Here is a 129559-nt window from a genome sequence, read left to right on the forward strand (position 1 = left end):
GTTACTTTTTTGAGTTACTCATCTTTCCCAGCAGGTCCGCGGTCAGGGCAAAAGGACGATTTTTTAAAATTTCAAAAATTTTCCAAAAACACCCACATTCTGTTGCATTTCCTATCTACATGTATGCAATGCATGAACAAGGGTAAAAAACGCTGAAAAGAATTATTACGATTTTTGGTTACTTTTTTGAGTTACTCATTTTTCCCAGCAGGTCCGCGGTCAGGGCGAGAGGCCGAATTTTTGAAAATTTAAAAAAGTGTCCACAAACACCTACATTCTGTTGCATTTCCCATCTACATGTATGCAATGCATGAACAAGGGTAAAAAACGTTGAAAAAAATTACTACGATTATTGGTTACTTTTTTGAGTTACTCATTTTTCCCAGCAGATCCGCGGTCAGGGCGAAAGGCCGATTTTTAAAAATTTCAAAAATTGTCAATAAACACCCACATTCTGTTGCATTTCCCATCTACATGTATGCAATGCATGAACAAGGGTAAAAATCGTTGTAAAGAATTATTACGATTTTTGGTTACTTTTTTGAGTTACTCATTTTTACCAGCAGTTCTGCGGTCAGGCCGAGAGGCCGATTTTTTTAAATTTCAAAAACTGTCAGAAAACACCCACATTCTGTTTCATTTCCTATCTACATGTATGCAATGCATGAACAAGGGTAAAAAACGCTGAAAAGAATTATTATGATTTTTGGGTACATTTTTGCGTTACTGATTTTACTCAACAGATCAGGGCTCATTTTTCATTTTTCCCTGCAGATTCGCGGTCAGGGCGAGAGGCCGATTTTTAAAAATTTCAAAAATTGTCAAAAAACACCCACATTCTGTTGCATTTCCCATCTACATGTATGCAATGCATGAACAAGGGTAAAAATCGTTGAAAAAAATTACTACGATTTTTGGTTACTTTTTTGAGTTACTCATTTATCTCAGCAGGTCCGCGGTCACGGCGAGAGGCCGATTTTTAAAAATTTCAAAAATTGTCAAAAAACACCGACATTCTGTTGCATTTCCCATCTACATGTATGCAATGCATGAACAAGGTAAAAATCGAAGAAAAGAATTATTACGATTTTTGGGTACTTTTTTGAGTTACTCATTTTTCCCAACAGATCAGGGCTCATTTTTCATTTTTCCCAGCAGGTCTGCGGTCAGGCCGAGAGGCCGATTTTTTTTAAATTTCAAAAACTGTCAGAAAACACCCACATTCTGTTGCATTTCCTATCTACATGTATGCAATGCATGAACAAGGGTAAAAAACGCTGAAAAGAATTATTACGATTTTTGGGTACATTTTTGAGTTACTGATTTTTCCCAACAGATCAGGGCTCATTTTTCATTTTTCCCAGCAGGTCCGAAGGTCCCAGCAGGTCCGAAGGTCAGGGCGAAAGGACGATTTTTTAAAATTTCAAAAATTGTCCAAAAACACCCACATTCTGTTGCATTTCCTATCTACATGTATGCAATGCATGAACAAGGGTAAAAAACGCTGAAAAGAATTATTACTGTTTTTGGTTACTTTTTTGAGTTACTCATTTTTCCCAGCGGTCAGGGCGAGAGGCAGAATTTTTGAAAATTTAAAAAAGTGTCAAAAAACACCTACATTCTGTTGCATTTCCCATCTACATGTATGCAATGCATGAACAAGGGTAAAAAACGTTGAAAAAAATTACTATGATTTTTGGTTACTTTTTTGAGTTACTCATTTTTCCCAGCAGATCCGCGGTCAGGGCGAAAGGCCGATTTTTTAAAATTTCAAAAATTGTCAAAAAACACTCACATTATGTTGCATTTCACATGTATACAATGCATGAACAAGGGTAAAAAACGCTGAAAAGAATTATTACGATTTTTGGGTACATTTTTGAGTTACTGATTTTTCCCAACAGATCAGGGCTCATTTTTAATTTTTCCCAGCAGGTCCGCGGTCAGGGCGAAAGGACGATTTTTTAAAATTTCAAAAATTTTCCAAAAACACCCACATTCTGTTGCATTTCCTATCTACATGTATGCAATGCATGAACAAGGGTAAAAAACGCTGAAAAGAATTATTACGATTTTTGGTTACTTTTTTGAGTTACTCATTTTTCCCAGCAGGTCTGCGGTCAGGGCGAGAGGCCGAATTTTTGAAAATTTAAAAAAGTGTCAAAAAACACCTACATTCTGTTGCATTTCCCATCTACATGTATGCAATGCATAAACAAGGGTAAAAAACGTTGAAAAGAATTATTACGATTTTTGGGTACTTTTTTGAGTTACTCATTTTACCCAACAGATCAGGGCTCATTTTTCATTGTTCCCAGCAGGTCCGCGGTCAGGGCAAGAGGACGATTTTTTTAAATTTTAAAAATTGTCCAAAAACACCCACATTCTGTTGCATTTCCTATCTACATGTATGCAATGCATGAACAAGGGTAAAAAATGCTGAAAAGAATTATTACGATTTTTGGTTACTTTTTTGAGTTACTCATTTTTCCCAGCAGGTCCGCGGTCAGGGCGAGAGGCCGAATTTTTGAAAATTTAAAAAAGTGTCAAAAAACACCTACATTCTGTTGCATTTCCCATATCCATGTATGCAATGCATGAACAAGGGTAAAAAACGTTGAAAAAAATTACTACGATTTTTGGTTACTTTATTGAGTTACTCATTTTTCCCAGCAGAACCGCAGTCAGGGCGAAAGGCCGATTTTTTAAAATTTCAAAAACTGTCAAAAAACACTCACATTATGTTGCATTTCACATGTATGCAATGCATGAACAAGGGTAAAAAAAGCTGAAAAGAATTATTACGATTTTTGGGTACTTTTTTGAGTTACTCATTTATCTCAGCAGGTCCGCGGTCACGGCGAGAGGCCGATTTTTAAAATTTCAAAAATTGTCAAAAAACACCCACATTCTGTTGCATTTCCCATCTACATGTATGCAATGCATGAACAAGGGTAAAAATCAAGAAAAGAATTATTACGATTTTTGGGTACTTTTTTGAGTTACTCATTTTTCCCAACAGATCAGGGCTCATTTTCTTTTTCCCAGCAGGTCCGCGGTCAGGGCAGAGGACGATTTTTTAAATTTTAAAAATTGTCCAAAAACACCCACATTCTGTTGCATTTCCTATCTAGATGTATGCAATGCATGAACAAGGGTAAAAACGCTGAAAAGAATTATTACGATTTTTGGTTACTTTTTTGAGTTACTCATTTTTCCCAGCAGGTCCGCAGTCAGGGCGAAAGGCCGATTTTTTGAAAATTTCAAAAATTGTCCAAAAACACCCACATTCTGTTGCATTTCCTATCTAAATGTATGCAATGCATGAACAAGGGTAAAAAACGTTGAAAAAAATTACTACGATTTTTGGTTACTTTTTTGAGTTACTCATTTTTCCCAACAGATCAGGGCTCATTTTTCATTTTTCCCAGCAGGTCCGCGGTCAGGGCGAAGGCCGATTTTTTAAAATTTCAAAAATTGTCAAAAAACACTCACATTATGTTGCATTTCACATGTATGCAATGCATGAACAAGGGTAAAAAACGCTGAAAAGAATTATTACGATTTTTGGTTACTTTTTTGAGTTACTCATTTTTACCAGCAGGTCTGCGGTCAGGCCGAGAGGCCGATTTTTTAAAATTTAAAAAAGTGTCAAAAAACACCTACATTCTGTTGCATTTCCCATATCCATGTATGCAATGCATGAACAAGGGTAAAAAACGTTGAAAAAAATTACTACGATTTTTGGTTACTTTTTTGAGTTACTCATTTTTCCCAGCAGGTCCGCGGTCAGGGCGAGAGGCCGATTTCTTAAAATTTCAAAAACTGTCAAAAAACACTCACATTATGTTGCATTTCACATGTATGCAATGCATGAACAAGGGTAAAAAACGCTGAAAAGAATTATTACGATTTTTGGGTTACTTTTTTGAGTTACTCATTTATCTTTCAGCAGGTCTGCGGTCAGGGCGAGAGGCCGATTTTTAAAATTTCAAAAATTGTCAAAAAACACCCACATTCTGTTGCATTTCCCATCTACATGTATGCAATGCATGAACAAGGGTAAAAATCGTTGTAAAGAATTATTACGATTTTTGGTTACTTTTTGAGTTACTCATTTTTACCAGCAGGTCCGCGGTCAGGCCGAGAGGACGATTTTTTTTGAAATTTAAAAAATTCTCAAAAAACACCCACATTCTGTTGCATTTCCTATCTAGATCTATGCAATGCATGAACAAGGGTAAAAAAACTGAAAAGAATTATTACGATTTTTGGTTACTTTTTTGAGTTACTCATTTTTCCCAGCAGGTCTGCGGTCAGGGCGAGAGGCCGATTTTTGAAAATTTCAAAAATTGTCCAAAAACACCCACATTCTGTTGCATTTCCTATCTACATGTATGCAATGCATGAACAAGGGTAAAAAAACGCTGAAAAGAATTATTACGATTTTTGGTTACTTTTTTGAGTTACTCATTTTTCCCAGCAGGTCCGCGGTCAGGGCGAGAGGCCGAATTTTTGAAAATTTAAAAAAGTGTCAAAAAACACCTACATTCTGTTGCATTTCCCATCTACATGTATGCAATGCATGAACAAGGGTAAAAAACGTTGAAAAAATTACTACGATTTTTGGTTACTTTTTGAGTTACTCATTTTTCCCAGCAGATCCGCAGTCAGGGCGAAAGGCCGATTTTTTAAAATTTCAAAAATTGTCAAAAAACACTCACATTATGTTGCATTTCACATGTATGCAATGCATGAACAAGGGTAAAAAACGCTGAAAAGAATTATTACGATTTTTGGTTACTTTTTTGAGTTACTCATTTTCTCCAGCAGGTCCGCGGTCAGGGCGAGAGGCCGATTTTTAAAAATTTCAAAAATTGTCAAAAACACCCACATTCTGTTGCATTTCCCATCTACATGTATGCAATGCATGAACAAGGGTAAAAAATCGTTGAAAAGAATTATTACGATTTTTGGTTACTTTTTTGAGTTACTCATTTTTCCCAGCAGATTTTTCTCGCGGTCAGGGCGAGAGGCCGAATTTTTGAAAATTTAAAAAAGTGTCAAAAAACACCCACATTCTGTTGCATTTCCCATCTACATGTATGCAATGCATGAACAAGGGTAAAAAACGCTGAAAAGAATTATTACGATTTTTGGTTACTTTTTTGAGTTACTCATTTTTACCAGCAGGTCTGCGGTCAGGGCCGAGAGGCCGATTTTTTTAAATTTCAAAAACTGTCAGAAAACACCCACATTCTGTTGCATTTCCTATCTACATGTATGCAATGAATGAACAAGGGTAAAAAACGCTGAAAAGAATTATTATGATTTTTGGGTACATTTTTGAGTTACTGATTTTTCCCAACAGATCAGGGCTCATTTTTCATTTTTCCCAGCAGGTCCGCGGTCAGGGCGAAGGACGATTTTTTAAAATTTCAAAAATTGTCCAAAAACACCCACATTCTGTTGCATTTCCTATCTACATGTATGCAATGCATGAACAAGGGTAAAAAACGCTGAAAAGAATTATACGATTTTTGGTTACTTTTTTGAGTTACTCATTTTTCCCAGCAGGTCTGCGGTCAGGGCGAGAGGCCGATTTTTGAAAATTTAAAAAAGTGTCAAAAAACACCTACATTCTGTTGCATTTCCCATCTACATGTATGCAATGCATGAAACAAGGGTAAAAAACGTTGAAAAGAATTATTACGATTTTTGGGTACATTTTTGAGTTACTGATTTTTCCCAACAGATCAGGGCTCATTTTTCATTTTTCCCAGCAGGTCCGCGGTCAGGGCGAGAGGACGATTTTTTAAAATTTCAAAATTGTCCAAAAACACCCACATTCTGTTGCATTTCCTATCTACATGTATGCAATGCATGAACAAGGGTAAAAAACGCTGAAAAGAATTATTACGATTTTTGGTTACTTTTTGAGTTACTCATTTATCTCAGCAGGTCCGCGGTCAGGGCGAGAGGCCGATTTTTAAAATTTCAAAAATTGTCAAAAACACCCACATTCTGTTGCATTTCCCATCTACATGTATGCAATGCATGAACAAGGGTAAAAACGCTGAAAAGAATTATTACGATTTTTGGTTACTTTTTGAGTTACTCATTTTTCTCCAGCAGGTCCGCGGTCAGGGCGAAGGCCGATTTTTAAAATTTCAAAAATTGTCAAAAACACTCACATCATGTTGCATTTCTACATGTATGCAATGCATGAACAAGGGTAAAAAACGCTGAAAAGAATTATTACTGATTTTTGGTTACTTTTTTGAGTTACTCATTTTTACCCAGCAGGTCTGCGGTCAGGGCCGAGAGGCCGATTTTTTAAATTTCAAAAACTGTCAGAAAAACACCACATTCTGTTGCATTTCCTATCTACATGTATGCAATGCATGAACAAGGGTAAAAAACGCTGAAAAGAATTATTACGATTTTTGGTTACTTTTTGAGTTACTCATTTATCTCAGCAGGTCCGCGGTCAGGGCGAGAGGCCGATTTTTAAAAATTTCAAAAATTGTCAAAAAACACCCACATTCTGTTGCATTTCCCATCTACATGTATGCAATGCATGAACAAGGGTAAAAATCGTTGTAAAAGAATTATTACGATTTTTGGTTACTTTTTTGAGTTACTCATTTTTACCAGCAGATCCGCGGTCAGGCCGAGAGGCCGTTTTTTTGAAATTTAAAAAATTCTCAAAAAACACTCACATTATGTTGCATTTCACATGTATGCAATGCATGAACAAGGGTAAAAAACGTTGAAAAAAATTACTACGATTTTTGGTTACTTTTTTGAGTTACTCATTTATCTCCAGCTGGTCCGCGGTCAGGCCGAGAGGCCGAATTTTTGAAAATTTAAAAAAGTGTCAAAAAACACTCACATTATGTTGCATTTCCCATCTACATGTATGCAATGCATGAACAAGGGTAAAAATCGCTGAAAAGAATTATTACAATTTTTGGTTACTTTTTTGAGTTACTCATTTTTACCAGCAGATCTGCGGTCAGGCCGAGAGGGCGTTTTTTTGAGAATTTAAAAAATTCTCAAAAAACACTCACATTATGTTGCATTTCACATGTATGCAATGCATGAACAAGGGTAAAAAACGTTGAAAAAAATTACTACGATTTTTGGTTACTTTTTTGAGTTACTCATTTATCTCAGCAGGTCCGCGGTCACGGGCGAGAGGCCGATTTTTTAAAATTTCAAAAATTGTCAAAAAACACCCACATTCTGTTGCATTTCCCATCTACATGTATGCAATGCATGAACAAGGGTAAAAATCGTTGAAAAGAAATATTATGATTTTTGGGTACATTTTTGAGTTACTGATTTTTCCCAACAGATCAGGGCTCATTTTTCATTTTNATTTTTGCTTCTAACTGTTTTGCGTGTCCGCCTATCCCGCAGATCCGAGGCTCAGGCGACCTCCGAGAGGGCCGTTTTAATTGGATGAATTTAAAAAATCTCACAACAAATACCCACATTCTGTTGCAAAAAATTTCTATCTAGATGTAGGCAAGCCTGAACAAGCGGGTAAAAACGCTTCTGAAAAGATTATTACGATTTTGGTGTTACTGAGCTACTCATTTTACGCCGCAGCGATGCGCAGCTCAGGCCTCGAGAGGCTCATTCATTTGTGAGACTGTCAAAAATGGTCAAAAACACACACATTATGGTGCATCTTCACTATCTAGAGGATGCACGGCATGAACACGGGTAAATACGCTGAAAGGAATTATATCGATTTGTGGTTACGTTGTGGAGCTAGTTACTCAGTTTTTCACCAGCAGTCGCGGTCAGAGGCGAGCGGCCGAGTATTTGATTTAAATTTCAAACACTGTTCAGAAACAAACCCACAGGCTGTTGCATTACTATCTACATGTAGGCATGCATGAGACCAAGGTAAAACGTCTTTGAAAAGAATATTAGCGATTTGGGGTCCATTTTGCGTACTGAGATTTGTCCCAACAGATCAGGGCTCATTTTTGCACTTTTTCAGCAGGTCGCGGTCAATGGCGAGTGAGGCCGATTTTTGAGAATTTAAAAAAGTGTCTCAAAAATACACCACATTCTCGTTGCATGTCCTCTCTAGCTGTAGTGCACTGCATGAACAAGGGTAAAAAGAAACGCTGAAACAGAATTAGTTACGATGTTGGTTACTTTTTTGTTTGGTTACTATCATTTATCTCAGCAGGTCCGCGTCAGGGCGAGACGGCGCTTTTAGTTCAAATTGTCAAAAGAACAACCCACATTCTGTTGCATTTCCCATCTACATGTATGCAATGCTATGAACAGGGTAAAACTCGTTGTAACGAATATTACGATTTTTGCTTACTTTTTGAGATTACTCGATTTTACCAGCAGATCCGAGGTCAGCCGAGAGGGCGTGGAGGAGTTAAAAATTCTCACAAATACCACAGTCTGTGCATTCCTATCTAGATGTATGCCATGCATGAACAAGGGTAACAACGCTGAAAAGACGTATTACGAGTTTTTGGTTACTTTTTTGAGTTACTCATTTTTACCCGCAGGTCTGCGTGTCAGGCCGAGCGTGGCTCGATCTGAGAATTACAGTGTCAAAAACTAGCACCGCACATTCTGTTGCATTTCCTATCTATGTATGCAATGCATGAACAAGGGGTAAAAAAACGAGCTGAAAAGACTTATACGAATTTTTGGTGTACTTTTTGAGTACTCATTTTTACCCGCAGGTCTGCGGTCAGGGCGCGAGAGGCAATTTTTGAAAATTAGTGTCAAAAACACCACATTCTGTGCATTTCCTATCTAGATGTATGCAATGCATGAACAAGGGTAAATAACGCTGAAAGATTATTACGATTTTGGGACTTTTGGTTACGATTTTTCCAACAGATCAGGGCTCATTTTCATTTTCCCAGCAGGTCGCGGTCAGGGCGAGAGGACGAATTTTTTTAAAATTTAAAAATTGTCCAAAACACCCATTCTGTGATCTATTATCTGCATGAAAAGGGTAAAAAAACGCTGAAAGAAGTTACAAAAACACCTACATTCTGTTGCATTTCCCATCTAGATGTATGCATGGACATGAACAAGGTAAAAAACGCTAAAGAATTATTAATTATATTAACGATTTTTGTGGTACAGTTTTTGAGTTACTGAGTTTTTCCCAACAGAGCAGGGCCTTCATCTTTGTCAGTTTTCCCGCAGGTCCGACGGCGGGCGTGCTGAGGACAATTTTTTGAGAATTATTGCTCCAAAAACACACCACACTTCTGTGGCATTCCTCTCTACGATGTATGCAATGCATGACGAAGGGTAAAAAAACGCTGAACAGATATTACGATTATTTTTGGTTACTTTTGTTTGAGTTAGTCATTGTCTACCAGCAGGTCAGCGGTCAGCCGAGAGGCGATGAGACATTTCAGAAACATGTGCGAGAAATCGACCATCATCGTCTGTTGCATTGCCTATCATAGATGTTGCACTGCATGAACAATGGTAAAAACCGCTGAAAAGAAGTATGAGATTTTTGGTCCGTTTGTTGAGTATATCTCATTTTCGCCAGCAGAAACCGCAGGTCAGGGCGAGAGGATGCCGAATTTTTGAAAATTTCAACACAACTGTCATGTAAACAATAACACCTAATTCCAGGTGGCCTTTACCATCTCACATGATGCAATGCATGAAACAAGGTTACAAACGTTGAAAGAATTACTAACGATTTTTGGGACTCTTTGGAGCTACTGATTTGCCAGAGTCAGCTCAGTTTTATTTTTCGCACAGTAGTCAGCGGTCAGGGCTAGAGCGATTTTTAAAATTCAAATTGTCAAAAAACCACATTCTGTTGCATTTCATCTACATGTATGCATCATGAACAGGGTAAAAACGTTGAAAAGAATTATTACGATTTTTGATACTTTTTGAGTCTACTCATTTATCTCAGCAGATCCGAGGTCAGGCCGAGAGGGCGTTTTTTTGAGAATTTAAAAAATTCTCAAAAAATACCCACATTCTGTTGCATTTCCTATCTAGATTATGCAATGCATGAACAGGGTAAAAACGCTGAAAAGAATATACGATTTTTGGTTCTTTTTTGAGTTACTCAATTTTTCCCGCAGCCGGTCGGCGAAGGCGATTTTTTAAAATTTCAAAAATGTCAAAAACCCACTGTTGCATTTCACATCTAGAATGTATGAACAAGTAAAACGCTAAAGATTATCGATTTTTGGTACTTTTGAGTTCCATCCAGGGTCTGCGTCGGCGAGAGCGCTTTTTTATGCAGTGTAAAACAATTTCTCATAGATATGACTACATTTCACACACATCACCTGTCAGGCAGTTCTTTTGCAATTTCGATCTAGAGTATGCAATGCCATGAACAAGGGTAAAAAACGCTGAAAGAATTATTACGATTTTGGTACTTTTTTTGAGTTACTCATTTTTCCCAGCAAGGTCTGCGGTCATGGCGAGAGGCAATTTTTGAAAATGTAAAAGTGTCACAAAACACCTACATTCTGTTGCATTTTCATCTCACATGATGCAATGCATAAACAAGGTAATACGTTGAAAAGAATTATTACGATTTTTGGGGTACATTTTTGAGTTACTGATGTTTCCCAACAGATCAGGCTCATTTTTTCATTTTTCCCAGCAGTGTCCGCGGTCAGGCGAGAGGACGATTTTTAAAATTTCAAAAAATTGTCCAAAAACACCCACATTCTGTTGCATTTCCTATCTACATGTATGCAATGCATGAACACGGGTAAACAAAAACGCTGAAAGATTATTACGATTTTGGTTACTGTTTTTGAGTTACTCTTTATCTCAGCAGATCCGAGGTCAGGCCGAGAGGCGTTTTTTTGAGAATTTAAAAAATTCTCAAAAATACCCACATTCTGTTGCATTCCTATCTAGATGTATGCATGCATGAACAGGGTAAAAACGCTGAAAAGAATTATTAACGATTTTTGGTTACGTTTTGTGAGTTACTCATTTTTCCCAGCAGACCGCAGTCAGGGCGAAAGGATGATTTTTAAAATTTCAAAAATGTCAAAAAACACTCACATTATGTTGCATTTCACATCTATGCAATGCATGAACAAGTTTAAACGTTGGAAAAAAATTACTACGATTTTTGGTTACTTTTTTGAGTTACTCATTTTTCCCAGCAGATCCGCGGTCAGGCGAAAGGGCCGATTTTTTTAAATTTCAAAACGCTGAAAGAATTATTACGATTTTGATTACGTTTTTGAGTTACCTCATTTTTACCAGCAAATCCGAGGTCAGGCCGAGAGGGCGTTTTTTGAGAATTTAAAAAATTCTCAAAAACATACCCACATTCTGTTGCATTTCCTACTAGATGTATGCCCAGGCATGAACAAGGGTAAAAACGCTGAAAAGAATTATTACGTTTTTGGTTACTTTTTTGAGTCTACTCATTTTTACCAGCAGGTCTGCGGTCAGGCCGAGAGGGCTTTTTTGTTGAGAATTAAAAAATTCTCAAAAAACACCCACATTCTGTTGCATTTCCTATCTAGATGTATGCAATGCATGAACAAGGGTAAAAAACGCTGAAAGAATTATTACGATTTTTGGTTACTTTTTTGAGTGACTCATTTTGTTCCCATCAGGTCTGCGGTCAGGGCGAGAGGCCAATTTTTTGAAAATTTAAAAAGGTGTCAAAAAACACCTACATTCTGTTGCATTTCCCATCTACATGTATGCAATGCATAAACAAGGGTAAATAACGTTGAAAAGAAATTATACGATTTTGGGTACATTTTTGCGTTACTGATTTTTCCCCAACACGATCGGCTCATTTTTCATTTTTCCCAGCAGGTCCGCGGTAAGGGCGAGAGGACGATTTTTTAAATTTAAAAAATTGTCCAAAAACACCCACATCTGTTGCTTTTCTATCTACATGTATGCAATGCATGAACAAGGGTAAAAAAAACGCTGAAAGAATTATTACGATTTTTGGTTACTTTTTTGAGTTACTCTTTTATCTCAGCAGGTCCGCGGTCAGGGCGAGAGGCCGATTTTAAAAATTTCAAAAATGTCAAAAATCACCCACATTCTGTTGCATTTCCCATCTACATGTATGCAATGCATGAACAAGGGTAAAAATCGTTGTAAAGAATTATTACGATTTTTTGCTTACTTTTTTGAGTTACTCATTTTTACCAGCAGATTCCGAGGTCAGGCCGAGAGGGCGTGTTTTTTGAGAATTTAAAAAATTCTCAAAAAATACCCACATTCTGTTGCATTTCCTATCTAGATGTATGCATGCATGAACAAGGGTAAAAACGCTGAAAAGAATTATTACGATTTTTGGTTACTTTTTTGAGTACTCATTTTTTACCAGCAGGTCTGCGGTCAGGGCCGAGAGGGCTTTTTTTGAGAATAAAAAATTCTCAAAAAACACCCCACATCTGTTGCATTTCCTATCTAGATGTATGCCATGCATGAACAAGGGTAAAAACGCTGAAAGAATTATTACGATTTTTGGTTACTTTTTTGAGTTACTCATTTTTCCCAGCAGGTCTGCGGTCAGGGCGAGAGGCCCAAATTTTTGAAAATTTAAAAAGTGTCAAAAACACCTACATTCTGTTGCATTTCCCCATCTACATGTATGCATGCATAAACAAGGGTAAATAACGTTGAAAGAATTATTACGATTTTTGGGTACATTTTTGAGTTACTGATTTTTCCCAACAGATCAGGCTCATTTTTCATTTTTCCCCAGCAGGTCCCGCGGTCAGGGCGAGAGGACGATTTTTAAAATTTAAAAATTGTCCAAAAACACCCACATTCTGTTGCTTTTCCTATCTACATGTATGCAATGCATGAACAAGGTAAAAAACGCTGAAAAGAATTATTACGATTTTTGGTTACTTTTTTGAGTTACTCATTTATCTCAGCAGGTCCGCGGTCAGGGCGAGAGGCCGATTTTTAAAAATTTCAAAAATTGTCAAAAACACACCCACATTCTGTTGCATTTCCCCATCTACATGTATGCAATGCATGGACAAGGGTAAAATCGTTGTAAAGAATTATTACGATTTTTGCTTACTTTTTTGAGTTACTCATTTTTACCAGCAGATCCGAGGTCAGGCCGAGAGGGCGTTTTTTTTGAGAATTTAAAAAATTCTCAGAAAATACCCACATTCTGTTGCATTTCCTATCTAGATGTATGCAATGCATGAACAAGGGTAAAAAACGCTGAAAAGAATTATTACGATTTTTGGTTACTTTTTTGAGTTACTCATTTTTACCAGCAGGTCTGCGGTCAGGCCGAGAGGGCTTTTTTTGAGAATTAAAAAAATTCTCAAAAAACACCCACATTCTGTTGCATTTCCTATCTAGATGTATGCAATGCATGAACAAGGGTAAAAAAAACACTGAAAAGAATTATTACGATTTTTGGTTACTTTTTTGAGTTACTCATTTTTACCAGCAGGTCTGCGGTCAGGCCGATATGCCGATTTTTTTAAATTTCAAAAACTGTCAGAAAACACCCACATTCTGTTGCATTTCCTATCTACATGTATGCAATGCATGAACAAGGGTAAAAAACGCTGAAAAGAATTATTACGATTTTTGGTTACTTTTTTGAGTTACTCATTTTTCCCAGCAGGTCTGCGGTCAGGGCGAGAGGCCGAATTTTTGAAAATTTCAACAACTGTCAAAAAACACCTACATTCTGTTGCATTTCCCATCTACATGTATGCAATGCATAAACAAGGGTAAAAAACGTTGAAAAGAATTATAACGATTTTTGGGTACATTTTGAGTTACTGATTTTTCCCAACAGATCAGGCTCATTTTTCATTTTCCCAGCAGGTCCGCGGTCAGGGCGAGAGGACGATTCTTTAAAATTTCAAAAATTGTCCAAAAACACCCACATTCTGTTGCATTTCTTATCTACATGTATGCAATGCATGAACAAGGGTAAAAAACGCTGAAAAGAATTATTACGATTTTTTGTTACTTTTTTGAGTTACTCATTTATCTCAGCAGATCCGAGGTCAGGCCGAGAGGCGTTTTTTTGAGAATTTAAAAATTCTCAAAAAATACCCACATTCTGTTGCATTTCCTATCTAGATGTATGCAATCCATGAACAAGGGTAAAAAACGCTGAAAAGAATTATTACGATTTTTGGTTACTTTTTTGAGTTACTCATTTTTCCCAGCAGAACCGCAGTCAGGGCGAAAGGCTGATTTTTTAAAATTTCAAAAAATGTCAAAAAACACTCACATTATGTTGCATTTCACATCTATGCAATGCATGAACAAGGGTAAAAAACGCTGAAAAGAATTATTTCGATTTTTGGTTACTTTTTTGAGTTACTCATTTTTACCAGCAGGTCTGCGGTCAGGCCGAGAGGGCTTTTTTTGAGAATTAAAAAAAATTCTCAAAAAACACCCCACATTCTGTTGCATTTCCTATCTAGATGTATGCAATGCATGAACAGGGTAAAAAACGCTGAAAAGAATTATTACGATTTTTGGTTACTTTTTGAGTTACTCATTTTTCCCAGCAGGTCTGGCGGTCAGGGCGAGAGGCCAAATTTTTGAAAATTTAAAAAGTGTCAAAAAACACCTACATTCTGGTGCATTTCCCATCTACATGTATGCATGCATAAACAAGGGTAATAACGTTGAAAAGAATTATTAACGATTTTTGGGTACTTTTTGAGTTACTGATTTTCCCAACAGATCAGGGCTCATTTTTCATTTTTTCCCAGCAGGTCCACGGTCAGGGCGAGAGGACGATTTTTTAAAATTTCAAAAATTGTCCAAAAACCCCACATTCTGTTGCATTTCCTATCTACATGTATGCAATGCATGAACAAGGGTAAAAACGCTGAAAGAATTATTACGATTTTTTGGTTACTTTTTTGAGTTACTCATTTTCAGCAGATCCGAGGTCAGGCCGAGAGGGCGTTTTTTTTGAGAATTAAAAATTCTCAAAAATACCCACATTTCTGTTGCATTTCCTATCTAGATGTATGCAATGCATGAACAAGGGTAAAAAACGCTGAAAAGAATTATTACGATTTTTGGTTACTTTTTTGAGTTACTCATTTTTCAGCAGAACCGCAGTCAGGGCGAAAGATGATTTTTTAAAATTTCAAAAATGTCAGAAAACACTCACATTATGTTGCATTCACATCTATGCAATGCTGAACAGGTTAAAACGTTGAAAAAAATTACTACGATTTTTGGTTACTTTTTTGAGTTACTCATTTTTCCAGCAGTATCCGCGGTCAGGGCGAAAGGCCGATTTTTTAAAATTTCAAAACGCTGAAAAGAATTATTACGATTTTTGATTACATTTTTTGAGTTACTCATTTTTACCCAGCAGATCCGATGTCAGGCCGAGAGGCGTTTTTTTGAGAATTTAAAAATTCTCAAAAAATACCCACATTCTGTTGCATTTCCTATCTAGATGTATGCATGCATGAACAAGGGTAAAAAACGCTGAAAGAATTATTACGATTTTTGGTTACTTTTTTTGAGTTACTCATTTTTACCAGCAGGTCTGCGGTCAGGCCGAGAGGGCTTTTTTGAGAATTAAAAAATTCTCAAAAACCCCCACATTCTGTTGCATTTCCTATCTAGATGTATGCAATGCATGAACAGGGTAAAAAACGCTGAAAGAATTATTACGATTTTGGTTACTTTTTTGAGTTACTCATTTTTCCCAGCAGGTCTGCGGTCAGGGCGAGAGGCCAAATTTTGAAAATTAAAAAGTGTCAAAAACACACCTACATTCTGTTGCATTTCCCATCTACATGTATGCACTGCATAAACAAGGGTAAATAACGTTGAAAAGAATATTACGATTTTGGGTACATTTGTGAGTTACTGATTTTTCCCAACAGATCAGGGCTCATTTTTCATTTTTCCCAGCAGGTCCGCGGTCAGGGCGCGAGGACGATTTTTTAAAATTTAAAAATTGTCCAAAACACCCACATTCTGTTGGCTTTTCCTATCTACATGTATGCATGCATGAACAAGGGTAAAAAAACGCTGAAAAGAATTATTACGATTTTTGGTTACTTTTTTGAGTTACATCCAGTGGTTCCACTGAGAACAGCAGCCATGTCAAAACATCCTCTCCAGCATCAAAGGTGTATGTGCAATATTCACAGCAGCTTCATCATCATCATCATCATCATCATCATCATCATCATCACTGTGCTGCTAACATGTGATTCTCTGCAGAGCCTCACAGGTGTTTCCAGTTATCAGGCTGATTGCAGCTCTGCTCAGATCAAACCAACCTGCAGAGAGAGAGAGAGAGAGAGAGAGAGAGAGGACAGAGAGAGAGAGAGAGAGAGAAGGAGAGAGAGAGAGAGAGAGAGAGAGAGAGATGTTAATCCATAGATATAGAACACATATATACACACATATATATATATATACACACATATACATACATACATATATATATATATATATATATATATATATATATATATATATATATTTAGGCCGGGACTTTAACGCGTTAATTAAGATTAATTAATTACGGGACTTTAACGCGTTAATTAATTACGCAAAAAATAAATAACATAATTTTAACCACACTTATTTTTGCACCGCGGAACGTTTTTCAATGAATGAGTTTCGACGGACCGATTATACTGGAGCACCAACTAGCGTTCTTGACTTCCGACAACAACAAACCACAGTGAACGTGAACAAAGAAGCTGACGAGACCGCTTTGCTTGGCCCCGTGGATGGGAAATTTTGTTTTAAAAAACGAAAGAATGGAAGCGTCGACAAGAGCATGGTTGTGTGCAAGCTATGCAACAAGGAATCACCGCAGCACATCGAGCCTCAAATATCACCTCAACGCAAAACACAGGAGTTAGCGTGGACGTTAGCCCGACCGATTAAAATGCGATTAATTTCGATTAATTAATTACAAAGCCTCTAATTAATTAGATTAATTTTTTTAATCGAGTCCCGGCCCTAATATATATATATATATACACACATATACATATATACATATATATATATATATATATATATATATATATATATACACACACATATACACATACATATATATATATACACACACATATACACACACATATATATATATATATATATATATATATATATATATATATATATATATATATATGTGTGTTGTAAATTAAAATATTTTTTTTACATTGCCATCACATTGTGATTGTAAATATGTAGTTACTTTAAAGTTATGTGACTTGCAAAACTTGACAATGTAAATTTCTCTGTGGACACAAATGATGTATTGAAACTAAAACCTTTCCATGTAGTGTAGGGTTTTACTTTTAACAAGTTTAATATACAGTGTGCTTTTTATTCCCTTAGGTTGCAAATCTTGATGCCTTGTCACAACAAACTAGTCGAGCCATCCCTAACCTCCAATCAAAAGTTGAGTGGAGGACTTTTGAAAAAACTCTTCCATCAAAAGTCCATTGACGTCAGGCCTGACAAGGTCATTTTGAGTGAGGAAAACCAATCTGTAAGTAGGCTAGTGCATGAAGATTTCAAAAAAATTATGACTATCAATGGCAATACTGCATTTCAGACTGGATGTCTTAAACACTATTAATTGCTCTATACCCTCATATAATACATTTGCCATGTTGTTTTATTGTTAGTGCACTGTATTTGGTACATAACGTTTGTTGTCTGCTTCAATTGACAGCCATCTTCTGAGGAAGACAGCCATGCAGAGAGCCTTGATTTTGCTCAAATGTCAGACAGTGACAAATGTGGTAAATTAATTTATCTACAGTACATGCATCTACAAACAAGTTTATATGATATTGATCACAACTCGTTGTGCAGGATAATAGGGATATAAACTAAATGTAGATATAGGAGAAAGCAGGACTATTGTTTGTGATTTCTTAATGCTAAAGAAGGCTTACAGGCAGGTACAAGTCCAAGTGGAGCTGGCTTCTCCAAGGCATACCACGATGCACGAAAACAACATTGTAACTTCAACAAACTGAAATTTTTTGAAAAATTTAGAATGTCCTGGTTAAGTAGCTGCAGGATGAATTAAAAAAGTGGAAACAGGTGGACAGGGAAGGTCAGGTAACTGCAGGGCTCATGATGGAATTAAGAACAGGTGTGTAGTTGGGTGTGGCAGTCTTTTTATGGGAAAAGGAGATAAAAAAGGAAAGTCAAAAGGCATCTGGTGGACAACAAGAGAATGCCAGTGGTTTGAGGTGAGGATGTGGCTGGATGTAGGAAGAGACTGTAGACAGATTTTGACTGGTTGGTTTTGTGTTTTCACAATTTAGTTATTGTAAGTAATATTGTTTTCCACCACTTTCATGCATTGTACAAGATGGGTTCTGATCCTCTCATATCAGTTTAACGTTACTCAAAAGTTAAATGTTAATCAACTATTTTTCCATGTTCTTGCAGTTATTGGTAGTGTAGGTGACATTTCCAAAGAAGTTGTCTCAGCTATCTCCACTGTTGAGGCCCAGTCCCTCTTCAGAAATAACCCTTCCATCTCCAGTGGTGATCAAGTTATCTGGTGTGTTGCTACCGAAGATATTTGCACCGATGCACCTTCCATCTCAGCTGACACCGCCACCATGTCCACTAGTCCTCCTGTCATCACTATTGATGAGACCCTCATCCTGTCCAGTGGAACCTCTGCAATCTCCAGTGGCAACACCTCTGGTGTGTCCCATGGTCCCCAACCATCTGGCAATATTTCATCCAGCACATCCTACAGGTTAATATTTTGACATTTCTGTCTCTTCATAAAGCTTTTCTATGGTCTGGGCTTTAGTGGCCTTTATTAACAGTATCATTTTTGTGTAAAATACATTTACTTTATACTGAATCATGGTGTCCCCTATTTTTATAACTTTAATAACGCACTGTCCATTTGAGAACATTAAAGTTATTAGACCAGTAAGGATGTTCTTAGTCTATTGCTAATGCAACTCTCTGTGTTAAAATCATATATTTGTACCTTAATATCAATTATAAAATATTGCTATTTTATATTGTACTACATACCTGGACCTATTTGAGGAAGAATACCTCTCTGATGACCATGATCTCCAGGAAGCCATTTCAAGGTCTTTAGATTCCAGTGCAAGTGAGAGGTTAGTAGAACATTTTATATAAAATGTAATTATTTAAACTTTAATTCAGGATGGCAATAACTATTATGTCTGGACTAGTAGCGAGACCAATTAGCAAGTTGCAACCTAAATGAGTCAGAAATATCAGTATTTATCATTGCACAATATTGACATTTTCATCTTTTATTTGATATTCAATCATTTTCGTGGTCACTTGTCAAGATTGAAGATTACCCATGCTATAATATGCATTATGTTTTATTATACAGTATGTGCCTTATCTTGCACCCGGCGCAGCGCAAAGCCCGATGCAAGTGTCTTTGCTAGTTTAAGACCGACGCAGTTGTCAATTTCCCGTCCAGCGCCCACGTCGTTTAAACAGCAAATGCCCCTGCACTCACCTGTGGTCCATGGGCGTGCTGGTCTTACAGGGAGGTGTGTTCAGGTGCATTCTGGGTGTGCTGGTCTTACAGGGAGGTGTGTTCAGGTGCATTCTGGGTGTATTGCTATCTTGAGGCAGCAAGAAGTGATCGCACCATTGACCAACAAAAACCTGGTCTAAAGTCAATAATGCAGCATATCGTTGTTATTTCAACAGCGCATTAGTAAAATGTTAGTAAAAACTATGCTTGTTACACACATAAGGACGCGCAGCAGCACACAAACATGCAAAAGATTAAGAATGAAAAGCAAATCCACCATTATAATAGCAATGCGCCAAGGTACAAAAGCACCTGGCTACCAAGGCAACATGTGGTGTCACGGGTCCCAAGTTAATATCATCTTTAGGGGGGTGACATGAACGATATACAAATCAAAATGTTCATCGATCCCTTATAACACCCAAGGCGGAGCACCAACTGAGACATCAGAATGACTCTGGGGTTGCTGTGTCACATGTCCAAGATATCAAGACAGCATTTGAGCTGTTCATACTGCCATCTGTTGAGAAGATCGACAAACATGGAAGGGTGTTTGTTAGATGGAGATCGACAACACCTGGATGCTTACATGGGGCTGTTGCTTCTTACTGGGGTGTGCAGATCCTTGAATGAGGCTACATGTATGGCAAGTGTTCCACCCATTTGTCCCAATATCCCTTACTCTTGAAACAGAGTATGACAGATAAAAGTCTGAAGTGACATGGTAGCATGCAATATACTCTGGCATGACTCCGCATCCCATAAGCTGTAGCGTCATAACAGGATCTGTACACCCGAGCAAGAAGCAACAGCCCCATGTTAGCATCCAGGTGTGTTTTGTCGTTCCACATCCAGCAACACCCTTCCATGTTGAGTTGCTGTTCTCAGTTGGTGCTCTGCGTTGGGTGTGATTAAGGGACTGATGACCATTAAATGTCAGTTATTTTTTATTTAAAGAACTCTTTTTGAGCATCTGGGTCACTTGGACCCTCCTCTTCATTAGATGCATATGGGCTTACCTTTTTCCTAACCTAAATCTATACGGGTCAAAATTGACCCGTATAGATTTAGGTAACACCACAATTGTCACTATGGTTTATAATAAGTTGAAAAAACCCAACATGCAAATAATTTTGGAGGTGTGTTCTAATATTAGTCTATTATAGTCAGATAACATAATTACCCATTGTCTTCATTAGTGCAAATATAACGAGTGAATTTGAATTTTGAAACATTTAAGTTAAAAATGAGTTGTGTACTTTAAGATCAAAGGTCCATGGGGCCAAAAAATAACATTTTAAAAAGTGTTTACATTTAAATGAATACATAATAAGTTAACTATGAGATGAAAAAAACAATATTGGATGATAATCATTGTTTTATGAGTTAAATCACGGGTCAAATTTGACCCGCTAACACAAAAAATTTGTGTAGCTTTCTAACCCATTACAAGGGTTAAGACACTAAGTACAACCCTTTTGAACCATGCGCCCGGCGCACGGACCCTTTTTTTTCGCCGTAAAACTAGCAAAAGTGGATTTGGACACGCCCTAGACGTACCTGCGCCAGGCGCTTCACGCCGTGCGCTTTAGATCGTTAAAATAAGGCCCCTATGTGTTGATTTTGTGGTTTGTCAATTTCCTATTGGTGGGAGGGTGGTTGCCAGTGTTGGAAATGGTTCTGTTTCCTTTTGCTATTTATTTGTTAAGTTATTCTGAATAAGTTAAAAAAAAGTAAAACTGATCATTTCCATTATCACAAACGTTGTTACTGTATGTAAATAGGTTTCAATAAACTAAATATTGGTTACAATGATGTGGATATTACATGCTAGTTCAGTGGGAGAGGTATAACCATTGACAATAACTACATTGTGTTGTTTATTATTGTTTCAGTGATTTAAAGGTGACGTTGGAGAGAATAATGGAGCGGATTGCTTCTCGAGTAAATAATGACGGCACTGTATGCTTCAATATTGTCAGAAGAAATGTGTGGGATGGAGCATCCAGAGCCATGGGCAGATCCAATTTTTCACCTGAGAAGAAGGTAGACGTTAAGTTCACTGATGACTATGGGATATCTGAGGGTGCTGTGGACAGTGGAGGTCCTACTCGTGAGTTTTTCCGACTCTGTCTACATGAAATTAAGGACAAGATTGGCATCTTTGAGGGTCCACCTAATGCTAAAGTCCTTACATGCAACTCCAAAGATACTTTTGCTTTAAAAGGCCATTATTGGATTTTTTTTGGATCAATAAATACATCATACCTGAAATTATTTTTGAGAAAATGTAAGAAATGTTCATGTTTTGTACAGTATCTATATTACTTTACTGAGAAATGAAGTTTAGAAGAAAATTAACCTGAGTTCTCTAATCTCCCACAGATGGGTGGGGAGATTGTGACATAAATATAATTTTTGTTGTGAACAGTTGACATTTTTGACAGTTTTTATTTATTTATGATTACAGCAATGAAAGACAATGGATACTTTTATGCTGGTCAGATCATGGCAATGTCAATCGCCCATGGGGGGCAGAGTCCGTGTTTCCTTTCTGAACTCTTGTACGAGTATCTTATAAAGGGTCCAGACAACGTGAAGGTCAAAACTGAACATATTACTGATAAAGAAACAAGGTCACAGGTGCAGTCAGTGAGCATATATTTCATGGATTCTATCATATTTACAAACTATTCATTTAGCGTTGTTCTGTCCTCTCTAAAGTAAATTAAGAAAGAGTTTAGTTTTTAACATAACTGTGTATAGCAGCGCCCCCTTTTGGCTAAATAGCAGCAGTAGCCTTAGTTTAAGTTTCACTTTGAGTTGTAAATTTCCATCAGAAGTCAACTGAGTGTGGGGCAGTGCAGAGTGCCAGTGCTGTTTTCTCCTGCTGCATTTTTTCTTTCTACATTGGTGCCTTGGATACTATTTGTCCGTAAGTATTTTTTACAGTATAAGGAAAGTAAAGTTTCTTCGTCGAACCCCAAGAAAAGTTATGCCTTGTGTTTTTTGGAGAACTTTACACTGTGAGCTAACTGTCGAGCTTTGAAGAAGCAACTCATTGCAAGGACAGTAAAGTAAAAGGACAAGCGCACGGCGGGCACAATTGAACAAGGTTATGTGCAGCAACAATGAGTCTACGGTCAGGCAAACAGTACCAGCCATCTTCTCAGAATGTGACTGTAGAAAAACAGAAAGAGGCTAATCAAAGTGCTGATGCATGTGCAAAGTCGGTACAGTCACGTACTTCAAGACAGTCAAGTGGAGCCTCCACAGCTAGCTCCTCAGCGATAAAAGCTCGGGCTAAGGCAGAGGCTGCCCGTGCTGAACTGTCCTTTGCAGAAGAAGAAGCTAGAATCATAAAGCAGAAAGCTGACCTTGAAGCAAGTCTCCATATATTAAAAAGTCAGAAGGCTGTTGCTGCTGCAACAGCTGAAGCTGCTGCATATGAAGAAGATGATAAGTCTATCAAGAGTGAACTTAGTCCAGAGTTATTAGAGTTGCCTATCAGTTCAGCTCAACGCACCTCTGAATATGTCAGGCAACACTCAAGAGCACACTCTGGGGAATTTCCATTTAAGGTTGATCCACAAGGCTGCCACAAGGTGGCACGTGCGCAGTGTGAAATGGCCATGAAGGACGCAGCTACGCATCATTATGAGAAAAACAGAGATGTTGATAGCAGAAAAGCTAATGTCAAACAACCACAACAAAAAGCGGAAGTTGACAATAAACTTTACTACCCGGAACCAGCAGGAGAGTCATTTCATCCTCAAAGGAAGCCTTTATCCGAGACTCAAGGTGTGCAAGACATAACAAAGTATCTGATTCGCAGGGAAATGTTGAGTGCAGGTCTCCTGAAATTTGACGACCGCCCTGAGAATTACTGGGCATGGAAGGCCTCATTCCAAAGTGCCATCCAAGATCTCAAACTTTCATCGAGGGAAGAGTTGGATTTGATAACAAAATGGCTTGGTGAGGAGTCTGCAGAGCAGGCAAAGAGGATCCGCTCTGTGCATGTGTTCAATCCAACAGCAGCACTCAACTTAGTCTGGCAAAGACTAGAAGAATGTTACGGGTCATCAGAAGCAGTAGAACAAGCTCTGCTGAAAAAGGTTGAAGATTTCCCTAAACTCACCAACAAAGATAATGTCAGGCTAAGGGAGTTAGGTGACATTCTTCAGGAGCTAGAGTGTGCAAAAGAGGGAGGATATTTACCAGGCTTGTCATATTTGGACACAGCTCGTGGAGTAAATCCCATCGTCGAGAAGCTACCTTATAGCTTGCAAGAGAGATGGGTTGCCACAGGATCCAAATATAAGGATGACAATGGAGTCGCATTTCCCCCTTTTCGTTGCTTCTCCAACTTTGTAAGACAACAAGCACGAGTGAAAAACGACCCCAGTTTTGCCTTTACATCCTCCAGCACCCAGAGCTTCAAAACTGAGAAATACACAAGAAGTGGCAACAGAGCTTCTGTGACTGTGCACAAAACAGATGTTCCACAAGATTCTTTGACTATCCAGTGTAGTTCTGGTGAGAAGATTATGGAAAGTCCTGATAAACTATGTCCCATACATAAAAAGCCCCACCCACTAAAAAAATGCAGGAGCTTCAGAGCTAAACATATTGACGAGAGAAAATCATTCCTGAAGGAGAACCGTATTTGTTTCAGATGTTGTGGGTCAGTACAGCATATGGCAAAAGACTGCAGAGTGACACTTAAATGTCTGGAATGTAACAGTGAGAAACACGTCTCAGCACTACATCCTGGGCCTCCTCCCACTACAACAGGGAACCAAGAAACCAACAAAGATGATGGCGGGGAGGTGAGTGGAAATGTTTCGACACCAGTGACATCCAAATGCACAGAGATATGTGGCAATTCAGATGGTCAGCATTCCTGCTCTAAAATCAGTCCAGTGATAGTGTATCCTGCTGGAAAAAGAGAGGAAGCAAAGAAAATGTACGCGGTGTTAGATGAGCAGAGTAACAAGTCACTTGCTAAATCAGAATTCTTTCATCTTTTTAACATTACAACCTCATCAGACCCATACACACTGAAAACTTGCTCAGGGGTAACCAAAGTAGTGGGCAGAAGAGCTACAAACTTGATGATCGAATCCATGGATGGCAAAATACAACTGCCACTACCAAGTTTAATAGAATGTGACATGATTCCTGATAACCGCACAGAGATCCCATCTCCTGAGGTGGCACGTTGTCACCCACACCTACAGCGAGTTGCTGGTAGGATTCCTCCTGTGGATCCAGATGCTCCCATCCTCATACTCTTGGGGAGAGACATCCTGCGGGTGCACAAGGTGAGAGAGCAAATTAACGGACCCCACAGTGCTCCTTATGCGCAAAGGCTAGACCTGGGATGGGTCATTGTGGGTGACATCTGCCTAGGAACAACTCACAAGCCATCAAGTGTTAATGTCATGAAAACACATGTGCTCAGTAACGGCCGCACATCTTTTTTTAGCCCATGCCCAAACAAAATCTTGGTGAAGGAAACTCTCAGCCACATGTCATCACATCTCGGCTGTTCTCCAGCTTCTTGTACACAGGAAGAGTGCCTTAGCAGTAGTATAGACATGCTGGGATCTGCTGTTTTTGAAAGAACCAGGGAAGATGAAAAACCAGCGCTTTCAGTGGATGATCAGGTTTTTCTTGACATAATGGACAGAGAAGTCTATCAAAACGAAGCAAACAGTTGGGTGGCGCCATTACCATTCCGCTCCACCAGACAGTGCCTTCCAAGTAACAGAGAGCAAGCAATGAAGCGTCTTTATTCTCTCAGGAAAACACTGGACAGAAAACCTGACATGAGGAAGCAGTACGTTGACTTCATGCAGAAAATGTTGGAAAATGAGCATTCAGAGCCTGCTCCTCCACTAAAGAAACATGAAGAACACTGGTACTTACCGTCATTCGGCGTATATCACCCTCAAAAACCTGACCAGCTAAGAGTGGTATTTGATTCAAGTGCTGAATATGAAGGAGTGTCTTTAAACAAAGTGCTGCTTAGTGGCCCTGATTTGAACAACAGCCTCTTGGGGGTCCTTCTACGTTTCAGAAAAGAACCTATTGCATTCACAGCTGATGTACAGCAAATGTTTTATTGTTTTGTTGTACATGAAGACCACAGAGACTACCTCAGGTTCCTTTGGTATGAAGACAACGATCTCAGTAAGAAGGTGAGGGACTACAGAATGAAAGTCCATGTGTTTGGAAATAGCCCCTCACCAGCCGTGGCTATTTACTGCATGAGGCGCGCTGCAGCAGAGGGTGAGAGAGAGCATGGCGCTGATGCCAAGCAGTTTGTCGTAAGACATTTTTATGTTGATGATGGACTTGCATCTGCACCAACCCCTGAAGAAGCGATTGACATCCTAACAAGATCACAGAAGATGCTAGCTGACTCCAACCTGAAATTGCACAAGATAGCATCCAACAGTCACAAGGTTATGGAAGCCTTTCCAGCTGATGAGCGGGCCAAGGATCTGAAAGATTTGGACCTCAGCTCAGATGATCTCCCTTTACAGCGCAGCTTGGGGGTCCTGTGGAACCTGGAAACAGACAGTTTCACATTCAAAGTGTCTCAAGAGGAAAGACCGTACACTAAGAGAGGTGTTTTGGCCACAGTCAACAGTTTGTATGACCCTTTAGGATTTGTGGCTCCTATAACAATGCAGGGAACAGCTCTCCTTCGTGAACTCTCAGCTGAGCAGAATGACTGGGATGAACCACTTCCTTCAGAAAAGAAGGAGGAATGGAGTAGGTGGAAAGAATCATTGAAATATCTCCAACATCTCCAGATAGCAAGGTGCTATGTTCCGTTCCCACAGTCCTCTGCCCAAAGAAAAGAGCTGTGCATCTTTTCGGATGCCTCCATAATAGCAATTGGAGCTGTTGCCTACTTACGGTCTATCGACAGTGAAGGTCAGCAGTACGTTGGATTCATTATGGGCAAATCCAAACTAGCCCCACGACCCGCACATACCATCCCACGACTAGAGTTGTGCGCAGCTGTTCTAGCTGTGGAGCTTTATGAGCTAGTCAGAGATGAGATAGACATTAACATGGATGCTGTGAAATTCTACACAGACAGTAAGATCGTCCTTGGATACATTTCCAACAGCACTAGGAGATTTTACACATATGTTGCAAACAGAGTGACTCGCATCCGTAAGTCTTCACATCCTGAACAGTGGCATTACATCGCTACAGAGAACAATCCTGCAGACCATGCCACCAGACCTATCCATGCTTCTCACCTTCAACATACAAATTGGCTCTCGGGACCATCATTCTTAACACAATCCAACCCAGAGCCAGCACAGACTGACATTTTTACTCTAGTGGAACCTGAAGTAGATGTGGAGATACGACCCGATGTAACGACTTTGATCACAACAACTTCAGAAATGCAGTTAAAGTCACATCGCTTTGAAAGATTCTCTCATTGGATGACTCTGTGCCGCACCATGGCTTTGCTTATCCGTGTGGCAAGATCATTCAAGACGACTTCAGATCAGAAAAAATGTCATGGATGGAAGCGGTACACTGAGGCAAGCACCGCAAGTGAGATCTGTCGCGCAAAAGTTGTAATTATTCTCACTGTGCAGTCAGAAATCTTCAAGGAAGAATACAAATGTCTGGAAATAAAACAGACATTACCAAAGCAGAGTCCACTCAAAAAGCTCAACCCCATCATTGATGAAGATGGACTACTTAGGGTTGGAGGACGCCTTGCACCTGCCAACCTGACAAAAGAAGAAAAGCACCCACTTATTATTCCCCGTACTCATCACATTGCTACTCTCTTAGTGAGATACTACCATGAGAAGGTGGTGCACCAAGGACGTTACATCACAGAGGGAGCAATCAGAGCTGCAGGACTATGGATCATTGGGAGCAAATGCCTGGTCTCATCTGTTATCTTCAAATGTGTCATCTGTCGTAAGCTCAGAGGAACACTACAGATCCAAAAGATGGCAGACTTACCAGCTGACAGGCTCTCATCAATGCCACCCTTTACCAACGTTGGACTTGATGTCTTTGGTCCATGGACAGTGATGACACGTCGCACAAGGGGAGGCAGTGCAGACAATAAAAGGTGGGCGGTACTTTTCACATGCATGACAACAAGAGCTGTGCACATTGAGCTTGTGGAATCCATGTCCACATCCAGCTTCATAAATGCATTGAGAAGATTTTTCTCAGTACGTGGACCTGCCAAGCTTCTTCGCTCTGATAGAGGCACTAATTTTATGGGTGCCTGTAAAGAATTGAAAATCGACCATAGTGATGCTACATTGAACCGCTACCTTCAGGAGAAAAACTGTACATGGCAGTTTAATCCCCCACATTCCTCGCACATGGGTGGATCATGGGAAAGACTCATCGGGATAGCCAGGCGGATCCTGGATGCCATGCTTCTTCAGTCTGTACATACTCGGCTCACACATGAAGTACTGAGTACCTTGATGGCTGAGGTGATGGCAATAATAAATGCCAGACCATTAGTGCCAGTGTCTACCGACCCAGACATGTCAACTGTTTTCACACCGGCAATGATCTTAACTCAGAAGACCAGTGCTTTATCGGCCCCATCTGGCAACTTTGACCCAGCTGAGCTCCATACAAAACAATGGAAACAAGTTCAGTGTCTTGCAGACACCTTCTGGAAGAGATGGAGGGGGGAGTACCTTGCCACTCTTCAGAGTCGACAGAAATGGACAGACGACAAGCCCAACATCAAACTTGGAGATGTTGTTTTGCTCAAAGAAAAACAAGCTCACAGGAATGACTGGCCAGTGGGACGTGTCATCAAAACATTCCTCAGCAGTGACAACAAGGTTCGAAAGGCGGAAGTAAAAACAGTAAAAGAAGGAACTGTGAAAGTGTTTCTGAGACCAATCTCTGAGATGGTTGTTCTTTTATCTGAGGGACAGTAAAAAGATGTTCTCTGTATCGCCTTTGTGTTAAATCTTGTTTAATGTTTTTTGTGGCACAAATTTATTGTACCAGGCGGGGAGTGTTCTGTCCTCTCTAAAGTAAATTAAGAAAGAGTTTAGTTTTTAACATAACTGTGTATAGCAGCGCCCCCTTTTGGCTAAATAGCAGCAGTAGCCTTAGTTTAAGTTTCACTTTGAGTTGTAAATTTCCATCAGAAGTCAACTGAGTGTGGGGCAGTGCAGAGTGCCAGTGCTGTTTTCTCCTGCTGCATTTTTTCTTTCTACATTGGTGCCTTGGATACTATTTGTCCGTAAGTATTTTTTACAGTATAAGGAAAGTAAAGTTTCTTCGTCGAACCCCAAGAAAAGTTATGCCTTGTGTTTTTTGGAGAACTTTACACTGTGAGCTAACTGTCGAGCTTTGAAGAAGCAACTCATTGCAAGGACAGTAAAAGCGTGCACTCATTAACATGCAATTTAAACAGTAACGCTAACAGTTGTGTATAATCATTCTCAATAATAGAGTCAATAGATACTATCTGCATATCCTATTTATATTTTTAGATCTTACGGGCTGAGACTGAATCACAACTGCAAGAGGCAGTTGCATAGGCAGCCAGCTTAATCAGTCTTGCTGGTCAATGTTCGCATAACACTGGAAAACAAACAAGAGACTGCTTTGGACTTGGCACACTGGTATGTCCTCCAGCGGACCCGTGCACCTTTTGAAAGGTATTTTTATGTCTGAGCATATACTATAATTGTATTTTGTCAGAAAAACAACTGCTCTGTTTATGGTGGTAAAATGGCTAAGTGTGTGTGTGTGTGTGTGTGTGTGTGTGTGTGTGTGTGTGTGTGTGTGTGTGAGACAGAGTGATGCTTCAGAGCGTGTACCGACTAGAGTCATAGTGAGAGAAACAAAGTGTCTCCTCTGTTCTTTCTGACCACGCTGCGAAATCTGTAGCAGGAAAAGTTAACCCTCTCCTTGATTTCATGTTGTTTATGGAGAAGGAGAACCGATAAATGATATTGGGGGGGGGGGGGGGGTGCAACGCTACCAAGCCATGGCCTCGCGACATGCGTTGTCGCGACATGCGTTGTCGCGACATGCGTTGTCGCAACATGCGTCATCGCGACAAGTAGTTAAACTTTTGAGGTGCACATCAGGCTACGGCGTAGGGTCTGTAGCTCCACGTGCCTACGTACGTACCCACGGCGTTGATTTAATGCAGAACAATAAATTGGCCTTTACTCAGTGCCTGATTATGGTTTTGTGTTGAATCTACGTTGAATCCGCCCTCCAAATTATGATATCCCATGGATGTATTAAGCACGCCCCTTCTAACAATGTCCACAAAAGATGACCAGTGACCAGTCTTTTTAGGCAGTAGCGCTTGTATCGCGTATGGTCACATGAGTATCAGAAGTGCAGAGGGTTTCACAGCATGCAAACTTTAAGAAGAGGTTGTACAAAGCATATTTTGTAACTTAATCACTAGTTACTATATAACACCCAGCTTAAATGCCATTGTTTATAAGGGCATACAAAATGTATTATTTTAATAACAATTTGTATTAGTTATTTCATTTGTAAAATACTAAGTTATTTAAAAATAATACATACAAATACACATTTAAAAATGTAAGTAGCCTATTTTATGCATTTTTCCTTATAATCAAAGTCATGATACCATTATACCGCAATCATTATTGCAGTATAGTAAATCGGAATCACAATTTGACTTTTTCTATAAATCATGCAGCCCTACCACCGCATATAAAAAAAATTAAATGGTGGATGCAGAGTTCAATTTTATAGTGTACTAGTGCAACTGAACGTATAATTTATTTTTTCCTGGAATTCATTAGGGACCTAAATTAAAGATTTAAAATGTAAAAAACTCTGGTTTGCGGCATAGGTGCTAAATCACATGAATTACCTTTTTAACATTTGTTTCCTTTTTACTAGGTTCAGAGATGGTTTAACATCTCTAGGTGTCCTAGATGCTCTCCAGAGATCCCCTCTACAAACAAAGTGCCTTTTTGTGAAGGCTGAAAAGGGTTTAAGAGTGTGGAGAATCTCTTCGAGATCATTTACTCTGAAAGAGGGAGTAATGCATTTCAAGAAGAGTGCCGGATCCTGGCTTTCTGGCAAGACTATCTTCAGGATGCTGAAAGTAAGTTCTGCATTTTGGAAATGTATTTCAATATGAGACAGTTTACTATTATTTGTCTTCTGCCATGGCTTAAATAGTCATGAGCTGGGGTGAACCTCTGTCTCCCTTGTTCAGGTAAGGTGAATAATGGCCTGTCATCCTTATACCATTGGTTAGTAGGGGTGTCACGATTCTCCAAATCCTCGATTCGATTACATTTTCGCTTCCAAGGTCACGGTTCGATTCAACAGCGTTGCCTGGAAGGCAATGGTTGTTGGCGTTTCTCAATCTGTGTTCTTCTATTGACTTGTGTTCCAGTGTCCCTGTGAAACGTCATCTTGTGTTGCCAAAGTACTGTCCCAATACATAAGTTTGCATTTCACCAAGAACAGTTAAGATTTCCGTAAATGTTCTTGACACGCCCATTTTACCAAGGATGCATTGGTTGGTAACTTGTATGAACTTGGCAGCACCCATATCCCAACATTCATTTCGGCATTCAACAAGGGTCCGGTTTCCGGTACATAGACAGACCAACAACAGGACAATTTTAACAATTTTTGCCATCTTATTCATCACTTAATTGACTTCTGAGAATGTTATAAGCGAGAAATTAACTGTTTAGATATTGGATATAGGCAGTCCAGTGAAAATCGTTGACGAATTGACAATTTGCTTCAAAGTTTTCGGAGTTGAGAAGCTCCATAAAGTGACGCGATAGCCAGCTAGCGCCTGCCGGTGCTGCTAGGTCATCGCTCAGAGACCCCGCTGTAAACTGGAGGTCTCTCAGACCGGTCTTTTAAATTGAGGCTTTTATTTCGCCGTCGACGGATCGTTTGTTTAAATATCACAACACATGTCCATCATAAGATTAACGGGAACTTGTGGTTAACTATCTTTTCGGAGTTAAAATCTAAACTCCACAAGCGCCTGCGGGCCACAACCTCGCTGGCTGGCCGGCCATCTCACACACACACACACACACACACACACACACACACACACACCCCCCACACAAACACAGGCGGGGGAGAGAGACATACCCATTTCTCTTCGAGAGACTTATTTAAATTATAACAGGCTATACGATTTAGTATTTAGTTCATATTTTTTTTGGTGTATTTGTTTTCTGATTTATTATAAGTTGAGTTTCAGTCTATATGATAAATAAACAGTTACAGTACATAACGTGGTAACGTGCTATGACACCAACCTTTATAATTTGAATTGCTCTGTTGTCCCTGGGCATATACAGTGCACTACAATAATATAGAAATGATAATTCCACATAACACTAATAGGGACACGTAGGACACGCCAGTGCATAGGCCTACTTCTTTATTTAATTTAAACTTACTTAAACTAATACACTAGTAATAGTAGGGATGGCGTTCCACTCTTTTGAATAAGTAAGGGGTGTTTGAGCTAAACCAGAAACAATCAAATTAAATTAAAATGACGGTCGTAGCGCTGCCTTGAAGGCTTGGTTGGGGGCTTAAAACACCATCGAGCCAGCACAGCGGTCTTAGCAGCTGAGCAGACAGAGAGGGCGACTCGGCAGTCAGCTAACTTGTTGCTCTCTCTAATATAACCAATATAAGCTGCTCTGTTTAGGCTACAAAACGTTCATGCAGGCTGAAATTCATCATTGCGGTTTTGTCGGGATTAAGCTATAAGCAGAAGGAAATTCTGCTAGCTGCTAGGCTAATGTGTAATGGTAAACACACAGAATATGGTACACACATAGCAGAGCTTGCAAACTGTGGCTTTTTTTGTTGACAACGTGAACATTGTCAACATAACTCACTGAAAATCCAAAATACTTCCACACCGGTGACTTCAGTGAAAGAGGAGGGGGTTCATGTTTTGTTGATGGGTCTCCTGCATTTCTTCGCAGCACTTCAACACGTGTGTTGTTTTTTTTTCCCGCTTGACAAGCCGACTGGACGTGACATGGGGGCGTGGCAGTATCGACGATTCCATTTTTTTAATTCGAAATTCGAGACTGACTTCATTTCGGTCAGAAATTTGGTGACACCCTTACTGGTTAGTTACTGTATCACTGCTGCTCTGCCACTACTGCTGAGCGGTTTAAGGACATTATTGTTGTCATATGCACAATGATTACAGAAGTTGTTGGCAATGAAGGGCATCAGGCTCACTCCAACAATGCTCATAAATTAACTATAAAATTAGAAATCAGGAATGGTAATATATACCCTTAAATATAAATTAGGTAATAGATATTTGTGTAGACAGTACTGCCAAAGAAAACACTGAATGTAAACTGAATTTAATAACATTTACGTAAATACAGAGTGAGAAACAATTAAATTGTAGATGCAAAAAAACAATTCAATTGTGTGTTCAATTGAATTAAGTTAATTACAAATTAATAAAATGCATAATAATACATGTTATCATGTATCATCATGTATAAATTCAGTCAAAATAATGTTCTCGAGTGCCACCGCGGAGCCTTGAAAAGGTAAACCAAAAAGTAAATGCCATTACAGGGCTCCACACACACTTATTGAATTCGAGTTACATCCAAGTAACTACTATGTGTGATCAGTCTCAATCCTTAAACGGATTTAAACAAGCTGAAGTGATTTTGTGAAGCCCCAAACCCAGTCTTGCTCCTCATGACTTGGATTTTGGCTAATTGATCTGCTTCTTTCCTTTGATTGCAAAAAAGCTGCAACAAAAAGTATGCAGTGTTGAATTGGATCCCTCCACAAAGTAATACAATTTATATGTACCATAATCCAAACTAGCAGATGCACATCTACACTGCCCTACAAAGGCAAAAGACCTTAACTCGCTAGTGTGAAACTGAGAAAAATGACTTTAAAGTTTCTGTTTTGTCCAGACAAAAGTATTATAGGTAGGACTCCCAAAATTTGACAACTAGTTGCTATAATGAAGAAATGTTTGCATGCAAAAAAATCTTGAGCTCAAAATTGACCTTTGTTTGGCAGTTACTGTACTCTGCCTTTGTATCATGTGCCAAAAACAAGGAGTCGTGCAAAGGCAAAAGGCAATAACTGACATATAATCAATATTAGCTTGCTGTTCACCATACTTACATCCATTATAAGAACACCTAACCAAGGTCTAGTCATCATGGTATTAGTTTTAAATTATATAGAAGACCTTTGGTTGTTCCTATTTAGTGCTATAATGATCAGGATAGAGCGGCAACACTAACAGTTAAACAATATGACAGATAAGTTACTTTGCAGTACAGTATACAATATGAATAAATAAAATACATTTTTTCTCAAAGATAATTTAATTATAATTGAATACAAAGGTATATTTATTGTTTAACGATAAATATATTATGTTAACACTTTTGCAAGGCACTGTATCCGTGTCATAGTCTCATTAGGGGCTGAGCCCCCCTAAAGGTCTGGTCCTAGAACCGTCCCTGGTTAAGGCTTAAGGGCCACCAAACTGCTCACAATGCAGTCAACAAACTGGACTTGGATTACTACTTTTTAACTCTGAGATAACATTGACAGAGTTGACCGACCATTTAGGTTAGCCTACTTTGTACGGACGTTAGCGATAACTAGCTTAGTGCTATTATGGATTTGTGTAAGAGCTGACATGAACACCTGCAAGAAGGAAATATGGTTCAAACACGTATGGATTGTTGTGGATACAGCAGATGACGTGCATTGCTATGGATTATATCTTCCATGGATTATATCGGATTGCATGGAAAGGTAGGATGCCTGTGTATTTAATAATTGGTTTTCGGTGTCTGATGTGAGGCTCCGCCAAGTGAGAAGGTGTGTCAGCATCGCCGTTAGCGCTACGTGACACAGATTAAATTTAGCTAGCTCCGGGCTGTCACTGACGTTGACAGATCTGAACCATCGCCACTTTATTTCGAAGATGTGTCATTTGTATGTTACGTGGTTTGGTGACAATTAAAAGCGGCAAACTTTGACAGTATGACAAAGCCAGAGTACAGGAACATCACGGCGGCACAGTAACATCTCTCTTGAAGCCTGGCTAAACAAAGTCAGAACACCTTAACTCAACTTCAGCGTGCCAGAACAAAGGCAAAGAGCCGTAACGGCTGTTACGGCGTTCTGCTGTGGTTTCTCGTATCGTTTTGGATGTTACGGTTGTCATAGCCCTTTATTTTCTCGTTAAAACAATCAAATTGACTCACGATATTTATTCACATGATAAACGAGGTCTCACATAACCCAAAAATGACATTAACTCATTTTTGACCAAACATGATGTTACGGCGTTTTGCCTTTGTAGGGCAGCACAGTACTAACATATATTGGTTGTTATAGCTGTTGTGTGCAAATAATGTTGCTAGTTCCTATCTATTTTTTGTTGGTAAATGGTTCACTATGCACTATATTCACTAACCCAGGCAACCTTTCCAAATTCCAGTGTCATTTCAATAGTCCCCATTCTTACATCACTTCTGTATTACTCCAGTAGTATAATACTTAATTAAAAATCAGACATATATATGATTTAATTGTGCTACTCTCTGTTTATGTTTTACAGTTGAGCGATGTCTCTCTAGAAGATATTCTTGTTTACTTCACTGGATGTGACAGCATTCCAGCACTCGGTTTCTCTCCAAAGCCCAGCCTTGAATTCATCACCCACTCCCTATTTCCAGTGACTAATACTTGCGAAAATATTCTTCGCATACCAGTTCATGCAGAATTCACTTTTTTTTTTCTTCATAAGTGCAAGGTTTATTTTTGTTTGTTATCCCATGGAGAAAAATCAAGCATTTGCTGTAATAACAACATGAAAAATATACAGTAAAACAATCAAAGTTTTTGAAATATTTTTCAAGCCATGGCTTTGTGTTTCAGATTTTATAATGTGAACTTTTAAGTTTTTTTGTTTTTTCTTTTTATTTAAAAACACTATTTGGTTATGGTTAAGAAAAGGTCATGGTAAGAGTTCAAAATAGATCATACATGGCAATCTTTCAACTCCGATTTGGGGTAGCTAGATGTCTCCAAACAACTGTACATAGCTATGGATCTTAAAAGAACAAGTTGCTCCAACAACCCAGTAGTTCTTTTTGTACAGGAGGACAGGATGGTTGATGTTAATTGTTTTATAAATGTGTCCAGCCCCATTGCTATGGCAAAATATTGACTCAAGGTTGTGGTATGGTATTCTAACAAATAAATTATTCTGGTTACTACTTTGTGTGTACTGGCTTACTGTCTTTTTATTATCTATTGTGGTGGAATATGTGCATCGCAGACTTTAAATATAAATATATAATAAATAAATATTTTTCTATTAGTTGACAAAACTGTATACAAAATGTAGTAATTAAGTAATAAAAACACGGTTCATCTTTGTCAATATGGTTATAATTATACATTTTGTAAAATGATACATAATCTACACAGCACACATGTATATGTGGTGATAATTGCTATGGGGTTTCATTTGTCAAATTATTATTAGTCATTTCTTTGAAGCAGGTCACATGCTGTTAGAAAATGTTCCCATGATTTCCATCGTCAATCATTGGATTAATTTGCATTAAATCAACGTCTCAGTGGTGGTAATAAGGGGGTTGCACATGCACATGATTCAGTCTTACATCTTGAGGCAGTTGGAGCATTCCCACTGTCCAGAGTTGCAGTGGGGACCTGCTCTCCATTGTCCTTAAGCTGTGGTTGTTCCACTGCCTTACAAACTCATCCACAGATCTGTTTACTCTTGGAAGGTAAACATGGTAAAGAGCCCTAATGTGAAGTGGGTCAGTGCTGTCTAAAATTCCAACATTTTCCATAAAGAGGAAAAGGTCTTTAAAATATGCTGACACCACCCTGTTTAGTTCTCCTGTTTAGTTCTGTACTTATCAGTACATCAATCTTTCTGATTTGCTTCATTCACAATCTAGGCAGTAACTGTACTCTCTGCTGTAGCGTTCCTTTTTACTACTGTTTAACTTATTTTACTATTTATTTAAATTTATTTTATCGTTATTAATACATACTGTGTGTATATGTTTATACTTATATTGTTTATATTCTTTTTATCCTTCTTATATTTGTATGTGTGACATGCTCCAACAACACCATGACAAATTCCTCGTATGTGCAACGTACTTGGCAATAAAGCCCTTTCTGATTCTGATTCTGATTCTAATGACTAATGTTAATGAAATTTACAAAACAATACATACCACACTTGATTTGGGACAGAGGCGTTGTAGACCCTCCTTTGTATTGCCCTTCGTCCTCTTAAGGCTCTTCCCACGGGATCTACTATTCTTAATTGCTCTCGCACTCGCCATCTCTGAACTCTAATCCCTCTCCCTCTCAAACTACCAGTGATGTAGGTCTCTCCTGAGCCAGGGGTTTGACTAAGAACCTGAATAATAAGACGGTCAAGATCATCATTTGAAATGTTGGTAAAACTCCCATAGTCCACTAAACCGAGATGTGTTCAGTACAGTGTTCGAATGTTTACAGACAGCATTCGAGATATGGCCATCCAGCTAAATCCTAAATCCCGCATGTGAGTAAGCTGAACAGCTGGTATGTTGTACCTTAAAAAAGAAAAAAGAAATGTGAGTGAATGGCTGATTTTACAGTATATTCAGTGGTGGACTGTAATCATGTACATTTACATGAGTACAATCTTTTGACGTAGCGGAGTAGAGGTATAAAGTAGCTGGAAATGAAAATATTGTAGTGAAGTCGAGTAGGCCTACTTCCAATTTGTAGGCTACTTTGTTACAGTTCTAAATATATTTACTTCCCACCACTGCATACAACACCTTGTATTAATAACCTTAGCAGTTTCTTGATTGTAATATGTACTAAAAAAAGAAAATATAATCAAAAGTATATTCCTGGCCTGCAACAACCTCCATCCCCATACATTTGTTCAACGCTGAAGTTGGCTTCCAATTCAAAGCTTCCCATTTGACAGTTACGGGGAATTTAAATGTGTTTAAAAAATGTATAGCCTCTCCAGGATAATTTAGTCCTGATTTGATACGTTTTAGAACTAATCTGGTTCAATGTTATCTACATGTGAAAAAAAACAGTCAAATCTCCCTTTATCATAATAAAGCTTTTACAAATCTATAAAAGTGTTTCAGACATCATTAATAGTTGAACTAAAAGGTCTAACAAGTTAAAAAAAAAACGGAGGATCAGTGGCTCAGCAATGTAAGTTATTGCCTATGTTTCCTTCAAATGCCAAATCGGTCGCTGTGATTTGGAAGCCAACTTCAGCATCATTACAGTTGTTTCCATTTATATCACTTACCTCGGTCTTCCTACCCGAGATGTAGAATGTGTGCCCATACCATGCGCTTCCATTTGAAGTGTTACTTCTGCCAACATCTCCCAAAGACACTCATAAATTCCTTCAAGAATGATGCATAATGTTCTTTCAGCAACATTTTGTGGAACAGGATTGCTCATAAGCACCAAGAATGTCGCAATAATGGAAATATGATCCTCAAAGTGACGTGATATAATTTCCAAACTGTTTGTGTCGTTTGGCGTATGACCAGCTGTTGCAAAAAAAGATTCCAGTTCAATAAAGTATTGGACTATTTCAGCCGATGCCATTTTGTGTAGCCAGGGAAATCAGAAGGGTACTCCTTTGATGATCATTCAATATATTCAAGGTTCATTCAATATATTCAGACTTTCATTCAAAATATTCAGACTTTCATTCAATATATTCTGACGTTCATTCAATATATATTAAAGGTTATTTCCATATATTCAGACTTTCATTCAATATATTCAAACTTCACATATATATAATAATTTCCTAAACGGCATGCCATAATATGTATATATATATATATATATATATAGTTCTATATCTATGTGTTAATCAATCAGTCTGATCAGACTCAACATGTGGAAACACCTGTGTAGGTGAGCCATGAGGGCTTTATATATAAAGTTACATAATGAGCTTTCAAGTTGACTTTATCTTTGATTTGTGAAATTACATTCAGCATTTTTCTAACATTTATGTTTCACTGTTTATGTTTTGACCAGAAAAGCCAAGTTCAACGACAGTTTGTGTACATGTTTATTATATAAGTGTATTATAGGACAGAAGCTCAGTGACTAAGTTTACCTCCAAAATTGTGTGTGTGTGTGTGTGTGTGTGTGTGTGCGTGTGTGTGTGTGCGCGTGTGTGGGCGTGCGTGCGTGCGTGCGTGCGTGTGTGTGTGTGTGTGTGTGTGTGTGTGTGGCTTTGTTAGCTGCCATGATTAAAGTAAAAGCAAAACCAGGCTGTGGTGAGTTATTATTCATCATCGGTACAAACACACTTTCCCTTTCTCTCTCACACACACACACACACACACACACACACCTTTAACCTGCAGAGTGGAATTTTGGAAAAAATAAAGGAAAGAAGGAAAAGTCATTTTCTCAATGAAGAAAACGGACGTGTGAAGAAAAAACTGTAATGTATGTGGTCACAAAGCAACACATATTAAACATAGAGCATGTGGTAGGTCAGCAGGGAGTTCAGACTCTGACAGAAGTACATATGAACCAGAGATGGGGACTCGACTCTGAGACTCGGACTTGAGTCGCACTTAAGTCACACAAACAGCTGACTTCAGACTTGACTCAGACTCGACCCAAAAGACTTCAGACTTGACTCAGACTCGACCCAAAAGACTTCAGACTTGACTCAGACTCGACCCAAAAGACTTCAGACTTGACTCAGACTCGACCCAAAAGACTTCAGACTTGTCTTGCGACTCAAGCTTCGAGACTCCTCAACAACCTGTTTTCATGCAATTATTGCTTTTTAAATCTAAATGTATTCACGTATTGCTATTTTCTTTTATTGGCGCATATACGTTGGGGAAACGTATGACGAGCTGCATGTCCCCTGCCCTTTGCCATAATGTGCAACGTAATTCATGTGTTATGCCTATGTGCGTGCGCTCACATATCAAAAAATGCATTGACGATGGCGACACCAAGTCCTCCCGGAGTTGTGCCTTTTGTCATTAGTTTTGCTTTCAATAACTTGGTAAACAGTGGCAGTAAGCCAACAGCTAAATGCAAGGTGTGTGGCACCGAACTTCATCAGGCATCTCCAAACGCACCCAGATAAGTCAGTCACTTGCTAATGTGAAAGAGACATACATTACATTTAGCATATATCGTCACAGGTAACAAGCTAACCATCGCAAAGTGTTGTGCTAATGCTGGGAACAGGCACATTCTTTATAGTTAGTAGTCGCTGAGGCTAAGAAATCCATGGCGCACAGGAGGCGGGACGCATGGATCCATCTCCCCAGGAACAAACGCTGTGTCGGGGGGGCAAACTCATGTGATGCGTAATTGATCCCGTGGATGATTTGTAGGCTATTAAGTGAACAAGGTGTACCCGGTCTTAATTCTGCACATATTTCTGTTACTGTAGTCCCATTTACTATTTCATTATTTCATCCATGCGTGGTGCAGCGGATCCGTGCGCACTGTCAGCTGCCGTGGAGACGCTGGCCTCACTAACCTCTCCTCCTCTGAGTCGGGTCTCCCTCGCGCTGGACTCAGTTTCACTGAGCGTACTAACACTTAGAAAATAAATGGTATTACATCAGTGAGTTCAAACTGCTTATTGTGCGTAATTTGGACTGACACTGAGATGCATGTTGTTCTGTAACTGGTGTGGCACTGTCACTGTTCTCTTGATTTCGACTTCGACATTAGACATTTTTTTGAGTGAAAGAGACGTTACATTTAGCATATATCACCACAGGTTACAAGCTAACCATCGCAAAGTGTTGTGCTAATGCTGGGAACAGGCACATTGTATCTTTATAGTTGTATCCATATGATGTGACAGACTTAGGTTAATATTTCACCAGGTCAGAGGGCTAGAGGGATGTGTTAAGTAGACCCCATAAAGTTATCCTACAACTGATTTTGATACTGTACTGTATGGATGGTAGCTACAGGACAGGCTTTAAATTCATAAGATTTAACAATACAGTGTTAGGGACAGATCAGATGGACAGAGACTTGAGACTCGACTTGGACTTCCAAAAAATGTCTTGTGAACATCTCTGATATTAACACAACTTCAGACTCCATTGTTAGCGCAGCCATGTCTTCATGGTACTTTTGTCATCTTTGCTCCACACTGCTTTTCAGGCGCTTTGGTGCTGTGATTATCCAATCAGCACGGCTTTGCTCGCTAGTGTCCTCTACTTTTATTGATTAGCTTAGCTTAGTGATAGCTGTAATTTATGTAATTATGTACTTAAAATAAAAATAAACAAACACACAAATGGTTGAAGCTTCAAAGCATTTGGGTCAGCCCTAGTGTAACAACATATATAACAACCAGACTAACCTACTCCCAACAAATAACTCCAATGCACGAACAATGTCGTTGTCCTTTAACAGTGTGCTGGTAATGTTTTTAAAGAGGATGTGAAAAACAAATCAGTCTGGCTGTCAGCATGAAGGACGTGAAGACACATGTCATGTGATTTCTGTGAAACAGACTGTTTATGAGAAGAGAGACTGGCGCTGATCCACATGGGTGTTACCACCTGATGTTAACTCTGGCATTTACAGAATCTGCTGTTGATTTTGCGGTTTACGAGGGCGTTGAAAGGGACATTGAACTCACAGAAACTCATGTCTGCACACACCAATTTAAACAGAATTTGATATTTGATATGGTTATTGTTGGCCAAAAGAGCTCAATGCAATGCAGCAGAGGTGGGACAAAGTCATTGTTATGCAAGTCACAAGTAAGTCTCAAGTCTTTGCCCTCGAGTCCCGAGTCAAGTCGAGTCAAAGATGAGGCAAGTCCCGAGTCGAGTCACAAGTCAAAGCCAACAAGTCTCAAGTCGAGTCCAAAGTCCTACCATTTTAGTTTCGAGTAATTTCAAGTCATTTCAGTTTCATCCATCCATCTTCTTCCGCTTATCCGTTAACGGGTCGCGGGGGTAGCAGCTCCAGCAGGGGACCCCAAACTTCCCTTTCCCGAGCCACATTAACCAGCTCCGACTAGGGGATCCCGAGGCGTTCCCAGGCCAGGTTGGCCATTTCAGTTTCAGTGTATGCAATATTAACAATATTTTCACTGCTTCAAAAGTCATAAGAAAGCCCTTTCTCTCAAGAAACTGAAGTCATATGCTTTATAGCAGTGGTTCAAAGTGGGGACGGGGACCCCTGGGTGCCGCGAGGGGGTGCTAGGGGGGCCATGGCAAGTTGGCATGAAAAGTATAGCAAAACAAAATAATTGAATAAATTAAATAACTAAAGTAAACCAAATTAAACCAAAAATAAGCTAAACAATATTCCCATTAGTTAAGAACTGCACTATAATAATCTATTGCATCTCTGAACATTACTACTGTAATCGTTATTATTTTATTTTATTATAGGCTATGGCTTGGTTGAATTCCAATGTAGAATGCGGTCTGTTATTTCTTGATAACAGACCGTTGCCATGAAAAACAGAGCGTTGCTATGGACGCAGTTCGGTTTAGCGGAAGCAGTACAATCGTTTTTAAATCAATAAACTCCTTTTTAAATGAATATTTTGTGTCAAAGTATTTATTTGGTAGGTAGCCATGTAATAAGCGGGATAATGTATAGCGAGGCGGTAGTTATAGCGAATACAACCCCTGATATGAAAAGGGAAGGCTAATGGTGGATCTACTGTGACTGTGTTATGGTAACGTTACTTTAAAACGGACGCTGACATGATGTTGGCGAGGTTTTCCATCTGAGTGTGCTACACTCATGTACCTCATATAATCAGGGTTCAAAAATCCCTATTTTTGTAAGCATGAACCAGCAAGGGAGACGTGCGTTTACTGTCTCGTTGAGACAGTAAATATGCAGCAGCTAGTAAGTTACGGTACATACATCCGATAAGGTGCTTAGCATTCGTTCAAAACTTACCTTTCTTTGTGCAACTTCAGGTGTCGAACAAAGTTGGACGTTGTGGCAGCTCCGTCTGTAATCTTCGACCCGCATGTTTTGCAAATTGCAACTCTTTTTTTGTCGACTACCTCGTAATTTTTATAACCAAACGAAACTACCTTCGGTATCATTTTGCCAACTGGCGGGTTGTTGCTTGTGCTTCATTGGTTGTCTTGCAATGTGCCTGCTTAGATGCTGTCGAATCAAAACAACGTGGGACTACAGTGATTGGATGTTGTGCAGGCAGCGTGCGTGCTCTCTGCATGCATACAGGTGGTGCACATTTTTTTCACAGATGCAGATAAACTGAGAGCGGCGCGGCCGTGTGAACATTTTCTTCCCCAGTTTTCATGGGAATTAGCAAGTCTTCTCGAGTCAAAAGGTGCAAGTCCAAGTGAAGTCACGAGTCATTGATGTTAAAGTCCAAGTCGAGTTGCAAGTCTTTGTACATTTTGTCGAGTCGAGTCTGAAGTCATCAAATTCATGACTCGAGTCTGACTCGATTCCAAGTCACATGACTCGAGTCCACACCTCTGCAATGCAGCTTCGGGAAACACAAGTAAAAAGACCAAATGAAAGAAAGACATTATTACCCATTTGACCACAAATACAAACCAAAGAAACACAAAACACAAATAAATAAAAGACAAACAAATTAATTGAAAGGAGCCAGTTGAGGTGGTTCGGGCATCTGGTAAGGATGCCCCCTGGGCGCCTCCCTAGGGAGGTGTTCCAGGCATGTCCAGCTGGGAGGAGGCCTCGGGGAAGACCCAGGACTAGGTGGAGAGACGCCCAACTGGGAGGAGGCCTCGGGGAAGACCCAGGACTAGGTGGAGGGACGTCCAGCTGGGAGGAGGCCTCGGGGAAGACCCAGGACTAGGTGGAGGGACGTCCAGCTGGGAGGAGGCCTCGGGGAAGACCCAGGACTAGGTGGAGAGACGCCCAACTGGGAGGAGGTCTCGGGGGAAGACCCAGGACTAGGTGGAGGGACGTCCAGCTGGGAGGAGGCCTCGGGGAAGACCCAGGACTAGGTGGAGGGATTATATCTCCAACCTGGCCTGGGAACGCCTCGGGATCCCCCAGTCAGAGCTGGTTAATGTGGCTCGGGAAAGGGAAGTTTGGGGTCCCCTGCTGGAAGTGCTCCCCCCGCGACCCGACACCGGATAAGCAGACGAAGATGGATGGATGGATGGCAAACAAATTAAGAAACACATTCACCATTTTGATAACACATAAAGTCATGTGAGTAATGTGTCATTGTTTGTACAAAAGACTGTAACCATTTGTGCAAATAGTGCTAATCAAAACTGTATGGTTAAAAGAGCTGCCCAGCCAGACTTGTTTACTGAGTAAGATAAAGTACAGAAAACTGTTATTCTGGTGTATCAAATGCTTTTGGTTTCTATGTGCAGTATTATATAAAAACCACAGCTGATCCAGAAAGCCCCAGAGTCTCCTGCCGTCTGATGTCAGGTACGTTTCAGTCAAACTTTATAACCTGGAAACATGTTACTGTGTTGTAGTTGGTCTGCATTTTTCAAATTTAGTATATTGCAATTATTCTTGATAACGTGTTTGATACTGAAATTGCATGTTACTGTATCCAGTCAATGACAGAATAAGATTACTTTATGTGGAATGTTTTCATTGATCTGATTTGATTGTTTGCAACTGATCTGCAATCATCAAGAATACAATATTTGGTTCTGTAAAAGTAAAAAAATACTTATTTTTTTCCTCTAGGTTTGAAAGCACAGGGCAGACAAAGAAAAGGTCAGCCCATGTCTACAATGACCACAGGACAAGAGATTGCAGGTACATTCCCACTTAAAATACTCACTAATACCTACAAAAAATACAATTCTTTAAACGGGTGTTTTTTTATTTAAAAGAGAACATAAAAAATGAAAAAAAAAAAGACTGAGGTATATGTGCAGTGAGAATGTGTCACCTCATGCATACTTCAGACCAGACTTACACACAGTTATCTAGAGATAGCTGCAGGTGAAATGATAAGGACATCAGATATAATGTAAGCTATGTAACCTTATAGTAAAACATTGTTGTTTAGGTTGATTGCCAATTACACTGATTGTGTTATTATTTTTGCAGTAAATTGTCAAACATGCATTTATAAACCTAATTAAAAATCATCTATGAATGGTGAATGTTCTTTTCATCTAAATTTTAGTCATTATTTCTCGGTGTGAGTTGTAAAGCATTTTGTAAAGTCTCAAGTTTCATATGAGATCAATAAATTAATTACTTTTCATCAATGTTTAATTACAACAATTGATGGTTTACAGGTATAGGTGAATAATTAGTGGTATTAGTTTTATGGATGCTATAAATAGCCACAGCTATGCGTAACAGTCATGCGTAATAATAGCTGTTTTGAGTGAAATTGCACTTCCTCTTTGCTGTTCGTTATAAAACAGCATCAGTTGTGCGTGCAGCTTCACAAATTTGACGAAAAGAAAGATCATATTTCTGTATTTGTGCATATACACAGTTTTAGTCGTGAATCTACACAAACTTTAATGCATCTGGTCCCAGGAGTTTGATTCCTGGCTTGGTTGTGCATTGTAACAAACACAACAGAGCAGCAATGTGAAAAGAGTGATTTTGGGTGTTTCAAAAGCAAAAGTTAAGATTGTTATACTTTATGCAACTGGTAGTTGGAGCACTTCCAATGCTCTGATGGGTCAAATACCTAGACAGAGACCAATACCTTGTATTTGTCAACATTCAACAAAGTTGATTCTGTTTTGTTATTCTTTAATAATACAATGTAATGTGAAATGTCTTCATGATTGTGAATTCCTGTGATGGCAGAGGAGAGAGAGAAGAGAGAGGGAGGGTGGGGCACGGAAAAAGAGAACAAACAGTTGTGCAGGGCAGGAAGGTATTTACAGGCGTATGACAGGAAGAGGAGTGTTTGCTCCTGAAGTTCAGCGAAAATAATCTATAATGTTTGAGGCATAAATTTCTCAAAATTATACTTATGTGTAGCCTGTTAGCATCCTGGCTGCAAACTCCTACTGGTTTATGACATTTAGTATAGAGCTATAATTTTTTACAAAGAAATTATGCTCATATATGTATAAACTGAACCATCTGATGTTATGTACATTTACACCCAATACATTCACACTCAATTTTAAATGCTGGAACTATTTTACTCTTGTGAATTTGATTCAAATATACTGCTATCACCTACCTAGAGTTGGTCAAGTGCTTTACCCTAAAAATGCATGTAACTGTATCTAATCAATGACTACAATGGATATTCTGTGAACATAATAATGGTTCTGTGAAATTAAAGAGATATTTATTGTTGCCTCTAGGCTTCAAAGCACAAGAAAGTTGAAGGAAAAGTCTGACCATGTCTACCATGAACACTGGAGGACAAGAACCTGCAGGTACAGTCCCACTTATGTATATATTATATATATATCATTCATTCATTTGACCTTTATTTGTATGTATACGGACAAAGGCACTTTTTGAAGGCCATGATTTAGTTTTTTGTTAAGTCTAAAACAATCAAGGATGTTACAGCCACATAAAATATAGATCAGTGAAAAAGTGGCAGGAAACTAAAAGAATAGACTAAAAGGAAAACTCGGGCAGCATTCAACCTAGATCCTATGTTCCTATGTTCATGGCTTAAAGTGAAGAAAAATGCTGAGCCTGAGACTTTTTTTGGAATGGGGGGGGGGGTAAGTGTAATGTTTCAAGATGCATTCATTAAAGTTGTTTTGACTGCCAAAACGTTAAAGTTCTGGAACAATTTTTACTTCTTCCAGCCATATGTTATATTAAGAGTCAATGTAGATTTACATGCAATAATATCATAACCCTACAATGAATCATTGTGAAAACAAAACGTTCTAGATGTGTTGTTACTTTGGCCAGGTCATCATCAAAAAAGCCATTTTTCCATGTTGATATTAGTTGCTTCATGTACATTTATTAAAAATGTTGCATTGTTTAGCTTTTCATATAGCTAGACGTCTAAACTCTGGGACAAGGCCGTTAATGACAAATCGTGTTCCTCTATGAATTTGCACACACGTCGTAATGTTTATATCACAAACACAGTCGGTCAGTGAAGGCGCAGTCACAGCGAGTGCACGGACCGAAGCTTTGTGACTAGCATCTAATGACTAGCAAGCACTTTCTTACCGCTGCTGCCGCAGTATCTTCCTTGAACATATGCTGCAGAAGCAAGCACCCGGCTCCCTCAAAAATGAGGCACTAAGTGCTAAACGGCTTTCCATCTCCACCCTTTTCCTCTTGTCCTTTATTTATGCCCAGCACCATTTGGGACATCTTTCCACTTTTCCAACCATCGCAACTCTAGTTGACCGATTTACATGTGAAAATATGTTGGCTCTATACACGCTAAAATTATTGTTTTTTTAAATGGAGTCTGGTGGGTTAGGCCCTAGCAACTTCAGAGCTGTTCCTGGTTAAACAGAAAGGTCTGAGGTTTTAAAGGTCAACCTCCTTAGAAATCCTTTCCATAATGTTGTCAGACACTTAGAATATTAATCTGAGCCTGTCAGCATCAAAACAAGCACTTTTGTGAAGGTAAATACAAGCTGGAGAATTGCCCTATTAACTTACATTGTAGCTTGTTTCTACGCTGCCGACTGCAGCGATCTTGCCTAATACTGGACCAATGTCAAAGATTGTTGTTCCCATCAGTCACTTAGACACAAACACATAGGAAAATAGGGTCCAGGTTGAAAAAAACGGTAGTTACCCTTTAAAGGTGCACTGTTCTGTTGTATTTTACCACTTTTAGCGCTATGGAGCAAAGTTTTCATGTGTGGGGCCCTGTTTTGTACTGTGAATGATGAGATGTCACGATTCACCCTTCCAGACACATATTTAACAATATTCCACTGATCCACAGTTGGTGGTGGTAATGTGCTAATAAAGGCAAAGAAAAAAAGTGCTCACACACACACACACACACACACACACACACACACACAAAATCCAAAAGGGGCTGCCTGTTGTACTTTTTCTCAAAGTGAACTTCTCTTTCTCTTTGACAGTCCTACTCAACTTTCTCTCCAAAGTTGGACTGGAGACATTTTATCCTAACAAACTCACTCTTCAGTCTCTCTTGGAGATCGACAAAAACAGCATAAATGAAGAAGCTGTCTCATCTGTAAAGGACATACCATGGGGTTTTCTCAGAAAACTATTTAAACTCAATTCTGAATGCAGGAGCTGTACACAATTATCAGACAATGGTGATGATGATGATGATGATGATGATGATGATGATGATCTTTACACTGCAGATGACCCTGCAGGGGATAGTAAGGTCAACCCTCTCGACCTCATAGTAGCACTCTTCCTTTGTGCTGACAGCTTCTTGCAACAGGAGCTGGCCCTCAAGATGTCAATGTGCCAGTTTTCTGTCCCACTGCTGTTGCCCCATGCCAATAACAGCCAGAGTACCCTGATGCTTTGGGCTCTGAGAGACATCGTCAAAGAGTGGCGTCCACATCATTTGTCTGAATCAAGAGGGTTTGTTGAAGACAACATTATCCAAGCAGATATTCCATTCTACTCCTTCGTGCGGCTGAAAAACTGCAGTTTATCCAAGTCCAAGTGTTTGAATCATGTTCTCAGCCTTGGTCAGTACGACAACAATATGTTCATACACAGAGATATGGAAGGAGGGGCACATAAAAGAACCATTGCCAATGGTTTAGTAGAGGTTTGCTGGTACCTTCCCAGTGGTACTGAAGATCTTGACATATTTCCAAAACCAGTTGCATTCGCTAATTTGCGAGGAGATGTTTGTGAGTCACTCGCACAGTTCACTTTTCTTTTTCAAGTGTCAACTGCTACCTTTGTATTCCTGGACAAAGTTGAAGAAGAGGAGCACAAGATTCTGACTTCTCTTCAAGATGTGAAATCCAAACTATTCTTCATTGTTAACCGCAAGGAGGGGAATGTTACAGAGGATATGATGTCTGTCAGGAAAACACAGAAAGAATTAGACCTACCAAAGACCAGTGTGAAAATCAAAGACCAAAGGGTAAATGTAGCAGAGTTTTCAAATAAACTTTGTGCAGCCATCAAGAAATCCCTCAAAGATGTAAAAACCACAAAAAGCATTGCAAATATGCTTCACAAAGCTGTTGAACTTGGTCTGTCGGTGGATGAACGCACAAGTGACGACCAAAGGAAGGCAGCTGAGGAGATTTGAATGAATTAATCCAATCAAAAAAATCCAGGTGGCAGAAAAAATAGCAGACCAAGAAAAAATAATGAAGCAAAAATTGCAGGAATACTACAAAAGGAAAGACAGTCATGTGAATCTAATAGAGAAATTCAAAACTGAATTTTTCAACAGTATCAGTAGTCTTGCAAAAGAAATCCAACGATCAGTAAACAATAAATTGGATTGTGCACTCGAGCTAAGAAAAAGTTTAAAAGAGGCTCAGGACATTCAAAGAAACAACAGAGGAATGATTGAAGAACAAGTTATGAACCTCTTGAGTGACTGCAAACACCAAAAACTGACTGACAAAGAATTGAAACATGAGTTTGAAAAGATGTGGGCTGAAGTCACTGTAAATGTGTCTGGCCTGAAAGAACAAAACATACAAGAAAGCATCTTCAAACAGTTGAGAAAACAATTCTTAAATCATAATGTCAATGAGGAATTACATAACATTGGAGACCTAAAAGACATTGTGAAGGACCCATTTAAGGCAAAAAAGAAACACATGAAAACAAGCCTGAACTGGATAAAAAATAAAGACACAAAAAGAAAGTTACAGAGCTTTGCAGACAGTGTTATTGAGTCTTGCACACGGTTTGTCCATGATACTGCAAAAACAGAAAGAGATTACAATGATTCTTTTACAAGGGAGCTTCTGGAAAAAGTGGATGAATCTCTGAAACAATGGAGCAAACACTGCAAGCCCCAGTTTGGGTTTGACCTGAAACTTTACATGTGTGGCATTGCCTCAAGAGAGTTCCTTCACATGCACAGAAACTTCTTGTCAGATAGGGATCCAAAACTTCAGCTGGAGAAGTACAAGCCTCAGTACTTGTCACATTTTCTTGATTTATACAATCAGGGAGATGATTGCCAACGAAAAGCAGATGACTTTGTCAGACTTTGTGTCAAACCTGCTGTTGAAGAGTACATCAGTAGATCTCTGGGAATAGACATTGTAGATGAGATTTTGACAAGTTGCCATTCAGCAGAGTACAGTTCACGCTCCTTTTTCCAGTACAACATTCAGGAAGAGTTGCTGCAAAAAGGAGAGTTTGAGGGTTTTGTCAAATACATTTGTAAGTATGAAATTTATGTTAAGGATTGGATATTTCAGCACATTCTGCGAAACTTGTCAATAGACAAAACTTTGTGCAAACTGAAGAATAACAATCTGCAGTTCATAGTTCACAAAATAACAGAAGCAACAAAAATGGCTTCAAAAGGAGAGGATGGTGTTCAGCTTCCAGATAACCAGGAAAGCATCACAAAGCTCATCAACAACATGCGCACATATTTGATCAAAGACATCTCAATTTCAGAGGAGGCTGAAAAAAGCACCTTGTTTCAAATCCAAAGCACATGTCATCCATTTACAGAGAGCCTCAGTAAATCATTGGGTGAATTGAAGGAACAGCTGCAGGAGGAATTCTCAAACTCTGAAGACATCACTGAGACTCTGAACAAACTTCCAATCAAACCACAAGATGAGCTTTTCAAGCAGGTGTTTGGCTGTGGACAACAATGTCCATTTTGTAAAGTTCCTTGTGAGGCTGGAGGCAAAGAACACAAGAAACATCATGCAGCTGTTCATCGGCCACAAGGTCTTGGTAGATGCAGTGTTGTGGACACTGAGAAGCTGGTTGAAACATTGTGTACAACAGAAGTGCACAGTGAATGTAAATTCAAAAGCACAAAAACTAAATGGGAGTGCCATCCTTATAAGGACTACATGGACTACTATCCAGACTGGCACATTCCTCCTGACTCCACCATCGAGGCTTCGGACTACTGGAAGTATGTCCTGGTTCAATACAATGAAAGATTTGCTCAAGAATATGAAGCCAAACCAGCTGATGTTCCAGAGGCCTGGAGGAGAATCACAAAGGAACAAGCACTGGAGGGATTAAAAGACGCTTTCAACATTAAGTGAACAATGTACAATCCTGAAAAATATCTTTTAAACAAAACAACATTTCAACATTGAAGAATTTATTAAATGTCCAGAGAAATCCAAAAGGGAACTGAAGTAGGGCATTAAGAAGAGCAATCAGTCAAATAAAAGACTACACTATTATCTTTACTTAGAAAAATAAAGATTTTTTAGTCTAATTCAGTGTAATTAAAACAACTCAAATACTTTAGAAACTGTTACCTTAAATAATTTAAGTATGATGGACGATAAGATTTTATTTTTTATTTTTAGTGTAAGTTTTTTGTGTTAAATCTCAACTGAACACTAAATCAGCTACTGACAGTGAACACTGTGACATACTTTGGTCTGGTAAAGGACAAATGATGAGTTCAACAAGTGCCAAAGCTGAAACAATAACTGGAAACAGTTATATAAGACTTTTAAATGTTTTCTACATACTTTATACTTTTTGAATATTACAAATGTGTTTTCTTTTATTAATATTCTATAGGCCCTCATGCACAATGACTGGTACACAATAATAATGTTGACGATGATAATGATAAAGACAATTACAATGTACAATAAAAATCATTTAGAAAATATCCTCTTTACCTTTTTTGGTTTGTGATTACAAATGTTTTTGTTTTTATTTTCAAGATGCTATGTAAATAATGACTGGTGTGCACAAAAATGAAAATGATGTACATCAGAAAACAAATATATTGCTATGCACAGTATAACTGGTGTGCACAATAATGATGTCAATGATAGAGGATTTAGATGTTTTGTAATAGAACATGGTTCATTCATTGCAACTTTGAGTTGACTTTCTAAAAACCATGTAGGCAAAGAAAGACCAAACAGAATTAGTGAATAACAAATATTGATAAAAATGACTTTTGATTCAGACTTTTTTTAATTGTACTTTAATATTACCACTTTTTCTTGTTTTATTCTTTTTTAAATGATATGTTTAACAAACTAACATAGTGACTTGTGTGCACAACATAATGATGTTTAGGCCTAAGTACAAATACCATGTGATGAGATTGTTTTACTTACTTTTATTATTAGAACTTACTCAACTATTTACATTTTTATAGTTTTATTCTCAACATTTGTAGCTAAATGTAACAAGAAACATTATTTTGATGTTTGCTTGAAGAATACAAAAAACAGCATGTAAAAGCTGATCTGACATGCTCTTCTGGTTTTCTATTATTCTTTTTTGTTGTGTTTTTAATTTAGTTTGATTATGATTACAGCTCTATCTGTAATGACTAGTGCTAAAGATGTTGATGATGATGATGATGAACTACAAAAGTCATGTGAAACAGATCTTTTCTAACATGTTATCTTTAATGTTTGATATTATTTTACTTCTAATATGTAGATGCAAAACATTTGTTTCTTTTGATGTGTATTTGATAAGTCAGTGAATGAAAAATATTAAACTCAAATTACTTTTTGCTGACCTGCTTTGTTTTTACTTCTTAAATATTTACCATTTTTTCTTGTTTTATTGCTTTTAAAGAAATGTTAAACAAACTTGCATAATGACTTATGTGCACAGAAATGATGATGTAGGCCTGAGTATAATGACCATGTGATGAGATGTTTCACTTACTATTATTAATGTTACTACTTTTTATTACTTATTCCACTATTTACATTTTTACAGTTGTATTCCTCAATATTCTTGCTAAATGTAATCTGAAAAGTAATTAATGTGTACTTGGAGAGTACAAACAGCATTAAATGAAATATATGCATGTTGATGTTCATGTGCAAATACTGTGGCATCCTTTCACATGTTGTTAATGATTAACTTGTTAACAGATGATGATGTGTTGTTGAACAAGTACCAAAGAAGTTAAAAAGCTGGAAATACTTTGTTATCTCTAACTTAAACATGCTCTTATTGTTTATGATCATTCATTTTTGTTTTGTTTTTAATTTTGGGCTAAAGATGACTTTGTTGATGATGTTGAACTATAAAAGCAATGTAAAATGTTCTCTAGCAAATCATCATTATTCTTTCATATTTATCATTTTACTTATATATTTTAGGTATAAATAAATCAGTTTTATCTTTTGATGTGTATTTGATAAGTCAGTGAATAAGAAATATATATATGTTGGCGTGTTTGTTGCTCATGATTAAAGCTTTAGTGCTTAACTTTTTGATATTAATGAACGTCGTTACATTCAAGCCATTGTCAAATGAGTTGCTACAAAGCTAATTAAGACTATCAGCTCCACACAACTCTCTCTGGATTTCTCAGTATGACTATGTTCAGAAGATTGTGGCGTCTGGCGACTTTCCTGTGCTGAAACTCGAGTTAAGATAATGACCTCTTCTAAAGAGTCCATCATGTTTTTTTAATCCTCCGTGTCCTCCTTGGTTACTAGCAACTGTGTGGAGGGTGGGGGGGGGGGGTGATGCACGCTCACAGAAAGCTTGTTTCATGTGGGCGCGCCATAGTGTTTTTCTTTCTTTCTTAGAATTCCTCATGGGGGAGACAAAAACTATGCACTATAGCTTTAAATGTGGTCTTAACAAGCCAACAGTGGGGAATATTGTTAAACATGTTAAACTTCTGACTTAGGTTGTTAGACAGACGAGTTAATCAAGCTACAAGGAAGTTGAAAAGTTAAACTTCTGGAAGATATGTCATATATGTTGGCAATTTCTGTACCGTTTGTTGTTGACTACAAAAGTTTTTTTTTCCTTTTTTACAAGTTTATAAAGAGTAAAGTAATAATGATGAGCAAATTGATAATGATGATTAATGTAAAAAGATCAATTGAAAAAAAAAAATGTTTTGATATAAAAACCCAAAATGCTTAAAGTCGCCTTTATCAAATTAAAATACAAGTATTGGGTATTAAGTTTACAAAGTTCTACAAATTATTTTGCTTAGGTTATAGTTTTTTAAGCTGTAACCATCAATCACTCTTTTCAGCTGTCAGAAGTTCCGTAATTTCCATTGTGCATTGCATTCTGGGATAATAGTGTCTATCAACACCAGTTTTACATTATTACACCACCACTGTCTCAAAACATGGTTAGATTTTTATTGTATCCAACTAGGACACAATGTTAGAAAACAGGATTATATGAGTAGTATATTTATATGCAAGAATACTGCATCTCTCTCAAATATAATGGAGGTGAATGAACTTTCCGTTGTCTTGCACACATCCAAAAATTGCATTGAAAAATGTCTCTTGTCTTCCTAGAAACAATGTCTACAGTTACTCTGGACAATCAAAATAACTCAAAAAGTGAATGCAAGAAAGAAGTAGTAATACAACTTTGTGAAATTCAGCCACCTGCTACTTGAGGGCAGAAGAAATCAGAGACTACACAATCACAATAATAATACTCCCTGATTTATCACTGGCCGATTTACTCACTTGTTTTAAGCAAATACTACTTTTAGTTCTCATAAACTGACAAAACTGAGTTGATAAGAAACTGTGTATAAGCTGTAATAAACACTGTATGGGACATAAAGTCTCACTTACCATTCTGGAAAACAGCCACAAGGGGGCACTCAAAGACCACAGAGTCAAGTCAAGTCCACAATGAAGAGGTTAGATGCACAAAAATCTTTCCAGAGTAATAAAGAGTAATAAAGCACAATTACTCCACACAGAAGTTTTGAATTTGCATAACACAATAAAACAGGAATATTTTAACAATAATATACCAATTCCAGTTATGATTTTGCCAGATCAAATCTTATTTAACATTGTTTTGGTACTAATCTCTTCTCCTATTACAGACACACATTACTCCATCTATTCAACGAACCCAGCTAGTCAGCATTGTTAAGCCAAGACGTTTTACTTAACCAGGAAGTCCCTTGACATGAAAATCTCTTTCCTGTTGGAGACCTGGCCAAGTCTGTAAGGTTTAGACTTGAGCAGCCTTGATGAAATATCATCATTCATGACTGAAGAGCAATATGTGTCTCACTTTCCTAAGAGGATCTTTATTTAGTATTAACTTGGAAGTTCAGCAATTAGTTTTTGCTGTGCTGTAAGTGATAGCATCTGATTAGCTTACCTGTGGCTAAGAAGTTTAAAACTTGGCAGCATGCTAAGTTGGACATATTAACTCTTGTGTTGTCTTCCCATTGACCATAGATTGGTCAAAAGTGAAAACTAACTTTTTTTGACGCTTTTTCCAGCATTTTTGTAACTTTTTTTTAACACTTTTTTATTTTTTATTTATTTAAATGACATTAAATCATTTTTTTTTGTTTAAAAAAAGTATACAGTTCAGATCAGAAGATGTTGAGTGAATCACCGTTCATGTCAAAGTTTTAGTCAGGAGACCATTTACATTTTTTTTTTTTTCAAATGCTATAAAATTTAATAAAACGCCCAAAATTCGATGGAAGTAATCATTACTTTTACCTATGAAGAATGTTGTATGGCTTCCATACAATGTACATGTACAGCGGAGCAGAGTTGTTAACCCTCAGCACACACCGCTTCATGAGGCATCGGTGGCCTAAAGGTTAGAGAAAGGTTAGAGAAGCGAGCTTGTGACCGGGAGGTCGTCGGTTCAATCCTCCAGACCGACAGGAGAAAATCTGGGTGGGGAAAGTGAAAGAGCAGCGCTTGTCCCTCCCTCATTACCACCACTGAGGTGCCCTTGAGCAAGGCCCTTAGCAGATCAGACAGTGGTTGTACTGGGCAGCTTCTGGGTATGTGTCATTCAGTACAATGTAACTGTGTGAATGTCATCAGGGTGTTCCTGCAAAAGAGAGGCTTCCTCTCAGTGAACCTTCTCTGGATAAATAAAAAAAACATGTGCACACAACTTGCAGAGTGGAATGCCTGAGATTAGGAGAAAGAGCAGGGTGGCACTGAGAGCCACTCCTTATGAGTTTGTATCTCTTACTCACAGTAGGAGGAGCCCGGGTTCAGTGTCACAGTGACATCATTGTTAAGTGAGACAGAGGCAGTCGTGGAGGGAGTAGAGTACCCACACTTGCAGTATCATAGTAAAAATACAAATATAATTTGAGTAGTGTCAGCAAAAAGTTTACTTCCAAAGTTTTTCAGTTGGTTATTTAGACAATATCAGCACAGGACCACCTATAGTGCAGTTTAAGGGCCAGTTGACCCAAATCTTACCCAAACATTTGCTCATGTACCTTATGATATCTAATGATGGAGTATAAGGCCATAGTAAGAGTACATTACAAGTAAAGGTCCGATGTTCATAACTATTCTTCAGTGAAATTAAACAAGTCTCAGTAAAATGTATCAAAAGCCAAACTACTGATAGTAAAGAAGACAAGAAGAGTTTAGTTTAGCTGTCCCTATATTTCATTTTCATGAAGGAATGAAAGGAGAAAACATACGTAGAAAAGAGAGAAAGAGATGACATTTGCCAAGTTTATGACATGCAGAGTAAATTCAGCACTCAAGATAAATGTGGAGGAGTAAAAACTACATCCCTTTCCTCTAAGGTGAAAGTAGAAGAATGCCAAATGTAAATTTGTAAACCTACCTAGTACCTGCCACCACTATCAGTGTGACATCACATTTCATGCAGGACATCCAGAAAGGCTGCATTCCACAGCTTCACTCCTCCTCCTTCACATCTTCCTCCTCCTTCCCAGCTGAAGTATCTGTAGGTGAATGTTTGGGTCAGAGCGGCGCATCAGCCTGGACACACAACAGTGACAGAGACCAAGGACCATCATTAAAACTGAGAGAAGCTTGAACTAACAGGTGAGTGTGACTCTAATGACCCTGTTACCTGGTTGGACTAATGCTAATTACTATCTCGTAAAAAATCTGAATGACTTAGTTCTTCAAGAGAAAAAGAAAATGTTTAATTTGTGATTTTTAACTTGTTTGTGGGCCTATTAATTTCAACTCATCCATCATGGAAATGCCTTTATCTTTACCTTCATGTGTCTTCATTTATAATAAGTATATTATATTGTACATGAAGGCATCAAAGTGTCTTTACTTCACTGTCAGAATACTATAATGGGTAACCCTTGTGTTGTCTTCACTTTTGCTCTTCTAACAACTGCAACTAAATTGTGATCACTACAGCCAGTAGGTATAGATCAGGGGTTCTTGTCCTTTTGAGTGCAGTCATTTTTGAGAATCCTGGCTCACACAAATATGTCGACGCGAAAGGGAGGAGAATCTTCAAAGCGACGTCACAGAGTTGAGGGTATTCCTGCATCAATGCTGCCCAGAATGACGAAAGAGGGCAGGAGGTAAAGAGTTCCTTCAGCCTACTATCACTCTTCAGCTCAATAAGCTGTTCCTGCATATCAATTGACAGCTCGTTTGCTGTGCACACAAATGGATCTCGAACCCACGCAAAAGAACGATAATCCTCTTTAAAGTACGTCGCAAATTGTTCTCTCATTGCTGACAGGTGCTCAGACGCTGATTGAAATAGAGAGGAGAAATCGTGTGACGTGCCTGCATCAGTGATAAAGTATGCAAGGCTGGGGAACATGTCGCAGTTCCCTCGACTGATGCGGCCATGCCAGAGGTCAAGTTTTTGTGTGAAGGCGTCCACTCTGTCTGCAAGGAGCAAAATATGAGTTTCGCGGCCTTGCAGAGACAGGTTGAGGCCATTCAAGTGGTCAAATATATCGACCAAATAGGACAGAGACGCAAGCCACATAGTGTCATCCAGATGCTTCACCAGATCTGATTTGATTTCTGTCAAAAACCACTTCACCTCCTCTCGCAGCTCATACATCGCTGTAACACCCGCCCCCTGGAGAGCCAGCGAACTTCAGTGTGCAGAAGCAGCTGTTCGTGCCCTGACCCCATCTCCTGGCAGAAGACCGGCATTTTTTTAGCAGCTAGTGTTTCGCGATGGTCCATGCAATGTGTCCATTTCACAAGTGGAGCTATTTGCTGAACGCGACCACCTAGGCCACGCTCACGGCCCGTCATTGCCCACGCACCATCCGTGAATAGGCCAACGCATCGGTCCCAAGCCAAACCATTTTCATGGATAAAAATATCAAGGACATTGAAGATTGCTTCTCCTGTAGTGTGCGACTGAAGAGGCTGGCAAAACAGGACATCCTCCTCAATCGCCTTGTCCCGCAGATAGCTGACAGGTGAGGAGCTGTGCCTGCCCAGCAATATCAGTGGATTCGTCCAGCTGCAGCGCGTAGTAAGGACTCTTTTTTATGATCTCTATCAGTTGCTCTCTGATATCATTAGACATGTCTGAAATTCTCCTAGCGACTGTGTCATTGGACAGTGGTACTGCACCGAGTTTGGCTGCTGCACTATCTCCTATCATTATTCTGCACGTCTTGCACGGCCGGCAAAATGAGAGTCTCGGCAATTGTATGCGGTTTACCCAGTTTAGCTATTCTTTTGGCCACTACATACAATGCCTCCAAACACTGTTTAGACAGTGCTGTGCACTGAAATGGTTGCCTGTTGCTGATGGAGTCCATCAAGCTTTCTTTTAAAATATTCAGCCGGTTTATCCTTAATGCCAGCATGCTTTGTTTAAGTTTGTAAGTTTATTTGATTAGGACAATGCACATTAATCAACATTTCTGTAAATGCGCCAGTGTTAGCCAGTCGGCTAATTTTTAACTGTAGTCCTAATTACCTAGTATGCATGTCTTTATGGTGGGAAGAAACCGGAGCACACACAACAGACTGAGGTCTCAGATCAGCCGTGACTGTAAACCCAAACTGCAGGTATGCTTCATTGTACCTTTGAAGCTTTTTTGCAGCTGGTGGTGCGTCGGTTGCCTTGTTGGTCCTCACTAGAAATCTCTCCATTTTTGTTTGGTTTTGAAATAATTGGGATGTGGATTAGTGGTGTTTTTAATAAAGTTTAGGCTATGATGTAACGATGTGTGCGTGTGTGTGGCTATGTTGAGAGACTAGTATCGGGGGCTAATCAGTCGGGACTAAGGCACGATCTTTAATACAACGAACAAAATTTTGCAGGCAATGCAGATTTTATTTTATTTTAAGACTTAATGATTGTAGTCCTTTGTCAGTGAGTGAGTGAGTGGGTGAGTGTGTGTGTCTTACTTGTGTGGGTGTTGCAACACGGTGAAAAAGGCAGAGGGGTAGCTAACTGTATGTTCACACTGCTGCCGACTTGAGCTGCAAAGAAGCTCTGGCCGCCCGGTCGAGGACGCTGGTCAGAAAGTCCGGGGAAGCTGTTTGAGGCTTTGGCCGCTCTGACGTAGCAGCATTCTATGTTCATCATGGAGAATTGAAAAAGTTAAACTCCACAAGCGTGCCCTGCGGGCTTGACAACCTCGCTGACCGGGCTGTCTCACACACACACACACACACACACACACACACACACACACACACACACACACACACACACACACACACACACACACACACACACACACACACACACACACACACACACACACGTCCACAGCTCAGCAGGCAGAGGCAGGGGCGAGAGCGAGATCTTCGTTTCTCTTCGGGAGACTTGTTTAAATTATGACAAATATGCTAAATACATTAGATTTAGTATTTAGTTCATACTTTTTTTGGTGTATTTGTTTGCTGATTTTAACGCTATAAAGACCGTTGCCGTGCTTGCATCACTCCCTTAGCCCTCCTACCAGTTCCTATGGCCACTTGGCCAGTGGGAATGCAAATGGAAAAAACTGTTTTGGGGGAGAGTAGTTAGTAGATCTGTTTAGAAGTGGACTTTTCCTATAACTACGTTCCTGTAACTACTTGAAAGCGTGCTTTCGAGTCTCCAAACACCACAAAAGTCTCCAATAACACCAGTAAAAGTCGCTAGATTTGTCGCTAGTCGCTTTTGACAAAAAAAGTCGCCAGGAGGATGATTTGTTTGTGTTTTATAAATAGGCCAACCACTTGCATTTCAACCATTTTTATCCCAATAACCACTGTTTTAATCAACATTATTCACGAGATATTATCATGGTTTATATGTATTTCTTATAATGTTATTATTTCGGTCTATTTTGGCTAGGGAAGCTGGGTTGCTTTTTTGTTTATTTATATTTTTTAAACTATAACGCTAGATCTATCAACATTTATTTAGATGTTATCATGGTATTCATTTCTTTATTTTAATAATATTATTTCGGTCTTATTACCGGTGAAATATTACAGTATGCTGTAATACAGAACATTACGATATGATCCGAGCTAGACGCATTCAAAGCTGATATCCCACAATGCAATGCGGCCATTCATTCACAGAATCGGGCAGAATTGGGCTAAAAATAGCAATAATAAAACTGTCACAGATTTCGAGATTTAAGGGGGCGTGTTTTTTCTTTCGTCGATATCTGACAGTGAGGGATTAACATGAATGTCTATCTGACGGACCCCCTCGTCGAAAAATAATGCAAGGGGTACCTCCCTGGTGTTGAAAGTAAACGCCAGGGGTCCTTGACCATGCGTCATACATTTGACGAGTTGGGAGTGAGACTGTGTTGCCCAGAATGTGAATGCAATGGGGCCTGGCCAGAAGAGGACCTTGGAGCAAGTGGAATTTAGATGGAAGAATCTGAGGGCCAGAGCAACAAAGGACCTTGCTGAAGCAAAAAACACCCAAACAGGCAACAACCCCTTTAAGAAAGGTGAATACACAGATGTGGTTCTGGACATTATTGGAGGTGAGAACTCTAAAGCTCTGCACGGGATTCAAGGTGTTGTAAGGGATGGTGAGCCTACGATTGTAGAGGAAAGTGAGCCAGTTCCTCCTAATGCAGAGGAAACATTCATTCTGGATCTCAGCCCTATTATTGAAGAACAACCTGGATCCTCACTGGTAGAGCCAGCAGTCACAGGAGTTCAGAAAAGAGGCTTGAAGCGTCCCTTGCCGTAGAATAACGATGATGCCTATGACTCACTTCTTAAACGAGAAACTGAAAGAGCAGAAGCACAGATACTCCTGGCAGAGGAACAAATCAAGATGACCAAACTGCAGCAAACCAAAGAGTAAATTCAGATCCGCCTCCTAAAAGCAGGGCTTGGAAATGCTGGTCTCTAAATAAAGAACCCTGAACATTCTTTATTTTGTTAACTATTGGACATTAAGCCTTTTTTTTAAGACGTTTTCAGAATATCCACAATGTATTTGTTAATGTATATTTGTTTTTATCTGTTGTGGCTCAGATGAGGGGTCATAAAAGAACTTATGAATGGAAGTGGATGTTTATGTTATTTTTGGGTTTTGTCTCAAAATAAGAAACAAACTTACAATGACCCCATGTTGGCTTTTCTACCTGTTCTTTACATAGCTGGTAGCCCACATTGTGATATGTTGTCCCATTTAGAGCACTGGTGATCCGGATTTGGTAATCTTGAAAACTGTGTATCTGGATCAGGGTGATCCAGTCCAATGTTGCCTTGAAAAACCGGCATAAAAGTAAGACGGATTACCTGATCCTGACTAGCAAAAAATGGGATTTCCAAATCCGGATAATTTTGATCCAGATTAAATGTTTTGAACAACTGGCCCTAAAAGCTAGATACATTATATTATTAACAGAACAGGTGTCCAGGGCCCAGTTTTTCAAAAGTAATCCAGTGGGATTTCAGATCATGGATTGGATCTAATCTTGGAAATGGGTTTTTCAAAAGCAAAAGAGGGATTCTGAACTAAGATCAGATCATGTAATCTAATTTTACATTTGATCTGGATCAAACCTGTCTTTTGGGTTTTTCAAAACTTTGAACTTGGTATGGGATCTATTTTTTTTATGTGAATGATCACAAAATCAATGTTTACTGACGATATATACATTTCTTCATATTTGAAGCATATGCGAAGCATGTCACATCTAATGAGATATGGTACACAAAAAAAAAAAAAAAAAACAACAAAATAAAGAATGTAAAATGTTTCTTTATGTTTATTAGTGTTTCTGTTTCTTAAAATTAAAACAAACAATGGCTATTTGTGGCCGCCGGTATTTTGCCTTCCTGTTGTTCTTTGCTAAGCCAGCAGGCTACACTGTTGGTTCCATTTAAGGCTCTGGTAAACAGGATTTCATAATCCTGAAATTTGGTATTTGGATCACAGTGATCCAATCCAATGTTCCTTTAAAAAACTGGCATAAAAGTAAGATGGATCAGGTGATCCTGGATAGCAAAACATGGGATTTCCAAATCCATATCAGTTTGATCCAGATTAAATTTTTTGAAAAATATATATAAAAGAATTACAGAAAACTGTCTGAGAAGTCTCACCTCAGTATTTATTTTTTATTTATTTTATCTCGAACAATCAACAATGTTGCAAAAGAAAACAAAACAAATTAAAAACACAAAATTTAAAACCACAAAATATAACACAACAATCAGAATTCAACAAAACTAAAAAAGGATTAGTTTGAGAAGGAGCAGACAGACGCAATTAGCTTATTTGGCTCCCTATTTCACAAAATCATATTATTACAAAGTAAATAGATATGCAAATACAGCATACAATCTTTCAGTCTTACAATATCTTACAACAATACAACGATATACAACAATACCTTTACATTACAATTCCATTCCTATGTTTCGGTCTATTCTTTTCTGTATTGGTCAAGTATTCATTTCTTTAATCTATTTTTGAACTGAATGATATTATGGCTCTGTTTGACGTCATTGTTCAATCCATTCCATAAGGTCACCCCACAAACTGAAACACACATGCACACACAGCAGTTCGCACAAGAGGTTGCTTGAACAAACATTGTCCTCTTAGATGATATCCTCCATCTCTTTCATTAAAAGAGTATATCCAGTCTACACTGGGGATTCCTCAGCCAATCAGTGAGCAGCTCCACCCCCTGGTCCTCCAGTTTGTTGAGGCTCAGGTCGAGTTTTCTGAGAGCAGAAGAGTCGCTGAGAGCAGAGGTCAAAGACCGGCAGCTGGCTGCTGTTAACAAGCAGTCGCTCAGGCTGGAAGGAGACATTTAAACACAGTTTTCAGATCAGAGTTTGTTTTGTGTTCTAACTTTTGTGGAAGAAACTAAATATAAAATAAATACAAAATAAATAATATAATAAATGTATAACTATAATGCTGCTGTGAGCAGATTTAGTGTTTCTTAATGTATTAACATCTATAACTCCTCCTGTGGAGACCAAGGGGAGGCTGCTGTATGAACAGAGCATTACTAACAACACAGTAAAACTGCTGTAATCATATAAAACATGTTTCATAGAAGTTATAATAACAACAAAAACCTTGACACACCAAGACATTACTAAGCATTTTTCATTTTATCTGCAAGTTGTGCGTCTCAAAATAACAAGTGCAACCATGGCCAAAATCAGGAATATCTCCTGTCTTTGAGCAGTATATCACATGGCATTAAAACATAAAAAAAAAGGAAAAACGTAAGTTAAATTTCTTTGTTACAAAAATATAAAAACAGTTGAATTGGGTAAAACACATTTTTATACAATCATTTGCTGATTGGATGAATTTTCGTCACATGACTGTGTCACAGTAAACAAATCTGGGTGTAAGTTCTGATTCAGTGTTATAATTCAACAGACAAATTAATTCTATAATCAGCAGCAGCTTTTTCCTCATCAGGTCGAAGGCTAAAATAAAACCTTTTTCTCTCTTTTGGAGATCAGGGGCCTCATTTATAAAACCTGTTACGCAAGAAAAAGTTGCGTGAAGCAGGGTGAAATTCATCGTCGCAACATTCCTCGCAATAGTCGGGATTTATAAAGAATTTCCATGCGTAAAAATGTTCCCAGTTTTCTGTAACCTTTTGACCATGCGTGTGATCATGCGTAATGCTCCCAAGGTTTTGTAGACTGCGTTTTAGTGAACTCCGATGGTATGGCCGTTTTCCGAACCTAACCCAGTTTTTGTTTTCCTGAACCCAACAATCTCGTTCTTTCCAAGCCGACCCAGAGCCGGTCGTGGCGCCCGGTGAGGGGCTGCCAGCAACGGGGAGAGGCAGGGGATCCTCCCACACCGTGCAGCGGAGGAAATGCGCTTTTCCTCCGCTGCTCTCCCCTTCCTCTCCCAGTGAAATGTGCTGTGTGTGTGTGTGTGTGTGTGTGTGTGTGTGTGTGTGTGTGTGTGTGTGTGTGTGTCTGTGTCTGTGCGTCTCTATGTGGTCGTGTCTGATTGTAGGTGTGTGTGGGAATGTTGTCTTTTTAATAATTGAATTTCCTTGTTTTCTCACAAAAAACGAAAATGATCACATGATCATAAATGTGATCTCACAGGGTTATGTTTTATACCATAAATGATGTATGTATCATTGGTAACTGAAATAAATCTGTTAAGTATTGAGGCTGTGTAACAAAAATATGAACACCACACAAGGGTTAAGGCTTCCAAACAGGATTTTTTTTTTCTCGATGTTCTAACTCTGTTAGGAGCACATTGATCTCACAATCACTGAATGGTGTTTTTTCCTCATTTTTCCGTTTCGTGATTGGTGATCAAGGGCTCCTTTCAAGGCTGGAATATTCATTGATTGATTAACATGGACCTTATTAGGACAAACATGGGACGACCTTGGGAGGAGCGTGAGGCTCGTGCACGACCGCATAAGGTAACGCACGTCCGTATTTATAAGGAGAAGAGTGCGTACCGTGTGCGCCACAAGTTGTTATAAATCAGAATTTTGTTTTTGAGTACGAAAATTCTGAGTTTTTGGCGCACAAAATCTTTCAGAATAGAATCTACGCACAGTTTTATCAGTGAGGCCCCTGGAGACTGTCAGATGATTTTATTACTCCACATCTTGATTGCTGTAACCAGCTCGCCTGCAGCTAGATTCAGATTTCTGCGTCGTACCTATAGGCAGAGGCGCGGGAAGGTATTTTCGGCAGGGGGTGCTGGGGGGTTCCACTATTGTGCAGACAACTCTACCTCTGTCTCCTTTTAAAAACTCACTCGCCCCTCCCCTCCATGAAGTACAGCTGAGCTGACGGTGCGTACAAACTATATCCCGACATAGGGCCTACTGCACAGCGAACTCCAAAAACCAGCGATTAAAAGAATAGGCTTATCTAAATATGTGTGTGAATGTGTGCATATAAACTAAAATGTAGAGATGCACCGATAGACCGGCCGGGGACCGGAATTGGCCGGTATTCACGTGCTCGGCCATGACCGGCAGGTCAGTCTGACATATGGTGATTTCATACCGGTCATTGCTACAATTAACTGACAACATAAGTTCTACGACTTTCAGTTCTCAAGGACGCACGCACACACGGACGCCGCCACAGCACGGTCTCTTTTCCCTTTCTCTCAACTTTTCCGCCGTACATACCTGCTCGCGGTGTGAAGCGCGTGTCGGCACTATTCTCCCACATGTAGGAACCTGGTGAATTAACCTGAAACATGTCAGCTGTTTGGGAATTCTTCAGCGTGTGTGCAGAAGATAACAAGTTTGCAATATGCAACACCTGCAAGGAGAAAGTAGGGCGTGGAGGGACAACACCAAAAACCTAAATCACATTTCTTTAGTTGGATATTGGATGTGAAAAGAAGGAAATGGTTCAAACATTGCACTTTAGATGTGTGTTAATGTTCCACACCAGGAGTAATTTATATAGTTCTATTTTATAGTGATCCATTAACTGTTCAAAAAATGTTCTATTAAAGAAAAGATAGAAAATAAATATTTGTGTGTGCTGTAAAGTGGTTAGAAAAAATGAAATCCGAATCGACTAAAATCGGTATCGGCTGGCCTAACTCAAAGAAAATCGGAAATCGGCCTAGAAAATTGTAATCGGTGCATCTCTACTAAAATGTTATTTATATAGTGCAACCAATGTAAGTTATATATTATTAGCAATACATGCATAATCAAAATGTCTGTTAAAACAAGGAGCTTGACGCACCAGGATCGATTTTCTAGATGACAATGTATGTTTATTTTAAAACCACAAGTAGATTAAGTGTTCATAAACCGCATAAACTATTCGTTTCTTTATAATAGGCATGCATAAATCACAATCATACTATGCTAAATATAGGCTATCATCTGTGCTGCAGGAAAAAGACGCAGAGATGTAAGACACCGTGTCTCTACCTTACGATGATTTCTGTACACCAAACGTAGATTTGCGCTCTGGAGTTCAGCAGATAAACTCTGCCATGAGACCCTGAATATTCAGATCATCCAAAATGAGACACTTCACCGGAGACAAAGTACCGGCGTGCTGCAACAGCTCAGCGGGCTGTCTCTGTCACTTTTTGGACATTTTCTGTGTTGGGCTCGTTGAATAAACGCTTTGGGAGAATAACTGATGTTGCATCTCCATACTATGTGAGTGCATAGGTAAGCTGTGAAGTTACGCCGTGGCTGCTGAGATATGTGCCTACATGTTGGGGCTACGGCGTTGACAAAGGTACCACGTGGGGAATGCAACATAGAAGAAGTTACAGAATCTTCTTCTCCTTTACTGGAACAAACATTAACAAAGTGATGACACAGCAGACCTTCATCCCTTTGTAAAAAATGAATGTATGTGAACACAGAACAGGTGTCCAGGGAAGAAAGAATTACAGAAAACTGTCTGAAAAGTCTCACCTCAGTATCTCCAGTCTACACTGGGATTTCCTCAGCCAATCAGAGAGCAGCTCCACCCCCTGGTCCTTCAGGCTGTTGTAACTCAGGTCGAGTTCTCTGAGATCGGAGGAGTCGCTGAGGGCAGAGGTCAAAGACTGGCAGCCGGCTGCTGTTAACCAGCAGCTGCTCAGACTGGAAGGAGACATTTAAACACAGTTTTCAGATCAGAGTTTGTTTTGTGTTCTAACTTTTTGTGGAAGAGAATTATAAAGTAATAAAAATAAATAATATAATAAATGTTGTACAGCTATAATGTATCTGTGAGCAGATTTAGTGTGTCTTAATGTGTTAACATCTATAACTCCTCATGTGGAGACCAAGGGGAGGCTGCTGTATGAACAGATCCTTAATAACACAGGAAAACAGCTGTAATCATATAAAAGATGTTTCATAGAAGTTATAGTAACAAACACGCTACATTAATAAATGTCCTTATATGTGCACAACTACATTATAGTCTGTTTTAAACCATTTATTTAATTATAATGAAAATAGACTTTTAGTGTAAAAATGGCCTTAAATACATGAAAACTGTCTGAATGTGAACACCTGAATGTGTGACATTTTATCACTTTTATTCAAAATGCGATATTGACCACCATACTCACTCCAGTGTCTCCAGTCGACAAAGTGTCTCTGCCAAGAACTCATTAACATATTATTATGATTTTGACTCATCGTGAATCTTTGGTCTGAACTGATCTTTAGGCAAGGCAAGGCAGCTTTATTTGTATAGCACATTTCAGCAACAGGGCAATTCAAAGTGCTTTACATAAAACATTTAAGAGCAGTTAAAAAACAATAAAAAAAAATAAAAGTAAAAATAAAAAAAAGCCGTCGCTATAAGGCTTAGTTTAATCAGGCAAACTTTGCAAAATCCTAAACAGTTCCAACTGTTTTCCCACGTTGGAGAAATTCTCAGAAATGTCTGTCCGAGAACTCTCATCTCCCATTGGCTCCTGGGACCATAAAACAGCATGGAGCCAGGTCAGGGGACCTGAGCCACAAATAGCCTGACCATCCAAAAATCCCAGTCTTCCATTGCAACCCCGTTGCTGCAGGGAGCACGCAAGCGCTTGTGCTAAAACTTCCATTTTCTGGAGAAAGTGGATTTAATTTGGGTGTCCAAGGAGCACCGTGGATCCTATGAAAAACACACCAGTGTGTCTGCAGGAGAAGGACAAACAACGTTTTTCTTCAAAGTCGACATAGCTCCCCTCCTTCTGCCCTTTTTGGAGGGAAAGTTTCTCCGTGGCCGCTGACAAGCGACACGGACCGGTTCTGTTTTTTCGTGGAAACCTACGAACTGATGGACTACATACAGTAAGGCTTAGTGTTCTGGTCAGAGATAGAACATAGTATGTTTATTAATGTGTAAAGGCCAATGTTGCCATTGTTTACCATTAATGTGATCGATTGATAAGCGCTACTGGCGCACGTTTGATTTATTAATCTATGATTGTGACTGCTGAGTCAAATCTATTTCTGTGAATGTACTCACGGTGCATTTGTTGATATGTTGTGTTGAATATGTAGCTTGTTCAGGCTGTAAATGCTACTTTTTGCTTCCTCCACTGCTGAGGAGTTTTGGTTACTGTTCTGCGAGATAATAATCTGTGTTGGTCTGTCTGTTCACAGCCGCGAAGCAACGAGAACGCCACCCCGCGGTCTGTGTAGACTCTGGCCAACCAGCTTCTCATCAGCCATTGTCTCTCTCCATCTGAACTATTATTTTTCACCGGTGGGTAACTGATGTTAAACCAAGTGATTCTGATGGAAATAAGTCTAAATACGTTTTAAGCACATCAAGACTTTTAATATCTATTCTCCTGAAGTATTTTCTTTCAGTCCTTTAGTCAAAACAGTTAAAGTACAAAGAACACCTCATCCAAGAAAAAGTCCAGCTAATCTAAGTCAACTTGGTAGCACCAGAGGCTTTCAAATTTGCCATTTAAACACCCGAAGCCTTGTTCCAAAACTAGACAAATTTAAAATCTTGCTTGCGCAGTCGAAAGCACATGTAATGGCAATCTCAGAATCATGGTTAACTCCCAATATTCCTGATTCTTTTGTTTCAATTGAAAATTATGAACTGTATAGTAAAGACTGCACTAGCAAGACCGGCGGCGGAGTGGCCTTCTATGTGAGTCGGATATATGCACACTTAATATCAAGATTTTACACCTCAACATGCAATTACCATTACTGTCACTGTAATGGGTAGATAAAATGGCCACATATAAAACAGTTACCCCCTCCTATTTTTTTATTTTATTACATTTAAGATAACAGTTCCATGTATTTCACTGCATGCCGGTAGATGGCGCTGTTGCACTGCTTCACCGTAGTGGGTTGCCGTGGAGACGGTAGCTTGAGCACTCAGAAATAAAGATCCGGCGCTTGAGAAAGACATAATTTCTGTATCTCCACTTCTTTCCAACCCACAGGTATATTTTTAAACCTCTCCAAGCTCTGTTAATATGTATCAAAAGAGTATACCACTAGTACGGAAGTCTATATGATGTATGTTGTCATGTTCTGTGTAGAAAGGTTATTAGGAGGTGTTTATATGTATTTGCTAGCAGCTGTAGCTAGCGAGCTAGCAGAAGCTAGTTGAAGTTAGCCTGTCACCGTCAGTGAAGGTTCCGTTCTCTCGTCTTTCTGTACGGACTGTAAACGGTGTCGTGTTGATCAGTATGTTTAAGTGTAATATGTAATGTCTATTAAGTCTCTCTGTACTTTGTATCATTTTGTTTGTATTGCTGGTGCTCTGTTTAGTATACATTTTGATAGCCAGAGCCTGTCAGTGTTCTATGGAGGCTACGCCGCCGTCAGTTGATGTGAGCCTGCTTGTAAACACACACGCAAACAGCAGACCGATGCGTTGTGTTAGTGATTGATTATCACACCGTCACATAACCAGTTTAAATCTTAATATAGTATTCTTGGTATTTGATCTATGAAAAGGTTGTTTGTATTGTAATGTAGTTCATAGAACTAATCCAACGTAGCCTCTGATCTTTGCCTCTGATGTGTTCACTTTAAAGGAATAATCTGACATATAGCAAGATAGCCATGTAGCCTGTGTCTACCTACTTGAATGTGCTATAGCAATTGTTTCAAGATGTAATATGATCTATAGTGTCATTTGTTGATGTATATTTGATATATTATACCGTAAGACTGGTATCTATTTCACAATTATTAATAATAGTTATTAATGGATGTTGTATTTGATCTGATCTATACCAATGATTTACATATTGGTTTGTTTATTGCATTCAGTGTAATTATAGACCATTTCTATATTATATAGTCCATGTAATGGCTAAAGTTACGGTTTAGGATCTCATAGTATTGAGATATTAATATAATTATAGTGTATTTATAATTGTATGTGTTGTTAATTGTCCAGTGTCCTAGTGTGTGCTAGGCCTATCTGTTGGCATTGTTATTTAATTTCTCTTTGAAAAGAAACTAAAACAACAAAAAAGAGATATTTGGCTCAAGAAATAAACATCCAGCGCTTGAGAAAGACGTAATTTCTGTATCTCCACTTCTTTCCAACCCACAGTGCTATCCAGCCTGTGGCTTTGTACCTGCCCAGATTCCCCTAGGTCTGAGGCTGGTAACATCACCTACAAGCCTCCTAATGTCAGTGAAAGTTCTTATCTATCTCAGCTTTCTGACATAATTAAATCTGTTACATCTAAGGAGCTTGTAATTCTGGGTGATATCAACCTTGACTGGAATGATAGCTCATCAAAATCTTTGAAAGCCACTGCAATGAAATTCAGACTGTATCAATTAATTAAGGATCCAACAAGAATTGGCAAAACACCAAAGTGGGAAATTAGCACCTGCCACCAGCCAATGGCGGGTACTTTTTCAAAGTGGCGGGTGACTTTGCCTTGTACACCAGCCACAGTGGCGGGTGGATTGTAAAACATTTCTTGTAACGGATTGGACAGCTTTTGTCAAAGAATGTTGTTGCTAAGTAACAATGCACAATGCTTATAGGAGTCGCGTTACGTTACTGCTAATGAATCCCCAACATTCCGGATTTTGTTGCTTCATAATAAAAACATTCAAATACCAAAATAACTGAGGACTTTTATTGTGAAGAAGTTATAGTAAATTAAACCGTTCACAGCACAGCATATTTCCGTCAACTCCAGACTTTTGTCGAGTATTCAGCGCTAGTCCGTGACACCATGTAGCTGAACTGAGGTACAGACGAAATGAAAATTATCGGTTAAAAAAAATGTGGCGACATATCCCCAGTGTTAAGAGGCCCTCCACGCAGTCAGCAGTAGCTATGAATGTACAAACTGTTGAGGGCGAAGTAAAGAAAAAGAGAAGGTACTTTTGGAACAAGTGGCGCATTGACAAAACAAACAGCGAAAGATCATGCAAAACATTTCAGACCGTTCCCAGGCCAGGTTGGAGATATAATCCCTCCACCTAGTCCTGGGTCTTCCCCGAGGCCTCCTCCCTGCTGGACGTGCCTGGAACACCTCGCTAGGGAGGCGCCCAGGGGGCATCCTTACCAGATGCCCGAACCACCTCAACTGGCTCCTTTCAACGCGAAGGAGCAGCAGCTCTACTCCGAGCTCCTCACGGATGACTGAGCTTCTCACCCTATCTCTAAGGGAGACACCAGCCACCCTCCTGAGGAAACCCATTTCGGCCGCTTGTACCCTGGATTTCGTTCTTTCGGTTATGACCCAGCCTTCATGACCATAGGTGAGGGTAGGAACGAAAACTGACCGGTAGATCGAGAGCTTTGCCTTCTGGCTCAGCTCTCTTTTCGTCACAACGGTGCGATAAATTGAATGTAATACCGCACCCGCTGCGCCGATTCTCCGACCAATCTCCCGCTCCATTGTCCCCTCACTCGCGAACAAGACTCCAAGGTACTTGAACTCCTTCACTTGGGGTAAGGACTCATTCCCTACCTGGAGAAGGCACTCCATCGGTTTCCTGCTGAGAACCATGGCCTCCGATTTAGAGGTGCTGATCCTCATCCCAGCCGCTTCACACTCGGCTGCGAACCGATCCAGTGAGTGCTGAAGGTCACAGGCCGACGATGCCATCAGGACCACATCATCTGCAAAAAGCAGCGACGAGATCCCCAGCCCACCGAACTGCAACCCCTCTCCACCCCAACTACGCCTCGATATCCTGTCCATAAATACTACAAACAGGATTGGTGACAAAGCGCAGCCCTGGCGGAGGCCAACTCTCACCTGAAACGAGTCCGACTTACTTCCGAGAACCCGGACACAGCTCTCGCTTTGGTCGTACAGAGATTGGATGGCCCTGAGAAGGGACCCCCTCACCCCATACTCCCGCAGCACCTCCCACAGTATCTCCCGGGTGATGGAGAGTGAGAGAGTAAATGGGAATAAGATTACTCGTAATATTTTCTTCAAAAACCCCATGAAAAAACGAGGTAGAGATGATGTGACCCTGCCCGGAGGAAGCCCGGGGCCCCCGTCTGGAGCCAGGCCCAGATGGAGGGCCCGTCAGCGAGCGCCTGGTGGCCGGGTTTGCCACGGAGCCCGGCCGGGCACAGCCCGAAAAAGCTACGTGGCACCTCTCTCTCCAACCCATGGGCCCACCACCTGTGGGAGGAACCGCTGGGGTCGGGTGCGCTGCCACATGGGTGGCAGTGAAGGTCAGGGGCCTCGACGGACCAGACCCGGGCAGCAGACGCTGGCTCTGGGGACGTGGAACGTCACCTCTCTGTGGGGGAAGGAACCGGAACTTGTGCGGGAGGTGGAGCGCTACCAGTTGGATCTGGTGGGGCTTACCTCTACGCAGTCTCGGTTCTGGAACCATACTCCTGGATAGGGGTTGGACTCTTTTCTTCTCCGGAGTTGCCCAGGGTGTGAGGTGCCGGGCGGGTGTGGGGATACTCACAAGTCCCCGGCTGAGCGCCGCTACGTTGGAGTTTACCCCGGTGGACGAGAGGGTCGCCTCCCTACGCCTGCGGGTTGTGGGGGGGAAAACTCTGACTGTTGTTTGTGCGTATGCACCAAACAAGAGCTCGGAGTATTCGGCCTTCTTGGAGACCCTGAATGGAGTCCTGTATGGGGCTCCAGTAGGGGACTCCATAGTTCTGCTGGGGGACTTCAACGCGCACGTGGGCAATGATGGAGACACATGGAGAGGCGTGATTGGGAGGAACGGCCTCCCTGATCTAAACGAGAGTGGTTGTTTGTTGTTGGACTTCTGTGCTAGTCATGGATTGTCTATAACGAACACCATGTTCGAACATAGGGATGCTCATAAGTGTACTTGGTACCAGAGCACCCTAGGCCAAAGGTCAATGATCGATTTTATAATCGTTTCATCTGATCTGAGGCCGTATGTTTTGGACACTCGGGTGAAGAGAGGGGCAGAGCTGTCAACTGATCACCATCTGGTGGTGAGTTGGGTCAGAGGGTGGGGGAAGACTCTGGACAGACCTGGTAAACCCAAACGGGTAGTGCGGGTGAACTGGGAACGTCTGGAGGAGGCCCCTGTCCGACAGACTTTCAACTCACACCTCCGGCGGAGCTTTTCGTGCATCCCTGTGGAGGCTGGGGGCATTGAACCCGAGTGGACAATGTTCAAAGTTTCCACTGCTGAAGCTGCGGCGGGGAGTTGTGGTCTTAGGGTCTTAGGTGCCTCAAGGGGCGGCAACCCACGAACACCGTGGTGGACACCGGTGGTCAGGGAAGCCGTCCGACTGAAGAAGGAGTCTTTCTGGGATATGTTATCCCAGGGGACTCCGGAGGCAGTTGCAAGGTACCGAAGGGCCCGAAGGGCTGCAGCCTCTGCCGTGAAAGAGGCAAAGCAGCGGGTGTGGGAGAAGTTCGGAGAAGACATGGAGAAGGACTTTCGGTCGGCACCAAGGTGCTTCTGGAAAACCGTTCGCCACCTCAGGAGGGGGAAGCGGGGAACCATCCAAGCTGTGTACAGTAAGGATGGGACGCTGCTGACCTCAACTGAGGAGGTAATAGGGCGGTGGAAGGAGCACTTTGAGGAACTCCTAAATCCGACTAATACGCCCTCTATGGTAGAGGCAGAGCTGGAGGATGATGGGGGATTGTCGTCAATTTCCCTGGTGGAAGTTGCTGAGGTAGTTAAACAACTCCACAGTGGCAAAGCCCCAGGGATTGATGAGATCCGTCCAGAAATGCTTAAAGCTCTGGGTGTGGAGGGGTTGTCTTGGTTGACACGCCTCTTCAACATTGCGTGGAAGTCGGGGACGGTGCCTAAGGAGTGGCAGACCGGGGTGGTGGTTCCCCTTTTCAAAAAGGGGGACCAGAGGGTGTGTGCCAATTACAGGGGTATCACACTTCTCAGCCTCCCCGGTAAAGTCTACTCCAAGGTGCTGGAAAGGAGGGTTCGGTCGATAGTCGAACCTCAGGTTGAAGAGGAACAATGCGGATTCCGTCCTGGTCGTGGAACAATGGACCAGATCTTTACTCTCGCAAGGATCCTGGAGGGAGCCTGGGAGTATGCCCAACCGGTCTACATGTGCTACACATGACCGGGTCCCCCGGGAGACACTGTGGGAGGTGCTGCGGGAGTACGGGGTGAGGGGGTCCCTTCTCAGGGCCATCCAATCTCTGTACAACCAAAGCGAGAGCTGTGTCCGGGTTCTCGGCAGTAAGTCGGACTCGTTTCAGGTGAGAGTTGGCCTCCGCCAGGGCTGCGCTTTGTCACCAATCCTGTTTGTAGTATTTATGGACAGGATATCGAGGCGTAGTCGGGGTGGAGAGGGGTTGCAGTTTGGTGAGCTGGGGATCTCATCGCTGCTTTTTGCAGATGATGTGGTCCTGATGGCATCGTCGGCCTGTGACCTTCAGCACTCACTGGATCTGTTCGCAGCCGAGTGTGAAGCGGCTGGGATGAGGATCAGCACCTCTAAATCTGAGGCCATGGTTCTCAGCAGGAAACCGATGGAGTGCCTTCTCCAGGTAGGGAATGAGTCTTTACCCCAAGTGAAGGAGTTCAAGTACCTTGGAGTCTTGTTCGCGAGTGAGGGAACAATGGAGCGGGAGATTGGTCGGAGAATCGGCGCAGCGGGTGCGGTATTACACTCAATTTATCGCACCGTTGTGACGAAAAGAGAGCTGAGCCAGAAGGCAAAGCTCTCAATCTACCGGTCAGTTTTCGTTCCTACCCTCACCTATGGTCATGAAGGCTGGGTCATGACCGAAAGAACGAGATCCAGGGTACAAGCGGCCGAAATGGGTTTCCTCAGGAGGGTGGCTGGCGTCTCCCTTAGAGATAGGGTGAGAAGCTCAGTCATCCGTGAGGAGCTCGGAGTAGAGCCGCTGCTCCTTCGCGTCGAAAGGAGCCAGTTGAGGTGGTTCGGGCATCTGGTAAGGATGCCCCCTGGGCGCCTCCCTAGTGAGGTTTTCCAGGCACGTCCAGCTGGGAGGAGGCCTCGGGGAAGACCCAGGACTAGGTGGAGGGATTATATCTCCAACCTGGCCTGGGAACGCCTCGGGATCCCCCAGTCGGAGCTGGTTAATGTGGCTCGGGAAAGGGAAGTTTGGGGTCCCCTGCTGGAGCTGCTAGGAGGAGGAAATGGTCCGAATGCATGGAATACAGGATAGCATCAAATACCCTACCATTAGATAGCTGCGGAACACAGTGTAAATAACTAAATACCTGTCTTTAAAACTGCGCATATATCATCAAATGTCAAAGTCTGAAAATGCAGCCGTTAAGCTCTCGCACAATCGTTACCCTTAATGTCCTCGTTATCAGTCTGAACTTTAATACTGTTTGTGACAAAACCTGCATAAAGAAAAGTGTGTTTGCCTATTACACTTTATTTCGTCTTTAAATTGTATCTCGGGGTGGGGGATACCACTAGTTGATGCTGTGTTGGCAAGGTGTTAACAATCACAAATTGTTGTAAACATAAATACTGCGGTGAACCCGTGCGTAATGCTGCATGATGGCACTGCTGGCCCTGCAGGAGGACTACGCTAATGGAAGAATCAGGAGAGAAAGAGACTTCAGGGACCATGACGATGACTGGCTAATATGCCGATTTAGATTTTCTAAAGCTGTGCTCTTGGATCTATGTACTAAATTGGGTCCAGTAGAGAGGGCAACGCGCCGGAAACGTGCCATCCCGGTCCAAATACAGGTCATCGCCACTCTAGGGGAAACTGGCTGTTTCCAGAGGGAAATGTCAGACAGCGAAGTGTTTTTTAAAAGAAATAAATACACTCACCTAAAGGATTATTAGGAACACCTGTTAAGTTTCATGTTAATGAAATTATCTAATCAACCAATCACATGGCAGCTGCTTCAATGTATTTAGGGGTGTGGTCCAGGTCTAGACAATCTCCTGAACTCCAAACTGAATGTCAGAATGGGAAAGAAACGTGATCTAAGCAACTTTGAGCGTGGCATGGTTGTTGGTGCCAGACGGGCTGGTCTGAGTATTTCACAATCTGCTCAGTTACTGGGATTTTCATGCACAACCATTTCTAGGGTTTACAAAGAATGATCTGAAAAAGGAAAAACATCCAGTATGCTGCAGTCCTGGGGGCGAAAATGCCTTGTTGATGCTAGAGGTCAGAGGAGAATGGGCCGACTGATTCAAGCTGATAGAAGATCAACTTTGACTCAAATAACCACTCGTTACAACCGAGGTATGGAGCAAAGCATTTGTGAAGCCACAACATGCACAATCTTGAGGCGGATGGGCTACACCAGCAGAAGACCCCACCGGGCACCACTCATCACCACTAAAAACCTACCCAAAATTGGACAGTTGAAGACTGTAAAAATGTTGCCTGGTCTGATGAGTCTCGATTTCTGTTGAGACATTCAGATGGTAGAGTCAGAATTTGGCGTAAACAGAATGAGAACATGGATCCGTCATGCCTTGTTACCACTGTGCAGGCTGGTGGTGGTGGTGTAATGGTGTGGGGGATGTTTTCTTGGCACACTTTAGGCCCCTTAGTACCAACTGGGCATCATTTAAATGCCACAGCCTACCTGAGTATTGTTTCTGACCATGTCCATCCCTTTATGACCACCATGTAGCCATCCTCTGATGAAACTCCCTTTCTCCTCATCCTTGGTCCCGCCACCTCGGTGGAAAACCCACTCTTCCTCTTCCAAGAGAAGAGACAATTTTTTTCCTCCACCACCTCGGTGGGGAAAACCCTCTTCCTCACCTTCCCAGAGGAGAGACTATTCTTCTTCTTCTTCATCTCCTCCCCCTTGGAAGAGAGATCACCACTCCCCTGCCAAAAGGGGGAGGGACCCCTTGCAACATCAGAGAAACACAGGTAGAATCAGAGTTCCGTCCACTGACAAACGGTACGAGCCACAAAGCTCGCCATCCCGCTTTGATCAGACTCCATCCCCACTGCCAAAGGGGAGAAGTCGTCCTCACCTGAGTGACTATGATTCTTCTGATGTTCCGAACGGCCCCCGCCGGCTCCAAAAACATCTGAGCACTCGCCAGATCGAGCCATGGCTGCATGATCCTCTCCGACTCCGAAAGAGTGTCCGGTTTGACACCTTCGCTCGTCCAAGAATCACGTGATTCGGCCTTTGACCATGACCCTCCTACCACATCCAACGGTCCAGCCGACCTGGATGAACCTACTTGGCTCCCCTCGGAGCCTCCAGTCACTTCGGTCTACTCAGGGACCACGGCTAGCAGCCTAGTGAACTCCAGTAAGGAGGGGTCAGAGCTGGTCATACTTGAGAGTTATCAAGAGCCTCTATCGGCCCGTTTGCCGGAAACAGGTGCTCCACCCTTCAAGGAGACACCCCAGCTAATTTCTGATTGCAAAATCTTGCTTCCTGAAGAAACCAGATCTCCACTCTTTAAAGAGGAAGAAAACTTCCAAACCCTATGCGGTAACAGTGGACCAAAACCTTCGTCCACTGCGATGGATACTTTGTGTAGCTCAAAGCCACACTCTGCCTGGACTCCGCCCCCACGAAAGGGGGAGGGAGCTCCCATGACTCGGAAAACACATGTCCATCCCCAAAACAAGGTCTGTATCCAGCAGAACTGTCAGACTCCTCAAAGGGACCTGGTCCTGGTTCCTCATCAGCAGAACCAGGCCAGGGAGGGGAACTAGAGGAGCACAGAGTGCACCCTGAAACCCAGTGGTGGAATGTAACGAAGTACAAATACTTTGTTACTGTACTTAAGTAATTTTTTCACGTATCTGTACTTTACTTAAGTACAATCAATAGTGCATACTTTTGACTTTTACTTCGTTACATTTTGCAGCAATTATCTATACTTTCTACTCCACTACATTTCTACAACGTTCCGTTACATTTCCGTTACATTTCAGATCAGTTTTTCCCCCTGACAAAACGTCTTCCTGACCGTCACACGTTTGCAGTCCGCAGGGAAGCCTTCAGCAGCGGCCGTCCAGCTCCCGGTGCCACTCGCGATATTACAAATCCCACTATGGCCACGCCAAGACCCGCCCTTCAATAGCATTTATTGGCCAGGCGCGTACCGCTCCCGGTACTACCGCGGCTGCTCCTGTTACTGCTGCTGCTCCCGATACTCTGCTTGGTCATATGCGAAGCATCCGTTCACATAAGGTTAATATACAACCCGTATATTTATCTTAAAAACACTCCCGGTCCTCCTCAGCTGTGAAGCCACGTACTTGTTGTCCAAGCCCGTGTGTTCTCGCTAAATAAATGTGTGCAGCATTCACTGTCCCGTGGGAAATATGCAAAGTAGAGCTTCATGCAGATCACCCTGATAACCAGAATTGTAAGTCAGAATGTAAACTGGGCCACAGATGGTAAGCACAATTACATTAACCTAAAACTAACTTAATTAAAATGCCACAGCCCATACAGTTTTTTTTTTTTATTATTAGAATATAGACATTAACAGAATAAATCGTTATGCAAGTACTTTTACTTTTAATACTTAAAGTACATTTAAAATCAGGTACTTTTTACTTTTACGTCAATGAACCCACTCACTTTTTTTTTTTCTTTTACTTCATTCGTGCCGTTGTGTGTAGCTGGTATTCTTCTGCTACTGTGTGTGTAGTAATCTAGCTCATTAGCGCCTCAACTGGAGTGGTGGTGGTAGAATCAATCAGGAAATGAGCTACCTAGACCGTGCACCAGGCTACTGAACGAGACCGTAACGACCGTAAGCGAGGGTACTGCATGAGTCTATATTCAAACAGGTGTCTAGGTTCTCTGCAAGTTTGAGTTATCAACCAATCCCAAAAGCCTTTATTTCTTGTGCATCTTAGATGATTGTTTACATACAAATTCATAGACTACATTATTGATGGATATCACATACAAATACACGTCATGTTATCTTAGTAGTTATGTTAAGTTAAATGTTTGTTACATGGTAAATAGGCTGTCACCAGGAGACCGCGCACCAGCCTACTGACCAAGACCGTAACCGTGCCTAGTGCATGAGTCTATGTAATCAAACGGGTGTCTAGGTTCTCGGTAAGTTTGAGTTATCACCCGATAGCAGAAGCCTTTATGTCTCGTGCATTTTAGAATTGAGTTCAGGGAAATTCTTCCGCGGTGTCTTGGTTCCTGGCGGGGGAAGTAAACGCGCAATCACCCCCCCACACACCCCCCCCTCCCCGCCGCTGCCGCCGAGGGCACGCGAACCGGTGACTGAATCTATTAACTCGGTAGGCCAACCAACGGCCGTCCGGTTGAACCGACTCGCGTAAAAGAGTCGGGTGTCCCATCACTATTTCCCTCCTTTGCGTACGAACCTAGCCAACCCACACCCATATACACAAGCTAACGGCTAACCCCCCAGCCACGTCGTCTGTAATAAAGAACATATTTGCTACGGTGAACAGCTGGTCTCAGCTAGCAACCATAGTCACGCGATAGCATAGCTCAGCTTCACAACTGCGCTCTGTAGTGTGTTCTTTTGTCTGCACATGTGTTTCACCCTAGCTAACAGCTAGCCCCTAGCCACACGTGGCACCGCCACAAAGCTGCAGACACGTTAGCTTTAGCAGCTAGCCTTGCTAGCTGCCTCAGTCATTCACAGATAAACTAACCGGCTAGCACCTAGCCTATTGTCTGTAGCACATAGCCTAGCCTGAACGAGCTAACGGCTAATCTTGGGCCTAGTCTACCACTACCGCCCTCTTGGGGTTAAATAGTTTTGTGCAGCTCACAGGAGTAGCCATTTTTGTAGTCTTTGGCTAGACTACACCTCGCCACCCCCTCCTCTTTCACTCACACACACACACACACACACACACACACACACACACAAACACACACACACACACACACACACACACACACACACACACACACACACACACAGAGTGTCTCACCACATGGTTTGTTTTCTGCTTTTTGTTGTAGTTAAAAAAGACTACATTGGTTTTAATTGATCGAAGGATTATTGACTGGCCATTGATGATTTTGAAGTTAATAAATTCTATTGTACTGTAAATAGCAGTTGTCTATGATTATTTGTGTACCTATTGTAATAAGCCGTTTGAACACAGTCTGTGATCGGACTCACCCTTCCTTCTGTTCCTTTACCAGATAAATTAACCAAATTAATTAAGATCTGTATTTAAAAGGTAACACCACCTAAATGAGACTGTTTCACAGTTCACTTATTGGCCCCTGAGATTCCAGGGTGGTGCCCCGTTTTGATTGTTTATCGATTTGATAAAGTTATTAATTACCATATTCATAACTTTATTAATATTGATAAAACATCTTTGATAATTTGCCAATAATTGGATCTGTACCCTACCGATACCCAACACTATGATGTTGCATGTAGGTGACAGTTTCATTTAGTTCTATGTTGCTTCATGAAGCTTTGAGGTGTTAAAACTAATTAGAAAATATTAATTTTATTAATTAGACCTGACTCACACATGTTGACCATCAGAATTGGATCATTTTCAGGAGTACAGTCAACAGGAGAGTTTTAGCCAGCTTGACAATACTTTAGAGATAGATGTTAAATGTCCCCAGAGTCAGATAATATTATGTATATTTTCATTTCTGTGTGCCCAGTTTAGTTAAGTTGCAGCATGTGTTTAGCTTAGCACAAAAAATAGTAGCCATAGTATTCCACCTTTCAACATGTTGAATCTTGTTAGTTACATGTAACATGTACATCACACAGACTTGGAGGTGACTTTTTCTCTTTTAATTGAGCTGTGCTAACAGTTCCCCCTGCTTCTAGTCTTTGTGCTAAGCTAGGAGCTATCTCTGGACAAAGTTAAAACTGATATCCACCTGAAACATCTGACTCTGAGAAAAACAGAGAACGAATCAAGATTGTAAATGTACATTATCACCACATAATGTAAGATATCTGAAGGGAATCTTTCATCTATGTTCACTGTAACATGAAAGAAAAGTAAACTACTCCCAGTTTAAGTGTCCCAAAGTCCACATTACTTGTATTATGAATCATCACAAACATGCTGTGCATCTGGATGTACTTACCGGAGTCTCTGAAGTTTGCAGTTGGGACTTTTTAGACCGTAAGAGAGCAGCTCCATTCCAGAGTCCAGCAGATAGTTTCCACTCAGGTCTAACTCCTCCAGACCAGAAGACTTCGAGCTGAGAACTGATGAAATGTTCTCATAACATCTGTCGGTGAGGTCACAGTAACATAACCTGAAGTTAAAAACAAAATGACTGTTAACATTTAGCAAACACTTCCCTCTGTTCTCTACACTTAACACAACCGGAGAGCTGCAGAGCTGTTGGGTTTTTTGAGGTTGAATACTTACGAAGCTTTCTTTGATGCTTTGAGCACTGGCAGCAGCCTCTCCAGAACTTCGTCTGATCCTCCGTATTTCTTCAGGTCAAAGAAATCCAGGTCTTCATTGGAAACGAGCAGTTGATAGACCAGAGCTGACCAATGTTCAGGTAAGAGTTTATCAAAATCTCCCGAGCTCTGGTACTTTTGGACTTGCTTTACCAGAGACTGGTCACCCAACTCATTTAAACACTGGAACAGGTTGATGTTCTTGTCGCTGTTGGACAGTTTGTTGATCTTCTCATGAATTAACTTGATTGTCTCCTGGTTGCTCTGTGGACGTCTTCCTTTGAATCCAACTTGTTTCTGAAGAAGCTCCTGATTTTTATCCTGTGACAGACCGAGCAGGAAGCGCAGGAACAAGTCCCAATGTCCATTATCGCTGACCAAAGCCATATCCACTGCGTTCTGGTGGAGGAGGAAGATGGGACGTTCTCTTTTCTCTGACGGCACTTTGACACGTGTCTGGCTGGAAAGCAGATTTTCTCCGCTATCTAAGAAAGTCTCTAACACGTACAGAGCTGCCAGAAACTCATGAACACTTAAATGAATGAAAGAGTAAATCTCTTCTTTGTAAAGACCAGATTCTTTTCTTATGATCGATGTACAAACTCCTGAATTAACTGCAGCTTCTTTCAGATCAATTCCACAACTTTTAAACTCATTTTCATAGAAGAGTATGCTGCCCTTCTGAAGCTGCTCAAATGCCAGCTTTCCCAATTTCATGATCACATCTTTGTCTATTTCACCTTTCTGATATTTATTCAGCTTTGTCTGGATGATCAGGAAGTGTGTGTACATTTCAGTCAAAGTCTTGGGCAACTCTGCTTCTTCGTGTCTGTCAGGAGTGTCTGTTAGGAGACTCTGGAGAGCCGTTGCTGTAATCCAACAGAAGACTGGGATGTGGCACATGATGTACAGACTTCTTTGCGACTTTGACTGAAGATGATCAGAGATCTTCTGAGCCATTAACTTGTCACTAACATTCTTCTGAAAGTACTCCTCCTTCTGCTCATCATTAAAGCCTTGTACCTCGGTCACCCTGTGGAAGATCTCGGGAGGAATCTTAGCGGCTGCAGCTGGTCTACTTGTGATCCAGACTGAGGCTTTGTGCAGCAGTTTCCCTGAGATTAAGTTGGTCAGCAGGACGTCTAATGTTGTGGTCTTTGTAACATCGCGGCACATCCTAATGTTGTTGAAGTCCAGAGGTAATTGGCTTTCGTCCAGGCCGTCGAAGATGAACAAAACACTTGATCTGCTGTAGTCTGACTCTTGTAAGTCCTTTACTTCATCAAAATAGTGACTTATTAACGTCACAAGACTCCAATCCTTATCTTTTATCAAGTTTAAGTTTCTGAATGTGAATGGAAATATGAAATCAGTAGTTTGGTTGGCTTTTCCTGTTGCCCAGTCGTGAGTGAACTTCTGCACAGCGACAGATTTTCCAATGCCAGCGATTCCCTTCATCAGAACTCTCTGAGGAGGTTTTTCCTCATTTTGTAAAGGTTGAAAAATGTTATTGACCTTGATTTTCTTCTCCTCACTCGAACTCCTTTTGCATTCCAAGTTAACTACTTCATGTTCACTATTAACCTCCCCACTGCCTCCTTGTCTGATGTAAAGCTCCGTATAGGTCTTGTGTAAAGGAGTCAATGATTCATCTTCCTTTGTTCCTTGTGACAGATCCTTTGTTGTATTTTTAAGGAAAGATTTTAAGTTATGTCGGCACCTCTGAATGTTTGCTGAAAGATGAATGAAATCATAGTTACATTATTTTGACGTACTCTTCCACATTAGCAAATAGAGTATGTATGTCCAAGTGTGCCTTGGTATTTTCATATCCATGTCCAGATTTACTTGGACGGATATCTGGTCCATATAAGTGCAAGTAACCCTAAATAACTGTCATTCATTTTAGATCATTACACCAACAAGATGCTCAGATGCTGGAAGGCTAACACGATTTATGTTAGCAAACAAAACATGTGAAGAATAAGATAGACAGACAACTGAGAGGAAAAACATTTTAGCTTCAACAATGTAATCTCCACAAAACCTTATAATAATTCAGTCTAGTTATGTTTTAATTACAGAAGTAAGGTGAAGTTTTTTTGTTGTCATTTGATTGTGAAAAATCTGTTAACAAACACAATACCTTTGTTTTTGGGAGAAGCAGCTTTTGTCTCCCTGTCAGGAGACGGGGCTGAAACACAAACATGAGACATGTCTTAAGAAATGTTGGTGGTTTCATTTTAACACAAACATGTTACATTTTAATCCGGTACATATTTAAACATAAATGTGTTTTATTTTGATTTATAAACTCAGGGGAAACATTTACCATACGTGATGTTTAGATCCCTTCCCACATTGGAACCACATAACCGAGGTGCGATGGCGACACTTCTATCCTGGGCGTTGACTGTTGTAAATAGACAAAATAATCAGGAACCACACCTCATCAACTCATGAACTGCTATAAAGAGGTTCAGAGATTCTGTTTTGTTAGAGCTGATTAGACAAAGACCTGAAAGATAAAGAACAAATAAAGCTTGGTAGAAATAGAATAGAATAAATATTGCCTTGCATACGCGGTTCCCAGCCCCCACGGGCTAGGACCAGTTTCATCAGAGGCTGGTGTGTATACAGCCTGTGAGCCATATTCTTACCACGCTGTGATGTTTCTTGATCCACAGGCCATCTAAACCAATTCGTAAACCAGTTTCCCATTCTGCATTTCTTCACCCAGCTGCTCTCACTGAAGAAGAATAACATCACAAAGGTAAATAGCTGAAGTCAGAAAATGATTTTATATCATAAAGCAACTTCGCATTCAGTTCTCCTGTGCAGCCAGGTATTATTAATAATGAGAAGACAAAGAGCAAACACTCACATCCTGTTAGATCTGATTACGATGTATTTAAATGTCATCAGACCCATATATCCCAGTTGTTTTGATTATGACAGAGTAGCCTCTTTAAATGCCCTACATGCGGTCATGTGTTCTGTTAACAGAAAGAAGCTTCAAATCAGACAATCAATCTAAATCCCTCCAGTTCAACAACAATAAAAACGTCATATTTTTAAGTTGATTCTGAACCAATCAGCTGTTAGATCAGCTGAGAGCCAGGCATTTCCCATCATGCCCTGGGTCTTGCAGTCGGTGGAGAGCAACTGCAGCGCCTGGATCTAAAAACTCAATCTCGTGAGGTTATTGTTGCCAACGTGTCCATGATGTCAGACACGTTAGACACAAATCTACTGTCAGGGCACACCCTTATACTCTGCTTCTGACTGGCTAGTAGTCCTTACCTAGGTACTGTCAGGGCACGCCCTCATACTCTGCTTCTGACTGGTTAGTAGTCCTTAACTAGGTACTGTCAGGGCACGCCCTCATACTCTGCTTCTGACTGGCTAGTAGTCCTTACCTAAGTACTGTCAGGGCACGCCCTCATACTCTGCTTCTGACTGGCTAGTAGTCCTTACCTAGGTACTGTCAGGGCACGCCCTCATACTCTGCTTCTGACTGGTTAGTAGTCCTTAACTAGGTACTGTCAGGGCACGCCCTCATACTCTGCTTCTGACTGGTTAGTAGTCCTTAACTAGGTACTGTCAGGGCACGCCCTCATACTCTGCTTCTGACTGGCTAGTAGTCCTTACCTAGGTACTGTCAGGGCATGCCCTCATACTCTGCTTCTGACTGGTCAAAAACAATGCTCAGGTAGGCTGTGGCATTTAAACAATGCCCAATTGGTAGTAAGGGGCCCAAAGTGTGCCAAGAAAACATCCCCCACACCATTACACCACCACCACCAGCCTGCCCAGTGGTAACAAGGCATGACGGATCCATGTTCTCATTCTGTTTATGCCAAATTCTGAATCCACCATCTGAATGTCTCAACAGAAATCGAGACTCATCAGACCAGGCAACATTTTTCCAGTCTTGAAAGGTCCAATTTTGGTAAGCTTGTGCAAATTGTAGCCTCATTTTCCTATTTTTAGTGGAGATGAGTGGTACCCGGTGGGGTCTTCTGCTGGTGTAGCCCATCCCCCTCAAGGTTGTGTGTGTTGTGGCTTCACAAATGCTTGGCTGCATACCTCGGTTGTAACGAGTGGTTATTTGAGTCAAAGTTGATCTTCTATCAGCTGGAATCAGTCGGCCCATTCTCCTCTGACCTCTAGCATCAACAAGGTGTTTACCCCCACAGGACTGCCGCATACTGGATGTTTTTCCTTTTTCAGATCATTCTTTGTAAACCCTAGAAATGGTTGTGCATGAAAATCCCAGTAACTGAGCAGATTGGAAAATACTCAAACCACCCCGTCTGGCACAAACAACCATGCCACGCTCAAAGTTGCTTAGATCACCTTTCTTTCCCATTCTGACATTCAGTTTGGAGTTCAGGAGATTGTCTAGACCTGGACCACACCCCTCAATGCATTGAAGCAGCTTCCAAGTGATTGGTTGATTAGATAATTGCATTAATGAAAAAACAGGTGTTCCTAATAATCTTAATAATCACTAAAAAAGGTGAGTGTATATCGATATTATATCGATATCGTGATATGAGACTAGATATCGTCTTAGATTTTGGATATCGTAATATCGTGATATGACATAAGTGTTGTCTTTTACTGGTTTTAAAGGCTGTATTACAGTAAAGTGATGTCATTTTCTGAACTTACCAGACTGTTCTAGCTGTTCTATTATTTGCCTTTTCCCCACTTTGACATTATGTCCACACTACTGATGATTATTTATCTAAAAATTGAACATATTTTGTTAAAGCACCAATTGTCAACCCTAGAATAACACCGCAATATCGATATTGAGGTATTTGGTCAAGAATATCGTGATATATGATTTTCTCCATATCGCCCAGCCCTACTCTGTAGCTAAAACAGAGAGCTCAACACACAGGGTGAAAAGAGGAGCTGCAGCAATGTGCAGTACAACAAAAATATGGTGTTTTTTGAAAATTAAACCATATAAACCTATTCTGATACAACCTCTAAATACAATTATGAACCTGAAAATGAGCATAATATGAGCTCTTTAATGAACGAGGCTTCTCAGTGATCTTCAGCAACCTTTCTCAGATACCAGCTGTTGTTGATGTTGACATTAGATTATTTATTATTTTATATAGAATTTTAACATGTGTTGTATCTTTGTCTGAAAACTTAGGAACACATATGCACATAAATTAAGACAGTCCGACTAAAGCAGATTCCTGTTTTACATTCTTTCACCCAGCTTCTCTCACTGTAGGAGAACTTGGTAGAAAGAGGCTTTATGATATAAAATCACTTTTATTTCAGCTCCTTGTAAAATTTCCTGTGCGATGAACATCATCAGCTAGAACAGTCTGGTAAGTTCAGAAAATGACATCACTTTACTGTAATACAGCCTTTAAAACCAGTAAAAGACAACACTTATGTCATATCACGATATTACGATATCCACAATCTAAGACGATATCTAGTCTCATATCACGATATCGATATAATATCTATATACACTCACCTTGAAGATTATTAGGAACACCTGTTTTTTCATTAATGCAATTATCTAATCAACCAATCACTTGGAAGCTGCTTCAATGCATTGAGGGGTGTGGTCCAGGTCTAGACAATCTCCTGAACTCCAAACTGAATGTCAGAATGGGAAAGAAACGTGATAGCAACTTTGAGCGTGGCATGGTTGTTTGTGCCAGACGGGGTGGTTTGAGTATTTTCCAATCTGCTCAGTTACTGGGATTTTCATGCACAACCATTTCTAGGGTTTACAAAGAATGATCTGAAAAAGGAAAAACATCCAGTATGCTGCAGTCCTGTGGGCGTAAACGCCTTGTTGATGCTAGAGGTCAGAGGAGAATGGGCCGACTGATTCCAGCTGATAGAAGATCAACTTTGACTCAAATAACCACTCGTTACAACCGAGGTATGCAGCCAAGCATTTGTGAAGCCACAACACTCACAACCTTGAGGCAGATGGGCTACACCAGCAGAAGACCCCACCGGGTACCACTCATCTCCACTAAAAATAGGAAAATGAGGCTACAATTTGCACAAGCTTACCAAAATTGGACCTTTCAAGACTGGAAAAATGTTGCCTGGTCTGATGAGTCTCGATTTCTGTTGAGACATTCAGATGGTAGAGTCAGAATTTGGTGTAAACAGAATGAGAACATGGATCCGTCATGCCTTGTTACCACTGGGCAGGCTGGTGGTGGTGGTGTAATGGTGTGGGGGATGTTTTCTTGGCACACTTTGGGCCCCTTAGTACCAATTGGGCATTGTTTAAATGCCACAGCCTACCTGAGCATTGTTTCTGACCATGTCCATCCCTTGATGACCACCATGTACCCATCCTTTGATGGCTACTTCCAGCAGGATAATGTACCATGTCACAAAGCTCAAATCATTTCAAATTGGTTTCTTGAACATGACAATGAGTTCATCGTACTAAAATGGCCCCCACAGTCACCAGATCTCAACCCAATAGAACATCTTTGGGATGTGGTGGAACGGGAGCTTCGTGCCCTGGATGTGCATCCCACAAGTCTCCATCAACTGCAAGATGCTATCCTCTCAATATGGGCCAACATTTCTAGAGAATGCTTCCAGCACCTTGTTGAATCAATGCCATGAAGAATTAAGGCAGTTCTGAAGGCGAAAGGGGGTCAAACACAGTATTAGTAGGGTGTTCCTAATAATCTTCAAGGTGAGTGTATGTTCAGTAAGACTTTTTACTTTTTCAGTTACTTCCCATTTTTGTCTTTAAGGATAAAGGAATGGTTTAACACAATTGGAACTTTGTAGTCTGCAACATTGATGTTCCACTTCCTGGATTGCTCCGGTGCTGCAGGAAATTCCGCCAGATGCATGTCGCTGATTTCCGTTTCCTTCCTCTCTCTTTTTTGTTGGAATTCTAACCTCTGGTGGATTTCTGAGGACTATGGTTAACTGCTCCTCAGATCTCTGCAGGGTAAATCCAGACAGCTAGCTAGACCATCTGTCCAATCTGAGATTTCTCTCGCATGACTATTTTGCAGCGGCTCTGTGCGGAGCTTAGCGCCACCCATGGCGATTGTGATTGATTTAAAGAAATGCTAATAAACCAGAGCATGTTTTTCTCCCATCCCGTAATGCTGTGTGGACTAGCCAGACCCTCCTCCGCTCCGCAGCGTGTGGATGGTCTGGCAAAGCGAGACTAGGTCTCTGTAGATCAGCGTTTCTCTAATTTTTTAAGAACACGAAAACTCACAGACCACCTTACTGCCAAACTCCTACTTCAACAGTATATTACAAATTACAAACAAATGAAATGACAGTTTTACAAATAGATGACTCACTGATTGTCTCTGTTGTAGGAAACAATGTCTGTATTACGCTATCGATCCAGCTTGTCAGTTTACATTGATCGTAAACTTTATCCCACCGTTTTTCCTTCAAATGTCACATTGATCCTTTGTGATGTAAATTTGAGGCAGTGTCGCAAAACAAATTGTATTATTTTAAGATCAGTCACTTTTCTTCCCTCAAATATGTGCATCCTGTCAATTCAAAGCCTCAATTCACACTGATTACTACTGAAATTACTATTTACTCACAAGCATTTGGAAGCATCTATCCATCCATAAAGCATTTAAAATGCAACATGTCTTTCTAGAGCAATTGCAAACCAAATGCAATGGAAGTGAAAAGGTAATCCACAGAAAACGTATGAACTCCAACAACGACAGCTGATAGGCGGCCGCTTTTTGAAGCGTGAATGCTACCGTAGTTGCAATACTGCGTGGCGAGAGAGAGTTGATTGCAGTATATGATTTCACCGCTAGATGGGAGTAATTCTTCCACAATGTAGCTTTAAGATTGTTATACGTTATGCAACTGGTAGTTGGAGCACTTCCAGTGCTCTGATGGGTCAAATGCCTAGACAGAGACAAATACCTTGTATTTGTCAACATTCAACAAAGTTGATTCTGATTCTGTTTTGGTATTCTGTCACATTTAATAATACAATGTAATGTGAAATGTCTTCATGATTGCAAATTCCTGTGGTGGCAGAGAGAGAGAGAAGAGACTCGAAGAGACTGAGGGGTGGGCCACAGATTAATTTTCTTTCCGTTTGTCTATTTTCTTATTATCTGAAGCAGCAGTGCATTGATCTTTCTCTGCCATCGATTTATATAACTGCAAACTTCAAATCTGTTTAAATTAGTGTGTGCAGGCGTGTGTACTCTGTGTACAATGTCACTACCAAAGACTACCAGAGTAAACAGCAAAAATCAACGTCAGATTCTGTAATGCAGAAATGTTGATGTTGGTGTAAACACACCTGTGGTTTAGTGTCAGGGTCTATTCAGGTAATTAAAAAAAACTGCACATAAAGTATCCATAGTCTGTCATTGATTAGATACACTTACATGCAATTTTAGTGTCAAGCATTTGATAGCTATAGGTAAGTTATTGCAATATATTTGGGATGAAAGCTCAAATTAAAATAAACAGTAGAATGGTTCCAGGTTATAAAGTTTGACTCAAACGTACCTGACACCAGACAGCAGGAGACTCTGGGGCTTTCTGGATCAGCTGTGGTTTTTATACTGCACATAGAAACGGAAACCAACAGCCTCTCTTCTCATAAACAGCCTGGTTCACAGAAATAACATGACATGTGTCTTCACTTCCTTCATGCTGACAGCCAGACTGATTTGTTTTTCACATGTTCTTTAAAAACATTACCAGCACACTGTTAAAGGACAACATTGTTCGTGCATTGGAGTTGGGAGCAAGTTAGTCATTGCCGACACTGCAGGCACTTTGCAGTTTAAACACAATACACTAGTTAAACACAATTTTAGCCTCAAGCTAAGAGGATGCCGTGACATGCTAATAAATGAAAAAGCAACGCCACTGCCGGTTGCTTTTAGAAGGCAATAGGCTGTAAATCAGAGTGCAGAGATGATGTTGAAATTTAACACGGCCTACTTGTTCTAGTGGAATGTTATTGGCCAGTGCCCCTAATGTTAGATAGATAGATAGATAGATAGATAGATAGATAGATAGATAGATAGATAGATAGATAGATAGCTTTATTGTCCGTGTACACGGAAATTTGTCTTGCAATACAAGCTCCACCAATTACAACACAACAACCTAAAATCAAAGAGCTAAAAACATATAGGCATCAGTAAAAACATAAATAGATACTTAATTAATATGAGGGGGGCCCTGCCCTGCAAGAGTGGTCTTAATTAGCCATAGTATATATAGATGAAAGTGAAAGTGGGGGGTTGGCTGGAACTATCACTTATTTGCCCTCCTGTGTTGATTCAGCAGAGATATTGACAGAGGAACAAATGAGTGTTTATATTTGTTCTTTCTGCAGTCTGGGACCCTATAGCGCCTCCCAGAGGGCAGGAGTTGGTACTCTCCATGCAACACATGGGAAGAGTCCAGTTTGTTTACATACATTTGTTAAGTATTGTTTTTAACTGTGAAATGACCGAAAGGTTACTAAGCACTTTAATACTGAGCACTTTTTTTATTCTGAGTGTATGGTTTTTTTTTTTGTTTATATTTGTACGGTCATGACAGCGATGGTGCTGTCGGTTTAGCCTTCTATGTTGCATCTTTAAAAGTGCACAATAAAATGTGACACTGAATTTGAAACAGCACATTGTAATTTCTGCATCTATTATCAAAGTATTTATTAGTAATACAGTGGAAATTTAGCCTGACAAGCCAGACCCACATCCAGATGTTGGGTCTGGGAACTCACCATTGGCAGGGCTCAAGCCGAGGGGTGGGATAAAGGGTTGTCTTTCAAATTCTCTCTGCACGTAATAGGATAGCGCTACAACCAACCAGAGCAACGAAGAAGGTAGCAGAGCTAGTTGATAAATTAAACTTTTGCCGTATCCGGTCGGCAAAACTCCAAACACATCTTCCTTTTTTAAGAATGACTTCAGTGCCGTTCTTTGTTCTTTTCTCAAAGAGAAGCTGAACTCCAAGTCTTCCAGAAGACCGCTGTTCCCAGCAACAGCAGCAGCAGCCATAAGCCCGCCCACCGACTCTATACACGATGTGATTGGCCTGACCAGAGTTTGTTTTTTCCAGCTCGCAAGCCAACGGAGAGTTGCTAGACGACCCTGGCTGCAAATTAAGTTTGCTGCCGCTAGGGTGGTCTAGACTTCTAGGCTAGTGGAAATTAGTAGAAATGTGAATATGTATACGATGTGTGCCCCTACATTTTCTGGTTGCGTCCCTAAAATTTTCAGTTTTGGGCCACTGTGCTCCTAGTGAAAAAAGTTAGTCTGGAGCCCTGCTTCTCTCTCCTCCCATGATTTCCTCGTGTCTTAGTCCCTCCCACCGAGGAGGCACGGGAGACGTGAGGAAATCATTGGAGGAGAGAGGTAACGAGCAACTGTGTTTTAGAGGGATGAGACGTCCTTTCCTCTGACACATCACATGAATTAGTCAACTGTATTGAGGAAGGGAGGCAAGTGGCTGAGTCGAGGAGGCAATTTAAGGGTCATGACATGCTGCTAATGTGTCTGGGCAGCTGCCGCTTACGGTACTTCCCATAACAAAGTCCGTCGGACCACATGGCCATCAGTCTTAAAGGGGAAGGGTCGACCGGTAACAACTATGTAAAACAAGGGTGGTGAAAGTTTACTTCACTATCAAGCAGCAAAAAAGTTGTACGGTTAACATCACACATCCTGCGATGTGACTAACACACATGCACACATTGTGATGTAGACGATGAAACAAAACATCGTGCAGCTCTAGTGTGGAGCCAACAGTGTTCTGTAGCTCTGTATCGTACTAAACTCTAAGCTCTACCACTTTTTAGCGGTTCAATCAAATATGAAGGATATGATTTAAATCCCTGTTGCCTTGTAACCGTACACCGCTCAAATATTGGTTTCACTTGGAAATACGTCACAGTCCAAAAGCTAAAGACAAAGTCTTTGTTTTACTGGAACTGGGAAAGTATGAACAATACTGTAGTATGTACTGTACGATATGTTTTTATTATGTATGTTTATCCCAAATGTTTCCTTCATTTTCTTTCTGTTTGTCTATTTTCTTATTTTCTGAAGCAGCAGTGCATTGATCTTTTCTGCCATCGATTTATATAACTGCAAGCTTCAAATCTGTTTAAATTAGTGTGTGCAGGCGTGTGTTTCTGTGTACAATGTCACTACCAACACCCTCCAGAGTAAACAGCAAAAACCAACGTCAGATTCTGTACTGCAGAAATGTTGATGTTGGTGTAAACACACCTGTGGTTTAGTGTCAGGGTCTATTTCTCAGAAATCATGGATGCATTTAGAAACCTCATCTGTCAGCTAGATTGGTCTAGTTTTGTACAAAACAGTTCTGTGAGTTACCATGACATAATAATACTGCATTTAGTTAAACTATATTAAACACACCTTTAGATTTTTTTGTTTTGTTTTCCATGATCATTATTATAATCATAGATTCTGTATTAGAGAAGTTTGTACTATAACCATTTGCCCACTTTGGTTTTAAGATCAAGAAGAAAGCTGACCACACTTATAAGTTACATTACAGTTTGATATTATTTGTGCTGAATTTCTTTCATTCATGTGATCATTGGCTTATATGTAGTTTAAATGGGAATGTACCTGCATGTCGTTGTCCTTCTGGGTTCAGTGTAGAGATGGTCAGACTTTTCCTTTAACGCCCCTGTGCTTTCAAATCTTGATGAAAAAATAAATACATATCTCTTTACTTTCACAGAAACAAAAACGTATTCTTTGTAATTCATTGCAGAACAGTTGCAAACAATTAAGTCAGGTAATTAAAAAAACTGCACATAAAGTATCCTTAGTCTGTCATTGATTAGATACACCTACATGCAATTTTAGTGTCAAGTATTTGATAGCTTTAGGTAAGTTATTGCAATATATCTTTGATGAAAGCTCAAATTAAAACAGTAAAATGGTCACAGGTTATAAAGTTTGACTGAAACGTCAAACTTTCCTGCCGTCTCACATCAGACAGCAAGAGACTCTGGGGTTTTCTGGGTCAGCTGTGGTTTTATACTGCACATAGAAACCGAAACCAACAGCCTCTCTTCTCATAAACAGTCTGTTTCACACATAGACTGTATATAAGAATGGACCAACAGGTCCCGTGTCTCTGGACGGAGACCAGTGAAGGATATTAGAAGCTCTTTACGGTGATGGCTGAGCATTACTGAGCAGCCTCCAACTGAGCTTGAAGACGTAAATGTGACGTGAGCAACCTGTCTGAAAGTTGGAAGTCTTCTGGTAGCTGTGCCAAGAGAAATCTCAATCATTCCCAATCTAGCAGAGACGGAGAGCGTAGGTATATGTAAGGAGATAACATAGACACAGGCTAATTATTGATCACTAAAATGATAGTTAACATTAGTAATTACATTCAAACAGTGAATGTAAGTCCAAACTGCCTGAGAGCTTCTCCTGTACTATACGGTAATTCCTCTACTGTGAGACAGTAAGTCTCGTGGTTATGACCCAATCGTTAGCCTATTTTTATAAAAACGTCTGCTACGGAGCCATAACGTGAGGTACAAGGTAATGGAGCCTTTTAAACATTGTCGTGTTTCTTTAGAAATAAACAATGGACAAATGAAGTGTTTAAACGCTTCAGATGTAAAGTTATTCTCTGTCAAAGTGACGTCAAAATGAATGGCAGTCAATGGAATGCTAACGTTGGGTGATGGCTTTGTAGCATCAAAATGGCGCCATAGGAGGTTTGAGCTCTGAAGCGAAGCTTACCCCCTTGGTTTCATAGAAATCACATGACATGTGTCTTCACGTCCTTAATGCTGACAGCTAGACTGATTTGTTTTTCACATGCTCTTTAAAAACATTACCAGCACACTGTTAAAGGACAACCACATTGTTCGTGCATTGGAGTTATTTGTTGGGAGCAAGTTAGTCTGGTTGTTATGTATGTTGTTACACTAGGGCTGACCCAAATGCTTTAAAGCTTCAACCGTTGCCATTGTAATCAATGTCCAAATCAGTATTCAAATTTGTTCTTTGTGTTAATGTTTATTTTTATTTTAAGTACATCAGGGTTCGAATTATGATTTCATCTTTGTGGGGGTCTCTTTAAAAAAAAGGCACCTATTTACTTTTTTCTGAATCAATGTATGCTGGAAATATCTTTATGTAAAGGGAAACATAGATTACAATCCAAATATAAAAACATAATGGAATATATTACAATAAGGCTCTCAGGCATTCTGTATTGCTATTTATTCTCCTGTAGATCGACTTTTCTAACTAGAAAATGCATTTCCTGCAGAAAATGCGTGGGAATGCTGAATAGCTGAATTGCTGAATCTAAACTGGATGAATAGCTTAAATCAGTAAGAAGAAGTTGAAGTAGTGAGAATAGTTGAAAAAGTGGAAATCGGTTTAATGAGTATGAATTTCATTAAAAAGTTAAATAACACCACTAATATATAAAATTATTTATTTTTTAACTGAAATTATGATTAAGTCTGGAAGACTTACAAATGCTATGAAAAACAGAGATGAAAATGCGGAAATATGAAATAAATTGTTTGAAAAATCTCAAATGGATTGTACTGCACTGCTGAAAATCTTGGACATTGAAATATAAAATTGTCAGTTGGAAGATGAACTGCATTACCTTATTAAGCTAAGAGCTGAAATGCATTTCTAGAAAAGCTGGAGGCTAAACTGTAATACTGTCAAAAGTGGAAGTTCAAATAAATTGACTAAAAAGGCTAAACATATAAATACTTTGTATTATTATCAGACATATCCATTGCATAGAACAAAAAAGCATGACCCTAAAGAGCTGAGAGGTGAATATATTGCCTGAAAAGAAGCGGGCTATATGCATGGATGAAATCACAAATCACAATTGACACTAGAAGGAGGGAGAGAGAGAGAGAGAGAGAGAGAGAGAGAGACCGAAGGAGGGAGGGAGAGAGAGAGACAAGAGAGGGAGGGAGAGAGAGAGAGAGAGAGAGAGAGAGAGAGAGAGAGACAGAAGGAGGGAGGGAGAGAGAGGGACAAGAGAGGGAGGGAGAGAGAGAGAGAGAGAGAGAGAGAGAGACAGACGAGGGAGGGAGAAAGAGAGAGAGAGACAGACAGAAGAGGGAGGGAGAAAGAGAGAGAGAGACAGAAGGAGGCAGGGATAGACAGACAAGAGGGAGGGAGACAGAGACAGACAGACAAACACAGGCAGGCAGACAGGAAGAAACAAAAACGGACAGACTGACAGACAGAGACAAGAAGAAACAGAAACAGACAGACAGACAGACAGACAGACACAGAGAGAAACAAACAGACAGACAGACAGAAAGACAGACAGAGACAAACAGACAGACAGACAGAGAGAAACAAACAGACATACAGAGAGAGAGACAGGGACAAACAGAAACAGACAGAGACAGACAGACAGAGAGAGACAGAGACAGGGAGAAACAGAAACAGACAGACAGAAATGGAACGCAAAAGATGTAGACTAATGTTCATATTACTGCCTGTAGTATTCAAGTTGACTCTCTGTGAAAGGGTTGTCATGGTTACTAATGACCTGTGACCATGTTGATAAACATCCTTTGAAGTCTGTGATGAGATCTCTTTGATCTTTAATCAGGTTAACGACCGTGTCACCTGCTGAAACTGTCAGCTGTGCCCCACTGGAGCTGTTCAAAGACACAGAGCAAGCTCTCAAATAAAGCCTCAGACTGCTAAAACGATAAGGGGTATTGGTGAAATGATGTAATCGTGACCACCACAAGGCCTTTGTGAACGTATTCATGTAAAATGTATGTTGATAAACTTAGCTCTGCATTTCGCTCAGAAATGTGGAGAATGTTAAATGGGGCAGCGAATGGAGGAAGATGTGGAACTCTTGTCATTTGGAACCTCACCGAGCCAAAAGTATAAGTCATATCGCATAACTGAGCACATTGGCTGAAACTAGACAAAAATACCTACGTTTTGATGTATGTAAATTGTGCAGGACAAGTAGCTATTGTGGGCGTGAGAGCAATTTATAGAGAAGGGACAAAGATAATGTCTTAAGGCTCTGCACTCTAGTGTATGACATCATCCACTCTAGGTGGCGCAACACACACTCACTAGAAACGCAGAAAAATCCTGAAATGTACACTAAACTTAAACAGCTTTTTCACAAAAACTATAAAAGATATCAAAACACTGAGCACACCCCGAATACCTGAATATTTTGTGAACAGTTTAAAGTTTGAATCACGTCTATAGGTGAAACAATGGAGGAGGAGATACATTTTGAAGCAGAAGAGGATTTGAAGGATTTGAAGCATGCTCATTGACTTCAATGTTAAAATAAAATGTTTAAAAGCTTAATATTTAAAAAAGTATAAATAGTAGAAAAAAGTTGAAGAAGTCCCATCATTAGCTGAAAGTACTGAACATTCTAAAAGTTGAATGGTTTTAATAGCTGAACGTATGCAGAAGTTACGGTGAGCCAAAAAACGTACGGAATGATAAGAAGAAAAAGAAAAAATAAAGAACAGGATAACAATAGTTGGAATGCTGCTGAATCAGCATTCCAACTAATTATATCTGAGTCAGCACACATGTAGCCTAGCATCATTTACTCTTCCCTCTTTTGCGTCTTTTGTTGAGGAAGTAAACTCCTTAAATGTGCACATGAATTCATTTTAATGGATTAATAATTTCTGGACTGTAATATTTCAGATGTGTTTGAGCAAGATTTCTGCTCATGTTCAAAACTTTGTGCACATTCAAAATATATCCCATTTGTGCTCTCTGTGATTTGGAGGAGTCGTGATATTTTGAGAAAAATAAAGTGATAATAGACTATTACAAGAATAAAGTCACTATATTTCAGAAAAGAATCAACCTGCACCATAGTCCGCTGTGCATTATGTGATTGCTCTGTTGATACGGTAGATCTCAGACCTCCTGACAGCCTCAGAGCCCCGTTTGAGACTGTGGTCTCTGAATGAGACCAAGTTTAGGTAAGTGGCTGTACGCTGCTCTATATCGGAGGTGGGAAACCGAAACTACAACAGAAATAAAAATGGAGCACAAACATGACACATCTTCCGCAGCATATCGACAGCAGAGCGCCTTTATCATAACCCGCGGCCGCTGTGTTGAGGAGTAAACCTCTATATATGGGCACCAGGAATGATGTGCTATCATTTGAATAAGAGATTTTCGGCGCGGTTTTCATGAAATCGGCAAAAAAAAACACTGCAAAATTTTCCAAAGACTTTAATGGGTAATCTTCAGGAAATCGCTTAACATAGCTCAAAACAACCCCTCTTTGGGGTCATACTGTATCACCATACTTTAATGTAGAAACATAATTAAAAGTTTAAACCGAAGACAAGACTTTGGCCTTTATTGGGCTGAATGGGCATTCTGATGTCATGCACGGTTTCTACCAAATCACGGTTTATGTATCGTCCAGTTTTCAGACCGTTTCAGATTTTCCAGTGTACGTGTATGGGGACGGAATGTTGAGAGCTAGAGGGGAAGACAGAGGGGGGAGCTGCAGTACCATTCTCTGAAATTTTTCAGTTTTCACTCTTCATACATCATGGTTGGTCAAAATGTAGGAAATGTGCCGGTCGCAGACATGTAACTATAGAATCCACTGGACCTAAACTTTTGGCTCTGTTCATACCAACTGCCGATAGAAACAACGAAAAACAAATATCTGGAAAGATGTAGACGGTTCCCTGTTTGTTACCTGCTCTGTGTCGCATATATTTGACACCACAAACATAAAAACCACATCAATGCGTTTGCCAGACCTTTATCTTTCTTGTGATGATAATATTTTTGCAGTTTGGACCCACGGTTTTTGAATTACAGAACAAACTTAAGAGGTATAATTATCATTAAATGGACATGTTTGACCCATGGAAGATACTGTCTCCCCCTCCCTCCTCTACTCCCTCACTGTGGAAATCACCATAGCAACAACTTCTTACAAACACAACTCAATTCAATTTCAATTCAATTTTATTTATAGTATTAAATCATAACGGGAGTTATCTCAGGACACTTTACAGATAGAGTAGGTCTAGAGATAACTCTTGTTATGATTTTATACTATAAATAAAATTGAATTGAATTGTGTGTGTGTGTGTGTGTGTGTGTGTGTGTGTGTGTGTGTGTGTGTGAGAAAGAGAAAGAAAGAAAAAGTGTGTTTGTACTGATGACGATTAACAACTCACCTCAGCTGGTTTTGCTTTTACTTCAATCATGGCAGCTAACAAAGACACACACACACACACACACACACACACACACACACACACACACACAATTTTGGAGGTAAACTTAGTCACTAAGCTTCTGTCCTATAATACACTTATATAATAAACATGTACACAAACTGTCGTTGAACTTGGCTTTTCTGGTCAAAACAAACAGTGAAACATAAACATTAGAAACAGGTTGAATGTAATTTCACAAATTAAAGATAAAGTCAACTTGAAATGTCATTATGTAACTTTATATATAAAACCCTCATGGCTCACATACACAGGTGTTTCTACTTGTTGTGTCTGATCAGACTGATTGATTAACACATAGATATAGAACAATATATACACTCACCTAAAGGATTATTAGGAACACCTGTTAAATTTCACGTTAATGAAATTATTTAATCAACCAATCACATGGCAGCTGCTTCAATGCATTTAAGGGTGTTGTCCAGGTCTAGACAATCTCCTGAACTCCAAACTGAATGTCAGAATGGGAAAGAAAGGAGATCTAAGCAACTTTGAGCATGGCATGGTTGTTGGTGCCAGACGGGCTGGTCTGAGTATTTCACAATCTGCTCAGTTACTGGGATTTTCATGCACAACCATTTCTAGGGTTTACAAAGAATGGTCTGAAAAAGGAAAAACATCCAGTATGCTGCAGTCCTGGGAGGCGAAAATGCCTTGTTCATGCTAGAGGTCAGAGGAGAATGGGCCGACTGATTCCAGCTGATAGAAGATCAACTTTGACTCAAATAACCACTCGTTACAACAGAGGTATGCAGCCAAGCATTTGTGAAGCCACAACACACACAACCTTGAGGCGGATGGGCTACACCAGCAGAAAACCCCACCGGGTACCACTCATCTCCACTAAAAATAGGGAAATGAGGCTACAATTTGCACGAGGGCACCAAAATTGGACAGTTGAAGACTGGAAAAACGTTGCCTGGTCTGATGAGTTTATTTGGCATAAACAGAATGAGAACATGGATCGTCACGTCTTGAACCACTGGATGGCAGCGTCTTACAGACAATATGTGAATGAATCAAATGAACACATCATCAAAGTTCCTTTCTTAGTTTTGGCATTTACTGTTTTTGGTTGGGCTCCAAAATCTTCAACACATCATACATCTAAGTTAGACCTGGGTCCTGTTGAACATTTTCAAAACTAGAACCAGTCTGATTCCTGCATCGGTTTCAATACTTAACCAAAATAATGTTTTTATATGGAGGAATATAAACAGCTGAACGATTGTTTGAGTGAACCGTAAACATACAAACAACCTTTTTGAACTTTTTGGCTAATTTATTGATTTGATTACTTTTCAATAAAAAAAAAACTGCTTCTATTTCATGTAGGGGGAAGTCATGGCCAAATCAGTTCTAATCAGATTAAATAGAAATGTTTTTTTTTTTACAACATAAGGATGGAGTTTTCCTCGTGACAACAATGCCCAAAGTTGCAGCATTTATGTTTAAGTCTGCAGAGTAGAATCATGTATTTCATGTTGTCCCAGGGCACTAATGTGGAGGTGGTCCTAAAAAAACTACCAGTTGCCATTTTATTAGGTACACCTAGCTAAAACTACATGCAAAACCTAATTGCAGTTCATTCACATTTACAGAGAACTTACCCGAATGAAAATGCAGAGAACAGACTCTCGTCGACTGGGAGATGCGGTCGAAAGTAAAATCCTTTCTTCTAATTGCAGCCACTCAAGAAATCTGACGTCTCATTGTCACATCGGACACATGCTCTCCTTCGTGCTTTTTCCATGTAGGGATACGAAAAAACTGTAACACATGGTTTCTACGCTTTCCATGAAAATCGTGTGTAGTGTGTAATCGTGAAGCAGTTTTTTACACAGCAGTGTGTTCCAGGTTTACTAAAATTATCTAGAATCTAGAATAGTGAAAAACTGAATTGCAACAAAGACCTCCGCAACCAACACAAACAATGAACATGAGCAGTTCAAAATGGCGGAAGGGGGATCTCTGGGGGCGGGGCACTGTGCCGTGACGACATCTCCTCATTCTCAATAGCGGCGTACAGCCACTTCCCTAGCTGAACTATTTGTGTCATTCAGAGACCAGGGGCCTCATGTATAAACGTTGCGTACGCACGAAAAGCTTGCGTACGCTGGTTTTCACGGACACTTTGTGATGTATAAAAAATGAACTTGATGTGAGAATATGCGGGCCGTCACGCAAAGTCTTTTCTGGCTCTGTAACGTGGCGAATTCTAACTGAAAAGTTCAGAAAATCACCAAACATTACAAAATAAAGTTTCTACTTCACTTACTGGCACACGTCTGTAAGGTTGTCTATGAAAAAACATAATTATATGCGCTGATACTGCATAAAAGGGTTAGGGTTAGGGTTAGGGTTATTCGCATTTATAGTAATTTCCATATTAATTTATGGGAGGAGGCGAGGCAAGGCGGGGTCGGTTGCTCGTTGATGTGCGCTCAATTTCACGTTGATTGTGATGTATAAAGGAAAGGTGCATAAGAGGTTTTTTTAAAGACTGTTTCAGAGAGGTGTTTCTAATAAATTGTCCTCCCTGTTTAGATCAATGAGGGTAGACAACATTTTACAATCTCAGGTTAACAGCGGCACAAACTATAGTCTTCAAAATTTCTCTCTACACAATAACCGAACATCATAACCTTTGTGAAGGTAGGGTTTACTGCAGGGCTGTTTGAATGAACTGCAATTAGGTTTTGCATGTATTTTTAGCTAGGTGTACCTAATAAAATGGCAACTGGTAGTTTTTTTAGTACCACCTCCACATTAGTGCCCTGGGACAACATGAAATACATGATTCTACTCTGCAGACTTAAACATAAATGCTGCAACTTTGGGCATTGTTGTCACGAGGGAAACTCCATCCTTATGTTGTAAAAATAAAACTATTTCTATTTAATCTGATTAGAAGTGATTTGGCCATGATTTCCCCCTACATGAAATAGAAGCAGTTTTTTATTTTTTTATTTTAAAGTAACCAAATCAATAAATTAGCCAAAACGTTCAAAAAGGTTGTTTGTATGATTACGGTTTACTCACAACTAACAATCGTTCAGCTGTTTATATTCCTCCATATAAAAACATTATTTTGGTTAAGTATTGAAACTGATGCAGGAATCAGACTGGTTCTATTTTTGAAAATGTTCAACAGGACCCAGGTCTAACTTAGATGCATGATGTGTTGAAGATTTTGGAGCCCAACCAAAAACAGTAAATGCCAAAACTAAGAAAGGAACTTTGATGACGTGTTCATTTGATTCATTCACATATTGTCTGTAAGACGCTGCCATCCAGTGGTTCCACTGAGAACAGCAGCCATGTCAAAACATCCTCTCCAGCATCAAAGGTGTATGTGCAATATTCACCAGCAGCTTCATCATCATCATCATCACTGTGCTGCTAACATGTGATTCTTATATATATATATATAGTTCTATATCTATGTGTTAATCAATCAGTCTGATCAGACACAAGTAGAAACACCTGTGTAGGTGAGCCATGAGGGCTTTATATATAAAGTTACATAATGAGATTTCAAGTTTACTTTATCTTTAATTTTTCTAATGTTTATGTTTCACTGTTTGTTTTGACCAGAAAAGCCAAGTTCAACAACAGTTTGTGTACATGTTTATTATATAAGTGTATTATAGGACAGAAGCTCAGTGACTAAGTTTACCTCCAAAATTGTGTGTGTGTCTTTGTTAGCTGCCATGATTGAAGTAAAAGCAAAACCAGCTGAGGTGAGTTGTTAATCATCATCAGTACAAACACACTTTTTCTTTCTCTCTCTTACACACACACACACACACACACACACACACACACACACCTTAAAGATGCTGTAGGTAGGATTGCGAAGATCCAGGACTTAGCCAAAAAATTTGACCATCAACAACTTCTCAGTCCCTCCCCCGTTTCCGCCAAAGCCCAAAACGGTCTCCTAAGCCCCTCCCCCCACAAGGGAGAATTAATTTGTGTGCATGAGCAGTGACTGACACACAGTTAGACGCAAATAAATGTTTATTTATTGGTAGTATCTATAGGCCACCCTCTTCACCTGTAGAATCCTTTAATTGCTTGACCGCTACTATTAATTCCATTTCATGTAGAAATCAATTTATAATACTGGGTGATTTTAATATAAATTGGTTAGATAAGTCTTCTAACAAAGAAAAACATATACTTAATAGTTTAAATTTTACTCAACTAATTAATGAGCCTATTCGAATCACCCCTAGAACTCAATCTTTGCTTGACTGGATACTTGTTACACACCCGAACAGAATCATAAGGTCCGGTGTTATGTCGGACTGCTCAATTGTTTACTGCATATGGAAAATCAAACTTCCTAAATTGCCACCAAGGCTTATCGAAATTAGACAGAAATTAAATTTAAATGTATTTATTAATGATTTGATTGCTATTAATTGGGGTAGATACCAATTAATACCTGATGTACAAGATGCATGGGACTTTCTGCATTCTGAGTTTACTAATGTTGTGGATAAACATGCTCCCTGGAGAATTACAAAGGTCATAAACATCTTCCTTGGATCAGCCCCGAACTAATACGTCCATTATTAATACATCAGATAAATACTGTATTAAACGAATAAGAGTGGCTGATACAGTACTTCATGACTCTTTTTCTGTTGCTCAAGCATTCAATCAGCATTTCTTCTCGGTCTGTTCTAACTTATTACCTAACTCTCATTTGACTACAAGTTCCTTTGGTAATACATCACCCCGCTGCAGTTCTTTTTCATTTAGGAACATTTTACCAACTGAAGTTCAGAATGCCATTAACGATCTAAATGTTAACAGTGGTGCTTTACTTGATGGAATAGAAAACAGGTTTATTAAACTAGCATCCCATATTCTTGTGTATCCACTTGCTGATTTATTCAACATGTCTTTGTCTACTTGTGAGTTACCAGCTGTCTGGAAATGTGCACGCATCACTCCACTCTTTAAAACTGGAGATGTACTTGACCCAAACAATTATAGACCTATATCCATTATATGTTCTATTGCTAAAGTCTTTGAAAAATTAATTTGTAATCAACTTTCGCGCTATCTTACCACCAATAACATCCTATCACAATTTCAATCCGGCTTCAGGTCTTCAGTGAAGACATATGTCATGTCTGTGAAACAGACTTCTCTTTATAAGAAGAGAGGCTGGTGCTGAACCACATCCGTCTTACCACCTTACAGAATCTGCTGTTGGTTTCGGTTTCTATGTGCAGTATAAAACCACAGCTGACCCAGAAAACCCCAGAGTCTCCTGCTGTCTGATGTCAGGTACGTTTCAGTGGAACTTTATAACCTGGAACCATTTTACTGTTTGTTTTAATTTGAGCTTTCATCAAAAATATATTGCAATAACTTACCTATAGCTATTAAATTCTTGACACTAAAATTGCATGTAAATGTATCTAATCAATGACAGACTAAAGATACTTTATGTGCAGTTTTTTAATTACCTGATTTGATTGTTTGAAACTGTTCTGCAATGAATTACAAAGAATAAAATGTTTTTGTTTCTGTGAAAGTAAAGAGATGTTTATTTTTTCATCAAGATTTGAAAGCACGGGGGAGTTAAAGGAAAAGTCTGACCATCTCTACACTGAACCCAGAAGGACAACAACATGCAGGTACATTCCCATTTAAACTACATATAAACCAATGATCACATGAATGAAAGAAATTCAGCACAAATAATATCAAACTGTAATGTAACTCATAAGTGTGGTCAGCTTTCTTCTTGATCTTAAAACCAAAGTGGGCAAATGATTATAGTACAAACTTCTCTAATAAAGAATCTATGATTATAATAATAATAAAACAAAAACAAAACAAAAAAATCTAAATGTGTGTGTTTAATATAGTTTAATTTAATTAAATGCAGTATTATTATGTCATGGTAACTCACAGCACTGTTTTGTACAAAACTAGACCAACCTAGCTGACAGACGAGGTTTCTAAAGGCATCCATGATTTCTGAGAAATAGACCCTGACACTAAACCACAGGTGTGTTTACACCAACATCAACATTTCTGCAGTACAGAATCTGACGTTGGTTTTTGCTGTTTACTCTGGAGGGTGTTGGTAGTGACATTGTACACAGAAACACACGCCTGCACACACTAATTTAAACAGATTTGAAGTTTGCAGTTATATAAATCGATGGCAGAGAAACCTCAATGCACTGCTGCTTCAGAAAATAAGCAAATAGACAAACAGAAAGAAAATTAATCTGTGGCCCACCCTCCCTCACAGTGACGGTTCTACATTGAATTACACCCAGGGCGAGGCCCCCTTTTATTGTTGTAGTGTTTTGTCCACCACTCAGTTTTTGGCTCAGTTTTATCAAGGGGCAAAGTGTTTTAAAGGGAGTTGTGCTTACCGCAGGACCCTCACTAACTCATCTCTGTCTCTGTCCTCCTGAGTCTCCTCCTCACTGAGCATGCCACTGCTGCCGACACCACCACCACTATCATCACTCATCAGCCACGGGAGCTGATGAAGGCCCTGCTACTGCCGAAAACATGTCTTTTCGCTTTTTTCTTTTATTTGAGCCGCTTGGGTAACTTTGTTTCATTTTCCCGTTTAGACCATTGCCATAAAAGAAAGGTTTAGACCATGGATGTATTAAGAGAACTGGATACAGTGTTTGGCGGGAAGCCCCGTACGTTCCAATGAGAGTGCTCAAAAGCACATAAAGCAAACATGGAGCTCGGATCTTCCGCATTGTTGGCCCATGATGTCACGATGGACACGCGCACTAGCAACAATTTGTTTGTGTTGTCTTAGCAACCGGTAGCAACGTGCTCGTTCATGAGCTCCTCTCTCGTGTCTCTTACAAGTGGCGAACTCATGAACTCGTCGTTTTATGGTCTAAAATATTCACTAACGTTAAACACTGTGTTTTCGTTGTTCCCGATCGTTTACATGCTTAGCTAAATAAACGATAGATGTATTTAGCTAGACAACCAATGAGATTTAATAATTATGTCGTGCTACTAGCTAGCTAGCTAGCTACTAACTAGCGCTAGCTGTTAGCCTGCAGTTTGGTGAACAAAGCTCATCCATGGCTTCAGCTCTCATCCACGTTACAAGCTTTACAGCATACAGCCCTCGGATGTATCATAAGAGAGAACCAAGGCGATGTAATCACTATGTCTGTAGTAACGTTATGTAGGCATATAACTATGTATAGATCTTAATACAGCCATGCTAGCTACCACTGATGTTAGCAACTAGCTAGCTAGCCGATAGCCCGCCAGTTTGGGAAACGCTAATGACGTTACATCCACGTAGCTAACAGGCTTTACAGCATACATACATCCCTCGGATGTATCATAACTTCATAAGATAATACCATGGACGTATTAATAGAACACATAGTGAATTACAACCATAAGATATATCCATTATTACAGTTAGCTACATGAGCTCAGGAGAATAGTCATGTGAGCGGGCGGGCGCAGTCCCGCGGCTGTGCTCGGGTCCATTATGCGCGTCATCATGCCAAATTTAATAATTCTGGATTCGCTTCTAGTGAATGTTAAAAATGTTAAAAACGTGACGTTTTAAACAAGGACCCTTTAATTGTTCGGGCTGGTTAGTTGATGTACCCCGAAACGAATTATCCGCTGAAATATAGACATTTCTTTCGCCATGCAAAGTCTATGTGAAAATTGTTTCTGGGCCATGGGGTGCCGTACCACTGTTATCCGCTAAGCCCACGGTGGCTTTTAGACATGGCGCTCTTCCTGGGGGCTTGGTTTAGACTCGTCTTGCTCCGTCTCTGTATACTTCTGAGTTCTCCTGTCACCATGGGCCCTGCCCCCGCACCGTTATGGACTAGTCCATTTCATTCTGAAAGTAGGGGGTGCAAGCAGGGCGCCTGCAGCTGCAAGGAGAGCACCGATTTGCCAATTCCCCACACAGTGAAATGGCAGATAACAGAAAACCGCTTCGCGGCGCAGATTATTATTATTATCATTTTAAGTTCTCGTGCCGCCCACCGTGTGACATGAAAAAATGCTGCCCCGGGCGACTGCCCGGTTGGCCCGTGCCAAAAACCGCCACTGCTCCCTCAGTCTCTTGGAGTCTCTTCTCTCTCTCCTCTGCCACCACAGGAATTTGCAATCATGAAGACATTTCACATTACATTGTATTATTAAATGTGACAGAATACCAAAACAGAATCAGAATCAACTTTGTTGAATGTTGACAAATACAAGGTATTTGTCTCTGTCTAGGCATTTGACCCATCAGAACATTGGAAGTGCTCCAACTACCAGTTGCATAACGTATAACAATCTTAAAGCTACATTGTGGAAGAATTACTCCCATCTAGTGTTGAGATCATATATCGCAATCAACTCTCTCTCGCCACGCAGTATTGCAACTATGGTAGCCTTCACGCTTCAAAAAGCGAAGGTGTACAAAAGGCCGACTATCAGTTCATGCGTTCTCTTAATACATCCATGAGTTCATATCGGAGAGTGGCGTGGACACCACAAGCGGGCACACCCGCCACCCGACGGAAAGGAGAGAGAAAGAAAAGTTGGGATTTGGTGTGTGACTCCAAAGCAGCTCCAATGTTCACTCTTTTTCCAGTCTCTTGCTCTTTTCAATATCCGTTTTCTTTATCTGAGCGAAAAAGAAGACTCCTGTTCCTAAAATTTGGATTTTGAATACGTATGGTCCTCCATGTTTCCTTCTTCAAACTTGCCGTGGCCGGGAAGCTACGATACCCATTAGCAGCAGCTGTGAGTCGAAAACGTGAAAGGCAGAGCAGTATGTCCTGTATGTCCCTTACCGGCTAACGTATTTCAAGATGGCGCATCATTATGGAGCGTCTACCCCAGTTCATGCAAGCGCAAATGTAAAATTCCAAGCTAATAGGAATACTTGAAATTGATGGTGGTGGTCAATATTCATGAAAAAGGACAAGTTTGTGAAGGGCAACACAGATTTTGATAATGAACAACTACAAACGTTACACACTGGGGCTTTAAAGCAGCCATATTATGCTCATTTTCAGGTTCATAATTGTATTTTAAGGTTGTACCAGAATAGGTTTACATGGTTTAATTTTCTAAAAACACCATATTTTTGTTGTACTGCAGTGCTCTCTCTCACTGCTGCAGATCCTCTTTTCAGCTGGTCTCTGTTTTAGCTACAGAGTGAGACCTCTTTTCTTCTTCTTCTTCTGTACTATCTTTGATTGCACTCGCACATGTGCAGTAGCTCAGATGTAGATCATGTCAGCTAGCTAGCTCCATAGACAGTAAAAGAAAGGCTGTTTCTACAACTTCGGTCAGTTACAAGGCAGGATTAGCTGGAAGACTTCTAAATGAGGGCGCACATGTAAGTAGTTCTTTTGTAGATTATGGTGAACTTGTGTGTGTTGTAGCAGTGCTTTGCTATTGAGAACGAGGTAGCATGCTAGCGTTAGCATTAGCGTTAGCATGCTAACGCTAACACTACGAGCTAATGGTTGCGGTTAGCCTGCTCGTTTCGGCTTGTGACGTCACAAGCCGTGTCGATTTTGAACAGCTCACCCAGAGACTGAAGGCAGGACACATTCAGAAACTGTATCTCACTCTTAACACCATGGATGGATTTTTTTAAAAGTTTGTATGCGTGTGGAAGCACCAGAGACACAACATAACACCCCAAATCCCAGAAAAAGTGTTTTTTTCATAATATGGGCACTTTAACTTTAACAGAAAAAAGAACAAACAGTTGTGCATGGCAGGAAGGCATTTACAGGCATATGACAGGAAGAGGAGTGTTTGCTCCTGAAGTTCAGTGAAAATAATCTATAATATTTGAGGCACGAATTTCTCAAAACTATACTTATATGTAGCCTGTTAGCATCCTGGCTGCAAACTCCTACTGGTTTATGACAATTATTAAAGAGTTTTTTTACAAGGAAATTATGCTCATATATGTATAAACTGAACCATCTGATGTTATGTACATTTACACCCAATACATATCAATTTTAAATGCTGGAACTATTTTACTCTTGTGAATTTGATTCAAATATACTGCTATCACCTAACTAGAGTTGGTCAAGTGATTTACCCTAAAAATGCATGTAACTGTATCTAATCAAGGACTACAATGGATATTCTGTGAAAATAATAATGGTTCTATAAAATTAAAAAGATATTTATTGTTGCCTCTAGGCTTCAAAGTACAAGAAAGTTGAAGGAAAAGTCTGACCATGTCTACCATGAACACTGAAGGACAAGAACCTGCAGGTACAGTCCCACTTATGTATGTATGTATGTATGTATGTATGTATGTATGTATGTATGTATATATACAGGGTTCAAAATTAGCACCATTTACCAGCCAAATGCTGGTAAAATATGCAATTGGCTGGTAGATTTGCTTCACTCAGCAGCCAAAAAACAATGGTAATCCTTTGAGTGGCTGGTAAAATTTAAACATTCACTAGCCATTTGGCTGGTGGACGAAAAAGTTAATTTTGAACCCTGTATATATATATATCTGTCTCTCTATCTCATTCATTCATTTGACCTTTATTTGTATGTATACGGACAAAGGCACTTTTTGAAGGCCATGATTTAGTTTTTTGTTAAGTCTAAAACAATCCAGGCTGCTACAGCCACATAAAATATAGATCAGTGAAAAGGTGGGCAGGAAACTAAAAGAATAGACTAAAAAGAAAACATCATTAAAGGGTAACTACCATTTTTTTCAAACCCTTTTTTCCTCTGTTTTTGTGTCTAAGTGACTGATGGGAACAACAATCTTTGACATTGGTCCAGTATTAAGCGAGATCGCTGCGGTCAGCAGCGGAGAAACAAGCTTGTTTTGCCGCTGACAGACTCAGATTTATATTCTAAGTGTCTGACAACATTATGGAAAGGATTTCTTAGGCGGTCGAACTTTCTGTTAAAGAGTAAGATCCACTTTTTAAAGATAAAAACATCCGCAAAATTGCATTCGCTAAACCCACCAGACTCCATGTCAATAAACAAGTTATTTTAGCACCGTAAAATCCACTTCATTCAAAGTCGACAGAAACTAAATAAAACTATGAAAAGCAGTTTTGGTCATCTTTCCACTTTTCCAACAATCGCAACTCTAGTTTTGGTTGAAATAAACTAGTGCTGTCAGTTAAACGCGTTATTAACGGTGTTAACGCAAACCCATTTTAACGTCGTCAATTTTTTTATCGCGAGATTAACGTTCTTTTTGGCCTAGCAAACTTTGTAGTTTTTTTTACATGCTGTTGCAACAACTAGTAACGTTAGAAAAACTACAACACCACACTGGATCTAGCTAGACCGGAAACAAAACAACAGGCACGCCGCACACACTTGTTTGGGCTTGCGAGCCAGCCAGAGAGTAGTAGGCTAACGTTACGTTTTGAGTGGATGGCGAGCACGAGACGCAGAAATGGATGCAAATACGATTCTGAACGGAAAGTTAACTTTTAAAAAGTTGTCGAGGGGGACAGTAGTTTCACGGATACACAGCCTGTGTGACACGGACAAAGCAGCCCAACGGGAACTGATGCAGAGTGCAAACGCTGTCTCATTAACTGGTGATCACTGGACGTCAGTGAGTAATCAAAATTATTTAGAAGTTAGGCTACTGCACACTATATTGACTATGTCAGCATACGGTTTTAGGACTGTGTTGTTTGTATCATTTTTTTGACTGTTTTTGTCATTTGGGACACCACCCCCTTTTCTGTCCAGGAGAATTGTTACATTCCTTATTAGAAAAACGTAAAGGTTACAAATGTCCTGCTGTGGCCTCCGGTTTTTGGACCATTTTGTTTGTACTGTATAAGCAAAGTGTTAGTGTTACATCTCAGTTAGGTTAGGTACTTGTAGGAATTGTGCAATAATGACAGATTCACACGTTTCTTTTGGTTACAGTAAATAAACAATAAACAATTACAAATCTTAAAGTCAAGTTCATAAAGTAACTTTCTTTGCATTAATTTGATTCCCAATTAAGATACACTGGTAAGAATTGCTTTCCATTGTTAATATGTACTTAAAAACAGTTCTGAAATGCAAAATAATACAATTTTATTCATGTGATAAAATATGCGATTAATCGTGATTAAAAAAATTAATTGTTTGACAGCCCTAAAATAAACACATAGTTTACAGACTTACATGTGAAAATATGTTGGCTGTATACACACTAAAATCATTGTTTTTTTAAATGTCTGGTGGGTTTAGCACTAGCGACTTCAGAGCTGTTCCTGGTTAAACAAAAAGGACTCAAAGAGGTTTTAAAGGTCTATCTCTGTAGGGATCCTTTCCATAATGTTAACAGAAACTTAATAAATAGGGGGACCGAAGTGGTGACCCGCCAATTCTGTCCCCCTACAGGTTGACTCACTGGAACTACAGTTGCGCAAGCTGCAGTTCCAATGAGACCTGTATGTAGGGGGACCAAAGCTTTTTTTTAACAATATATTTATTGTTTTGCAAATAGAAAAAAATACAGTCGCAGGGACAGTAACGTTATGAACACCCCCTCCCCCCACCCTCAACAGCATAAACATTCAAGGAAGAAGGAAAAAAAAAAAATATATATATATATATAAATACACATATGCATTCATACATACATACATATATACACACACACACATATACATATAAATACAATAAAATGGGAATAAAAATAAATAAAACAAAATCAATAGTGGTCCTGTTTATTTTATAAGAGACATGCCAGCCTCTACAAGCGCCGCCATTCAAGTTTAATCATTGATTTCAGCTTGGTCACTTTCCAGGAACTGCATAAAAGTGTCCCATATCTCTGTGAACTTATTTAGTTTCCCTTTGGCAACATAGGTTAATTTCTCCAGTGCCAAGCATGACGCCATTTCTCGTAACCACATTCCAGATGTAGGGCCGTCCATACTTTTCTACCTCAAGTGGAACCACCATATTAGTCACATGTGAAACCATGTATATTACATCTTTCCAAAATGACTGGATTTTTTGGCATTCCCACATGCAGTGCAGCAATTATCACTACATTTAGTGCAGCTGTCAGGAATGTTAGGATTGTAGCAATGTAGTTTTACAGGTGTCACATAAGTTCTGAATAGCCACTTGTATGAGTTTTAGTGCTGTGTTTATAGTCTTTGTTTGTGCCTTTAGACAAGCATTTCCCCACTCATTTTCTGTAATATTTATTTCTAAGTCATCTCTCCATGCATTGAGTCTACAGTGGGAATTGTCCTTTGAATTGGATCGTAACATACCATACAATACTGACAGCTGACCTCGGGCATCCTTATTATTTACAATAAACTTCTCTAAAGCTGACATGGGAGGTCTATCCAGGGAGTGAGCCTGCGATCTTATGAAACTCCTTAACTGCAAGTATTTAAAGAAATGATTCCTAGGTAAGCCATATTTACAAACCAATTGATCAAAGGTCATTAGATTCCCATCTATGTATAGGTCAATTATTTTACATAAACCTCTGTTAGCCCATTGCTTAAATCCACCATCCGCTCTACCAGGTACAAAGTTATCATTACCCCATATTGGGGCAAACTGAGAAAGTTTGGGTGCATCCCCCATATAGGCGTGGGCCTCATGCCAAACAGAGAGGGTATTTTTTACAAATGGGTTTTTTGTCTGCTTCTTAAGTTTTTTAAAGTGAGTAGAATACAAATATGACTGAAGAGGTAGACCTGATGTTGTAGTATGTTCAATAGTTAGCCATGCTGGAGGATCAGAAGCAGAGAAATAAAACATTGTTGTACGTAGCTGTGCTGCCCAATAATACCATTGTAAATTAGGGACTTGAAGTCCACCGCCATCATAGGGAAGGTACAATAGGGAGAGCCGTAGTCTTGGACGTCTGTTGCTCCATATAAAATTTGAGAACAGGTTTCTGAGTTTACGAAAGAAGGATTGTGAAAGTGGGAGAGGAATAGATTGAAATAAATGGAGGAATTTGGGTAAAATTGACATTTTAAGAACATTAATGCGGCCTAACATGGAGATGGGCATAGGCATCCATCTATTCAGAGATTCAGTAACAGACTGTACTAAAGGATCATAATTAGAGGCGACAATATTTTCAATTTCTGGAACAATATTGATCCCCAAGTATGTAAAACCCTTTTGAGAAGCCGAGAAAGACATGATGATCGGTGGGTTTTGTCTCTCATTCTTATTTAAAAACAAAATGGTGGATTTGGAGTTATTAACCTTATATCCAGAGAATTTCCCAAAAGATTCTATTACACTAACTAGTGTTGGTATAGATGATGCCAGATTGGACAAATAAATAATAATATCATCCGCAAAAAGTGAAATTATATGCTCTGTTTCTTCTATTTTCACCCCTAGGATTCTTGGATGTTGCCGGATGGCCAGGGCTAGTGGCTCAATAGCAAACAAAAATAAGAGAGGGGACAAGGGGCAGCCTTGTCGCGTGCTTCTGTGTAATCTAAATGGTTGGGATATCTGGTTGTTTGTCAATATCTCAGCTGTTGGATCTGTGTATAGGAGCTTCAACCAGTTAAGATAATTGTCGCCCAATCCCAATCTTGCCAGAACCTCCATCAGGTATTTCCATTCAATCCTGTCGAAGGCCTTTTCGGGCATCCGGCGACAGGATTGCGTTATCTTTAGCCTCATTCTTTTCATATAATATATTTAATAATCTGCGTACATTATGAAATGCTTGGCGCCCTAGAACAAAACCATTCTGGTCATTGTGGATCAGGGATGGAACATACTTCTCTCACCTCCCTGCTAAGGCTTTACAGAGTATTTTTGTATCGCAGCACATTAGGGATAGAGGACGATAAGATCCCTTTTCTGTAGGTGGTTTACCAGGCTTTGGGACCAGGGTGATGAGTGCAGTTCGTAGGGATGGGGGTAGGATTCCTGACTCATATGCTTCCTCAAACATTTCTAGCAGAGGGGGAAGCAATTTATCTGGGAACAGTTTATAGATTTCTATAGGGATCCCATCCGGACCTGGGGTCTTTCCACTTTTCATATTATGCACAGCTTCTGACATTTCATCGACTGTTTAACGTTTGTCCAGTTTAGCTTTATCATGATCTGGCATAGTTGGAATGTCTAGTTTGTCCAAAAATACCGACTGTAACTGCGTTCATAAAATGTTCTGAAGGAGGAGTTAATTTCAACTGGATCCACTGTATGGTCTCCATTTTCTAGTTGAATTGAATTTATAGCTCTATGAGATTGCATTTTTTTTTAATTCTCCATGGAAGGAGCTTGCCAGCCTTATCTCCTTGGTCATAATAAGACTGTTTCAGCCATAGAAGATTTGCGGCAATTTTACTAGTAGAGAGCTCTTTATACCTAGTTCTCAACAAAAGGAGCTGCTTATGTTTCTCTGAGCTATCATTTTGGTATAGGTCTAGCTCCAGAGCTTTAATTTGGGCCTCAAGGTCGATTAGATTTCTATAATGGGACTTTGACTTATAACTTGTATAGCTTATCATCACACCTCTAATATAAGCTTTAAATGCCTCCCATCGTGTGCCCGCACTGGTCTGATCTGTGTTCATACAAAAGTAGTTATCAATATTATCACCAAGAAATTTGACAAATTTGGGGTCTTGAAGCGCCACCTGGGAGGACACCTGACAAGCCCTGGTATATAAAGAGTAAGTGATATAGGAGCATGATCAGATAATAATATGCTGTCATAAGCACATTCATTCACATGAGGTAGTAGACTAATGGAGATCAGAAAGTAATCAATACGTGATGAAGTTTTATAAGTATTTGAGTAACAAGAAACTCCTTTGTGTTAGGATGAAGCTTCCTCCAGACCTCAATTAGATTAAGATCATTTAGAGACTGGAGCAAATCCTTTCTGGTGTGCGGGTGAGAAGCATCAACCCCTGTGGAGCGGTCTTTCAGTGGGTCCAATACACAGTTACAGTCACCACCAATTATATATTGTCCAGGAGTAGAGGATATAGTGAGAAATACATTTCTAAAAAAGGTGGGATTGTCCACATTAGGTCCCTAGACATTTACTAGAGTAATTTGGGATGCCAATATTGTTCCTTGTAGAATAATGTACCTGCCTGCCGGATCAATTACTTCATGGCTAAGCCTAAATGGGATTGAATTATGAATTAAAATAATAACCCCTCTGGCTTGGGAGTTAAATGGGGCTGCAAAAACCTGTCCAGGCCATCTTTTTTTAACTTTAGTCATATCAGTCATATGTGATTCCTGCAAGAAAATAATTTGGGATTTAAGTAATCTAATTCTGCCCAATACCTGTTTTAATTTAACAAGTTTATTCAATCCTCTTACATTCCAGGATGTGAACTTAATCTGATTCACCTACCATTAAGCATAAAAGTAACAATGCCGCAGGGCACCACATGGAAACCAACACTGTCTCTCTTTTTATCAAGGAAGAAAACAATAAATGAAAACACAAAGAGAAAAGGAAAAAAGGAAAAACAGTAACCACATGTATACAGTAAGCAAAAAATCTGAAAACCCTCATGTATTTCCCCAACTGAAATGCATAATTGTAACCCCTTAGGTAACTACAGACTTTGGTTATTTTAAACACCTGGTCCTCATCGTGAGGAGCAGTGTGGCGTAAGAGCTTTATGAGTCCCATTCCTCAGAGGGCTCCAGCAAGCTATTAAATAATCAGACCATTTGAACATATCTGTGAACATGAAATGGTTCTTGCCTCTTGGCATGGCAACACTTGTAGACTGTTATCAAATAAGGAAATAAGAAATGACAAGGTAAAACCGCCTCACTAGAGGGACAATTATTCAGATTGAAACAAACTGAGATTCATTGTCCTTATTATAAACCAGATGGATTTGAATGTTTGAGTGTCTGGTCATCTTTAAGTAACCGTTCAGGAACGAGTCATTTTCACTATAGCATCGCATAATTGCATTGGCAGTTAACATTACAGGTTACCGCATTAATAGCTTATCACATATGACGTTGCTCTGCTTCATCACTACATCATGAGGTTGTTTACCTCTGGCCACCTGGAGACAGCCGGTGTCGAGATAGCCACGGTAAAGCAAATTCTGTTCAATCTACTCATCGACTGGCGCTGATGTGGAGATGGCATCTCTCTTTATTCTTTGGACAAACGTTTCTGCGTCGGGGGCCGAGTTGAATGAGTGTCGCTGTCCGTTGTGCGTAACTACCAGGATGGCCGGATAGAACATGCCATAGCGGAGACTCATGGATTGTAGCTGCCTTTTCACTGCGTCGAAGAGCTGAGGACCTCCGTGCCGAGCCCATCTGCTGTCACATCTTTAGCCTCCCGCTCTTCGCTAGCTGCAGACGAGCTAGCAGTAGCTTGCGAAGTAGCTGGTGTTTTCGATGTTGCTGAGCTTTGTTGAGCTGTTTTCTGAGACTTCCCAACCATTGTAATGTCTGGTGTTCTAGCGTTTCAAGTATGTGAAGTTTAAGCTGTTTGCGGTCTCGTGAACAATTAGTACAATAAGTTAGCTTTGGAGCCTCACCAACAGGTGTCCCACTAGCACCACGCCATAACCGGAAGTCTCCGAAGCTGGAAAAGTTGCATAGTTTGCCTTTAAGAAAGTGGGCGTGTACGTTTACGCAAAGTCATGATGTCACGTTGTCCCATCAGTCACTTAGACACAAAAACATAGGAACATAGGGTCCAGGTTGAAAACAATGGTAGTTACCCTTTAAAGGTGCACTGTGTTGTTGCATTTTACCACTTTTAGCGCTATGGAGCAAAGTTTTCATGTGTGGGGCTCTGTTGTACTGTGAATGATTAGTCACAATTCACCCTTCCAGCCACATATTCAATACTATTCCACTGATCCACAGTTGGTGGTAGTAATGTGCTAATAAAGGCAAAGAAAGTGCTCACACACGCTCACACACACACACACACACACACACACACACACACACACACACACACACACTCCAAAAGGGGCTGCCTGTTGTACGTTTTCTCAAAGTGAACTTCTCTTTCTCTTTGACAGTCCTACTCAACTTTCTTTCCAAAGTTGGACTGGAGAAATGTTATCCTAACAAACTCACTCTTCGGTCTCTCTTGGAGATCAACAAAAACAGCATAAATGAAGAAGCTGTCTCATCTGTGGAGGACATACCATGGGGTTTTCTCAGAAAACTATTTAAACTAAATTCGGAATGCAGGAGCTGTACACAATTATCAGACGATGATGATGATGATGATGATGATGATGATGATGACCTTAAGACTGCAGATGACCCTGCAGGGGATAATAAGGTCAACCCTCTCGACCTCATAGTAGCACTCTTCCTTTGTGCTGACAGCTTCTTGCAACAGGAGCTGGCCCTCAAGATGTCAATGTGCCAGTTTTCTGTCCCACTGCTGTTGCCCCATGCCAATAACAATCAGAGTACCCTGATGCTTTGGGCTCTGAGAGACATCGTCAAAGAGTGGCGTCCACATGATTTGTCTGAATCAAGAGGGTTTGTTGAAGACAACATTATCCAAGCAGATATTCCATTCTACTCCTTCGTGCGGCTGAAAAACTGCAGTTTATCCAAGTCCCAGTGTTTGAATCATATTCTCAGCCATGGTCAGTACAACAACAATATGTTCATACACAGAGATATGGAAGGTGTAGCACATAAAAGAACCATTGCCAATGGTTTAGTAGAGGTTTGCTGGTACCTTCCCAGTGGTACTGAAGATCTTGACATATTTTCAAAACCAGTTGCATTCGCTAATTTGAGAGGAGACGTTTGTGAGTCACTCGCACAGTTCACTTTTCTTTTTCAAGTGTCAACTGCTACCTTTGTATTCCTGGACAAAGTTGAAGAAGAGGAGCACAAGATTCTGACTTCTCTTCAAGATGTGAAATCCACACTGTTCTTCATTGTTAACCGCAAGGAGGGGAATGTTACAGAGGATATGATGTCTGTCAGGAAAACACAGAAAGAATTAGACCTACCAAAGACCAGTGTGAAAATCAAAGATCCAAAGGAAAATGTAGCAACGTTTTCAAATAAACTTTGTGCAGCCATCAAGAAATCCTTCAAAAATGTAAAAACCACAAGAAGCATTGCAAATATGCTTGACAAAGCTGTTGAACTTGGTCTGTCGGTGGATGAACGCATGAGTGACGACCAAAGGAAGGCAGCTGAGGAGATTGTGAAAGGAATCAGAGTGCGACGTATACCAGACTACAAGAAAGAACAACTTCCTTTGCAAGGAGATAACTGGAAAAGGTTATCGAAGTTAGAGAAGGAGGAATGTAGGTTGAAAGACACTGGTGCCTTAGGCCTCGAAGAGTATAAATCTCAGCTACAGGCAGAAAAACTAAATATCAGAGAGGGGCAAAGCAAACAAACATTGTCAAAAGAAATTAAGAGTTTTATTGAAATCTTATCCACAAGTGACAAAGAGAAAAGAGATTATTTACTTAAGTGGATGAAGTTGAAGTTGGATTCACATTCTCGGGACAAACTTACTGAGCTGCGTAACGAATTTAAAGAGCAATGCAAGAAGAAAGATGCAAAACTCATTGCAGATTTGGATCAGGCTTTGCTGGATAGCTCTTTAGGAATAGAGCATTACATGAGAGAGATGGGGCTGATCTATGAGTTTTCCTTGCAGTCACGAGACACTGCTGATGAAATAGCTCATCTCCCTGGTTTGGCAGCTGAAATGCTGTTGGATGGATATCCTTTAGAGCTCTTAGATGGAGATGCTTCTAACATCCCAGAGAGATGGGTGACAGAAGTGCTAATGGAGCTTCACAAGAAGGTCGGAGAGAAGAGCAGACTGTTGGTACTGACGGTGTTGGGTGTTCAAAGTAGTGGGAAGTCAACACTCCTCAACACCATGTTTGGTGTACAGTTTCCTGTCAGCAGTGGCAGATGCACAAGAGGAGCTTATATGCTCTTCCTCAAAGTTGAAGAGGATCTAAAAAAGGACTTGAACTGTGACTTTATACTTCTCATTGACACAGAGGGTCTTAAATCTCCTCATTTGGAACAACTAGAGGACAGCTATGAGCATGACAACCAGCTGGCAACCTTTGTCATTGGCTTAAGTGATGTCACCATTATCAATGTCTCAATGGAGAACTCAACAGAAATGAAAGATATCCTGCAAATTGCAACACACGCTTTCTTGAGAATGAAGGAAATTGGTAAAAAGCCAGTTTGTCATTTTGTGCACCAAAATGTTGGTGGAGTCTCAGCTCACGCAAAGACCAAGGCCGATAGAAAACATTTCTTGGACCAGCTCAATGAAATGACTCTAATTGCAGCCGAAATGGAAAAGCAGCCCGCTATAAAAGCTTTCACAGATGTGCTGAACTATGACATGGAAAAAAACCACTGGAACATCCCAGGACTCTGGCATGGAACCCCACCGATGGCACCAGTAAACACAGGTTACAGTGTAGCTGTAGCAGGTTTAAAGAAAAATCTTTTGGAGACAGGGAAAGGAGACAAAAGCGATGAAGCGTCACAAATTCCAGAGTTTCTAGAATGGATGAGAAGCCTCTGGAAAGCAGTCAAATATGAGAACTTCATCTTCAGTTTTAGAAACACTCTTGTGGCTCATGCGTATGACAACCTTGACAAAGACTTCAGTGAATGGGAATGGGAGTTCAGGAAAGAGATTCTCTCCTGGCAGACAGCAGCAGAGTTGGAAATCCAAAATGCTGACAATGAATCTCAGGTGGAAATTTGGAACACATTGGTTGAATCAAAAAAATCTGAGGTGTTGGACAAAATAGAAGTCCAGCAAAAAATAACGAAGGAGAAACTCAGTGACTACTACAAAAGAAAAGACAGACATGTACATTTGATAGAGAAATACAAAATTGACTTTCTCCACAGGATCAAGAGTCTTGCAAATGAAGTCGAACATTCTGTGTGTGAAAAATTGGATGATGCCCTTAAACTGAAAATCGGTATAAAAGAGGCTGAGGACATACAGAGGAAATCCAGAGGTGTGATTGAAGACCGGGTCATGAAACTCCTGAGTGACTGCAAAACCTCTACACCATCCGATGAACAGCTGGAACATGAGTTTGAAAAGATGTGGGCTAAAGCTACTGAAAATATACCTGACCTGAAAGAACGAGACATATCTGCATGCATTCTCAAACAACTGAGAAAACATTTCTCAAATCAGAATGTAAATGAAAAATTGCAAGACATTGACGAGCTAAAGAAATTTGGGATAGGTAAATTTAAGACCACAACAAACCATACTGAAGGCATTTTTAAGAAGATTAAACATCTGGTTACTGGAGATTTACAGAGTTTTGCAGACAGTGTCATTGAGATTTCCACACAGTTTGTTCTTGATAAAACAAAGACAAATGGAGATTACCATGACTCTTTCACAAAAGAGCTTTTGGAGAAAATAGATGAAAAACTTAAACAGAACTACAAACACTACAAAACAAATGCACAGTTTGAGATTGACCTGAAACTTCATATTTGTAGCATTGCCTCCAGGGAATTCTTAAAAATGCACCAAAAATTCATGTCTGACAATAATCCAAGAAGTCAGCTGGAGAAGTACAAGAATCAGTACTTGTCAGCTTTTATTGATTTATACAAACAGAGAGATGATTGCCAACGCAAAGCAAATGATTTTGTCAGACTTTGTATCAAACCTGCTGTTGAAGACTACATCAGTAGATCTCTGGGAATAGACATTGTAGATGAGATTTTGACAAGTTGCCATTCAGCAGAGTACAGTTCACGCTCCTTTTTCCAGTACAACATTCAGAAAGAGTTGCTGCAAAAGGAAGACTTTGAGAGTTTTGTCAAGTACATTTGTAAGTATGAGATTTATGTTAAGGATTGGATATTTCAGCAAATCTTGAAAAAAATGTCAGAAGACAAAACTTTGTGCAAACTGAAGAGTAAGAATCTGCAGGTCATAGTTAACAAAATAACAGAAGCAATAGAACGAGCCTCAAAAGGAGAGGATGGTGTTCAGCTTCCAGATAACCAGGAAAGCATCACAAAGCTCATCAACAACATGCGCACATATTTGATCAAAGACATCTCAATTTCAGTGGAGGCTGAAAAAAGCACCTTGTTTCAAATCCAAAGCACATGTCATCCATTTACAGAGAGCCTCAGTAAATCATTGGGTGAAATGAAGGAACAGCTGCAGGAGGAATTCTCAAACTCTGAAGACATCACTGAGACTCTGAACAAACTTCCAATCAAACCACAAGATGAGCTTTTCAAGCAGGTGTTTGGCTGTGGACAACAATGTCCATTTTGTAAAGTTCCTTGTGAGGCTAGAGGCAAAGAACACAAGAAACATCATGCAGCTGTTCATCGGCCACAAGGTCTTGGTAGATACAGGGATGTGGCCAATGAGAAGCTGGTTGAAACACTGTGTACAACAAGTGTGCACAGTGAACATGTATTCAGGAACACAGACACTAAAGGGGAGTGGCATCCTTATAAGGAGTTCATCAAGTACTATCCAGGCTGGCTCATTCCTCCTGACTCCACCATCAAGGCATCAGACTACTGGAAGTATGTCCTGGTTCAATACAATGAAAGATTTGCTCAAGAATATGAAGCCAAACCAGCTGATGTTCCAGAGGCCTGGAGGAGAATCACAAAGGAACAAGCACTGAAGGGATTAAAAGAAGCCTTCATTATAAACAACATACAACATACCATCCTGAATATCTTTAAAACAAAACAACATTGAAACATGGAAGATTTTTTCATATACAAATGTACAGAGAAGACCAAAAGGAAACAGGAACTGAAGACGTTTGGGCATCCAGCAGAACAATCAGTCAAGACAGATTAATACTGTTGGAAAATGATCAACTTGAAAGAAAAGTAAATTCTGTAAAGAGTTATGCTAAACTTTTAAATATATTCTATACTTTATATTTATTACTTCATTTTTGAAGATTACAAATGTTCTTTTATCAATCTTCTGTAGGCCATCAAGCACAATGATGATGTTGACAAAGATCATTTAAAAAAAGACGTTTTTTTTTGGTTATGATCATTAGAAATGTTTGTTTTTTTTAAACTATTTTCAAGATGCTGTATGTCTATGTTTATAATGACTGGTGTTCACAATTATGATGCTGAAAATGTACTTCAGAGATCACCTGGAGAAGGACATCATGTCAATACTTTGTCAGTTTTTGTTTTTGGCTACTACTGTTTTGATGATGACGTCAGTGATAATGAGGATTTAGAAGTTTTGTCATAGATATGTCAGCATGGTTGATTCATTGTGACTTTGAGTTGACTTATTTACTTTTATTATTATTTATTATTACTTACTCCACTATTTACATTTGTATAGTTTTATTTCTCATCATTCTTGCTTAATTTAATCTGAAAAGTAACTGATATGTGCTTGGAGATAGGGCTGGGCGATAAATCGATTTTATCGATTAACTCGAATGTGTAGTTAACGTCAATTTGTTAAAATGAAAATCGATTTTCTCCTTAACATCTGCCGACGCTCCCCTCTGGGCTCCCATAGCTCCGAACGGGCTCAGCCCTCGCCCCGCGTGTTTGCCATAGAGATACACAAACAACATGGCAGCGACAGGGACTAACATTAATTCTTTTCTTAACTAGTAGTTTCATTACTTACTTATCTGTAATCTCCACCGAAATGACCGGCAGCTCGCGGTGCTCTGTCCCCGGCTGAGAGTCACCTATTCTCGGATAACTGAACCACCAGCTACCGCTGACCTAAAGGAGCACCATGCGGGCCACCAGAGGCGGTGTTGAGGAACTCTTTTGCGGGTCAACACATCTACTAAATGCCGCTGATACGACCGAGCTGTGATGGAGGTCTGTAGCGGATTAAACAACTAGCAATCGCCGCTCTGTAGCACGGAGCTCCTCTTCGACGTTTGTTTCTACCGCTAGTTACTACGAAGGAGCTAGCTACAGGTATGCTACATTCAAGAGACCATGGGATGTCAATGCACGTTACTCAGCAACAGGTGAAAATAGGGGCAAGGTTGCGCAATAACGTTAAAATGATTTGAACTTTTAGCGAGGAACGAGAAGTGAATTACCTGTATGTGTGAAAACAGCTTTATCTCACGCATCCGTTTGTTTGTTGTTGAATATATAGCACCCCCCATCCAAAAAAAGGGAAAACACAAACCAATTTATATTTCCACAAAATTGGCATGAATAATCATAATGGTATACATGCCCCATGTGTGTGCGTGTGTGTGAGTCAAAACAAAATAAAGTTAAAACTTGTTTTGAACAATTTCTCTGACATCTGCAGATTGATTTTAAGTAGGGGGAGAAAAAAATCGATTTAAATCTTAAATCGGATTTCTTTGGAAAAAAATCGGGGATTTTATTTTTAGGTCATATCGCCCAGCCCTACTTGGAGGTAACAAAACTCAACATTAGTTGAAATATATGTTGATGCCAAATGATGATGATGTGTTTAACAAATAACAAATACGTTAAAATGCTTGAAATATTTTATTGTTCTTTTTTGTTGTTTTTAATTTAGTTTGATTATGATTACAGCTCTATCCGTAATGACTAGTGCTAAAGATGTTGATGATGATGATGTTGAACTACCAAAGTCATGTGAAACAGTTTTCTAACATGTTATCTTTAATGTTTGATATTATTTTACTTCTAATATGTAGATGCAAAACATTTGTATCTTTTGATGTGTATTTGATAAGTCAGTGAAAGAGAAATATTAAACTCAAATTACTTTTTGCTGACCTGCTTTGTGTTTTACTTTTTAAATATTTACCATTTTTTCTTGTTTTATTGCTTTTAAAAATATGTTAAACAAACTTACATAATGACGTGCATGCACAGAAATGATGGTGTAGGCCTGAGTATAATGACCATGTGATGAGATGTTTACTTACTATTATTAATGTTACTACTTTTTATTACTTATTCCACTATTTACATTTTTACAGTTGTATTCCTCAATATTCTTGCTAAATGTAATCTGAAAAGTAATTGATGTGTGCTTGGAGAGTAAAAACAACAGCATTAGATGAAATATATGCATGTTGATGCCAGTTATTCATGTGTAAATACTGTGGCATCCTTTCACATGTTGTTAATGATTAACTTGTTAACAGATGATGATGTGTTGTTGAACAAGTAACAAAGAAGTGAAAAAGCTGGAAATACTTTGTTATCTCTAACTTAAACATGCTCTTATTGTTTATGATTATTAATTTTTGTTTTGGGCTAAAGATGACTTTGTTGATGATGTTGAACTGTAAAAGCCATGTAAAATAAATCTTCTCTAATATATCATCATTATTCTTTCATATTTTTATAATGTTGCTTCTATATTTTAGGTATAAGCAAAGCACTTTTATCTTTTGATGTGTATTTGATAATTCAGTGAATAAGAAATATATATGTTGGTGAAATGGATTGACCTCCCACAATTTAACTGGTTGAGGCGGCAGATATGGACTTGCCTCCCGTCAAAGAATCAGGCTCCAGAGGAAGTATGTCTGGTTAACAGAGCTTTATTTTGAGTTGCAGTTGTTGTTTGTGGTCTACAAGAAACAAAGATGAATACAATAAGAATATCAATTTATGCTGCAGTATAATGATGCCAATGATAAAAGAGCTATACTAATAACTATGAATGTTATAGGAATCAACAGTGGTGAATATAGTTACGCACTGAAAGCAGCAGCTACAAACTTACAGTGCACAATAATAATATCTTAGCTGTTACTAATGTTACAAATAGGCTACAGACATGGAGCCTTGAATAAATCACAAGCTGGTTAAATGCACATAGCCTACAGAGCAAAGAAACTGAGATTAACTTCACAATAACCTCCTACACTATATTATAAAAGTTAACTTTAACATTTAAACACTCAGAGCACACACAGAGTGTGATTATAAACCGGCGGTATCACATATTAACGGCGATGATTAGCTAAGTAGACTCTAACGAGTGTGCCGTGGAGAAAGGAAAATAAGGCTTTCATGACAACTCTTGCCATAACTTTGATCTAAATAGTTAAACTATACAGATATATTTGTCCTACACGGTGTCATACAACAAACTCCACATGTACTCACGTTTTCCTCACAAACGCACAACCAGGGGGGTTGGTGCGCGCTCACAGAAAGCTTGTTTCATGTGGACGCGCCGACAGTGTAGTTGTCATTTCTTAGAATTCCTCATGGGGGAGACAGAAACTACACTAGCTTTAAATATGGTCTTTACAAGCCAACAGTGGGGAATACTGTTAAACATGTTAAACTTCTGACTTAGGTTGTTAGACAGACGAGTTAATCAAGCTACAAGGAAGTTGAAAAGTTAAAAATCATGTCAATGTTGTTTTTGTTGACTACAAATGTTTATTTTTTTCCTTTTTTACAAGTTTATAAAGAGTAAAGTAATAATGATGAGCTCATTGATAATGATAATTGATTAATGTAAAAAGATCAATTGAAAAAAAAATGTTTTGAAATAAAAACCAAAAATCCCTTTATCAAATTAAAATACAAGTATTGGGTATTAAGTTTACAAAGTTCTACAAATTATTTTGCTTAGGTTTTAGTTTTTCAAGCTGTAACCATCAATCACTCTTTTCAGCTGTCAGAAGTTCCTTAATTTCCATTGTGCATTGCCATAGATGTGATTGGCAAAGGACAAAAAAGCAGGAAAATATACGGTGCACCTACCATGACGCGGTGACATGGGGTTCAGCATGTAAACAGCTTATTTTGTCAGGAACATTTCCAGTAGTGCAGGTTTAAATATACAACTCCAAACATTCAAGCTAAGCCATAAAGAACAATATGTAAACAAATCAAAGAAACACCACTAATTATATACTTGTTTTCGTCATCATCAAAATTGAAATGTAATACTGTACACATGAACACTTCAGACCATCACTGTGTGACTAAGTCATTTAAAGTTATCTAACTTCACTAGAATTAAACAATTTACTGAACTTTGGACAAATATAAATTATGCATTCTTATAGAAATCAAGCAATGCATGCAATGAAATACTGTAGTCTACTACTGTTTGATAAACACAACTCAAATGGGCATCCATCTAGCTCTGAGGCTAAGGTTAAGAAAAAGTGTCCCGATTAGCTCCACACTCCACCACTGAACGGAAATGTGCATTTTAGGTAGATACTGCTTCTGGTAAGGCTTCTGTTTACATTATTGATAAGTTATTAATAAGTTAGACATACAAATCATTGCATTCTCCCTCAACCCAAAGTCCCCACACCATGCACTTGAGCTAAAACGTTAATGTTAACTTACCTTGCATTGGCTATGAAGTTGTGGGTGATGGTCACAGAGATGAGTCAGGAGATTTGATGTATTGCCGTCTTTAGCAGCAACTTTTTTCCTGCACATTCTGCAGACAGGATAACTATCTTCAATCAACTGTCCTTCGGCATTCTTATAATAACCAAAAACATGCCCATGCTCCAGACTTAGTCCTCTTAGAGGGCTGATAAATGTCCTGAGTGCTGTCACCTCCTCTTTCTGCCATGATTCCAACTTTCTTTAAAAACACATTGGAGGCTATGCAGTGCGCCTGCGCGAGCTGGGAAGGATTAAACACACGGTTTCCACACCGTGGTAATCCACTGTGATAATAATAATATTTTAAATGAAATCGGTAATTGTTATCGTCAACATTTTTACCGTGGTTTACCATTACACCGGTAATCGTTACATCCCTAATTGAAAACTACTTTTCCTGTTTCTTGACAGCAAGCTTTTTCAATGCCTGTAGCCGCCGCTTTTGAAAAGTCTTTCTGGCATTGAAAGCTGCTGCCACTATAGAGTCTTTGGCTGCCTTCTTTCTGGCTGAATTGGGAGCATGAATTTCTGCCCTCCGTTTGTTCTCTGCCCTGTACCTCCAGCTTGAGAGTTTGATATTCCGCACCAGCGATGGGTTGATGGGGCTGTCCTTTGACAGTCTGGAGTAGAGGTGAATTGCTGAGACCTGCATGGCCTTCAGCTGGTACTTTACAACTTCATAGACCTCATAGGTCTCCACATTCAGGCTTGTTGTTTTGGCCTGCATGATGTTGGCCATCATACTAAACGAAGACTCTACTTGAGGGCCATGAAAAGGACATAAAGCAAAGAGTGCTATCTTGACAAGTGTTGGGTACCTCGATGTTTGTCTTACTGCATTCCACCACAGGTCAACTCTTGTGTCATCCGTCATTGGTGGCAACATCATGTCACTTGCATATCTAAGATGAGAAACAACATGGTACATTTTCATTTTGCACGCAGAAAGTAAACATTTTCTAGCACTCCACATTCAGTAAAATATCTTTTCACCTTAGTCTTACTGTGATATCCTATGTATTAATAATATGAGTTAATGTTAAGCTGATAATTATACGGCATAATTATATGACTTAATATGTGCAGTGACTGTTTAAGTAAAATGTACATGTTGTCCAGTAGATGGCGCTCCTACACTTTGGATAGTGTTAAGTTCCATGATAAGCTAATGCAGAAGTGTGATCCAGCCAGATGTGCGAGGTAGGAAGTACCAAGACGTGTGTCAGTGTGCAATGAATATGCTGACCATCCGTTAAGTAAAGTTCATATTCAAACTGAATGGACAACACTTAAAACAAAAACTAATAAAGCAATGTGCATTTTAACAAAATCTTTTCGTTTTTAACTATTGCCTTAATTATCTTCATTATCACTTCTGTAGGCTATATGAATTTGAGCTTTTAATGACAATGTAATGTTCATTGTTATCATTAAGAGTAACTTTAAACAAAAGCTTCAGAAAATGTTTATAACCCAGCTAGCCACTGCCACTGTATGTTGTGCCATTAGCAGTAAAGCTAGACTTAACAAACAATATACCACTTCTCCAGTTCTACCTATACATGCATGATCTATGTAAAACCATTTCACAGTAATAGAGACCATCCATAAAGCAAATGTTTCTAAGTTGGCTTCCTTGAACTTCAACGTAGTGCTGGTTACCATTTAGCATAGCTAGCTTCTAGCTAAGCAATAACCAACCTGGGTTGCAGGGTTTAACGTTACTTTGCTAGCCCAGAATCGTTTTACATTAATGTTAATGGCACCATGACAAAAATAATCAATGGATCACTTGATTAAGTTTAAGTAGACCTGCATGTAAAAAGGAAAGACAATACTGGCTTTGCCTACCTGAATCATCCGTGTTCACCGTCTTGTCAACTGAAGATGATCACGTGAGTAGATTGTTGGGCACGGTTAACTTTCTTTTTCTGTCTTACTTACTTCGCGTCTTGGTGTCACGTACATCACCTTACTGCATGAAAGTATCTAATAATCTCATCCAAACCATTAGCCAACCCCAAATTTTAAATACATTATTTTCTCCGTTGTCTTGTCAGGTCAAGCTATTCTGATCATGCTATGAGATTTTCTCATTGTGCAGCTGGCTCTAGAGGCAGTATTTTCTAACCATGTTGGGGGAGTTATTCTTATGCGTTTTAGAATAATGTCACTTGCCAGGTTATTTAAGGGTTAGACTACAGAATGTATTATACTTGTCAAAACGAAAACAGGAACTCCACTATGTCTCTCTTTACATTTATTTTGTTCAGTTATCGGCTTCAGCTAAGAAAGAAATAGTTTGCCCCACACGTCCAAAAGTCTTACAACACATCAGATAACTTCTGCTACGATTGCAGGCTCTTTGGTGGAGCTCTGCTTTGAATGAAGTTCCATCGTGACAAATGAATGGACTACTTGCGGAGTGACATGAAGACATGAATCAGAGGCACAAAAAACGTTGGCAGTGGTAAGCGGTCATTATGTTTACCAATACCCGACCCGTGCCTTGCAAAAGAAATCAGAGACTACACAATCACAATAATAATATTCCCTGATTTATCACTGGCCGATATGCTCACTTGTTTTAAGCAAATACAACTTTTAGTTCTCATAAATTGACAAAACTGAGTTGATAAGAAACTGTGTATAGGTTGTAATAAACACTGTATGGGACATAAAGTCTCACTTACCATTCTGGAAAACAGCCACAAGGGGGCACTCAAAGACCACGGAGTCAAGTCAAGTCCACAATGAAGAGGTTAGATGCACAAAAATCTTTCCAGACAAAAGGGCCTGAAATGCAAGAGTAATAAAGCACAATTACTCCACACACAAGTGAATGACATGTTATTTTTAATCTATTGATACGTGTTCACGGGGACGTTTTTTCTTGTTTTGTTCGTGGTGGCCAGCACGAAATACCCCACGCCCATGGGCGCAAAGATGGGCGCAGGTGCATTTGCTATTTAAACGACGTGGGCGCTGGACGGGAAATTGACAACTGCGTCGGTCTTCAACTACTAAAGACACTTGTGTCGGGTTTTGCGCTGCGCTGGGTGCTAGATAGGGCCCATAGTGTGGTATCACACCTGCTTTTGGTGATGACCCTCTGCAGGCTGTGGACACATCTCCATTAACAACATGGAATCTTCTCTTCCACTGTCCAATGTTCCATATAGCTACACCTCCTGTACTGTGTACTCTTGCAGTTGGGAAAATATTTCTTATTTCCCCGTCTACAATTTACACTCAGTTGCCAGTTTATTCAGTCCTTAAAAACTAATAGAACCCTGTAATACGTACTTAATGACAGTTATAATGTTCAGGTTTTTAAAGGCTGTTTCAGAGAGGTGTTTCTAATCATTTGTCCTCCGTGTTTAGATCAATGAGGGTAGACAACATTTTAGAATATCAGGTTAACAGCGGCACAAACTATAGTCTTCAAAATGTCTCTCTATACAAAAACTGAACATCATAACCTTCATGAAGGTAGGGTTTACTGCAGGGCTGTTTGAATGAACTGCAGTTAGGTTTTGCATGTATTTTTAGCTAGGTGTACCTAATAAAATGGCAGTACCACCTCCACATTAGTGCCCTGGGACAACA

The 129559-nt window shown here is 39.9% G+C and overlaps 2 protein-coding genes and 2 long non-coding RNA genes across 5 annotated transcripts; 2 read left to right on the forward strand and 2 right to left on the reverse strand.

The window, feature by feature from the left end:
• The first annotated feature begins 28663 nt into the window (after positions 1 to 28663).
• On the forward strand, positions 28664 to 30666 carry LOC116067164. Its single transcript, XR_004109133.2, has 3 exons — positions 28664 to 28817; positions 29071 to 29238; positions 30476 to 30666. It is a non-coding gene; the product is annotated as an uncharacterized LOC116067164 (long non-coding RNA).
• Positions 30667 to 43828: 13162 nt separating this feature from the next.
• On the forward strand, positions 43829 to 121459 carry LOC116067186 (up-regulator of cell proliferation-like). 2 transcript variants are annotated; one of them, XM_035999586.1, is made up of 4 exons: positions 43829 to 44101; positions 44372 to 44443; positions 45976 to 46050; positions 116605 to 121459. In XM_035999586.1, exons 3-4 carry the CDS (start codon positions 46014 to 46016, stop codon positions 121314 to 121316), a joined length of 4749 nt encoding a protein of 1582 aa, XP_035855479.1. In that variant the 5' UTR covers positions 43829 to 44101; positions 44372 to 44443; positions 45976 to 46013; the 3' UTR covers positions 121317 to 121459. The 2 variants fall into 2 exon arrangements, with proteins under 2 accessions (XP_035855479.1, XP_031179374.2); XM_031323514.2 differs by lacking the exons at positions 43829 to 44101; positions 44372 to 44443; positions 45976 to 46050 and adding an exon at positions 108756 to 108844.
• Positions 62502 to 83977, reverse strand: LOC116067162 (NLR family CARD domain-containing protein 3-like). Its single transcript, XM_031323488.1, has 7 exons — positions 83886 to 83977; positions 83558 to 83638; positions 83372 to 83419; positions 81188 to 82958; positions 80898 to 81071; positions 66363 to 66533; positions 62502 to 62745 (listed from the first exon to the last, which is right to left on the reverse strand). The coding sequence occupies exons 1-7, from the start codon at positions 83944 to 83946 to the stop codon at positions 62571 to 62573; spliced, it is 2481 nt and encodes an 826-aa protein (XP_031179348.1). The 5' UTR covers positions 83947 to 83977; the 3' UTR covers positions 62502 to 62570.
• On the reverse strand, positions 89769 to 93186 carry LOC116067165. The gene is made up of 3 exons (XR_004109134.2): positions 93117 to 93186; positions 92886 to 92960; positions 89769 to 89828 (listed from the first exon to the last, which is right to left on the reverse strand). It is a non-coding gene; the product is annotated as an uncharacterized LOC116067165 (long non-coding RNA).
• Positions 121460 to 129559: the final 8100 nt, after the last annotated feature.

Source organism: Sander lucioperca, chromosome 3 (assembly GCF_008315115.2).
Source record: "Sander lucioperca isolate FBNREF2018 chromosome 3, SLUC_FBN_1.2, whole genome shotgun sequence".
NCBI classification, from domain to species: Eukaryota; Metazoa; Chordata; class Actinopteri; order Perciformes; family Percidae; genus Sander; species Sander lucioperca.

Coding starts and splice junctions, on each gene's coding strand:
- LOC116067186 (XM_035999586.1), top strand. CDS start 46,014: ATGTCTACCATGAACACTGGAGGACAAGAACCTGCAG. Junction 46,051..116,604: donor TGGAGGACAAGAACCTGCAG/GTACAGTCCCAC, acceptor TCTCTTTGACAG/TCCTACTCAACTTTCTTTCC.
- LOC116067162 (XM_031323488.1), bottom strand. CDS start 83,946: ATGGGAAACTGGTTTACGAATTGGTTTAGATGGCCTGTGGATCAAGAA. Junction 83,639..83,885: donor TCAAGAAACATCACAGCGTG/GTAAGAATATGG, acceptor TATTTACAACAG/TCAACGCCCAGGATAGAAGT. Junction 62,746..66,362: donor TGTAGACTGGAGATACTGAG/GTGAGACTTTTC, acceptor GTCTCCTTCCAG/CCTGAGCGACTGCTTGTTAA.